The 121,896-nt window shown below is 43.6% G+C and overlaps 2 protein-coding genes across 10 annotated transcripts; one reads left to right on the top strand and one right to left on the bottom strand.

Annotated features, from left to right (window-relative positions):
• The first annotated feature begins 364 nt into the window (after window positions 1–364).
• On the top strand, window positions 365–36,111 carry NFRKB (nuclear factor related to kappaB binding protein). 9 transcript variants are annotated; one of them, XM_032167886.2, is made up of 27 exons: window positions 365–447; window positions 1,499–1,578; window positions 3,044–3,199; window positions 7,106–7,307; window positions 9,464–9,591; window positions 10,304–10,478; window positions 11,067–11,168; window positions 11,768–11,841; window positions 12,713–12,797; window positions 13,287–13,467; window positions 13,716–13,824; window positions 14,057–14,183; window positions 14,401–14,466; window positions 17,321–17,400; window positions 17,510–17,556; window positions 18,494–18,554; window positions 18,975–19,149; window positions 20,406–20,512; window positions 20,981–21,104; window positions 21,318–21,397; window positions 21,564–21,784; window positions 21,882–22,152; window positions 22,784–22,996; window positions 25,588–26,352; window positions 31,248–31,354; window positions 32,126–32,261; window positions 32,377–33,575. In XM_032167886.2, the coding sequence occupies exons 3-27, from the start codon at window positions 3,065–3,067 to the stop codon at window positions 32,500–32,502; spliced, it is 3,897 nt and encodes a 1,298-aa protein (XP_032023777.1). In that variant the 5' UTR covers window positions 365–447; window positions 1,499–1,578; window positions 3,044–3,064; the 3' UTR covers window positions 32,503–33,575. The 9 variants fall into 9 exon arrangements, with proteins under 9 accessions (XP_032023777.1, XP_032023776.1, XP_032023775.1 ...); XM_032167884.2 differs by having other exon boundaries at window positions 388–447; window positions 11,031–11,168; window positions 32,377–33,514; XM_032167885.2 differs by lacking the exon at window positions 1,499–1,578 and having other exon boundaries at window positions 386–447; window positions 11,031–11,168; window positions 32,377–33,514.
• A 686-nt stretch (window positions 36,112–36,797) lies between these two features.
• Window positions 36,798–76,128, bottom strand: TMEM45B (transmembrane protein 45B). Its single transcript, XM_058446917.1, has 6 exons — window positions 75,993–76,128; window positions 43,050–43,235; window positions 40,604–40,810; window positions 39,526–39,710; window positions 38,303–38,448; window positions 36,798–37,203 (listed from the first exon to the last, which is right to left on the bottom strand). The coding sequence occupies exons 2-6, from the start codon at window positions 43,225–43,227 to the stop codon at window positions 37,092–37,094; spliced, it is 828 nt and encodes a 275-aa protein (XP_058302900.1). The 5' UTR covers window positions 43,228–43,235; window positions 75,993–76,128; the 3' UTR covers window positions 36,798–37,091.
• Between the last annotated feature and the right edge of the window lie 45,768 nt (window positions 76,129–121,896).

The following is a 121,896-nucleotide window of genomic DNA, read 5'->3' as shown; positions in this document are numbered from 1 at the left end:
AGGCCTGCAGCACAAAGACGGTGGGTAGAAAATGCTTAGCATAGGGCCTGGGGCAGGGTATGCTCTCTGCAAACGTCAGCTAATAGACGTGCCTTCGCTCATGGGCTATGGAACTTTGATTCGCGGCCAGGCAAAGACAGGCACCGTCTGGGGCCTCTGGAAGCTCCTAAATCAGGTGAGACGCGCAAGCGGGCTGGAACTTGCATTCCCAGGCCCAGCCGCGCGCAGGCACCCTCGCCGACCCTTATGCTCGCCCGCGCCGCTCCAGGACCCGCCCGCTGTGGCCCCGCCCCGGCACCCCCCAGGCCCCGCCCCGCGCTGCCCCGCCCCTTCCGCCGCTCAGGCCCAGAGCGTGCGCGCACCCAGACTCCTTGCGGGAGCGAGCCCGTCCGGGAGCCCGCGGCCGGAGAAGGGCTGCGGGTTAGGGGGCCGGCGCCCGCGGTTCAGGTGAGGGCGGGCAAGGGGCGGCGAAAGGGTTAAAGTGTCTCGTGGGTGTGGAGGGAGCGGGAGCGGGCGGCTGGGTCCGCGAGGTCGCTGCCCCTGTGGGCGTGGGGAGCGGGAGCGGGGCGTGGGGAGCGGTGCGACGCGTGAGGCTGGGGGTTAGGGTTAGGCACGGCGTGGGGGAGGGGCGGGGCCGAGCCGTGCAGTTCTGAGGCTTGGACCCGGGCCTTGGGCCAGCCGGGCTGGCACCGGAGGGGGATTTGCTGCGTAGTTGACGGGTTTGGAGCCGGCGGTTGCTCCGGAAGGACCCGAAGGTTTAGCTTCTGCGTTGGGGAGGGTCCAGCGGGGAAAGTTAGACCAGGTGCATAGGAAAAGCCAGTGATGAGAGGCCTTCGTGGTCTAGTGAAGAGGTTCAGAACGCCTCAAGATCTGGAAATCCGTGGCTTCCGGGGTCCAACTCCCTGGCAGCTGCCTGGTTTTGGTATTTTGAGATTCTGTTCAGAATAGTGGCAGTGCAAAGGTTGTCACTGGACTGGATTAAATTTAGCTAGACATGCACCGTCACTGAAGAAACCTGTGAGCAAGTTGTATAGAGACCTCCTAAGAGGCAGGTGGGACACTGACTTTGCAGTTGATAGTCTGTTCTATGCCCGTTCTGTTAAGAAGGTTTTATTCTGAGCATCAGGTTGCTTCTGCAATTTTTGTTTTGCTATTTTGAAGTTTTGTTAAACTCATATGCTATGTGCCGTCTCACCCGCTTCACTTATTTAGGCATAGGCATGAACAGGATGTCATTTCACCATGTGCTGAAGGGTGATGAGGGGGCACAGTTGCTTGGGGACCACCCACCTGGTTTGACTCAACACTAAAGTTTCTGCTGTATCTTTACATGGATCTGAAATCTCTTCAGGGGAGCTTGAAATAATTTAGTGGAACATGCTTCATTTTACTTGTAGTTATTATAGATCTGTTCTTTATCACTGGAGAATTTTGGAAAAGAAAAGTACCTGCATTACATAATTCACACTGTCACTCATCTAGAGATTATTCATTGCAGGATTCCAGAATTGGAAATAACGGGAGGGAGGACCTGGTCCAGCTTCCCTTCATCAAATAAGGAAATTGATACCTGGCGTGGTAAGATTTGTGGCAGGCCTTGGCTGGAATTCTGGTGTTTTGACTGTTAACATCCTTTTTTCTTTTCATTTTAGTGTGCTTTTTAGCCCACTTCGTAGGAATAGGAGCTGGAAAGGATGGATTTAGTAAATGTTAGTAGAGTGATTGAGTTTAAGCTCCCTGTAGTCCTGTTAGCATTGTGCAGTCCTGTGCTGTCAACTTGACACCTAATCCTAGCCATCAGTCTGAAAATGTTGTGGTATGTAGTTTTCTAACAGTGATCAGCACTGTTCAGTTATTACGGGAAGGAGAAAAGTAGCATTAATTTACATGACTATACGGATCAGAAGGACCAACTAAAGGCAGATTGGCCATTGACTTTACTGGTGGTTATGGTCAGGTGTGTGGAACCTCAGGAATTTATGTGGACTAATAAAGTATCAGTAAGTTTCGTTTTCATTATTTAAATGTTGGGAGGTTATACAAGAGGTATTGTGTGTAGCATTAAGCACATGGGTTTTTGCAGGCAGGTAGACGTGAGTTTCAGTACTGCCTCGGGTTGGGCAAGTTACTGACCTACTCTGATTTTCAGTTTTAATTCCGATGTAATAACCCATGACCTTACTTTGCACAGTTGTAGGAATTAAATGAGATATGTGAAAGGCCTGGCTTTTAATAGGCCCTCATAAAGTGACCGTTAGCATTTGCATTTTACTAGTGTATGTTGATTTTCAGCAAATTTTCTTTTGTGTGAAAGAAAAACAAAGAATATTCTTTCTCTTTTTCTTTCTTTTTTTTTTTTTTTTGAGACTGAGTCTCTGTTGCCCAGGCTGGAGTGCAGTAGCGTGATCATGGCTCATTGAACCCTCTGCCTCTTGTGTTCAAGCGATCCTCCCATCTCAACCTCCTGAGTAGCTGGGACTACAGGCGTGCACCACCACGCTTAGCTGATTTTTTTTTTTTTTTCGGAGAGAAGGGGTTTTGCCATGTTTCCTAGGCTAGTCTCAAACTCCTGGATTCAAGGGGACTGCCTGCCTCGACCTCCCACAGTACTGAGATTATAGGTGTGAGTTACTGCACCCAGCCAACAACAAAGAATTAATTGCTAAAAAACAGTTGTTACAGAAATTACATTGTGGGAGAGTGATTATTGGTCTGGGAAGTGTAAATTATAGACTGTGATCTGTTAATCATTTAATCTCAGTCTCGTTTTACTCATCTGTAAAATGAAGGCATATGAAATTTATGAATTTAGGAGTTACTGTAGGAGCATTCTGAGAAAAGAGCTCTTCCAGATAAGACTTGAAAATTCCAATGGGAATGCTGTGGTGAAAGGGAGGGAGGAGAGCTGTTTAGCTGTAATTAGGGTGCAAGGATAAGGTGTAAGAACCGGCTGGAGGTTGAATGTTTTCCTGGTGGAGTGTTAGCATCAACTAGATCGCTGGAATTTCTGCCTTTCTGTCTCAAGATGCATGTCTTTGTCCAGAGTACCTGTGGAGAAGAAACAATGGATTCCTTAGACCATATGCTGACAGATCCTCTGGAACTTGGTCCATGTGGAGATGGCCATGGCACGCGCATAATGGAGGATTGCCTCCTGGGAGGCACCCGAGTTAGTCTGCCCGAGGACCTTCTGGAGGATGTGAGTAGTAACATGGCTGTGACCTTTTCCTGTCTGTCAGCTTCCTTGTAACAGTTATGGGAAACCTTTTCCACTCTACATTTCCAGTCTTTTGTGCTCCCTTTTGTTCATTTTCTACATTGCAGGCAGCCTGATGTCTTATCTTTTTTTTAAGTTTAGAGTCTATTTAATATCTTGATTAAGGAAGAAAACAAGCTACGTTCTGCATGTTTAATAACATGCCAAAATAACTTGATAACATGATTTAAGCCCTATTTTTAACAAGATAATTTTCATCCATTAAAAAAGGTGGTGTATTTTAACCATGGAATACTACTCAGCCATAAAAAGGAATGAAATAATGGCATTTGCAACAAACTGGATGGAATTGGAGGTCATTATTCTAAGCGAAGTAACTTGGGAATGGAAAACCAAACATCGTTCTCACTTATAAGTGGCAGCTAAGCTTTGAGGACACAAAGGCATAAGAATGATAATGGACTCTGGGGACTTGGGGGGAAGGATGGGAGTGGTGTGAGGGGTAAAAGACTACACATTGGGTGCAGTGTACACTGCTTGGGTGATAGGCGCACCAAAATCTCAGAAATAACCACTAAAGAACTTACCCATGTAATCAGACACCACCTGTTCCCCCAATACTATTGAAATAATAATTAAAAATAGAAAAAAAAATAGGAAGAAATTATGGAAAGCAAATATGAAAAAATACATCAGTGGGTATCTTTTCTACTAAAACCAGAAGATTGTTATGAGTACTTAATCTTCACTGTGAAGTATTTGGCAGTTAATCCCTCCCTGACTCAGTGTCTTACTGTGTTAGTAAATCTGTTAGTTAATAGTTGCAGTATTTCTTTTAAATGTTTTTGGTTTAAACTTAGGGGTAGGCTCCTTTATTTGTTTGGTTCTTTTCAACTGTTTGAGACACTTTCATTCCCTGATATTTATGAAGTACATGTTTATCACTAAATGTAGTTTGGTTTACATTAATAATTTGATGTGTGGTCTAAAAATGCAGTCACTAAGAGGGTGTACACTGTGGTTACAGATTGATTGGCAGTGGAGTACCATGGAGGCCACTGCAGTGGTGCTAATGGTGCTAAGGCTGGCGGTGGAATTTCTGTGTAGGGCCTTAAGTCCTGGTGACTCCGGGAATCCATCACAGCCTGGGGTCGTTCACCCCAGTTCACTCCTTTTCTGTTTGGCCTAGATTGCCCCATGCTTCCCCTCATCCCAACAACTGAGTAGGGACCCAGGAATTGGAATGAGCTGATCGTTGTTTATGTTCAGATGAGTAAATGTCCAGACCACTTAAACTATAGCTGCTTTTCTGGCGGTCTTTATCTGCAGGGCCCAAACTTAATAAACCATGGGAAATAGACTGTCATTCTTAGTTTGCTGCCAGGGCTTATTTTAGATTCAGAGCATATTGATGCATGGGAGAGGTAGTGTCGTTTGCTCTGATTTTCAACCAGTGGGCTATCTGGCATCTTTTGTGCTCCTGGCTTTTTTCAGTCATGGCACGATTGTATCTCTTAGCTGTTTCTTTTGCCCAGCAGGATAATATTAAGTCCCATTGCAAGCACGGACAAGGCCTCCGGTTCTGGTCACCACTACCTTTTCAACCGTAGAACATCACTGGAAATGCTTAATGCCTGGATCTATGTTCTACCGAAAACAGTTCCACTGGGAAGTCTTTCAGTGGGAAACGAATAAATGTTATACATTGTTATGTTCAGTTATGTCAATAAGACCACTTACTAATGGAAAATAAATAAACATTTTTAAAAGGTATATTTTAAAAGCAGAATTATATATGTGTTTAAAATGGTTACCATGTTGTGGAACATTAAACAAAACCTACACGTATTTTCTGTATCCATAAGGTAACCCTCTACTCAATAATGGTACATGCCATGGGATGGGATGCCAGCTTGTTTTTGCCCACTTTCACAGGCAAGATGCGTCATCATCATCATTAAGGTGGCTACCGTTTATTAAGTACTTATTATTTGCAAGCCACTATATATGTGAAAACATTCATTTAATTATATATTTCTTTTGTTTTGCCATATTTTGAATATACAGGTGTGGAACATGATATAGCAAACAGTCATCTATGCATCACCCAGTTTTAAGAGATAATTTAGTTTGTTTGTTTCACATTCTTCTTTGGTAATACGTCAAACATTATGGATAAAATGAAAGCCACCAGTGTGCTGTCCTCTGATCCTCCCTCCCAGCTACAGTAACAACTGTACTGCAGTTGGTGTATATACTTCCCATCCATGTTTTCTTGGCATACTCTTTCAGGGGAGTCCCTTTATGTTACTCATGTAGTCAGCAAACACTTGTTCCATTAGGCACCTCTATGCCGGACACTGAGTTAGATGTTAGGAATAAAATGTAGGCAAAAATAGGCTTGCAGGGGAAGATCCTGGGCATTGGGTCTGAGGTGTTTTTGATATGTTTATGCAAAGATGCCTGGAGTTGGTGGTTGGATTTCTGGGTTATTTCCTGCTGAAACCCTTTAGTGGGTCTCCGTTGTCCTTAGGGATAAAGTCACAACTACCTAAAATGCTTGCCGTCCTTTGCATCTTTCTGCTGTCTGCTGCCTCCACCTCCCTCCCTGTCCTTGCTCTAGCCAAATATTGCCTGAACTCTTAAAAAAAAAAAAGTATCACACAGAAGAGTCTATAAAATGCATACACACACACACACACACACACACACACACACACAACAATAATAAAACATGCATGTAGCCTTCAGTTAGGGTAGGGACACTACCAAGACCACTGAAGCCCACCACCACGTACCCTGTCTTATCCCTCTCTATTCCCCCACAGGTAACTGCTTCCTTTCTTTTGTGTTAATTCTTTTTTTGTTTTTCTAGTGTTGCTCTGTGGATTTCTAACCTTCTCCCCCACCATCTTTTTTCTCTTTCCTCGTCCCTCTCCTGTCTTAACCGTTTTTTGGTGAGAATTCTCTGACATTGTAAATGTGGGATGTTTGCTTCTATACACGTCAGCACTTCTTTAACTACATTGTAACTGCATGTTTAATTGTTCCCCACCTCAGACCATATATATGCCAGGCCAAGTTAGTATTTTGCTGGTGGAAGGTATCTGGTATGTAACTCGTGAGTTAAAAATGAACCCCGTCCTGTTTCTTCTCACTCTTAGCTGGTGACTTCAGTCCCTCAAGTTCATTCCTTCTATGTTAACCTTTTCCTGCCACTCAGTTGAGGTGGAATTCAGATGTCCACCCTCATACCCTCATTGGCAGAGGTGGCTTCCAAGTGGGATTGTCTACTAAAATCATTTTCCTCTGGATAATTATTTACCGTTGGATACAAGACTGTGGCTCATATGTAGTCTTTAATCTCAAGATCATTGGAATTTTAGTTTATTTTAAAAAACGTAGGCCAGGCACGGTAGTTCACGCCTGTAATCCCAGCACTTTGGGAGGCCGAAGCAGGCAGATCACCTCAGGTCAGGAGTTTGAGACTAGCCTGGTCAACATGGTGAAACCCTATCTCTACTAAAAATACAAAAAATAGCCAGGCGTGGTGGTGCGCACCTGTAATCCCAGCTACTCGGGAGGCTGAGGTAGGAGAATCTCTTGAGCCTGGGAGGCAGAGGTTGCAGCAAGCCGAGATCGTGCCATTGCACTCCAGCCTGGGCAACGAGCAAAATTCGGTCTCAAAAAGAAAAAAAAAAAACACGTAAAAAGTTGATAGTGATAGTTGCACAGCAAATGTGAATGCACTTAAAGCCACTGAAGTCTACACTTAACAATGGTTAAATTGGTAAATCTTATGTATATTATGTAATGTTTTGTATACACATACATACAAAAAACTTAAAAATTTGTTTTGCTTTTGTTTACTTTTCCTGTTTCTCCTAGCCTGAGATCTTCTTTGATGTTGTCAGCCTCTCAACATGGCAGGAAGTGTTAAGTGAGTCTCAACGTGAACACCTCCAGCAGTTTCTGCCTCAGTTTCCTGAAGACAGTGCTGAGCGGCAGAATGAACTCATCTTAGCCTTGTTCAGTGGGGAGAACTTCCGTTTTGGAAACCCTCTGCACATTGCCCAGAAGCTTTTCCGAGGTTTGTAGCTCAGTATTCTTTCTTTGAGGGGGCTGGTGGATGGGCACACGTTCACTTATGTGGGTATTCCTTTCTTCCTTTTCTTCTTTTTATCTTCATGTACAGATACTGAGGCAGCAGAGAGCGGTTTTGTATAACACTTTGCTGTCTAGGCTGTGTTTTAAAAAATAAAAATTTATTGACTTATATAGAAAATATATAATATGAATTCAGCTGTGTAACCAGCATCTACATAAAAAAAATAAAACATTTCCAGCATACTAGAGGTGCCCTTCATGCCTGGTCTTTAAAAAATTTTAAAAAGAGCTTGCCATTTGCTTTATTGCATGTATCAAGGTTTGTATGTGTGTGTGTGTTTAGGTACACACATACTTTTTGCTGCAGAAAAGATGACACTTCACTGTCAAGCACTTCAGCATGTCCATGTCTCTTAACAGCACTCTCCCATATCATCACCGCCCTGTTACCACACTCAAGGAATTTTACGTTGAGCGGATAATATCATAGGCTATTTCATGTTCAGGTTTTCTTTTCTTTTCTTTTTTTTTTTGGGACAGAGTCTTGCTTTGTCGCCCAGGCTGGAGTGCAGTGGCGCGATCTCAGCTCACTGCAAACTCCATCTCTCGGGTTCACGCCATTCTCCTACCTCAGCCTCCCTAGTAGCTGGGACTACAGGTGCCTGCCACCACACCTGGCTAATTTTTTGTGTTTTTAGTAGAGACGGGGTTTCACTGTGTTAGCCAGGATGGTCTCAATCTTCTGACCTCATGATCCGCCCGCCTCGGCATCCCAAAGTGCTGGGATCACAGGCGTGAGCCACCGTGCCCGGCCTTCATGTTCAAATTTGCTTAATTGTTTCTGCAATGTCCTTTAGAGTATCTGTGTCAATCGAGGATCTGTTCAGGGTTCAAGCATTGTGCTTGGGCCTTACGTCTCTTTAGCTTTTTGAATCTAGTTAGGGCCCTTTGCCCCTTTTGTTTTTGTCTTTCAGTATGCTGACATTTTTGAAGAGCCAGGACACTTGAATTATAAAATGTCCTGCTTCCTGGGAATTTGTCATTTTGTTTTCTCATGGTTAGATTGGGTTAAAGGCTTTCGGCAAGAATATGATACTGGAAATGTGGTCTTTCCCATTGTGTCACCTCAGGAGGCACATGGTGTCAGTTTTTCCATTTTGGTAAAGCCACATTTGATCACTTGGTTAAGGGGTGTCTGCCATAACTCTTGCTTGTAAGGGTACTTTTTTTCCTTTATCATTAAGAAGCAGTGTGGGATGATACTTTCGGATCATGGATAATGTGATAGTCTCATTTTTCAAAAGCCTTTGTTTTACCCAGTGGTTTTTGCTTCCATGAGTGATTCTCAACTGCATCAGTTACTATATTGGGGGTTGCAAAATGGTTTGGACCATTCTTTAAGTTACAGTTTGCTTTCTGTACCATAGAGAGGAGCCAAGGAAACCTCTTTCCCCTTCCCTTCCAGGGTGACTTTGTTCTGGCACAAGGCCCTGAATGGGCAGCACATCTTGAATTCTGTTAAACTCAACAACTTGACAGCTGCTAATGACCAGAGAGAGCAGCCTTATCATCTGAAATCTCATTATATTAAGGGTTTAAAATGAACATTCCCTCCTTTGGGGGGTTACTAGTGTAAAAAGGAATTCCCCTCTGTGGTTGGCAGAGATCTGTTTCACTACAGCTGAGGGTGCACTGTCTCCTCTGATAGAGCAGAAGTCAGGGAGACCTGCTTGGCTTTAGAGGTGCTCTGTAAGGGACCTTCCATAATTGTAGCACTGTCTCTTGTGCTGGCATGTTTCCCCCGAAACAGTATGGTAGTCTGGTAAGGATACAAGTGAGGAATGTCAAGGCAGGACTTCCTGCGTATTCCACTCTGACCCATGCCATGTGTCGGTTCTAGTGCTGCTGAAGACAGTTGCATTACTGTGGCTGTGATGGTCATCAGCCTTAAATGAGCTGTCATTGCTTCTCAGCACGCTTTTACTTTTGGTTCTCTTTCCTGATTCTCTTAAATGTTCACTTTTCCCTTAAGTTTTGTGGTACAGAGTTTACCATGTTAAGCACTCATTCAATGTATTTGTTGACTGATGATGTATATTTGTTGACTGATGTAAATATGTATACCTTTATTTTTTTAAGACGGACACTTTAACCCCGAGGTGGTCAAGTACCGGCAGCTATGCTTCAAGTCACAGTACAAGCGCTACCTCAACTCCCAGCAGCAGTATTTCCATCGGCTGCTGAAGCAAATTCTTGCTTCCCGGAGTGTAAGTAGTGCTGGGAACTGGATATAAAATGTGGGCAGTCACAGGAATCATGACTTCAAGAAGCAATTCAGGTGCAAAACGCAAAAATTGCCACTAAGAAAAAAATGCTACCGATTAATCTGTGACACAGTTAAGCTATGTCATCCTTTCTTATGATAAACTTCAAATGTGTCCTGATTTCAGAGATGTTAAAACATAAAAAAAGGTGCTTTTTAAAATTGATGAAATTATAGTAGCTTCAGTGTTTACCAAGATAAACAGATGGATTTTGGATCTGTCGTGGGTTATTAAGGGAAACGAGGATTCCTTGGAATGGATATGGTGTGCATGAGCCTCTGAATGCTGTGATGGATGGTAGCATAACAGGCCCAATGGCCCCTGGGTCTGGACCAGCCTGGAAATTCTTAGAGGCAAAGTTGTTTGAATTTTAAGTCATCCTTTAAGCTTTGGTATAGAAATACTTGAATGTCTAGTATAAAAAAGTATTCATTCCTAGTAGAGCACTTCAACAGCCAGATTTGGGATTTTTCATGTAATCAATATAGATTCTTTTTATTTGGATATATTAATGTATATGTGCATCTTTCTTTGTGATCTGGAGGGAGGGAGTTGGGCTTAACACTGAAGAGAAGAAAATGTAGAGTTGTCGAGTGTTCATTGGTCCAGAACAGGTCTTGGATGATGATGTGTACCCTACCTGATCTCTACCTAGGATCTGCTGGAGACGGCCCGGCGGAGTGGCCCCGCCCTTCCCTTCCGGCAGAAACGCCCTTCACCATCCCGCACACCTGAGGAGCGGGAGTGGCGGACCCAGCAGCGCTACTTGAAGGTCTTGAGGGAAGTGAAAGAGGAGTGTGGTGACACAGCCCTGTCATCTGATGAAGAGGGTGAGTGTCCTCGGGCACTTGGGGTAGCTGGGGTATTGGATTGATACCGGCCGCTTGTCCGGTTGGAGCCAGTGGTAGCCATTTATCTCCCCAGCAAAGAAACCCTCTTGAGTTGTCTGGTCTGGGGTGCATAGCGGGACTCAGAAGGCCTTGGTCTTTGGGTTGCTGAGACATTGCCGTCAGATGGGGAGTGACTGCATGGCCTTTTTCACCCTTGTGGCCATGTGGCATTTGAGCTTAGATGAGAGCCCGCCAGACGACTCCCTGCACGCCAGGGTTCTCCACAGTGGGCCTGACCGGTCCCATTTGCCACTTGAGAGAACTGTTTTCCCCTTACAGGAGAGTAGTAGTGGCTGTTGGCCTGCTGCAATGCAACCCCAGCACTCTGTTGAAGTCTCTCTTCCTGGAAGAGCCGTTAGATGACCTAAGTGTGCTCCAGCTGCTCTGGGGAAGGGTCAGAAAGGAGTGTGGAACCCTGGCCTCCATGTTGTTGGCTTAGCCTTGTTGAACCCAAATGGCCACTTACCCAATCTCCCCTATTGGAGTCCACAGCCACGTTGGATTTACAAGAACAATTTTCTTTTGAAGATCTCAGCTCATGGCTTCCGAGCTCTCCAGCACGTTCTCCTAGTCCTGCGGTGCCCCTGAGGGTGGTGCCCACACTTTCAACCACAGATATGAAAACCGCAGGTGAGAACCGAGCTGCCGCCGTCACCACTCTGGGACATTGCGGTGGAGACCTGAAAACTCCTTTAGAGGGAGGTGGGTGTGGGCAGATTCCTACCTACCAGGAAAACAAAGCTCCCTAGAACTAGGTGATTTGTTTGGTAAAGTTTTTATACCATTTTACTTCTTTTTACATCTGGAGATAGGCCTGCTTTTTTTCCTTTATTTTAAAATTTTTTCTCAGAAGCTGATATTTTGGGCTAAAGAAAGCAAAACTTGAAACAGTAGTACGAAGGGGCAGTTCAGTAAGAGGACAAAGGAATAACCAGAGCCAAGCAATTCTCCAGAGTGTCTGTGAGTTTGGAGAAGAGTTTTTATTTGAAACAGGAAGCAAAGAAGGATGTTAAGAACTTTAAGTGTGTTTTAGGACCAGCTGAGTCACTGAAGTCATTTATTACCAATGTATGGAAAAGTGGAAGTGTTGATCCTGTGACTTTAAAGATTTTTGGTACTTGTAGTTCACAGGTGTCAGAAGGGGAACTCAGAAATATTTTACTTTTGACAAGTGACCAGAAAGATGTAAATTGGAGAATCATGGTAGTGAATGTGGTTTGTTTTCTCAGATAAAATAGAACTGGGGGACAGTGACCTGAAGATAATGTTAAAGAAGCACCAGGAGAAGCGGAAACATCAGCCAGTAAGATGGGAAGGGCGTGTGGCCGCGTGGTTTTCAGCCTGATGTCTCAGGATTGGCTGTCCTGAGGAAGACACGGGGCATCACTGCCTTGTCTGTATGTCCTCCCTACCACTGTGGGCACAGGAGCAGCCGGCGAGGCTAGCTAGCATCAACGATGTGAGGCGCGGTGGCTTTGACTTCGCAGGGCCTGCTGAATGTAGTGTCTGCCTTAATCATTACAATGACACTGTCGAGTATAGGAATCGTCGTCTCCACCTCAGCAGTGCTCAAGAGGTTCGGGAGCTTGTCCTTGGTCCTATAGCCAGTAAGCAGCAGAGCCAGGAGTTGGGCCCTGGGTTCGTCCCACTTTTTACTGTTTCCATTATTCCATGCTACCAAGTTGAGGTAGCTAGCACCAAGCCAGAGAGTTGAGTGGAGAAAAGATGGTACCTTTTTGGGAAGAAAAGACAGTCCTTCTAAGACTAGGAGGTGAGATGGGAAGAACCCCACATTGCAAGTCAGTACTGAGTTCTCTCTCTTTTCTAGTTACTGTGATACTTCTCTAAACCCCATTTCCAGACTCTGTAAAACATAGTAATACTTAACAAGACTGTTTGCAAAGCACATGAGACAAGGAATGCAGAAGAGCTTTATAATTAAATGCTGTACAGTAGAAAGATTGAACTGGGTTCTATGCAGCAGTATCAAGTTATTTTTAATTAAATGGGGATATGATAGGGAAGAAATGGATAGTTTTCTCTCTATATGTTTTTCACTCCATGTGTTTTCCCCAAGTGTACCTAACATCTAATTGTTACATAAATTGGCAAAGTCACCTCAGTTTTTGCTCCTTTTTGGGCCTCCATGACCAAATTCTGGATATCACATCTAGGATCACCCGGACCTTTTGACAGGGGACCTGACTCTCAATGACATCATGACTCGAGTAAATGCTGGCAGGAAGGGCTCTCTGGCAGGTAAATGACTGGGCCTCTCTAGGAGCCTTCATCTGACTGTGCTGTTAAGTTGCATGAGCCTCTAACATGGCAAAAATAAATGAAACCATGGCCTCCTTCATGCTGCTAACCTTTATTATTACCTCTTCTGGGCTAACAGGTGGGAAATGAATGTAAAAGCAGTACAACAGAGCATCAGCTCTTTAATAAATATTAAAATTAAGCCATATACTTGGGAGGCTGAGGTGGGAGGATCGCTTGAGCCAGGGATATTGAGGCTGCAGTGAGCTATGATCGCACCACTGCACTCCAGCCTGGGCGACAGAGTGAGATCCTGTCTCAAAAAAAAAAAAGGCTGTAAATCACTCAATGAATTGGTTTCATTGAGTGTTTTATTGCTGAGACTTTTCTATCTTTGGTGGGCCTTGGGAAGAGAATGTGCAGATAAGACCCTTCACTTCCCTGTGTAGGAGATACATTTCTGTGACTGGTGTTACTTTGCCTTTCCAGCCTTATATGACTTGGCTGTCCTTAAAAGAAAGGTTAAGGAAAAAGAGGAAAAGAAGAAGAAGAAAATAAAAATGATCAAATCAGAGGCAGAGGACCTGGCTGAGCCGCTAAGCAGTACTGAAGGAGTTGCACCTCTCTCACAGGCCGCCTCTCCGCTGGCAATTCCTGCTATCAAGGAAGAGTAAGTGAGCAACAGAGATTCTGTAATTCCCAGAGTGAATGAGTAAGCCATAGGCTGTGCCCTGGCCCCTAGGGCTTGTCATAGCTCTAAGTGTGTTGGACCTGGAGTCCCAGGGATGCTGCTGGGAAAATGTATTGTTTGCTCCTTTCTTGAACTCTTTGATGACTGCTAGGAGGCTTGGGCACCTGAATCAATCTAGGGATGTGTTCTTGGTCTTTTTGGTTCTTACATTTTTCTTCCCTCATTAGGCCCCTTGAAGACCTCAAGCCTTGCCTTGGAATCAATGAAATATCTTCCAGCTTTTTCTCTCTTCTATTAGAGATCTTGCTGCTGGAGAGTCAGGCTAGCCTTCCTATGGTAAGCGTTTTGGAAAAGTTGGAGGTACACTAGAGTTTTCAAAGTGTTCAAATCCTGAATGGTCTGTAGCTTGAGAAGTGGAACTCTGAGTTCCTCTCAAAGCTCTGTAGTTAACTTGCTTTGTGATTCGGATAAACTCCGGATGCATATACCGCAGCTTGTGGTGGCACTTGTGTGGAATTGCTGCTATAGAAGAGAAGTCTAACTGGGTTCTGCCTTTGCTTTCCCTCAGCTAGAGGAGCGAGTTTTGGATTGGCAGTCATCGCCAGCCAGCTCCCTCAACAGCTGGTTCTCTGCGGCCCCCAACTGGGCTGAGTTGGTACTACCAGCCCTGCAGTATCTTGCTGGAGAAAGTCGAGGTAAGATGCTCTTTTTTAGGGTCAGTATTTTTTCCCCCTTTTGTCTAATTAATTATTAGAATAAACTGCAGTTTTGCTCGTGTCATCCATTATGCCTTTGCATAGTGCTGTGCCTTGAAGGTTCCTGCTTTTCTAATACACTGTGGAACACTCAAAAGCTGTTTCACAGCTCAGGGATGCACCTGTATGGCTTGTTTATGTGGTCCATTTCTTGCAGCTGTTCCTTCTAGTTTCTCTCCATTTGTTGAATTCAAAGAGAAAACGCAACAGTGGAAGTTGCTTGGTAAGTAATCCAGTTTACCTACCCCAACAGGTTTTCGTTCTCCCATTTCTTCCCGTAAGTTTATTTGCCTTCCAGTCAATATAGTTCTGCAGCTTGGTTTAAAAAAGCAATATCGTTTCTTATTTTGCTCTGTGAAGGAGTCCTTCAAGACCCTTTTTGTACTCTCAGGATGGGTTAACTAACTCCTCTGGTTGGACCAAAGCTGAGATGGAAGGAATAGCCTTTCTGTATGATGTAGTCTGGTGATGGCTAAATTTAAGTCTGCAAGGGTATTTTGCAAGAGCATCAACATTTATATTAATCATACAAATGACTTTGGATTAATTTGTAATATAAATTTTTTCTTTCCTAAAAATGGGCTTTGCTATTGAGGAGAATGTGCAGCAGCCCTGAATAAGTGGTTTCTAAAGAACAGGGTTCTTATTTTTAAGTTTATAAAGCCCACTTAGTGTGTAAGTTATCATAACATGCATCTGAAGTCACTTGGAGGCTGTTACCTGGTTATGGTGAAAAGAGAGAAATCCAGTGTTGGTTTCCTGTTGAAATTCACAGGCACTTCTCTGTGCTGAGTGGTCTGTGGAGAAGTGTATGGAGAGCAGGTTATGAAAACAGTAGACTCATTCATTCGTTACTTACTACATTTATTCGGCTTCTAGGTGTCAGGCACTGTTGTTAGGTGCTGGGGGATACAATGGCTTCTGAGACAGTGTGCTCCTCTCATAGGGCCTAAGGTCTGTTTGGAGAACAAATACTTATTTAGATTCAATGACAAACTGATCCTTTCTGTAAAGGAAAAGTACCAGAGAGGATGGGGGTTTATTATAATAGGAATTGATGGAGTTTGCAGAGTTGGGAGGACCTTCTTGAGGAAGCAGCATCTGAGCAGAGGTATGTGATGAATAGGACTGAGCCAGGCAGGCAGAGGGGAGGCAGCAGCGTTCGAGGTGGAGGAGGTAGAACCTTTCCATGGGGAAGACTTGATCTAAAACAGTCACACAACCCACGGGCTATGAGAGCTGACGGTAATTTAGATACACGGAGAGAGGATGGATACGTTTGAGAAAGATTTAGGTGGGCTTGGTTATGGCTTGGCTGTGGGGAATGAAGGAGAATGGTGTGAGGCATGGCTCCCGCTAGATTTGCAGCTGGTGGAGGAAGGTGGTGTTCGTGCAGGTAGCAGATGTGGAGGACTGGACTTGGAGGGTGGAGATCCGAGTTTCGTTTTTTAAATTTATTTATTCATTTATTTTTTGAGACAGAGTCTTGCTCTGTCCCCAGGCTGGAGTGCAGTGGCACGATCTTGGCTCACTGCAAGCTCTGCCTCCCGGGCTCAAGCAATTCTCCTGCCTCCTCCTACTGCTGAGTAGCTGGGACCACAGGCGTGCACAACCATGCCTGGCTGTTTTTTGTATTTTTAGTAGAGACAAGGTTTCTCCATGTTGCCCAGGCTGGTCTTGAACTCCTGAGCCCAGGTGATCCACCTGCCTCGGCCTCCCAAAGTGCTGGATTACAGGTGTGAGCCACCGCACCCAGCCTGACTTTAATTTTAGAGCTGCGTTTGAGGTATTTCAGTGGAGTTGTTGAATAGACAGTAGGATGTGTGGGTTTAGAATTCAGACCAGAGAGTTGAAGGGGGAGAGTGTTGGCATGTGTGTGGCGCAGGGCACAGATGATGCTGTTACCTGAGGAGGAAGCACAGAGTGAGGAGAGAGGGCCGAGGAGGGCTCTTCACGACAGAGGGGCTGAGCGAGAGCATGAGAGTGCAGGGGCGAGGGGTGACTGTAGAGATGGGGAAAGCCTGGAACAGGGTTTTCCTGAGTCTTGGAAGCCAGGAGACAGGAGCACCTGAGAAGTGGGGAGTGGTCATTTGCCTCCATAGTTCCTAAAAGAATCAGTAAGATAAAGACTAAAGATTTGTGAACATGGAGGAAGTTGTGAATTTTTCAGTGAGCACGATTCCCTAGTGGAATGGTGGAGGGTGAAGCCACCGTGAGCTGAAGGTGATGATGGTAGCTGACTGCAAGCACTCCCCCCGTCTGTCAGGCTGCAGTAGCCATGGAGGGAGCATGTATACCTAGGCCTGGCAGAGTGTTTCTTGTAGGGCCAGATAATAAGCGTTTGAAGCCTGTCGGCCAGATGCTTTAGTTGAAGCTACTCTGCCATTGTTGAGAGCTTTCTACAAATAGTGATATTGTATATTGACTATGAAAAGAAAGATAAATAGCCCCTTTGAGAAGGGTAGCTGCATTCATCACATAAGCAGACCTGGCCGATGATGGTCCTCTGGCTTCTAGCCTGGGCAGGAGACACAGGTGCCATCAGGGTCTCAGACAGTCTGAACAGAGTGACCTGAGAAGAGGGCACAGGAGACAGGACTTACCTCTTTGTAGGCAGGTCGTGGGAAGTCAAGCTTTTTCCTGCCCCAGGGTCTTAACTGCTATGCTAGTGAATAGAATTTTTTCTGTGCCCCACTAGCCAGAAGCCTTTCTTACCTACAAAAATAGAATAATTACCTTGGTATAAGCTATCATTACATCCTTTGTGATGCCTACCACTTTTTGAATTGATTTTAAAATATGTTCTCTTTCCTCACTTGACTGTAAACTCCCACGAGGGTGGAGACTGAATTCACTGAGTAACCTTAGCTTCACATGCAATGCATGGCACAGTGGGTACTCAGCGAATGCCTGTGGAGTGAATGATTTGATTAGGTGGCATCCAAGAGTGGTGGTCATTTTGTTACTACAGCTCCTGATAGAATCTGTCTGTGTTGTAGATACAGCTAGTAAAGAGAAAGTAAGATTCTCAATAATACCTTAGTCCTTATTTTTTTATCTCTTTATTCCTCTCATAGGCCAATCCCAAGATAATGAAAAGGAATTAGCTGCCCTCTTCCAGCTATGGCTAGAGACCAAAGATCAGGCCTTCTGTAAGGTATGTTTTTTTTAAGAAATACCAGATCCTTCTCACTAGATTTCCAGAGCTCTTAAGTTTGTCCAAATTCTTTAGCCCATTTACCTGTCAATGTTTTCTTTTTCTCCAGCAAGAAAATGAAGACAGTTCAGATGCCACGACACCTGTCCCTCGGGTGTGAGTACAATACTCTAGTGGTGGGTGGTGTCCCAGGAAACTGTAGTTCAGATACTGCCTTGGTTTTGTTGATACTTCTTGGTATGCCAGAGCTGTAATGGGCTTCAGAGCTCTGAGGAGTCCCCTGGTTCTTTCTGACTTGGCATACTGTGGCAGGCCGCACCCCCGAGTGAACAGGACTCCTTGTGGAAGGGGCTTTGGTGGAGAGAGGGGCCGGCAGGAGAGCCTCTAAGGGGCATATGACCTGCTTTGTAGGTGGACGTACTTTTTTAATGTGTACTCCTCCCTGGGCTCCTACTTGAGAATTATTCATCTAGGCCACCTTAGTCCAATAAATGGAAGCACGAAGTTGAGTGACTTGCTGAAGGTTAGCAGCAGGACCCCAGCTAGAACTTAGATCTCTTGACTGTTAGTCTTAGGCTGTTTATATCACATTGTCCCGTGTTTCTGTTTCTGTCCTGGCATGGTTTGGTAGTTTTCTGACACCAGGACAGAGGCCCAGTCTTAAGTGCGGCAGAACTTTTGCTTCATGTAATAGAGGTGTGGATCTCAAGCTCCTGGGTACTTTCCCGGAGGTAGAAAAACAACTCTTATCGAACACACCTGAAGACCTTTGTTCCTCTAAGGCCGAATTGTTTGTTGCCATTACAATGGACCTACTTAGCAGCAATATTGAAAGCAGTAGGTAAAGATGTCAGCCTCTTGCCCATCTATCCACCCAGTACCTTTCTGGATTTCTAAGAATCAAGTGATTTTGGAAATACCAACAGGAGTTACTTTGTAGGAGCTGGAAAGTGGGCTCTTCACTTTTGTAAGAATTGAGTGCTTCTTGAGGGACATCTTTCAATGTCACAGTGGGAATGGTTCTGAAGCGGGGGCAATGGGTCTGACACACATGCCAGCTCTCAGGGTTGATACAGAATTCTTTATATTCCAGAAGAACTGACTATGTGGTGCGGCCCAGCACGGGGGAGGAGAAACGGGTTTTTCAGGAGCAGGTAAGAAATACCTAAAAGCCAGTGTGAGTCTCTGCCTCTGTGAACCATGCAGAGAGAAGCTCTGAGCCTGACTCTCCTGCATCTACCTTCTTGCAGGAAACTCAGCCTTTCCCCTTAGACCTTCTGTTGGCTGGGATTACTTGTTGGGGGTGGAAACGGTGTGGGGAAGGGGAGTAAGAAATGCTTGGATGATCTTGTCTTCCAGGTAGCAAAGTGCCTTCATATGACCTTGTCCCTCTGCTCAGTGACTGGCTCTGAGAACCATCCTTTTCCCACTGTGGTTGGCTGAGCATTCCTACTAGAATCACCTGTTCCTTCCTGTTTTAATTGTTCCATGTGGATCTGCTTATATTGTAAGGAAGCCCGAGAGAGAACCCCACTAATTCTGACCTAGAAGCCTTGTCCCTTGTCTCTTGGTAGGAGCGTTACAGGTATAGCCAACCCCATAAGGCGTTCACCTTTCGCATGCACGGCTTTGAGTCTGTGGTGGGGCCCGTGAAGGGCGTGTTTGACAAGGAGACCTCACTCAACAAGGCTCGGGAGCACTCCCTGCTGCGCTCCGACCGGCCTGCCTACGTCACCATTCTGTCTCTTGGTAGGTGGCACATGTTGATTATCACAGATCCCTTTCTTCACCCGGCAGCTTTTCTGTTATCAACTCTGAAGTCTGTCCTCGCCTTACCCCTCCACCCAGGGTAGGCTTTGAGAACAAGGGATAATTTTTCAAAGCATTGGAGTTTGGGAGCTCCCAGCTGGCTTCAGCTCCCAGTCTTCTTCCTTAAGTCTGGGCTTACATTTACGTTCATTTCGGAGTTGCTCCCAGACCAGCTAAATAGGTTAAATACAGGAATTGTCTTCCTCCAGGCTATGCTTCATTTAACAGTGAGGATTCTTACCTTTTTGAATGCCAGGAATCCCTTTTGCAGTCTGGTGGAACTTGTGGACCCCTTCTCAGAATTACACTTTTAAATGCATAAAATAAAATACAGTTACAAAAGAGACCAGTTGTTTTGAAATAGTTATCAAAATGTTAAAACAAGTTTATGGTGCAGAAATATGTGTTGTTACTATGATGTTATATGACAAGATCTAGCAGGAGGTCTGACATTTCTTGATATTTCCAAGTAGTGATGAGTATAAATGATATTCTTAGCTATCTGCAGTAGCTGTAATATATGAAAATGTCTGATTTCTATTACACCATCACAGCACTGCCAGTATATGGTTTGTTCCCTTTGTTCATAATTGAAGGAAATGCTTAATTTCAGTTTAAGATATAATTTTGCTTCCCACCTGAGTTCACGGGCCCTCTGAATTCTTAAGGTGTTACCTAAAAGTGACTCTTAAAAGTGTATAAGGGCTAGGTGCGATGGCTCATGTGTGTAATCCCAGCACTTTGGGAGGCCAAGGCAGGCGGATCATCTGAGCTCAGGAGTTCAAGAGCAGCCTGGTCAACGTGGTGAAACCCTGTCTCTACTAAAAATGCAAAAATTAGCTGGACATGGTGGTACACGGCTGTAATCCCAGCTACTCGGGAGGCTGAGGCAGGAGAATTGCTTGAACCTGGGAGGTGGAGGTTGCGGTGAGCTGAGATCACACCGTTGCACCTCAGCCTGGACAACAAGAGCGAAACTGTGTCTCAAAAAAAAAAAAAAAAAAAAAGAAAAGTGTATAGAGAACTCCAGTGGCTGAGCTGCCAGCTGCTGGAGGGCAGAGTGCACCTAATCTGGCATCAGGGAAGGTGGAGGAGCAGGAACCCCAGGGAGCTTTGCCCACCAGCAGGTAGAGGGGGTTGTACCTCCGTGGGAACCCCGCCTGACTTGTGGACTGTGTGCTTTCTCATGTCATCAGTTCGGGATGCTGCGGCTCGACTGCCTAATGGAGAAGGCACTCGGGCGGAGATCTGTGAACTGCTTAAGGACTCCCAGTTTCTTGCACCAGATGTCACCAGCACTCAGGTAGGATGGAGAAGAGATTACTTTTGCTCTGTTCCAGAATGGATTTAAGAAAACTTACTAGGAAATATAAAAATATAACACATTTTAAAAAACTGAATGAAGTGAAAAATATACCTTGAAAAATGCATAGTGATCAAAACTCTTGCTGTTAGTGAAACACAAATTTTGCTCTAGGCTTTCTTTTAGCTTATGGTAAAGGGCAGGCTGGTCACTTACTTCACAGTATCCTTACAGTAAAAATCGATCAATATCTCAGTAGTCTTACAGCATTTATTGTCTTGTCAAACGATTTGGTGAACTATTGGGAATACACAGCTAGGCTGAGATAGAATCTGTACCAGCTGTGATTTAGATACAATGACATTTTTTTTCCTAGAGTCCAAATAAGCTCTAGGAAAGCTCTAGAGTCAGATAAGCTCTGTTATCTGAGCTTGACTTGTTTCTTATTTCCCTTTGTCTGATTTGTAGGTAAATACAGTAGTGAGTGGTGCACTGGATCGGCTACATTATGAAAAAGATCCTTGTGTGAAATACGACATTGGACGAAAGCTGTGGATCTACCTGCATCGTGACCGGAGTGAAGAAGAGTTTGGTGTGTGAGGCCTCTGGGCACTGTGTCCGACCAAACTGGGGATACTTTCTGACTTTCTACCCCAATTCCATTATTCTTTTCATTGGCATATAGGTGGACAAGATGGTACAGGCAGGATTCAGTCCACCGGCAAGGTGTTGGTTTTTAACAACACCCCTCTTTTTAGTTTGCTAAGGTTAAACTCCGGCTGAAGCTTGCCCCTCTTGTTCACAGAGCGGATTCACCAAGCACAAGCAGCTGCAGCTAAAGCCAGAAAAGCCCTTCAGCAAAAACCCAAGCCCCCATCCAAGGTGGTAAGTGACCTCAGGAGAGTGTCTGCCTTAGGGATTCTGGGATGGAGGCAACTAAGAGTAGCTGCTCGGCTTTCACTTAGTGTGGGGCATCAGGAGCTGTAGGGGTGTCCCTTCCTTTAGGGGGATCTTCACGACACCAGGTGAGTTTCTTTGTCTTCCGTTCTAGAAGTCCAGTAGCAAGGAGAGCTCCATAAAGGTCCTTAGCAGTGGCCCTTCTGAGCAGAGTCAGATGAGCCTCAGTGACTCCAGTATGCCACCCACCCCGGTCACACCTGTAACCCCCACCACACCAGCATTGCCCGCCATTCCCATCTCCCCTCCACCTATATCGGCGGTGAACAAAAGCGGCCCTTCCACAGTCTCAGAACCAGCTAAGTCTAGCTCAGGGTAAGTTCTTCCTTTTCTTCAGCTTTTTCATTCTAGAGTCCTTTTGTATGCATGTCCTAAGTTTTTGTTTTTTGTCTTTCCTCAATGTTCCTCATAGTGTTCTTCTGGTGTCTTCACCAACAATGCCACATCTGGGAACAGTGCTTTCCCCAGCTTCCAGCCAGACTACACCCAGTTCTCAGGCTGCTGCCCGGGTGGTGAGCCACTCTGGCTCTGCTGGACTGTCTCAGGTGCGAGTGGTGGCCCAGCCTAGCCTTCCTGCTGTTCCCCAGCAGTCGGCAGGGCCAGCACAGACACTGCCACAGATGCCAGCAGGACCGCAGATCCGGGTTCCAGCCACTGCCACACAGACCAAAGTAGTGCCGCAGGTAAACAGGGAAGCTGGGTCACTGGGAAGCAGGGATGCAGACCCAGAGGTGGGCTGATGAGTCAGATGGGCAGTGTCTGGGTAAGGATCTGGGAGCCATACATTGTTGCTACTGGTGATGACATTCATCAGAATAAGCCACTTAATGTTCAGAGCTGTGTAAGCATTTTTAGATAGTGTATATGTGTTGGGAATCAGATCTCCAGAGCAGTCTAGTGGTTTCCCCAGGACCCTGACATCAGGATCTCTGTAGAGGCGGGTTGTAAATTCGGACCTTGTCAGTCTACATCTCAGCCTCTAGTCTTAGCTATGCCGTGAACTAGTTGTGTGAGTTTAGAGAAGATTTGTATCCTCTTTATCTCAGTTTCCTTTGCTATAAAAGGGGTAAGATAGTATTTGTCCTCAATGTGTAGGAATAAAATGAGATGTTAATTGTAAAATTCTGAAAATGAAGATATACACTAATGAGACATTTACAGTGTCCATTTTAGAGAGTGGTGTGCCTTAAGTACTGTGGGATTAGAAGCTCTTTGAGAGGAATGCTTCCTGGGGTGATGAGGGAGACTCTTGGTTAGAGTGCTGGTCTGCATCTTAGAGTCTAATTAAGCTCTCGGCCTCATGCCCTGAACTAGACAGTAATGGCCGCTGTGCCAGTCAAAGCGCAGACTACGGCAGCCACTGTGCAGCGGCCTGGACCTGGGCAGACAGGGCTCACGGTGACAAGTCTCCCTGCCACAGCCAGCCCTGTGAGTAAGCCAGCCACGAGTTCTCCTGGGACCTCTGCTCCCAGTGCCTCCACGGCTGCCGTCATTCAAAACATCACAGGACAGAACATCATCAAGCAGGTAGGTGGGGCTCTTTCCAGGTGGATCTCAATCCTTCATCCTGGAGCAGGGACCACTGGAGCTGGAGGTTCTTGGCCAGACTGCATGCCCATGGGAAGAAGATTGGTCATCTTCGACTCTCAGCTTATACTTAGGCGTGAGTTCCCACCAAAGGCAGTGCAGCCTTTATAGATGCTGAAGAGATTTCCTCTGTTTCATTCCATTTAATTCAGCATTTAGTAGTCGAGTTTCTGGATTTAGAATAGACCGTTCATGAATTTAGTTAAATTCCCATGGCCATATTTTATTGGCTTCTCAGTTTACCACTCGTAAAAGTAGAATTTGCTTCTACTTTCTTGGTTGTGAATATAAAAGAATAATCATCGAACTTCAAAGAACTGTAAGCAGTATAGCAGCTAATACTGATAGGAGTGCCTCCTGTGTGCCTGCACCGCATTAAGCATTTTTTGCTTGTTAAATAGTCTAATCTTCTTAGCTCTGTGGTGTAGGCACTCTTATTATTTACAGATGGAGAAATGGAACCACATAACGATAAAGTAATGTTTTTTTTCTTTGTTGTTCAACGAACATTAAGCTAGACACTGTCCTAAGTATTGGAGATTTAATGGTACATTAAACAGACTTAAGTCCTTGCCCTCGCGGAACGTGTATTCTCATAGAGCTAAGAGACAAGTACCTCAGTGTGAGTAATAAATGCTATGCTAATCGGTAGACAGGCTCAGGGGTGGAGAGCAGTAGTGTGTTATTTTAGCTGCAGTGATTGGAGAAGGCCTCTCTGGGGAGGTGACATTTGAAAGAGATGAAAGAAAGAGCGCGCCATGAAGTGATGATTGGGAGATAAAACATTTGAGGCCCAGGAATGGCAAGTGCAGATGTTTCGTGTCAGGAATATGATTGAGGAACGAGAGGAGAATCATTGTGGCTGGAGTGTAGGGAGCAAGTGTGAGGGTGTTAGAGGACGAGGGTGGGAGAGGTTGCCAGTAGTTAGATTATGTGGGACTTTGAAGTTAATTTAAATGTGAGGGGAGCCACTGGAAGATGGTGAGCAAGGGTGACTTGATCTGGTTTACATTTAAAGAAACATCCAGCTGCTGGGTAGAATGAACAGTGGGGGACAAGAATGGAAATGGGGAACCCCTGTAGGAGGCAGTGGCAGTCGTCCAGGTGAGAGGCAAGGCTGCTGTAGATTGGAGTGACCGTTCATCAGAGGTGGAGGGGAGTAGTGGGGTCTGGATGTGGTTGAAGGGGGAGCCAGTGCAGTTTGCTGGTGGCTTGTGTGGGGGTCTGAGAGGAAGAAGGTGAGAATTACCCCATCCATGGCTTTGGCTTGGGTGCTTGGATAGATGGTGGCATCATTTATTGAGGCAGAAGAAAATTGAGGTGTGGAGACTGCAAGACAGAGAAAAGTGTGGTCGGGAAGGTGTGAGATGAGACTCGGTGGATCAGGATAACGCATGGGCTTCACTGGGCCAGTGGATTGGTGGCTTTTGGGGAATGGGTTCAAAAGAGAAGGTAAGGTGAGGAAGTGGAGACAGTGAGTATGATCGGCCTCTGTACTCGTGGGTTGTACATCCTCAGATTCAGCTAACCATGGATTATTTGCAAAAAACCCCAGTAAAAAATAACAATACAATAAAAAATAATACAGATTAAAAAACCAATACAGTATAGAAGCTGTTTACACAGGATTTACAATGTATTAGATATTATAGGTAATCTAGAGATGATTTTAACTACACGGGAGGATGTTTGTTGGTTTTATGGAGATAGTGCATTTTGTGTAAGGGACTTGAGCATCTGTGGATGTTAGTATCTACCTGGGGGCATCCTGGAACCAGTCTCTCGCACATACCAAGGGGTGATTATATAGGTAGTTTTTAGAGGAATTTTGCTTCTGAAGAGAGCAGAGAACTGGAGTTGAATGTGGAGTGGAGTAGGTGGAGGGAGGTGTAGAGTTAGCCAGGATTGGTTGTTTTTTAGGATGGGAAGTATTACAGCATGTTTGCATTCTGATGGCCGTAGTCCAGTAGAAGGAAGAAGATAGATCACGCCACAGAGAAAGTCCCTGAGTAAGGCTAATAGGCCTGCATCTGTTACACATGAGGGAACTGGCCTTAGGAGGTGGGAAGCCAGGCTCAGTTGTACACCTGTAGTCCCAGCTACTCAGGAGACTGAGGCAGGAGGAACATTTAAGCCCAGGAGTTCCAGGCTGGAGTGAGCTCTGATTGTACCACTGCATTCCAGCCTAGTGACATAGCAAGACCCTGTCTCAAAAAGTCCTTTTCTAGGTTATAGATGTGTACAGAGATATTGATCAGTAAAATAGCAGATCTTGGATTTACTTTAATATATTCTAATTCCTCCCTCCCCCACCACAGTGGGGAGGGATAGCTAAAACAAAGTATTAATTTTTGAAGCTGGGTGAAAAGATATAAGGGTTTGTTATACTGTTCTCTACTTCTGTGAATGTTTGCAAAATAAAAAAAAGAAAATACAAAACATCTACCCATGAAACAGAAGTTTGTCTAGTTGTATTTTGTAAATGGTTTACTATTGTGAATCCCTCATCAGTGCTGCTTCTCCCCATCCAGGTGGCAATCACTGGGCAGCTTGGTGTGAAGCCCCAAACAGGCAACAGCATTCCACTCACAGCCACTAACTTCCGCATCCAGGGTAAGGATGTATTGCGTCTGCCACCCTCTTCCATCACCACAGATGCCAAGGGCCAGACGGTTCTGCGAATCACTCCGGACATGATGGCCACATTGGCCAAGTCCCAGGTTACCACAGTCAAATTGACCCAGGACCTCTTCGGGACAGGAGGCAACACTACAGGCAAAGGCATCTCTGCCACCTTACACGTCACTTCCAATCCAGTCCATGCAGCTGATAGCCCTGCCAAGGCCAGTTCAGCCAGTGCCCCTTCATCCACTCCAGGTACCACTGTGGTCAAAGTGACTCCTGACCTCAAGCCAACAGAAGCCTCAAGTTCGGCTTTTCGCTTGATGCCAGCTCTTGGCGTGAGTGTGGCTGACCAGAAGGGAAAAAGCACAGTGGCCTCTTCAGAAGCAAAACCAGCTGCCACGATCCGCATTGTGCAGGGACTGGGAGTGATACCTCCCAAAGCAGGCCAGACCATCACCGTTGCAACCCACGCCAAGCAAGGGGCCTCGGTAGCCAGCGGGTCTGGAACTGTCCATACTTCAGCGGTGTCCTTGCCCAGTATGAATGCTGCTGTGTCCAAGACTGTAGCTGTGGCTTCTGGGGCTGCAAGCACCCCCATCAGCATCGGCACAGGAGCCCCCACCGTGCGGCAGGTCCCTGTCAGCACCACGGTTGTGTCTACGTCCCAGGCTGTGAGTAACTAGTGGTAAAGCATAGGCCTTCTTTTTAGAACATTTACTCAAGCCTCAACTGCCCATTACGCGAGAAACTCTCTGAAAACTAGGAAACTTCTTTTTAGGAGTGGAAATTAGAGGCCCTAAATATCACCTCATGTACCCGAAATAGATTTATTTACTGACTTGTTTTCCTTTGAAACACAGTTTATCAAAGTGTAGTACATGCATACATTGTTTTCAAATGGTAAAGAACAGTGCAGACAAAATAAAACTTGACCATGTTCCAGTTCTCCCTTCATGAAGACTAATTGCTGTGGGTAGTTCGGCATTTATCCTTCTAGTCCTTTTCTTGAGCATTTTCATACATGTACACGTAGTTTAAAAAACACCCATGAGAGACTTTATATATTCTGTGATTTGCTCTATTTGTTTGTTTATTTTTGAGATGGAGTTTCGCTCTTGTTGCCCAGGCTGGAGTGCGATGGCACGATCTCGGCTCACTGCAACTCCGCCTCCTGGGTTCAAGCGATTCTCCTGCCTCAGCCTCCCGAGTAGCTGGGATTAACAGGCATGTGTCATCACACCTGGCTTATTTTGTATTTTTAGTAGAGACAGGGTTTCTCCATGCTGGTCGCAATAATCCTGACCTCAGGTGATCCACCCGCCTCGGCCTGCCAAAGTGCTGGGATTACAGGTGTGAGTCACCGCCCCCGGCTGCTTTATTTATTTTTTAGAAATGTCTTGATCGTTCTAGGCCATACACAGATATTGACTGGCATCTTTTCAATGGTATAGTAACCGGTAGAAGGGGCTCTGCTAAAGGATGCATTTCTACTGTTAGGCAGTGGCGAGTGTTTCTGGGCTTATGTGTGAACATTTCTGAAGCGGAGAGTGCTAGCGCGAGCCTTGGGGGTTGAGATATTCCAGCGGCGCCGCCTGAAAGGCCACATCCACATGTGCCCCTATCAGCAAGCCTCCTGTTTCCCCTAGACCTTAACCAGTGCTGATACTACGTCTTTTTAACCTCGCATACGTGTCTTACTGGTGAAAAGGGGGTTCTTTTTTGATTTCATTTCACTGCTATGAGTGAAGTTGAGTATCCATTCATTTGGAGATTGGCATGTGCTCCCTGGTGAGTAAATCTTTGCCACTTTTCTTTTGAGGTATTTGGCATTTTCATATTGTTTGAGGTGGCTTTTTATAACATCCAGAAGATACGGAATCTGTGGATGTGAATTCTTTATATACATAGAAAATATTTTTTTCCAGTCATCTTTTAACCTTATTATATGGAGTCTTTTGCTCTACAGGTCTTTATAATTGTATCTAATTAGATCTGTCAGCATTTCCTTTAATGGTTTCTAGGTTTCGTGTCTATGTCTTCCTTACCCCAGGATTATAAAATGTTAACCTTTATTTTCTTTTTTTTTATTATTATTATACTTTAGGTTTTAGGGTACATGTGCACAATGTGCAGGTTTGTTACATATGTATCCATGTGCCATGTTGATTTCCTGCACCCATTAACTCGTCATTTAGCATTAGGTATATCTCCTAATGCTGTCCCTCCCCCCGCCCCCAACCCCACAACAGTCCCCGGAGTGTGATGTTCCCCTTCCTGTGTCCATGAGTTCTCATTGTTCAATTCCCACCTATGAGTGAGAACATGCAGTGTTTGGTTTTTTGTCCTTGTGATAGTTTACTAAGAATGATGTTTTCCAGTTTCATCCATGTCCCTACAAAGGACATGAACTCATCTTTTTTATGGCTGGATAGTATTCCATGGTGTATATGTGCCACATTTTCTTAATCCAGTCTATCGTTGTTGGACATTTGGGTTGGTTCCAACTCTTTGCTATTGTGAATAGTGCCGCAATAAACATACATGTGCATGTGTCTTTATAGCAGCATGATTTATAGTCCTTTGGGTATATACCCAGTAATGGGATGGCTGGGTCAAATGGTATTTCTAGTTCTAGATCCCTGAGGAATCGCCACACTGACTTCCACAATGGTTGAACTAGTTTACAGTCCCACCAACAGTGTAAAAGTGTTCCTATTTCTCCACATCCTCTCCAGCACCTGTTGTTTCCTGATTTTTTAATGATGGCCATTCTAACTGGTGTGAGATGGTATCTCACTGTGGTTTTGATTTGCAGTTCTCTGATGGCCAGTGATGATGAGCATTTCTTCATGTGTTTTTTGGCTGCATAAATGTCTTCTTTTGAGAAGTGTCTGTTCATGTCCTTTGCCCACTTTTTGATGGGGTTGTTTGTTTTTTTCTTGTAAATTTGTTTGAGTTCATTATAGATTCTGGATATTAGCCCTTTGTCAGATGAGTAGGTTGCAAAAATTTTCTCCCATTTTGTAGGTTGCCTGTTCACTCTGATGATAGTTTCTTTTGCTGTGCAGAAGCTCTTTAGTTTAATTAGATCCCATTTGTCAATTTTGGCTTTCGTTGCCATTGCTTTTGGTGTTTTAGACATGAAGTCCTTGCCCACGCCTATGTCCTGAATGGTAATGCCTAGGTTTTCTTGTAGGATTTTAATGGTTTTAGGTCTAACATTTAAGTCTTTAATCCATCTTGAATTAATTTTTGTATAAGGTGTAAGGAAGGGATCCAATTTCAGCTTTCTACATATGGCTAGCCAGTTTTCCCAGCACCATTTATTAAATAGGGAATCCTTTCCCCATTTCTTGTTTTTGTCAGGTTTGTCAAAGATCAGATAGTTGTAGATATGCGGCATCATTTCTGAGGGCTCTATTCTGTTCCATTGATCTATGTCTCTGTTGTGTTACCAGTACCATGCTGTTTTGGTTAACCTTTATTTTCGTAAAATACCTTGAGTTTTTTTAAAAAGTATAATTGTTAATGCATTTGAAATACATTTTTGTGAATAGGATGAAGTAGAAATCTCACTTCCTAGTTTTCAAACTTGCCAAAATAATCAGCTATTGCTTCCCCCACTAGCTTGAAAGGCTACATTTATCATAAACCAAATCCCCATATCCCCACACAGGTGTCTGTGGATGCATGTGTGTTTACTCTTCAGCCTCTAGGTAAGGAGCATTGTTCAGAAGAGGGGTGTGTGTGGGGGTGTGTATGGACAATATCAAATACAGTTTCGCTTTACTGAACAAGCTATGTAGGGAAACTTTCATAAATTGGGATAAAAGCCAGAGCAATGAAGAAGGATATAAACATAAGTCAAATGAATACCCAAAACAGAAAATCTTCACATAGTGTGGTTAAAAAAGAAATAATTGGTCAGGCGCAGTGTCTCACGCCTGTAATTCCCAGCACTTTGGGAGGCCGAGGTGGGCGGATCACCTGAGGACAGGAGTTCGAGACCAGCCTGGCCAACATGGTGAAACCGTGTCTCTACCAGAAATACAAAAATTAGCCGGGCGTTGGTGATGGGCACCAGTAATCCCAGCTACTCAGGAGGCTAAGGCAGGAAAATCGTTTGAACCCAGGAGGCGGAAGTTGCAGTGAGCCAAGATCGCACCATTGCACTCCAGCCTGGATGGCAGAGCGAGACTCTGTCTCAGAAAAAAAAAAAAAAAAACGAGTTACTTAGGTTTCTACATCATGGAAGTTGAAATAAGGAAGCGGGGAAACTGCACTCACTTAATCCACTTTTGTTTCTGTTGAATACCTCTAACTGAAATGTTGTATCGAGTGTCATCTGTCCTGTTATAATCAACCTGGGTAGGTGCAACTAGAGAGCATTTGGTGGGGCAGGAAGTATTGATGGTGCTTATTTCCCCATCTAGTCAGCTTTTTAGGTAGTTCCTGAAGGGATCATTCTAGGCAGTGTACTGGTCTGAGATGTTTTAAGCAACAAAGGCATTTTGAGGAAGAAAACAAAACCATAAGTAAATGTATCTGAAGGTACCATCTCAAGGTATTCTGTTGCCTGTTGCCCTCTTTGCATGCTTTTTTAACAGGCTCCAGGCTGTGGGTGAACCCCATGGAGATAGGTGCAGTGACCTGCGGCGCAGTTTTGCAGCTGAATGCCCGTCTCCTTTGTGTTAGCCTGCCTCTGTGGAATGCTGATGCCCTCTCCCAGCATCCTGTCAGCCAGCCCTCTTGAATTTTTTAAAACTCAGATTTAATTTACATAAGATTTTACTGCATAGAAATTTTATTACCAGTCAAGCATTAAAACCAAGGCCATCTGAAAACAGGTAATGCAGTGACCTATCTTAACCATCCTGAAATCCCAAAGACTCTAGGCCTTCTCAGTTTCTAAAAAAATTTTTTCTTAGGCTTTATTAGCTTGGGGGTTGGACTTTTCACTTGATTGAGTTTATTATTAGTGTCCCCTAGCTAACCTCTCTTATCTCCGGGAGAAATGGAAAGCACTGGAGAGCATGGCCTCTCCCTAATCTAGCATGCCCTGCTGTTTGTTCCTCACCAGTGGTCCTGCACTTCAGTGAGTAGTTGTGTGCTTGAAATGTTAACTCTTGAGCTCCTCTGTCCTTCCTCGAATTTATTTCACCAAGTAGTGATTGTGTGCCCAGCACTGTGCCATGTACTGAGGGATACAGAGATAAGCCTCTGTCCTCCAAGGAACTCAGAATCTTGGACTGTGCTAAAGCGAGGACACACCTGCCTTTTGTGATTTAGATACAGGTTTTATCCTGGTGAAAGCAGATAGATCGGGTTGCTGCTGCTTCTGGTAGCATGAAAGAGGATGATAAAAGATCAGATTTCACCTGACTATAGTATATAAGTAGTTTCATTAGGGTTTTCTGGGCCCAAACCTCAGGAGCCTTGAGACCCTGGTGGTTACTGGGGGCTGACAGCATCTGTAGTGCTTGCTCCTCAGTTCCTGATGCCCTGGAGGTGACACTTGCTGGTTTTCCTTACGTCCTGTCTTACAAAACCTGCTTTTTTTTTCTAGGGGAAGTTGCCTACACGGATCACAGTTCCCCTCTCTGTGATCAGCCAGCCAATGAAGGGCAAGAGCGTGGTCACAGCCCCCATCATCAAAGGCAACCTTGGAGCCAAGTAAGTACTATGTCATGGTAAAGGAACCAATTCGTGGGTGGAGGTGGCAGGCAGGGCTTACCAGTCCTTGTCACCGAGTGGCAAAGTGGCTGGTTTTTCTGGGGCCCTCCTTTGATACCTCTCCTTTATTGTGCTCATCAACGGTATTTATTGAGCATCTAGTATTGTTTTAGGTGCAGTGATTAAAATAATGAAAATCCCTGCTGTTCTCCAAGCATACATTGTAAAGTAGAGAAACAATAAAAAAGCAACATGCATGGTGATACATACTGGAGAGAAAAGGGTGTGGGAAGTGCTAGGATGGGGCTCAGCTAGGTGTGAGGGAAGCCTCCCTTTGACATTTGAGCTCTAAACCTAAGCAGTTCAAGGAATGAGGGCCACCTGTGGCCTTGATTAAAACAGGGATAAAGGGCACGATGAAATCAGTCCGCAGTCTCAGGGCAGCTTGTGAGATGTGGCTATTAGGGGGAGGGTTTCTTGCAGAAGTGCACACCTCTCTGGGGCCCTGTCCACTATTCCTGCTGGTCAGGGCCGGGAGTCAAGGGCCATTTTATCCAAAGCACTGGGGGCTTCTGGGATTACTGTCTTCTGCCATGGGAAGTGGAGAAGCTGGAAGAAAGGTGGTCTCAGCAGTTGGTTTCCATTTCAATCTGAAATGCTGGGATTTTCATTGGCACAGACCTCCCTGTTGTCCTTCAATACATGGCCTAAATCTGGGCCAGAGAATATCCACCAATATCGTTATACCTCACCCCTGCTTTCCCTCCACAGCCTCAGTGGGTTGGGCCGCAACATCATCCTCACAACTATGCCAGCGGGCACTAAGCTCATTGCTGGCAATAAGCCTGTTAGTTTCCTCACTGCTCAGCAGTTGCAGCAGCTTCAGCAGCAAGGTCAGGCCACACAGGTAAGGCCCAGGGCAAATTCTTGGCCATATTGGGCTCCTCTCTGATTTCACTGCTGTTCTTAACTGGTGAGCCTACTTGCAGTCCATTGACCTGACCTTCTGTCTTTGCAAACAGGTGCGCATCCAGACTGTCCCTGCATCCCATCTCCAACAGGGAACAGCTTCTGGCTCCTCCAAAGCAGTCTCCACTGTTGTTGTGACTACAGCTCCATCTCCTAAACAGGCACCTGAGCAACAATGATTATGAGAGAGGATGGCTTCCATGAAAGACCATGCCTGGTCTGTCCTGGCTGAGAAGGGAGCAGGGAGGTTGTGTCATTCTTTTAAGCTTGCCTGTTCAAGGCAGCCAGGCGGGGGATGATGGCAACAGTGGCCTGGATTCTGCTGCCATGTGCCATAGTGGAGCACCCTGAGAAAGGTTCACTCCAGAGTTCCAAGGTTCTGCTCTCTACCAATCTAGGAGAATATTCTGTTGAAATTGCAGGAATTACCAGTTATGTCCTACAAGCCAGAGTTCTGAGAGTAAGACCCCCAGGGAAGGCTTACCAGTTGCAGAGTGCACACAGCGAATAAGCTGGTTCTCCATGAGGATTGTATTTTTTGGCTTCTGGTCTTCTCCGTGACTAGTGGTCTGGATAGGATTTTTATGTCCAGAAAATTTTATGTAATTTATTTTTTTAAAGAACCTGTTATACATCTGTATCAAATATAAACTTGGGCTTTAGCCGCCCCTTCCACCAAACTGATGACTTATTCTTTTGACTAGAATGAGAAAATGGCAAGAATCTTAGTAAGGTGGTAGCCAACTTGGTAACTGCATAGTAATCGAGAGGCTGTAAGATGGGAAGACATCTTAGGCAGCGAGGTAGAGTGGGTCCCCTGAAATGGGATTCGCTTGGCACTGCCTGTTAAAGATAGGGGTGTTGGGATCTTGATTGTGGCCCCCCCCAGCTTTACCTGCCCACTTCGTCCTTCTTGGTAAGCCTGTTCACATGGATGTCCAGAGCCAGTGGACAGAGAGGAGGGGACTGACAGCAGAGGTGCTGCTTTTGCAGCACAAACTTTGTTGCAGTTCAGAGAGTATACATTCGGCTCTGCTCCAGAGCAAGAGTTGCAAACCAGGCCGTTGGGGCTGGCCATTTGTTTTTGTAAATAAAGTTTTATTGGAACACAGCCCAGACCCATTTGTGTTTGTATTATCTGTGGCTGCTTTCAGATTCGAAGGCAGAATTGAGTAGTTGACATAGAGACTGGATGGCCTTGAAGCCTGAAGTATTTCCTATATGGCCTTTTAAGTAAAAGTTTTTTTTTTTTTTTTTGCAGCCGGGCGCGGTGTCTCACACCTGTAAATCCCAGCACTTTGGGAGGCCAAGGCGGGCAGATCACGAGGTCAGGAGATCGAGACCATCCTGAACAACATGGTGAAATCCTGTCTCTACTAAACTACAAAAAATTAGCCGGGCATGGTGGTGTGCACCTGTAGTCGCAGCTACTTGGGAGGCTGAGGCAGGGGAATTGCTTGAAGCCGGGAGGTGGAGGTTGCAGTGAGCGGAGATCATGCCACTGCACTCCAGCCTGCAAGACTCCGTCTCAAAAAAAAGTTTTTTGACCCTTGCTCGAGTAGAGATGGTGGAGGACAGTGGGGGTGCAAGGAACAGGGATCTATCTGCCTGGCAGTACCAGTCCCAAAAGAAGCCAGTCTAGATTTGCAGGTCATTTAATCCTGGCTATTTCACGCTTCTCAGCCTCAGCTACAGGCAGAGCTCAGGACAATATTTTAAAATGTAATTAATTCAAGCACTGGTTGTCAGCAATATATGCATCTCTTGTTTTGGGGCAGCAGTGAGTGGTAAAGGCTTTCTGAGTTGCTGGTGCTTCCCTGTTTCTCTTGAAAGTGCCCAAGTTATTAAAAACGTATCTTTAATTTTTGGAGTGTATTGAAGCTCTTGTGCGTTGAAGAGGTGAAGCAGGAGGATGTGGGATGGAGGCAGCCTGGCTTAGTTGTTGGGTGGTTAGGGGGTTGCGGAGAAGCGGAGGAGGGTCTGGGAGGCTGGTTGGCTCTGCAGCTGTTTCACAGACATTTTGTTTAATTCTTAGAGCAATTTTGTAAAATCAGTGTCATCATTCCTCTTTAACCGTTGGAAGACATGAGTCTGAGTTGAAGTTAAAGAGAAGCTTCTGATTCTAAGTCAAGTCTCTCTGTTGCCTTCCTCCGGGCAGGAGGGCTGTGATGTATCCTGGCGAGCCTGGGGGCAATCCAGTCTTAGGAGGTGGGAGGCCTGCATTGCAATTGCAGAGAGCAGAGGTGAATGGGCCTCCCAGGTTGAGCTTGTGATGGGCAAGTAGACTGGCACGGGATGAGGTTGGCAGTGGGGAGAGGTAGGGTGCAGTGCGGGGAAATGGGCCTTTCCACCTGAGAAAGGTGAGTGTGTCTGCGTTTGATAATCCTTTGATATTTGTGTATCTGTTATTTTCAAGAATCACATTTCACATAGAAAGCCATGTGACAGTTTTTAAACAAACAAACAAAAAAAGGTAGAAATTCCAGAGATCTTGTCTTAGGTATTTACTGCCAGCTACAAACAAACCCCTTCTGAATTTACTTAACAAGGAATTTCATAAAAGTAGGTCTGGCATTCAGCCACAGCCCTGCCCACATTCCTGTTAGCTGAGGTCACCTGATTCTGCTTGTCGTTTTTGCACATGCAGATGTGTGCATTCTGGAGAGCAGGGAGTGAGTGTAAAGTTCAGGTTGCTTCAGGATGCTGACACCTCAGGAAGTGTAAATTCGGCACTATCCAGCCTGTGGGTGGAATAGCAATAGCGTAGAATGGAAACTCCCTACTAGAGCTGTTTACGGTGACAGCCCAGGATTTGTGCCACACTTGCTTCCTTCATATGCTGGCTTCAGGTTTCTGATAGATGAATGGCACAGCTATGGGTGAGTGTTTTGTTTTTGTTTTTGAGATGGAGTCTTGCTCGGTTGCCAGGCTGGAGTGCAGTGACACAATCTCGGCTCACTGCAACCTCCGCCTCCCGGGTTCAAGTGATTCTCCTGCCTCAGCCTCCCAAGTAGCTGGGACTACAGGTGCTCGCCACCACACCAAGCTAATTTTTATATTATTAGTAGAGATGGGGTTTCGCCATGTTGGCCAGGATGGTCTCGATCTCTTGACCTCATGATCCACCTGCCTTGGCCTCCAAAAGTGCTGGGATTACAGGCGTGAGCCACTGTGCCTGGCTAGGCCAGCCAGCTTTTCTGAAAGACCTCATGCTCTTACACATTACAAGCGGTTGTGAGAACCAAATGAGATAGGGTGCATTTCAGAATCTGAAAAATACTACGCACGTGGAAAGTATTATTTGGTCTCTAAGGCCCATCAGCTTGGTCCTAACTCACTTTTATCAGTTTGTAGAACTTTTTAAGTTCTCCGTATTTTTTTATGCTTTCATTTTTTAATGTGCTACACTCTCTACCTGGGATATGCTTTTTCTACAGGGCGAGCTCTGCATTTCCCCTCCTCTCCTTTTTCTCATTGTGGTTTGTACTTGCCTCTCAGCACCCATCACACTGGATGTAACTACTGGCATGTTTCTCCTGTTTGACTATAAACTCCTTGCTGGACACATATCTCAGGAGTCCTTACAGCCATTTCAGTGCTGTTGCAAAGTGGATATTTAATAAATATTTGTTGAAGGAAGTTTGTTTTTGAGACAGAGTCTTGCTCTGTCACCCAGGCTGGAGTACAGTGGCATGATCTCGGCTCACTGCAAGCTACCCTACCGGGTTCATGCCATCCTCTTGCCTCAGCCTCCCGAGTAGCTGGGACTACAGGTGCCCGCCACCACACCCGGCTAATTTTTTGTATTTTCAGTAGAGACGGGGTTTCACCATGTTAGCCAGATGGTCTTGATCTTCTGACCCCATGATCTACCTGCCTTGGCCTCCCAAAGTGCTAGGATTACAGGCGCAGTGAAGGAAGTTTTTAAAAAAGAAAAAGAACAGATCCAGAAGCAAGATTAGGGTATCAAGATTTTACATTACTAATTCTGAATTCGTTATCCTTTGCTTTCAGCTATATTAAAATTGAAAGCCTTCCATACCTGACATTTTTCTATCTCGTGTATACAGCTTTTCTATCAGATCTTCTTTTAGGGTGACTTTGAAGAATCAGAACATCAGGGCTCCAACTCTCAGTAGAGCCGGTAACTAGCTTCCTGATTTAAAAAAATCACCTTTGGCCTAATTTTGTCACTTATAAACAGTGGTATTGCAGTACCCTGGTATGATTGGTTATGATATGTTTAACAATAGTTTTAAAATACCAAAGCTTGTGAATAATGTAAGTTAGAATTGTAACTCTAAAGGCACTGTCATTTGCTTACACATTCTAACATACTTCTAATAAGAAAGTACCTGCTTTCTTAAGAGAAAAAGGGATAAGTTACCAAAAGCAGCAAGTTCTTTTGCTGGATTCATATCCTGGATTCATAAATGAGGCCACTTCCATTGTAAAGCTTTTAGCATCTCTTGATTTCTCTTTACACTGAGGCACAAAGGCCTGCTGCTTAGAGGCATTACTTCATTTTTCCTTATGAAGGGTACTATACCAACACAGACTTTATATTATGTTTAAAAATCTCAACTGCAAGATACACAGGATGCTGTAGGCCTGATTTCCTGTTTTAGAACCTCCAGCCTTGTGTTGAATGAGGAGGTGCAAATATATAGACCCTTAAGATCAGACCACAGCAGGCATTCAGGTGGAGGGGATGGACTCCATTCATTCCAGCTGTGCAGTGGGATATCTACACCCTCCACATCTCGGCTCATTCCTCATCTGAGCCACACAAGAGGGCGGTCTGGTAAGTGTCATCTGAATTCAGCTTCTGAATTCCAATGATTTCTCCCCTTCCGTGTGTCTTCATCCGAGTCAAAAGGCTTTAATAGAGAGAGTAAGAGCCAATTAGCCAGAGATTCCCTTAATCCATTACCAAGGATGTGAAGGCATCTACTGGTTCTTAAACTATTTTCTTTATATTTCTATCAAATACTGTGATTACATGTCTTTAAACTAGACTTCTTAGGAAATATCAGTAGATAAAGGGGCGATGGTGGAAACTACTAATGTCATAATTGAGGCCAAGGTCTCCTGCCTGTCTTGGTGTACTGTTTCAGTGGCTGGCCAGGAGAACTACAGAAACTGACTTGAGCTCCCTTCTCTTTGGTCCGTGTGGAACTCTTTTTGGATGAAATAATGGCAAAAACCAGTTACTTTTGCATCAACCTAATATTCTGCTTGGGATCTAGAGAAATGACCTAGAAGAAAAGGTAGAGGCAGCTGAACAGCAAATAGAACTGGTAATACCATTTGCTAAAAGTCACCCTTGCACTGAGAGGCTCTGCCATTTATTAGTGGGGTGACCTTGGTCAAGTTACTCAGCTTTTTGAAGCCTTGTTTTCTCCGCCTGTAAAAAATAACAGTGCATACTTCATAAAGCAGTGAAGATTAAATGGGATAATACAGTTTAGCTGCTTTCCACTGGGCCTGGGGCACAGCAAGTGCATAGGAGTCCATAGCTGTTATCTGTATACCTCTAAGGAGCCTTCAGTGAGGGGTGGAGTGCAGTTTGTCTTAACATTCTGCTCTGGTTTATTTTTTGATTGTCACATCGTCTCTGGGAAGCAGGGAGGGCAGGTCTGGAAATAAGATGATGGGTCCAGAATGAACCCTTTACATGGGGACTGCCATACAGTACTGATTCCCATTTCAGTTTTCCCCACCACACCACAGGCTTAAAACCTGTGAGACCTGCATTTGAAACCTGGGTCCCTCAGGTTACTATGACCCAGACACATCATTAAACTTTGAAAAGCCTCATTCCCCTTGTTTGCAAATAAGGGTAGTGATACCTTCCCCGCATGAGAGTACCTTACACAGAATTTGGCATGTAGTCGGCACTCATTAGACGGTGCAATTTAATCACATCAGTCCTGCTTAGAGTTAGGAGGAAAAGCTTCACAAAAGTCTCAGACATACCAGTAAACAAGAGAATAGTTGATGGCCACGATGCTGAGGGCAGCCAGGTAGTGCCAGCAGAAGCACATGGTGATGAACATGAGGTTGGCCTCATCCTTCTGGTCCCATTCAGGTGTTCCAAAAGGTGGGAACAGCACAAACCCAATCTAGGAGATTACACAGAGAAGTTGGTCTTGTGGTTGATGGTCCTGGGAAGCAATCTAGCCGTCTTCCTGTGGCCACCGAAGTGGCCCATATGTTACCAACGCCTCATAGTTCCCACACTTCGTTAGCATAGAAAGGCCTTTTCACGTAGAAAAATGGCTCTGGCCGGGTGTGGTGGCTTACGCCTGTAATACCAGCACTTTGGGAGGCTGAGGCAGGCGGATTACAAGGTTAGGCGTTCAAGACCAGCCTGACCAACATAGTGAAACCCTGTCTCTACTGAAAATACAAAAAATGAGCTGGGCATGGTGGTGGGCATCTGTAATCCTAGCTAACTGGGAGGCTGAGGCAGGAGAATTGCTTGAACCTGGGAGGCAGAGGTTGCAGTGAGCTGAGATCATGACACTGCACACCAGCCCGGGCCACAGTCCGAGACTCTGTCTCAAAAAAAAAAAAAAAAAAAAAAAAAGCAGGGCATGGTGGCTCATGCCTGTAATCCCAGCACTTTGGGAGGCTGAGGCGGGTGGATCATGAGGTCAGGAGATCTAAACCATCCTGGCTAACTCAGTGAAACCCCTTCTCTACTAAAAATACAAAAAATTAGCCAGGTGTGGTGGCGGGCACCTGTAGTCCCAGCTACTTGGGAGGCTGAGGCAGGAGAATGGCGTGAACCTGGGAGATGGAGGTTGCAGTGAGCCGAGATTGCGCCACTGCACTCTAGCCTGGGTGACAGGGTGAGTCTCTCTCAAAACAACAAAACAGAACTTCAGGGCCCACATTTCCAGTGGATAGTTTAGCAAGCAGAGCCTGTGAAAGGCATCAGCCCATCCTCTGGGGAGGGCAGCTGAACCTCACTGTGCATGCTCTAAATTTTGGATTGCTAGTGCATCCTCTGGATGTTAATGGATAAAACTAGAAGTCAAAGGTGGGCATGGGGGGAAAAGGGTCATCTAAACTCCTTTGCATGGCATTTTAATGCGCATTTTCAGACCCCATATTCTCATCAGGGATTTCTCTTGGATGCGCTCGGTGGGGCTTCTCCATCCAGACCAGCGAGGGGCCTGGGTGTGGAAAATCACCTGCCAGAACCAGGTTCCCTGAAGAATGATGAGACTGGTTCGGAAAAGTTCCAGCACAATGTGGTCCCGGAAGATCACCTCTAGGGAGATACTAACACACCCTCCGAACAGAGCATACAGCAGGAGTGAGTGGATGTGCTGGTCCAGCGGAGGCCGGTTGTGGACGTGGTAGTAGAAGAGGAAACCTGCCACAAACCAGATGGCAGCTGTCAGGGCTACACTTGGCTTTCACCATCACCGAAGTTTCCTCCTACACCTGTCTCAGCTAGGTTCTTCAGCATTTAGGAAGTTAGTTTACATAACATTACAGGCAGCAAACAGATGCGAGTAAGTGTATTTCATGAGTATGTTAGGAGTATAAAGCAGCAAGGGATTGTATCTTAAAATTTCTACGGAACCCATGGTGGGATCAGTATAGGATGGGCCAGCCAAAGCATGTTGCTGATTTGTAACAGACTGTGTGTGTGTATATTTGAAATTCAGTTTTGCCCTCAACCTTTTTCGACTCTTGCTGAGGTACAGAAGTGAGGTTGTTAGATGACAAAATGTATTTTCGTACCCCGGTCAGTGTGAGTCATACTGGGAGCCCTCCCCTAGCAGCGGGCTGGGTCTCCTGAGACTTGTGATGGAGGCAAGACGGTACCTCCCTGGGTGAAAGGTAGAGTGTGGTTTCACTTAACCAAAGGGGTGTATCCCCGGCATGGTGGCATTCAACCAGCTGGGGCATTGTGTGTACACACGTGTATGTGCGCACATACACCCACACTGAGGAGTGTGCACGTGCGTGAGCAGGGCTGCTGGCGGCAGTGGGAAGGCAAGGAGGATTCCTGTAGTGTCATCCAGGGGCTTTGGGAGCTGCCTGCAAGCCTCAAAGCTTTCGTGGGCTACTTTAGGGAATATGTCACCTGGCCCATCCAGAGCAGAGCACTAGGTCCTATTCAGGTTTTGGCAGTCCAGAGATGTGGATTTTCTGGGGAAGGTTATTGTATTTGCAACATTTCTGATATTTTGTACTCTGATCCTTCATAAATACGGCTTGTCAGGCTCTCCTTCCTCTCCATCCGTTCCACAAAATTACCTTCCATGAATACTGCCACAGCCATAACCAGTCTGTCCACCCCCAAGGGAACGTGGCTGACCAGATAGGTGAGCATGTCAACAATTCCTGAGACTGCAAAGAATAGGTACATGGTGCTGTGCTGCCAATTCATTAACTTTATCCAGTGGTTCTCATGGTAGAGGTGCAGGTGGGGCCCGTCCGGAACAAACTGCTCTGCCAGGATCCCTGCAGGGAAATGAGGATGAATGTTTTAGAGGGAAGAGTAGCTCTGAGACAAATAGCAAGAAATAACCCAAAGGCATGAACGAAGCGGAGATGGGGTGAGGTGAGGGTGGCCTGCGGGTCAGCAGAGCTACTTTGCTGCCTCAGGTGCAGCTGCTTCAGTATAAAGTAGGGTGTGTGCTGAGTAACCTGTGTAGACATCTTGCCATTGTTGTTCCTTTTAGGGGTTTAGGGTTGAAGGTAGAAAAATCAACGAACACAACCATACACAGATCCCCAGGAGGTTTGTCCAGGAGCGGAGATGAGCAAGACATCATCACTTAAGTCGGAGTGTGGCTGATAGAATAATCTCTGGGCTTCCCTGCCAAGTGAGCAGTAAAAGAAATCCTAGACAGAAACAATTAGGTTGAAAGCAGAATCCGAGCAGAGATACACTGGTAATGAAGATACCTGTATGTGCCAAGGGAGGGAAGTGGCTCCCAGGTACGTGCCCTTCCTGGGCACAGAGCCAGCTCTGCAAGCCCTGCGCCCCTCCCAGCTCTGTGTTTTAAAACACCGGGTAAACAAGGCAGAGGCCCCATGATGTGGGCCAGAAAATGACAAAGCTGTGCCACAGGATAGCTCTTAGTTCTGATCCCTTCTACTTTTATCACCTAATTTGGAAGGCAAAAGATTTGTCTTCATGCCTGGTACCCAAAATGTTCTCAGGGAAGCCTAGAAGAAATCCTCCATGATGACATTTTGGACTCTGTTTCCCAGATACTAGTTTCTCAAGCCAGACCCTTTTTGAATTCCCACACACAGAGTCAGGAAGTTGTGGAAATGACCCAGGAAAAGTCCCAGTGACACTAGAATGGAAGCCCTGTGACAGCAGGGGCTGTGTGGTTCCCCAGTGTATCTCCTGTGCCTGGAACAGTGACTTCCTGGCTTGTGGTAGGAGTGCCAGACAGCTGTTGAATGAGTACCATTTTCATCCAGTCAAGGGGCCAAATATTGTAATTGTCCTAGCTTTATTTAGGCAAGGTTGATGCTGTCCTGATCCTTTAAGCCACAGGTCCCTGTCACTTCTCACGGGAGGCCTCTGTGATGCCTGAATGGTGAGTGGGGAAATTCAGCAGGATGAGGCCAACAAAGCCCTGTAAAGCTTTGCTTCCTTCAAGAGAAGCTACCAATGTTACTTCACTCTCTCCAAGAAACCATAGGCCACTGATGACAAGTGGTAATTGTCAGTTGCAGATTAAGACCCCTCATTCCCCCCCAGGTGGGGCTGGTCCTGAGGAAGAACACTTGTTACTGTCCTCACTGCTTGTTCCTGGAGGGCCCCAGTGGAGCGGAGTGGATGCAAAGGAAACAGTGGGAGTGGGTGGATCTTGTTGGAATGGGGCAGAGTGAAGGAAAATCCCTCTCCAACAGCGCTCTGCTGCTTTTTCTCTCCCACTGGCTAATGTACTAATCTACATAAACTCTCTCTCTATAAGCACTTGAGACTTGAGGATGAGGATAAGCCAATGGATTGGGTGTTAACTACTGTAAGGATCTGGAGGGAGAGACAATTGAGGAAAAAAGGTGATTTTTCTACTTTGTCACAACCCAGGTACGTAAGCCTAATCTATTTTGTTTTTTTCTCTTCTTATTTGTGTCATATCTTTTTCATACAGTGGGTGTTTTGCTCCTACAACTTTCCATACCTGTGTCCTTGTTGATCTGATAGTTTTTCACAGTGTCCCATGATGTGAGCGCTGTCAACCGTTAGTATTATAAAGCTCTGTACACAATGGATGTTATGATAAAATAGTCTAGTGGCCATCAGGAAATTGTTGCCCTATTATCTCCGCCAGTGGAAACATCTATTTCACAGGGCTCAGAAAATGAATTAAAGGTTCTGGGTTGGCTGGGTGCGGTGGCTCACGCCTGTAATCCCAGCACTTTGGGAGGCCGAGGCAGGCAGATCACGAGGTCAGGAGATCGAGACCATCCTGGGTAACACGGTGAAACCTCGTCTCTACTAAAAATACAAAAAAATTATCTAGGTGTGGTGGTGGGCGCCTGTAGTCCCAGCTACTCGGGAGGCTGAGGCAGGAGAATGGCGTGAACCCGGGAGGTGGAGCCTGCAGTGAGCCCAGATCGCACCACTGCACTCCAGCCTGGGTGACAGAGCGAGACTCCGTCTCAAAAAAAAAAAAAAAAAATGGTTCTGGGTATGATGAGGAGATTCCCTGGACCAAATGACCCCTGCTCTTACCAGTGACGGAAAACAAAGTCCTAACTGCGGCTTCGATGATCTCGAGACGCTGATAGTAACGCAATGGGCTGTGCTTTCGCGTGTGGCTGAAGTACTTCAGCGGGTACTTCACTGACCAACACAGCCCGATGATCAGGAAGAAACTCCCTGGCAGTGCATGGCCCTTGAAATTTGCCATCAGGACACCTGAAAAATTAGGGGAAGGCTGTTAGGTGGCTAATGAAGAAGGCAAACAAATGTATATTTTGTCAGGAAACACAATACTTGCCTGAGATTGCAAACCATAAGCCACATTAAGACGGATTAACACATTCTCATAAAACAAGACTTTCTGTTACATCACTGAAGCCTCATCTGTAAAGTGAGTTACTTGACCAACTGGACTCCACTGTCTGTAATGCTTTAAATGTGGATAAAATAAAAGGATGAGGGTGGGGAAAGAGGAGGATAGGTGAATATTTATTGATTTGAGGTAGAGAAATCTTCCAAGGCATAAACATAAAGGGAGGGGACTAGAAAAGAAAAATGTTCAGCTATATAAACATCTTTTAATATCAAGAACATCAAAAGGTAAACAACAAATCAGAAACATTCTTGTAGCAGTTGGCTATTACATTAGAGTCTTTACAAATTAATAAGAAAAAGACTGTAGGAGAATAGGCAGAAGACATGAACGGATGATTCACAAAATAATACAAACAAATTATAAATCTCCCGGAAATTAGAGATGTACAAACGAAAGCACAACATCATTTTTCACCTAACTGGAAAATAATTTTTTAAAGTTTTGGTGTGGTGGTCTAGTACAAATGAACCTGGCCAATATGATTCACACTTTGTAAAAATGAGCGTAACGATATAAACATCACCTTATTCCAAAAATTTTCAGGCATGATTTGCTTTTATCCCATTTACAGTAGCATGAAACTATAGCTAGGATTTATTCAGAAGTAGATTATTTTCCCCACTGACCTGGGTGGTTACCTAAAGAATATGTAGGGTAGGAGAAAAATACCAGTTGTTGGTGATTGCTATGGTTTGAATGTGTCCCCTCCAAAATCCAGGTGTTGCCAAGGTGATAGCATTAAGAGAAGGGGACTTTTTTTTTTTTTTTTTTTCCCACTCTGTTGCCCAGGCTGGAGTGCAGTGGCGCGATCTCGGCTCACTACAACCTCCGCCTCCCAGGTTCAAGGGATTCTCCTGCCTCAGCCTCCCGAGTAGCTGGAATTACAGGCACCCGCCACCACACCTGGCTAATTTTTATATTTTTTGTAGAGATGGGGTTTCACCATGTTGGCCAGGCTTTTCTCGAACTCCTGACCTTAGGTGATCCGCCCGCCTCGGCCTCCCAAAGTGCTGGGATTACAGGTGTGAGCCACCACACCTGGCCAAGAAGAGGACTTTTAAGAAGGGACTAGGCCATGAGGGCCCCTCCCTCCTGAACTAGGAGCAGATGCCCTCCCTCATACAGGGGCTGGCTGGAGGGAGCTGGCCCCCTTTTTGTCCGCCTGCATGTGAGGAGGCAGTCCTCAGCAGACACCAGATGCTGGTGCCTTGATCTTGGACTTCCAGCTTTCAGAACAGTGAGAAATAAATTTTTGTTCTTTATAAATTACCCAGTCTACATATTCTGTGATATCAACACAACAGGGACTAAGAAACTGGTACCAGAGAAGTTTATAACATTTATAACCAGGTGTTATAACAAATACGTAAAAACGTGGGAGTGGCTTTGGAACTGGATAATGAATAAGAGCTGGAACAGCTTTGAAGTGAGTGCTGAAAAAAGCCTGGATTGCCATGAACGGAACATTAAGGATGATTCCGGTGAGGGCTCAGAAGAAGAGGAGAGCTGTAGGTGTGGGATATGAGCTATGGGGAAAGCCTCGTTCTTAGAGATTGCCTAAGTGGTCATGAACAGAATGTTGATAGAGATACCGATGGTGAACGCAATTCTGATGAGGTCTCAGACAGAAATAAAGAACAAGGTATTGGAAACTGCAAGAAAGGTTATCCTTGTTAGAAAGTGGTAAAGAACTTAGCGAATTATGTCGTGTTCTAGGACCTCATGGAGGGCAGAACTTAAGAATGATGACCTAGGATATTTGGCAGAAGAGATAGAAAGCAGCAAAGTGTTCAGGATGCTGTGTGGCTTCTCTTAACTGCTTATAGAAAAACATGAGAGGCTGGGCGCCGTGGCTGACGCCTGTAATCCCAGCATTTTGGGAGGGCGAGGCAGGCAGATCACCTGAGGTCAGGAGTTTGAGATAAGCCTGACAAACATGGTGAAACCCCATCTCTACTAAACATACAAAAATTAGCCAGGTGTGGTGGCAAGAGCCTGTAATCCCAGCTACGCGGGAGGCTGAGGCAGGAGAATCGCATGAACCCGGGAGAGGGAGGTTTCAGTAAGCCGAGATCGCGCCATTGCACTCCAGCCTGGGTGACCAAAGCAAAACTCCATCTCAAAAAAAAAGAGAAAAATGTGAGAAAAGAGAAATGATTTGAAGGCAGAATTTATCATCAAAAGGAAAGCTAAAGGTCAATATTTGAAAAATTCTCAGCCTAGCCATGTAAAAGATAAAAACCTGTGTGTAGGAGAGAAAGCCACGGGTATGGCCACATGACTGATAAGGAGATTAGTAGGTGTAGAAGGAAGCCAGGTGCTAGTTATCAAGACAACGGGAAAATGACCCCAAAGGCATTTGGGGCTGCCTTGCTCATTATAGGCCCAGAGGGTTAGAGCCTTGGGGCAGAACAGTTTCAGGGGAAGGGCCCAGGTGCCTGTGGGGTCTCAGAGATCACTGCCCAGGGCCACCTTGGGTCTCTGCTCCCCACATTTCCAGCAGAGCGTTCCTCAGTCACCCTAGCTGTGGCTCAATTAGGACGAGGTGCAGGTTGGGCCACTGCTCCAGAGGGCACAAGTTATAAACCTTGGTGGCATCCATGTGGTGCTAACTCTGTAGGTATGCATACTGTATGAGCTGTGGGAGCATGGCCGCCTCCACCTAGATGGAAAGGATTTCTTTGACCTCAGGGCCCAAGCAGAGGTTTGTCACCAGGGTAGAGCCACTGCAGAGAGTCCCCAGTAGGCCAATACTTAGGGAAGCCTTGGAGGTGGTATCACCTGGAGCCTTGGGGGCCCAACACCCACCCCAGTGTGTTCAGATAATATTATTCTCAAGCCTAAGATCCGCACATAACCTATCGAAGATCTTTTGAGACGGAGTCTTGCTCTGTCGCCCAGGCTGGAGTGCAGTGGCGCAGTCTCGGCTCACTGCAAGCTCCGCCTCCCGGGTTCACGCCATTCTCCTGCCTCAGCCTCTCCGAGTAGCTGGGACTACAGGCGCCCGCCACTACGCCCGGCTAATTTTTTTTTTTTTTGTATTTTTAGTAGAGACGGGGTTTCACCGTGGTCTCGATCTCCTGACCTCGTGATCTGCCCGCCTCGGCCTCCCAAAGTGCTGGGATTACAAGCGTGAGCCACCGCGCCCGGCCAAGCCTAAGATCTAACGTTGAGTTTTGGACTCACTTGAGACCTGTTGTTACTCCTTTCTTCCTTCCTGTTTCTCCCTTTTGGACTAGAAACGTCTGTCCTGTGCCTGTCACGCCATTGTATTTGAATCAAAGTACGCAACTCATTTGAATTCACAGGCTCACAGCTGGAGAGAAATTTGCCTCAGGATGAAATTTATCTCAAAGTGAATGAGTCTCTCTCATACCTGATTTAGATAAGATTTTGGACTTAGATTATAAAGTTCATGTTAGGATGATTTAAGGCTTTTGAGGGCAATTGTGATGGAATGAATGTATTTTGTTTGTGAGAAGTACGTGAATTTTGGGGAGCCAGGATTGGAATGCTATGGTGTGAATGGGTCCCCTCCAAAATTCAGGTGTTGCCAGTGTGATAATATTAGATGTGGGGCCTTTAAGAGATGATTAAGCCATAAAGGTTCCTCCCTTGTGGATGGGATTAAGCACCCTTATAAAGGGCTGAAGGGAGGGAGTTGGTTCCCTTTTTTGCCCTTTCTGCCATGTGAGGCTACGGCCTTCAACAGACACCACATGCCAGTGCCTTGATCTTGGACTTAAAAATCTTCAGAACTGTGAGAAATAAATTTGTTCTTTTTTGAGACAGAATTTGGCTCTGTCCCCCAGGCTGGAGTGTAGTGGCACCATCTCGGCTCACTGCAAGCTCCACCTCCCGGGTTCACGCCATTCTCCTGCCTCAGCCTCCCGAGTAGCTGGGACTACAGGCGCCCACCACTATGCCCGGCTAATTTTTTTTGTATTTTTAGTAGAGATGGGGTTTCACCATGTTGGCCAGGATGGTCTCGAACTCTTGACCTCGTAATCCGCCCACCTTGGCCTCCCAAAGAATAAATTTGTTCTTTATAAACTACCCAGTCTGTGGTATTTTGTTATAGCAGCACAAGCAGACTAAGACAGTGATCTAGAAAAGACCACCCCGGAATGTAAAGCATTCTTGGTCTGCACAGCGTATTCCAACCCTGGACACAGGCCCGTCCCTCTAGCACCAGCTACATTGTCAGGGCTGTTTCACATCTTACACACTGATGGATGAGGGTCACACCCATCATTAAAAACTTTCACAAGCTTTTAAAAAAATGCTTACAGTTTTGAGAAAATCAACTCGTATGAAAGGCTTATAGTGAAAAGCAACAGCCTCATGTTCTATCCCTCCTCACCCTCAGCAAAGCCACTTTCAACCCTTTCAGCTGTTTCCTCCAGTATTTACCTCCACCATTGTAGTTAATGGGTGAGTGCAAACGTAATGGCAAAAACCACAATTACTTTTGCACCAACCTAATGCTTTGTGCATGCGGCCATTTGTTAATTCATCATTGTCGGGCATCACCTACTGACTTCCTGGAGCTCACTCACAGCCTCTCCCTCCTCCCCACCCTGCTATTTTCATAGCAGTTGCATTATACTCGTTTGTTGAAATCATTAGTTTCATTATCATGGCTTTGTAAATCCAAAGTCCTTACCAGGGCCAATAAGGCCATATATGATCCTGGGCCATCTTTGATTTCTCCCAGCAGTCATCCCCTGCCACACTAGATCCTTTCCATTCCCTTAAACAGCTGAGAACACTCCATTCCTGCTTCAGGACATTGCACTGTCTTTGGCTTCTAGAACAGTGTTCCCACAGGGAGCCAACAGTTGTCTCCTTCACTTTACTCAGGTCTCTGTTCAAATGCCACTTTATTCCGTGACTACTGCATGTAAAATAGAGGCCTGCCCCACTTTTCAATCTATGTAGACTTGTAACTTGTCTATAAAGTATGAATCACCATCTGATATTGCAGACTGATTTTTTTTTAAGCATCTGTCTTCATCCACTAAAATGTGGGCCTCTGGAAAGCAGAGATTTGATCTATTTGCTTATTGTGGTTAGTCCACAGCTTACCGCAGGGCCAGACACAGAGTGAGCACTCAGTGAATACCTGTGGAATGAATGAATGTGGATCCAAGTAGCGTATTATGGGTTATGTTTTCTCTAACACTTTATTTTTTTGAGACAGTCTTGCTCTGTCACCCAGGCTGGAGTACAGTGGCATGATCTCTGCTCACTGCAACTTCCACCTCCTGCGTTCAAGCGATTATCCTGCCTCAGCCTCCTGAGTAGCTGGGATTAAGGATGGTGCCACCACGCCTGGCTAATTTTTGTATTTTTAGTAGAGACAGGGTTTCACCATGTTGGCCAGGCTGGTCTTGAACTCTTGACCTCAAGTGATCCACCTGCCTCGACCTCCCAGCATGCTGGGATTACAGGCGTGAGCCACCGCACCTGGCTTAACACTTTTGTTTTATTCTGCGGTTAATAATTGCCTTGTTTTTTTACTTGTTTATCTTCCCAAATACCGATCACTATGTTTTTCCTCCAGAGAGCTAAAAGATCTGTCAAATGTTGACCAAATTAAATTCTAGACATTTTAACCTCAGATAACTTATTTCTGTTTTATTCCTAGACACCTGTTTTGAGAATATTCTCTTCAAAACTGAACTGGCTGTCTGTCCTCCTGGAGCATTCTGCACCATCTTACAAATTCCCTTTGCCTTTTTCTTGTTTTCTGCCCACCTGCCTTTTGCTGCAGCTTCCAGAAGAGCCTTTTCCTTGTTTTGGATTTGCCATTTATTTTTCTTTCTTGGCTTACTTCCATTAATATAAGTCTAGCATTCCCAAAGCTACGCAGAGAAGGGAGATTCCTTGAGAATTTGCATGGTTGACAATCTCTGCCTTTTTATTGGGATGGTTTATTTAGTTCATTCATATTAATGTAATTATTGGTATGGTTATATGTATAGTTGTCATTTTGCTATTTGTTTTCTGTCACTCATGCATTTTTGTTCCTCTGTGCCTCATTTCCTGCTGTCATTTATGTCTAACAAGTAATTTTAGTATACCATTTTAATTTTTTCATATTTTAAGCTATATATATTTTTTCCTACTGCATGCTCTAGTCTAGGGATTATAGTATGCATCTTTAAGTTACCATGGTCTATTTTAATAGTAATTTAATTCTGATAAAATATAGTGACTTTGTTCCAATATATAATAGCTCTATTTCCTACCCCTTCCTTCATGCATATGTATACACACACACACACACACACACACACACACACACACACTAAATAAGCCATTAATATATATGAATGGACTAAAGCCACTCCAATAAACAGGCAGAGACACGTGTGTGTGTGTGTGTGTGTGTGTATACATATATGTACATATCATATTTATGTTTGGGCTTGTTATAAAGTTTTTAAGATTTAAGAATATATAAAGTCTAGGTTATAAACTAATGGTGTGGCAATTATTTCTTGAAGCAATTTTACATTTTTCAAAGAATGAATATATATATTCTTTGATATTTAATCACATATTTACCATTTCCAGTGTTCTTCATTTCTTTCTGTCCATTTTAATAACTCTGAAATCTCATTTTCTTTCAACATGAAGGATGTCCTTTAATATTTTTTCAGCTTTATTGCGGTATAATTGACAAATAAAAATTGTATATACTCAGGGTATATAACATGATGATTTGATATATGTATACATTGTGAAATGATCGGTATGATCAAGCTAATTCACAGAGTTATCACCTTACCTGGTTACCCTGTCCTTTTCCTTTGTAATGAGAATCCTTAAGATCTACTCTCTTAGCAAATGTCAAGTATACCATTTATGATTATTACTATTATTTTTAGAGCTAGGGTCTCGCCCTGTCACCAAGGGTGGAGTGCAGTGGCATAATCATAGTTCACTGCAGCCCTGAACTTCTTGGGCTCAAGTGATCCTCCGCTTCAGCCTCCTAAGTAGTTAGGACTACAGGTGTGGGCCACTACGCCTGGCCAATTTAAAAAATTTTTTGTAGAGGCAAGGTCTCGCTATGTTGCCCAGGCTGGTCTTGAATTTTTGGGCTCAGGCTATTCTCTCGCCTCAACCTCCCAAGGTGCTGCGATTACAGACATAAGCCGCTGTGCCTGGCCAGTATATTATTATTAATGATAGTCACCCTCCTGTACATTAGGTCTCCAAAATTTACTCATAACTGCAAGTTTGTACCCTTTGACCAACATCTCCCCATTTCCCCCACTGCTCCAGCCCCTGTTAACAGGCATTCTATTCTGTTTATATCCAGTTTGGTTATTCTAGATTCCACATATAAGTGAGATCACACAGCATTTGTCTTTCTGTGTCTGGCTTATTTCACTTAGTATAAGGTCTTCAAGGTTCATCCATGTTGTTGCAAATAGCAGGATTTCCTTCTTTTTTAAGGCTGAATAATATCCCATTCTATATACATATATATACACCACATTTTTTTTGTCCATTCATCAATCAATGAACACTTAGATTGTTTCCATATCTTGGCTACTGCGAACAAAGCTGCAATGACCATGGGAGGGCAGATATCTTTTCAAGATAGGGAGTTTATTTCCTTTTGATGTATACACAAAAGTGAAATTGCTGGATCATAGGGTAGCTCTATTTTTAATTTTTTGAGAAACCTCCACACTGTTTTCCATAATAGACGTACCAATTCACATTCCCACCAACAGTATGTAAAGGTTCCCTTTTTCCACATCCACACCAATCTTGTTTTGTTTTTTGTTTTGATTTTTTGGCAATAGCCATCCCAACAGGTATAAGGTAATATCTTACTGTGACTTTGATTTACATTTCCCTGATGATTAGTGATGTTGAGCATCTTTTCATAAACCAGTTGCCCATTGTATGTCTTCTTTAGAGAAATGTCTATGCAGGTCCTTTGCCCACTTTTTTTTTTTTTTTTCTCAAAGCAGAAATTTTATTGTCTACATTCTTTGACTACAATGCTATGACAACAGAAATATTTTCTTTTACAAAAATCTCAATCACCTTAAAAATTGTTTAAGTCACTAAATAACTTTGGGTCAAAGAAGAAATCAAAACTGCACATAAATAAAAGCAAACCAATTGGCATTGTATACAGTAGAACATATGAAATAGATTATAGTAAAAAATTATTAAAACACAAAGAATCCAGGATGTGGAAAGCTGGAATGAGTATTACTCACACCCTAACAGCAACGATAGCAGATAAACTATAAAATCATAACTTTTCCTAAACTCATTTGAGAACTGAGATCATAGGGCAATCAAAAAGTCTAAAATGGGCTGGGCACAGTGGCTCATGCCTGTAATCCCAGCACTTCGGGAGGCCGAGGCAGGCGGATCACCTGAGGTGAGGAATTCAAGACCAGCCTGGCCAACATGGCAAAACCCTGTCTCTACTAAAAATACAAAAAATTAGCCAGGCGTGGTGGCGCATGCCTGTAGTCCCAGCCACTCGGGAGGCTGAGGCAGAAGAATCGCTTGAACCTGAGAGGTGGAGGTTACAGTGAGCCGAGATTGCACCTCTGCACTCAGCCTGTTGCCTAGTTTTTAATAGGGTTATTTGTTTTTTTACTATTGAGTAGTAAGAGTTTCTTGTATCTTTTGGATATTAACTCCTTATCACATATATGGTTTGCAAATATTTTCTCCCATTCTCTGGGTATCTTTACTCTCTTCATGGTTTTCTTTGCTATGCAAAAGCTTTTTAGTTTGATGCAATCCTACTTCTTTATTTTTGCTTTTGTTGCCTGTGCTTTTGTTGTCATATCAAAAAAGAAATCAATGCTAAGACCAATGTCATGTACCTTGCCCTGCATGTTTTCTTCTAAGAGTTTTACCATTTTAGGTCTTACATTTAAATCTTTCATCCACTTTTAGTTGATTTTTGTATATGGTGGAAGATAAAGATCCAATTTCTTTTTTATTTTTTGCATATGGATATCCAGTTTCTCCAGCACCATTTATTGAAGATACTATTCTTTCCTCATTCTTGTTCTTGACACCTTTGTAGAAGATTAGTTAACCTTATATGAGTGGGTTTATTTCTGTGCTTTCAATTCTGTTCCATTGCTCTATGTGTGTTTTTATGCCAATATTATATTGTTTTGATTGCTATAGCTTTATAATAGAATTTGAACACAGGAAGTGTGATGCTTCTGGCTTTGTCCTTCCTGTGTGGTTCTCTTTGTGTTTTTTAAAATTCAGTGTTGGTTGAGCTTTTTTAAAAAAAATCTGCAATTCACTATTTTTTGTCAATCTTTATTTTTTTCTCTCTCCCTTTTTGGGGCTCCCATTACATGTATGTGGGGACATTTAGCATCATCCCATGTGTGTCTGAAGGTCTGTTCATTTGTCTTCATTTTTTTCTCTCTGTTTTTCGAATTGGATCATTTCTGTTGGTCTATTTTCATGTTCACTGGTTCTTCCACTATCTCAAAATCTGCTGTTGAGCCCATCTAGTGAATTCGTAATTGTACCTTTCAACTCCAGAATTTCCATTTAATTCTTTTTATCGTTTGTATTTCTCTATTTAGATTCCCTATTTGTCGAGTCATTTAAATCATATTTTCTTTTAATTCCTTAAACAGTTTTCTTTAATTCTCTGAGGCCAGGTGCAGTGGCTCATGCCTGTAATCCCAGCACTTTGGGAGGCCGAGGCAGGTGGATCACTTGAGGTCAGGAGTTCAAGACTAGCCTGGCAAACATGGTGAAACCCCGTCTCTACTAAAAATACAAAAAAATTAGCTGGGCGTGGTAGTGGGCGCCTGTAATCTCAGCAACTTGGGAGGCTGAGGCGGGAGAATCACTTGAACCCAGGAGGCAGAAGTTGCAGTGAGCCGAGATCGCGCCACTGCACTCCAGCCTGGGCGACAGAGCGAGACTCCGTCTCCAAAAAAAACCCAAAAACTTCAAGCCCGTTACATTTCCAGCCCCTGTCAGTCGATGTGTGTGGGGGTTGGAGAAGGCCAGTTTTCAAGTCTCCCTTGTCTTTCACTTTTTGCTAGGCTCTCTCAGGTCTTCTCCATAGATGCATAGTTTTTTCAGTCAGCCAGGGATGCGTGCAGAGCTCACTTCAATACTTCTATGATTCTCATTTCCAGAATCCCCCTGTTAAATTCCTGGTTGGCCTGCTGCTTGCCCCAAGTGGGGCTGCAACCTCAAGCTAGCAAAGCTGTGGATTTGCCCTGCCCATTTCCAAGTGTTCATTCCGATGTTAAGCCAGCAAAGCCAAGGATTTTTCAACCCCGCAGCCACTGCTCTGAATTGAATCTGTTTGTGTGGCAGTTTTCATGGCCAGCCCCATCTTACTTAAAAGTCATTGGCTGAGCTGGGGGGTGATGGGAGCAGCCACAGGCAAAAAAAGCCACAATCTCCAACTTGCCTGAAGATCTAGTAGTTTTTCAAGAATAAATGCTGCTCAATTTTTTGCCTGCATTTTGTCAGTTTCCAGTTCCCTGAAGTGGTTGGTTTTGATAAACAAGTTTGTCTAGTTTTATATTTTTTGGTTGGTTGTTGCTTTTTTTTTTTTTTTTTTACAGAAAGAAATTGCCTGTCTCTTTGTGCTGCCATAACTGGAAGGCTTTCTCCTCATTATTATTTTTTGAGATAGCGTTTCGCTCTTGTTGCCCAGGCTGTAGTGCAATGGTGCAATCTTGGCTCACCGCAACCTCTGCCTCCCAAATTCAAGCGATTCTCCTGCCTCAGTCTCCCAAGTAGCTGGGATTACAGGCATGTGCCACCACGCCCAGCTAATTTTTTTGTATTTTTAGTAGAGACAGGGTTTCACCATGTTGGTCAGGCTGATCTCGAACTCCTGACCTCAAGTGATCCACCTGCCTCAGCCTCCCAAAGTGCTGGGATTACAGGCGTGAGCCACTGTGCCCAGCCTGCTTTCTTTTTAAACCCTCCTTTGAACATAAAAAATTTACATTTTTGTTTAATGTTTAACACAGGTCCCTTTCAATATCAAGCTTGTTATACTTCATTTTCCTAGGCAAAGGTGCAGAAAAACCAGCTTTGCAAATGTATGTCAAAACTGCACAGTGACTAACCTGCTTCCCTCCTCCCTAACCCTTCCTCATTTTTCTCAAAAGCAGTACCTGAAATAAAGGCAGAGTCCTTGTCTGCCTCTAGGTACTTGATACTGGCTTGTCAAGACCCACCCTTCCCTTTTACCTCGTCTAAAATTCACACCAGTGGACAGCAGGGCCTGCAGCATGTCTGTAGAAATTTATTTAAATTTATGTATGATTCATAGAAGACTGAGTACTTTGATTTGATGGGGATGGGCTATATTTCTTCCATTAACAAATTAATGGATTAGTTCATTAGATTAGCTACATTATGGAACATGTGGAGGAGTTGGAGGATGAGTCAGTTTTAGTTACAGGAGGAACAAGGTAATAAATAACTTCAAGTAGAACAATAAAAATTCGGACTTCTAAATAATTTGGATAACCCATTTTCCAAATATAGGCTAAGCCCCTGCTGTGGTTTAGCATTAAAAACATTTAAATAAAATAAATGTTAAATAAAAAAATACTTAAGGAATGTGTTTCCTAATATACACAACTGGTGTGGACAATATACAATAAAACCTTTCAATCTAAGGACAAACTTACAAACAGGAAAACAAATATCAGATAGTGCTTTTAGGTCAGGTGCAGTGGCTCACACCTGTAATCCCAGCACTTTGGAAGGCTGAGGCGGGAAGATTGCTTGAGCCCAGGAGTTCAAGATCAGCCTGGGCAACATAGTGAGACCCCTGTCTCTACTAAAAATAAATTAGCTGGGCATGGAAGGGCACGCCTGTAGTCCAAGCTACTCGGGAGGCTGAGATGGGAGGATTGCTTGACCCTGTGAGGTTGAGGCTGCAGTGAGCCATGATCACGCTGCTGACACTCCGAGTCACTCCACCGCTGGGTGACAGAGTGAGACCCTGTCTCCAAAGGAAAAAAATAAGTGCTTTCACAAAGGCAAATTCCCCAACTTTCTTATTTCAATATATTTCCTCTTTTTTTAATTTCACATGAGATATGATGGGAGTGTGAGGGGAGGATTGAATGTTTTGGACAGGTAGTAACTTTGCCTTTCACTTTCTGCTGGGCTATCTCAGGTCTTCCCCATAGATGCATAGCTTTTTCAGTTGGCCAGGGATGTGTGAAGACCTCATCTCAACACTTCCATGACTCTCATTTCCAGAATCTCCCTATTAAATCCCTGGCTCATCTGCTGCTATGGCCTAGTATTAAAAATAGCAACCAAGCTGGCAACCAAGAAGACTGGAGGTTTGGGCAACTGTTCCTTTTTATTTCATATCTAGGGAGATCATTGGATCCTACCCTCCCTCCCTCTCTCCTTCCTTCTCTCTCCCATTTGAGATAAGTGAAATAGAAGATAAGGTAGAAGGAGTCAGAAAGAGAAAATGGAGGCAAGAGTAAGGGAAAATGAGGAGCAAGGAAACCAGAGGGAAGCAGAGGCACAGAAGAGAGAGGAAACGGTGCCAAGGAAAGGAGAAATGATGGTTGATGCCATTTGGCTGTAGTTAAAAGTAAAACTCGATATGGCAGGAATTTTCCCTTATTTTAGAGGGGGAAAGCAGGAATGGTGAAGGAAGAAATGTCCAGATGAATGGAAGAATCAGAAAAAGGGGGAAAGTGAATTTTGTTTTTCTCCTCAAGTGCCTAGGCTTGGCAACCAGCACTCTCTAACATTACGTTGCTCCCACAGCGGGAGAGTTAAAGCAAATGTCTCCCAGTGTGTGGTGGCAGACACAAAATATATAGATCCCCAAATATCCCAGAGAGCTTGGGCCTCTACGCAGTTCCAACCACGTGTTTGACTGAATAAATTATATTTTATCTTTACTATATTATATAACCATTAAAAAGAATGAATTGGAGGTATGCCAGCTGTCCTAGAAGGTTTTTCATGAGATGTTGGCTGAGACAAGAAGAGTGACAAGAGTGAAACTCTGTCTCACAAAAAAATTAAAATAAAATAAAATTAGTATAATTAAAATTCTTTGTATCATTAAAATTCAGGCAACTCAGGCTCTGTCACAGTACAAGGTTAAGCCATTAGGTCATTCTCGAGTCCAGTGGCTCACAACGGGGACTGGTGGTGGCGATCTGGCTTCTCTGGGTGGAGACCAGGGACGCTGCTGAACATCTTCCAAAGCACAGGACGGCCCCACAACCAAGACTCTTGTGGCCCAGAGTATCAGCAATGCCGAGGCTGTGAGATCCTGCTCTCACCCAGGCCTGCTTCCCAAGGCCCTTTAAGTCCTGAAGGGAGAACACAGCAGGCTGCCTTCTTTCTGTTATTTAAATCCCACTTAACTCCCTCTTAGATTATGTTCTTCTCCCTTTAAGACTAGCCTGGGGGCTGCACGCGGTGGCTCACGCCTGTAATCCCAGCACTTTGGGAGGCTGAGGTGGGCGGATCACCTGAGGTCAGGAATTCGAGACCAGGCTGGCCAACATGGTGAAACCCCATCTCTACTAAAAATGCAAAAATTAGCTGGGCATGATGGTGGGCACCTGTAGTCCCAGCTACTCGGGAGGCTGAGGCTGCAGTGAGCCATGATTATGCCACTGCACTCCAGCCTGGGCAACAGAGGAGACCCTGTCTCAAAAAAAAGCCCAGCGCGGTGGCTCATGCATGTAATCCCAGCACTTTGGGAGGCCAAGGCGGGCAGATTGCCTGAGGCCAAGAGTTCAAGACCAGCCTGGCCAACATAGTGAAACCCTGTCTCTTACTAAAAATCTAAAAATTAGCCGGGCGTGGTGGTGGGCACCTGTAATCCCAGCTACTCAGGAGGCTGAGGCAGGAGAATCTCTTGAACCCGGGAAGCAGAGGTTGCAGTGATCTGAGATCGCACCACTGCACTCCAGCCTGGGAGACAGACCAAGACTCCGTCTCAAAACAACAACAAAAAAAAAACAGAAAAAAAAAAGGAAAGAAAAAAAAGAAAAGAAAAAGAAACCCCTCACTCTCACCAGTTTTCTCCTTCCCCAGCCCTATCTACACGTGGTAGAGACCAGCCTGGGCTGGTCTTAAAGGGAGAAGAGCATGCTCTAAGAGGGTGTAAGTGGGATTTCAGTAACAAAGAAAGAAGGCTGCCTGTTCTCTTCTCCCTTCAGGACTAAAGGGCTTTGGGAAGCAGGCCTGGGCGAGAGCAGGATCTCACAGCCTCGGCATTGCTGATACTCTGGGCCGCAGAGGTCTTCATTGTGGGGCTGTCCTGTGCATTGCAGGGTGTCCAGCAGGCAGCCACCAGTCGATTTTATATTTCTACAAGTTTGCCTTTCAATTCATAAATTGAATTATATAATATGTGGCCTTTTGTGACTGGCCCTTTCTGTTGGCACGGTGTTTCCCAGGTTTCTCCATGTTGTAAGCATGAATCACCACTGAGTCCTTTTGATGGCTGAATGGTATTTCATTGTGTGGGTAAACCACATATACTGGTTGCTAGGGCTGGTAACACAGTACCACAGACTGGGCAGATTAAACAATCATTTATATTCTCAGTTCTAGAGGCCTCTCTCCTTGGCTTGGAGATGGCCATCTTCTCTCAGTGTCCTCACATGGTTGTCCTCTTGTGTGTATCTGTGTTCTTTTTTTTTTTCTTTTTTTTGAGACGGAGTCTTGCTCTGTCGCCCAGGCTGGAGTGCAGTGGCGCAATCTCGGCTCACTGTAAGCTCCGCCTCCCGGGTTCACGCCATTCTCCTGCCTCAGCCTCCGAGTAGCTGGGACTACAGGCGCCCGCCACCACGCCCGGCTAATTTTCTTTGTATTTTTAGTAGAGATGGGGTTTCACCGTGGTCTCGATCTCCTGACCTCGTGATCCGCCCGCCTCCGCCTCCCAAAGTGCTGGGATTACAAGCGTGAGCCACTGCGCCTGGCCATATCTGTGTTCTTATGAGGACATTACTCATACTGTATTTGGGCCCCACCCTAATGATCTCATTTTAATTTAATTCTTTAAAGATCTTATCTCGAAAGAGTCACATCCTGAGGTACTGGGAGATACTTCAACATTTGAATTTGGAGAGAGCGCAGCTCAACCCATAACACCCTGACCTCTGCTCCCTGAAAATCCATGTCCTTCTCATATGCGAAATACACTCATCCCCATCCCAACAGTGCCAAAAGTCTTAACCCGGACCAGCATCAACTGTAAGTCCAAAATCTCATGTAAGTATCGTCTAAACCAGGTGTGGGTGAGATTTGAGGTATGGTTCATCCTGAGGCAAAATTCTTCTCCAGCTGTGAACCTTTATGACCAGACAAGAAATTATCTGCTTCCCAAACAGGACAGGCAGAGCATAGACATTTCTAGTTTAAAAGCAGGACATTGGAAAGAAGAAAGTGGTCATGGATCTCCTGTCCTGGAACCTGGTAGGGCAAATTCCGTTCTTTTTTTTTTTTTTTTGATACGGAGTTTCACCCTTGTCACCCAGGCTGGAGTGCAATGGCACGATCTCGGCTCACTCCAACCTCTGCCTCCTGGGTTCAAGTGATTCTCCTGCCTTAGCCTTCCAAGTAGCTGGGATTACAGGCATGAGCCACCATGCAAGGCTATTTTTTGTATTTTTAGTAGAGACGGGATTTCACCACGTTGCCCAGGCTGGTCTCCAGCTCCTGATCTCACTCAGGTCATCCACCTGCCTCAACTTCCCAAAGTGTTGGGATTACAGGCGTGAGCTACCGCACCCAGCCCAATTCCAGGGCTTGAGAATAATCCTCTTTGGCTCAGTGTTCTGTTGTCTGGGTCCACAGGGTGGCCCTGCCTTCCAGGGCCATCACCCTGATTCCTCTACCCTAAAAGGTGGCCCCACCCCTTGGTCCTGGGCTGGGGCATCGTGGCCTGCTGAAACCAAGGAAATGGCACCAGTCCTGCCCCTGAATTTGTGTGCCCTGGGCCCAAGGTGGCAGTAGCAGCCTGGCAGATCGCTGAACTGGTTTCAGGGTCATTCTTCCCTTTCCTTTAAGGATAACTCATGATCACAGCCGTATCGCTGTACTGGCTGGTCCTGCAGAATTCCAGAAGTCTGACAATCTTCCTTCATTTCTTCCTATTTCTGTCTCCTCTGGTCCAAACTGGCAATGTCTGCTGGTATAAATTCTCAAAAACCTTGTTGGCCTCCTGTGCAACCCATACGGGGCGAGGCCACTTGACAAGAGGGCCCTCCACAGATGTTCCTAGGCAAACCACATCTCTGTCCCCGACTTGCTGAGTTGGTTGACTGTATCCATGCATCACATTGGCCATCTTTTCAGATGGGGGTTCAGCCACACCCTTGGTCTTTTCTCCAGAATGTGCTTTCTCATTTTTTGTAGAATGGATAGACTGAGAATTTTCCAAATCTTCAAGTTTTGGTTCCTTTTTTTCTTAAAAATTCCTTTTTTAGCTTATCTCTCTCCTCTCATATTTTACTATGAGCGGCAAGAAGAAATCAGGCCACCTTCAGTACTTTGCTTAGAAATCTCTTCAACTGGCCGGGCGCGGTGGCTCACGCTTGTAATCCCAGCACTTTGGGAGGCCGAGGCAGGCGGATCACGAGGTCAGGAGATCGAGACCACGGTGAAACCCCGTCTCTACTAAAAATACAAAAAAATTAGCCGGGCGTGGTGGCAGGCGCCTGTAGTCCCAGCTACTCGGAGAGGCTGAGGCAGGAGAATGGCGTGAACCCGGGAGGCGGAGCTTGCAGTGAGCCGAGATTGCGCCACTGCACTCCAGCCTGGGCGACAGAGCGAGACTCCGTCTCAAAAAAAAAAAAAAAAGAAATCTCTTCAACTAAATATCCAAGTTCATCATTTATAAGTTCTGCTTTCCACGAAACATGAGAATCCAGTTCAACAAATTTCTTTGCCACTTTATAACAAGGTCCATCTTTCTTCTAGTTTCTAATACCGTGTTCCTCATTTCTGTCCAAGATCTCACCAGAAGTACCTTTAACGTTCATATTTCAACCAACATGCTGTTCATGATGATACATGTATTCTCTAAGATGACAGACGCTTCGCTTTCTCTCTCTCTCTCCCTTTTTTTTTTTTTTTTTTTTGTGGAGACGGAGTCTCTCTCTGTCACCCAGGCTGGAGTGCAGTGGCATGATCTTGGCTCACTGCAACCTCTGCCTCCCGGGCTCCAGCAATTATCTTGCCTCAGCTCCCCGAGTAGCCGGGACTACAGGTACATGCCACCACACCTGGCTAATTTTTGTATTTTAGTAGAGATGGGGTTTCACCATGTTGGCCAGGCTGGTCTTGAACTCCTGACCTCAGGTGATCCACCTGTCTTGGCCTCCCAAAGTGCTGGGATTACAGGCATGAGCCACGGTGCCTGGCTGATAGATGCTTTCTCTACAGCTCTGTTCTTTTCTTTCTCAGTCCTCACTGGAATCACCTTCAATGTCCACATTTCTGTTGTTTTTTTTTTCCTTTGAGACTGAGTCTCGCTCTATTGCCCAGGCTGGATTTTGGTGGCACGATCTCAGCTCACTGCAACCTCCGCCTCCCAGGTTCAAGCAATTCTTCTGCCTCAGCCTCCCGAGTAGCTGGGATTACAGGCGCACGCCACCATGCCCAGCTAATTTTTGTATTTTTAGTAGAGACGGGGTTTCACGATGTTTGCCAGGCTGGTCTCGAACTCCTGACCTCAAGTGATCCACCCGCTTCGGCCTCCCAAAGTGCTGAGATTACAGGCGTGAGCCACCGTGCCCGGCTAACGTCTACATTTCTATCAACAGTCTCTTTAAAGCAATTTAGACCTTTTCCAACATGCACCTCCAAACTCTTCCAGCCCTTACTCACTGTTTAGTTCCAAAGCCACGTCTGCTCACAGCACGATATATCTTGGTACCCAAATCTGTACTGGTTGCCAGGGCTGCTGTAACAAAGTCCCACAGACTGGGGGACTTAAACAACAGCCATTTATCTTCTAACAGTTCTGGAAGCTAGAAGTCTGAGACCAATGCGTTGGCAGAATGGGTTTCTTCTGAGGCCTCTCTCCTGGGCTTGCAGATGACCGCCTTCGCCCTGTGTCTTCACATGGTCTTCTTTCTGTGTGTGTCTGTGTCTAAAGTTCCTTTTTTTTTTTTTTTCAGACAGAGGTTCACTCTTGTTGCCCAGGCTGGAGTGCAGTGGCACAATTTTGGCTCACTGCAACCTCCGCCTCCTGGTTTCAAGTGATTCTCCTGCCTCAGCCTCCTGAGTACCTGGGATTACAGGTGTCCGCCACCACGCCCGGCTAATTTTTTTGTATTTTTAGTAGAGACGGGGTTTCACCATGTTGGTCAGGCTGGTCTGGAACTCCTGAGCTCAGGTGATACACCCGCCTCGGCCTCCCAAAGTGCTGGGATTACGGGTGTGAGTCACTGCGCCTGGCCCTAAAGTTCCTCTTATAAGGATACCAGTCATACTGGATTACTGTCCTAATGACCTCATTTTAACTTGATTACTTCTTTAAAGACCCTGTCTCCAAACACAGGCATATTCTGAGGCACTGGAGGTGAGGACTTCAACATATACACTTGGAGGTGGGGGGGACAAAATTCTGCCCATAACGCCATATGTTATTTATCCATTCATCAATTCACACTTACATTTCCTTTTATTTTTTAATTTTTCTGTTTATTTTTTGAGACAGAGTCTCCCTCTGTCGCCCAGGCTGGGGTGCAGTGGCACAACCTCAACTCACTGCAGCCTCCACCTCTCGGGTTCCAGCAACTCTCTGGCCTCAGCCTCCCAAGTAGCTGGGACTACAGGTGCACCACCACACCCGGGTTATTTTCGTATTTTTAGTAGGTATGGGGTTTCACCATGTTGGCCAGGCTGGTCTCGAACTCCTGACCTCAGGTGATCCACCTGCCTTGGCCTCCCAAAGTGCTGGGATTACAGGTGTCAGCCACCAGGCCCGGCCAATTAACACTTACATTTCCTTTTATAGATTTAATTACTAAATCACTACGAAAAATAACTCTCAGGTGTATAAAAAGCTACAAAGATTTCAACCACCTTACTAAGTTTTTTTACTTTTTATTTCTGTGACAGTTTTTCCTGATGGCTCTGAAAGTCACCCTAAGATGGTTCTCCGTACTTTCTTGCATTACTCTTCTACTTAAAAAAACCGCACTCTTATTGACATATAATTTACATATCATAAAATTTACCCTTTTAAGGTGTTTAATTTGGTTTTTTTTGGTTTACTAACAGTTGTGCAACCATTATTGCTAACTAATTTTATATAACATTACAACCATTCAATTTTAAAATGCTTTTACCAACCCCCAAAGAAATCCCATACACATTGATGGTCATTCCCATTTCCCACCAGCCCCCCCAGCCCCTGGCAATCACTAATATGCTTTCTGTCTCTGTGGATTTGCCTAATTTGGACAGTTTATATAAATTAAATCATACAAGATGCAGCCTCTTTCCCTCAGCATAATGTTTTCAAGATTCATCCATGGTATAGCATGTATCAGCACTTCATTCCTTTATTTGTTTATTTATTTGAGACAGAGTCTCGGTCTATTGCCCAGGCTGGAGTGCAGTGGTGCGATCTTGGCTCACTGCAAGCTCCACCTCCCGGGTTCATGTCATTCTCCTGCCTCAGCCTCCCGAGTAGCTGGGACTACAGGCGCCTGCCACCATGCCCGGCTAATTTTTTGTATTTTTAGTAGAGACGGGCTTTCACCGTGTTAGCCAGGATGGTCTTGATTTCCTGACCTCGTGATCCACCTGCCTCGGCCTCCCAAAGTGCTGGGATTACAGGCGTGAGCCACGGCGCCCGGCTTTTTGTTTTTAAGACAGAATCTGGCTCTGTCACCCAGGCTGGAGTGCAATGGCGTGCTCTCAGCTCACTGCAGCCTCTACCTCCCGGGTTCAAGAGATTATCCTGCCTCAGCCTCCCGAGTAGCTGGGATTACAGGCTCCCGCCAGTATGCCTGGCTAATTTTTATATTTATAGTAGAGATGGGGTTTCACCATATTGGCCAGGCTGATCTCCAACTGGTGACCTCGTGATCTGCCTGCCTTGGACTCCCAAAGTGCTGGGATTACAGGTGTGGGCCACCACGCCCAGCCACTTGATTCCTTTTTATGGCCAAATAATATTCCATTGTATGGATGTGTCACATTTTGTTTATTCACTTGTTAGTAGATGGACGTTTGAATTGTTATGAATAATGATGCTGTGAACAATTGCATGTTTTTGTGTGTACAGATGTTTTCATTTGTCTTGGATATGCAGTAGTCTCCCCTTATCCATGGATTTGCTTTCTGCAGTTTCAGTTACCTTTAGTCAACTGTGGTCCAAAACCATTAAATCGAAACTTCAAGAAACAAATAATTTAGAAATTTTAAATTGCACACCATTCTGAGTAGCATAAGGAAATTTCATGCCATCCCACCCTGGATATGAATCATCGCTTTCTCCAGCATAACCATTAGTCACTTAGTAAGCTGTCTGGATTATCAGGTTGACTGTCATGGTATCATAATGCTTGTGTTCACCTAACCCTTATTTTACCTAATGGCTCCAAAATGAAAAAGTAGTGATGCTGGCAGTTCGAATATGCCAAAGAGAAGTTGTCAAGTGTTTTAAGTGGAAACATGAAAGTTCTTAATAAGGAAAGAAAAAAATAGTATGCTGAGGTTGCTAAGATCTACAGTAAAAATGAATCTTCATCCATGAAATTGTGAGCAGTATATTGTTGTAACTGTTCTAGTACACATATAGTTCTAATATAGTCCTACTATTATTGTTAATCTCTTACTATACCTAATTTATATAAACTTTATCATAGGTATATACATCTAGGAAAACACATAGTGTATATAAGGTTGGAACTAACTATCCATGGTTTTAGCAATCCACTGGGGGTCTTGGAACATATCCCCTGCAGATAAAGGGTGATGACTGTATACCTAGGAGTGGAATACTTGGTCAGATGGTAACTCTATGTTTAACATTTTGAGAAACTGTCAGACTTTTCAAAAGTGGCTAGACCCTTTCACAATCCCACCAGCAATGTATGAGAGTTCCAATTTCTTCACATCTTTGTCAACACTTGTTATGTCTTTTTTCATTTAGCCATTCTAGTGGGTATGATGTGGTATTTTGTTGTTTTGTTTCCCTAATGATTAGTGATGTTGAGCATCTTTTCATGTGCTTATTGGGCACATGGAGAAATGCCTACTCAAATACATTGCCCATTTTAATTGGATTACTTGTCTATTTTTTTTTTTTTTTTTTTTGAGACAGAGTCTCGCTCTATGGCCCAGGCTGGAGTGCAGTGGCGCAATCTCGGCTCACTGCAAGCTCCGCCTCCCGGGTTCAAGCAATTCTCCTGCCTCAGCCTCTCTGAGTAGCTGGGACTACAGGCGCCCGCCACCACGCCCGGCTAATTTTTTGTATTTTTAGTAGAGACGGGGTTTCACCGTGGTCTCGATCTCCTGACCTCGTGATCCGCCCGCCTCGGCCTCCCAAAGTGCTGGGATTACAAGCATGAGCCACCGCGCCCAGCCTACTTGTCTATTGTTGAGTTGTAATAGTTCTTTATTCTAGATACAGGTTTCTTATCAGATATATTATTTGCAAATATTTTCTCCCATTCTGTGAGTTGTCTTTTCTTTTTCTTGAGACAGAGTCTCGCTCTGTCACCCAGGCTGGAGTGCAGTGGCGCAATCTCGGCTCACTGCAAGCTCTGCCTCCCGGGTTCACGCCATTCTCCTGCCTCAGCCTCTCCGAGTAGCTGGGACTACAGGCGCCCGCCACCACGCCCGGCTAATTTTTTGTATTTTTAGTAGAGACGGGGTTTCACCGTGGTCTCGATCTCCTGACCTCGTGATCCGCCTGCCTCAGCCTCCCAAAGTGCTGGGATTACAAGCGTGAGCCACCGCACCTGGCCTGTGAGTTGTCTTTTCTTGATGCTGTCCTTGAAATACAGAAGCTTGTAATTTTGATGAAGTCCAATTTATCTGTTTTTTTTTCTTTTGTTTGTGCTTTTGATGTTATATCCAAGAAACCACTGCTTAACCAAAGGTCAGAAAACTCACTTCTATGTTTTCTTCTAAGAATTGTATAGTTTTGGCTCTTATATTTATGTGTCTATTTATTTATTTATTTTTTGAGACTGAATTTTGCTCTTGTTTCCCAGGCTGGAGTGCAATGGTGCAATCTTGGCTCACTGCAACCTTTGCCTCCCAGGTTCAAGCGATTCTCCTGCCTCAGCCTCTTGAGTAGCTGGGATTACAGGCATGCACCACTACACCTGGCTAATTTTGTATTTTTAATAGAGACAAGGTTTCACCATGTTGGCCAGGCTGGTCTAGAAATGCTAACCTGAGAGGTGATTCAGCCTTGGCTTCCCAAAGTGCTGGGATTACAGGTGTGAACCACTGCACCTAACCTCTGATCTATTTTGACTTAACTTTTGTATACGGTGTGAGGTAGGGATCCAACTTTATTCTTTCACGTGTGAATATCCAAGTGTCCCAGCCATTTGTTAATAAGACTGTTCTTTTTCCCTATTGAATTGTCTTGGCATCTTGTCTATCCTTCTACTCTTAAAAGCAGATTTCATCAACTCTTTACAGAAGGACCTTGTCTATAACCAGCTCAAACTGTGAATCAGAAGACTGATTAATTAAACTATTATGATTCGTATAAAAATACTTTACTAGAGTATACAGAGAACACTCATAATAATGAAAACAAAGGGAGGATTCCTGTTCAGCCTGGAGGAAATAGGAGAAAGATTATAGAGGGTAGTGTCATGAAACTTCCTGGAAAAACACACAGGCATTAGTCAGGTAGTGTGGGCAGAGTTCTAGTCAGAGCATATAACACATGCAAAGGCAGAGAGGCAGTTGCAGCTAATCGTCCATATGGTGGGAGTGAACTAGATAATGTCACTTACTCTCTTTACCCTATATCATTTCCACTTTCTTTAACAAGCAAAACCACATGTAATTCTCTTGCATGGATAGAATGCATTAAATCTTAAAATTTTGTTAGACTGGGACTGACCAAAAGAATATACTTAAAAGTAAAATCAAACAGACATCATGGTCTTATGTGCCCAAGAGTCTCAGGGAAAGGACAGAAACCAACTCACACATGCGCCTGCAGAAGGCTGAGTTAGAAAAGACTTAAGTCAACTGTTATCTTAGTTTCAGTACATTCTATTTCCTACATCTTCCTAAAGGAAACCGAATTCCTAAATTTTCCTTTAAGGAGGAATATAGTCACATAATAGAATATGAGCTATGTAGTGTCAGACCTAAGTTCAATCCTGGTGTTGCCACTTTTACTGGTAAGACCTGGGACAAGTTCTCTAATGTCTCTGAATCTCAGTACTCCTCCTTCTAAAACAGGGACATTAATACCACCTTGGAGGGATCCTGTGAGGCTTACCTAAAAATGTCTAGCAGCTGACTAGAATACATGTTTAATAAGTGTTAGCTTCCTCTCTAGTCTGGTGCTGGTACACTATTCCTGCAATAATAGGGGAGAGACTTGGGCTTCTCTCCTAGAATATATTTTGACCTAAAATTGCCGTTCTTTGCTTTTGAGTAGCTGACCCTAAATGGGCAGAATTACTGTTTAACATCACATAATCCTAGAGAGGGCAGTGGCTGAGCATAACTTTTTAATGGAAATGAGACGTGTGTTTGGTCAGTAAGGAAGTAGGTTATAGGGTGATCATAGAATATTATTTTCATTGTTTTTATAAATTCTGAATCTGTCCTTGCCAGCAGGAACTCTCAGGTGGCTTCTGGTCTGGGTTTGCTTTGGAATACAGCCAAACCTACCTGACTCAGCTTTTGGTAACTCTGCAAATAACAAGGTTAATACCTCTTCGCGTTCTATGAGCTGCTTAGTAACAGAATGCAGGGGAAGCAAAGGGTTCCGTGTTAAACGTCCTCCATTGCTCACAGGTGGATGTGACTGTGGCCACAGTCTTGAACTTCAGTTAAGTCACATCCCTGCTCTACAGTGGGCTCAGGGGCCTGAGGAGGTCCAGAGTCTATCCCCGTCTTTAGAATTGGACAGCGACTGCCATCATTGTTATTTCCTGTGTGGGAGGTTCTTTGGAACAGCACGGTCAGGAGTAAGACCAGAAAGAGTCTGAAGCTTGTTCTGGCATGATTTCACCATGATATGGAATACAATTACTATGAAAAAGAACTCTGTTACCTCCCAGCTCGTTTTGGTTCCTGAGCAGAAGATAGTCTCAGCCCTGCTGTCTCTCTCTTTCTAAAATTTCCATACGAGCCAGTTAAATACAGGATTCTTCTGGGTGCTAAGGAAATAATATAATGGATAATGATAAAATGAATAGTTTTATCTGCAAGGAGTTTATAATCTAGTAGAGAGCTGTATACGGTCAGATGCCGCATAATGACATTTTGGTTAATGACAGACGGCATGTATGATGGTGGCCCCATAAGATTATAATACCTTTTCTTTTTTTTGAGACAAGGACTCACTCTGTCACCCAGGCTGGAGTGCAGTGGCATCATCTCAACTCACTGCAACCTCCGCCCCCAGGGTTCAAGTGATCCTCCTGCCTCAGCTTCCTGAGTAGCTGGGACTACTGGTGTGCACCACCATGCTTGGCTAATTATTTGATTTTATTTTTGAGGCGGAGTTTCACTCTTGTTGCCCAGGCTAGAGTGCAATGGCACGATCTCAGCTTACGGTGACCTCCGCCTCCCGGGTTCAAGCTATTCTCCTGTCTCAGCCTCCCGAGTGGCTGCAGGCATGCACCACCACGCCTGGCTAATTTTATATTTTTAGTAGAGGTGGGGTTTCTCCATTTTGGTCAGGCTGGTCTTGAACTCCCGACCTCAGATGATCTGCCTGCCTCCGCCTCCCAAAGTGCTGGGATTACAGGTGTGAGCCACTGCGCCTGGCCATAATACCATATGTTTAATGAATGTTTTCCATGTTTAGATACACACATACTTACCACTGTGCTATAACTGCCTGCAGTGTGTGGTACAGTAACATGCTATACAGGTTTGAAGTCAATTCTTGGAAAAAGTGCTCACGCCTACAGACTTCCTTCAGCATCTGCTAACAGTGTGTATGCTCAGTACTGACAATATACACCGCATAGCCTAGATGTGTAGTAGGCTATGCCATCTGGGTTTGTGTAAGTACATTTTAGGATGTCCACACAACAAAACTGCCTAATGACCCATTTCTCTGAACATGTCCCTGTCGTTAAGCGCCACATGACAATACTTGTGAAAGATTAATTGTCCTGGGATGTACTGGTAGCAGTCTTAGCACATAGCACACAAAGTGGGTAACTCTCACCTGAGAAACTGGGTAGGCCTCACAGAGGGGGAGGCATTTGATCTGGGCCTTTCTTCAAACTGTCATGAAAATTAGGCAGTTTTGCTGGATCCTGAATTCGAGATTGAAAAACAAGTTGGACTAAATTCTATTTTCTCACTATCTAACAAGGACACTGGCCACTGAGTCAGAATACCTGGGTCCCAGCCTGAATGCTGCTAGGAATTCACTCTGTGACCTTGAGCAAGACCCATAGCCTCTCAGGGTCCTAATTTTCTTTTTTTTGTTTTTTTTTTGTGACAGAGTCTTGCTGTCTCGCCCAGGCTGGAGTGCAGTGGCGCGATCTCGGCTCACTGCAAGCTCTGCCTCCTGGGTTCACACCATTCTCCTGCCTCAGCCTCCTGAGTAACTGGGACTACAGGCGCCCACCACCACGCCCAGCTAATTTTTTTGTGTTTTTAGTAGAGACGGGGTTTCACCGTGGTCTCGATCTCCTGACCTCGTGATCCGCCTGCCTTGGCCTCCCAAAGTGCTGGGATTACAAGTGTGAGCCACCGCGCCCGGCCTACACTATCCTTAACTCAGCCATGTGAAAGAATACATTTCGTTCAGAATTCTCTTTCTGGGTGCTCAAGGAAAATAATGGAAAGATCTCTCCAAAGTCATGGAGTCAAATTTCCGAGATGCCAGGCCACTAAGGAACATTTCTTCAAGGCTTGGGCTCTCTACCTTCTCCACCTCTTAGAAAAAGTGCTCAAGCTTACAGACTCCTTCCTTCCTTCCCTCAGCATCCACTGCCAGTGAGCTTGTTCAGCACTGACATTAGTGAACAGGCAGAGGCTGGGCCTTCCACTTTACTCAACAGTCCTCCTTGCATAAGCCCTTACTTCCATCTCCTCTTCCCCTTGCAAGAACTCTCATGCACACCCGTGGATTAATCACCGCTTGCACACTGGTGACTCCCACAACTTCATCTCCAGCTCTGACCTTGTCTCTAAGGCTCAGACTCATAGATCCAACAACCTGCTGAGTAGACAGACATGCACATAAACATACAGATGTTTCTTAGACACCTCAAGTCAGTATTTCCAAGACTGAATTCACCATCTTCTTTCCCCACCAAATCGGCTTCTCTTCTCCTATCCCAAACTTGGGTAATGGCTTAATGCCCAGTCACCCAGAAAGCCAGAATCCTGGGAGTCATTCTGGACTCTCTTCTCCCCTCACCACTGCCCCCAAAGACATCAAAATTCTGCTAAATTCGCTTCCCCAAGTATCCTGGTATTTTCTCTTTCCCTTCTGTGCCTGTAGCAATGATCTCATTTGGTCTCTCATTGTCTTTTTCCTAAACACTGTGAGGCCTCTAGTCCTACTGTCCATGAATTCTTCTTCCACCCCGCAGCCAGTCATCCACCTTCTGTGTACATCTGACTACACTACTGGAGGATGGGAAATGTTCCACTGGCTAACCAGCAGCATGTGGAGGGGTCCACGTCCCCTTGCATTGGGTATACCTGAATGTGGCTCCTCTCCAGCGTCACCTCCCAATTCTCCCCACTGTGAACCTGACAGTGTCCCCTTTGCTCATGTCGTCCCCTCTAAATTGCACGTCCTTTTCATTCTTCTTACTTGGTTTCCATATTTAGGCCTTATCTCCTCCAGGAAGCCTCTGTGAATCTCTAGGCTGGGCTAAGTGCCCCACCTCTGTTTCAAAGGACCTCATACATACCGTGATTTTTTATCACTTACCATGTTATATTAAAATTATATAGTGACATATGTCTTGCCCATTAGTCTACAGAATCTTCAAGAGCAGAGACCTTATCATCTCCATCAAAAACTAGCACAAGCTTGATATATAATAATAGTTCTTAAACTGAACTGAACTGATGCAGCTTAGCCTTAATCTTGAATCAAGAGAAGACCATCTCCTAAATCTAGCCATTGGTAAAATTGTTGGTACCGTCACTATTTTCATCCAATTCTTAGAGCTAGGTAAGTCCTTTGATTTCTACTACTGTGTCTCACAGACCGGCGTATGTGCGAATCCCCTCCCCCCAGATGATATCTGAAATCACAAGACGAAATAATCATGGAGTATCAATTTCACCTAAAGATTCTGGAAAAATGATTTTCATTTTAAAACAGATACAGACATATTTTGGGGTAGCATATATTTTTTAGTATTAAGAGAGACTGCACTTAGGCTGTTCTCAGCCAAGTCTCCAGGTCCCTGGGAGTTTAGATTCTATTGTTAGTGCTGACGATTGAGAAACAGTAATCTATAGATCACTGTTTTGCATTGTAGTTTAGTTACTGTTCTAGAGCCTCCCATAGAGAAATGAACAGCCCCAGTGAGACCAAAGCAGGAGCTATCTCAGTAGTGGCCAGAAGAGAGAGACTTTCATCGTGGGTCTGAGTGAGGTTTGGAAAGACGTCTGATTGACAGGTAGGTATTCTGAAATTAGCGCGACAATGTGCTTTGTATAATGTATAAAATATGCCAGATTGTAGATCAATGTAGGGGAGGAGGCAGAAAAATGACCATTAGAACAGATCAAAGAGAAGCTCTGGATCAAAGTGGAGGCTGATCAAAGACACTGGAAGGAAGGGAAGGGCACTACAGTCAAGGGATGGAACATGAGGAAAAAAATAATCCAAACTGAACTGTGGCTCAGGAGGGACTCCATGCAGGGTGGTTGGTGATAACCTAAGAAATAATTAGTTATTTAGTAAGGTGATATGGGAGTTTTCAGTCCTGGAAATTCTGCTTAGAGTCCTAGTAGTTAGAGATCTTTCAAGTTTGTTTTCTTATAGCTATTCCATACCATCAGATTTGAGAATGAGGTAGCATCATCCAAGAGGTGGTGACATAAAAAGATGTAAGAGAAACAGGAAATAGCAAAGGGACATGTAGGAAGGGCTAGTTTAAAACAGATAATAGGGTCAATTTAAGTCAACTAACATTTATCAAGTGCCTATTATGCATAAGGCACTGTTCTGGGCGATGGAGTTGCAGAGGTGACAAGCTTGGACCCGTGCTGTCAGGGAGTTTGCAGTCTTTTTGGAAGTCGCCTAAGAAGGAAAAGCTAACAGCAAAAAATCAGGGTTTAATGGGCAGGCTTTCCGAGTGAGAGGCCTTAGGAAGCTAAAGCAGGAACTATTCCTATCAAACATAGTATCTGTGCCCTTCACGTGATCTAAACCTTTCCCAGGAAAAAAATAAAAAAGATGAATCTGCTCCAAGTTTTGATGATCACTGTGGGGCTGCACAAGGGAAAAATTGCATGGATTTGGAGGGTGACCTTCAAGGGCAGAAATTCTGTCCCAAATTCTAGAGGTATTAGAAAAATATTTTCCCAGGCTGGGTGCGGTGGCTCATGCCTGTAATCCCAGCACTTTGGGAGGCCGGGGTGGGTGGATCACAAGGTCAGGGGTTCGAGACCAGCCTGACCAACATGGTGAAACCCCGTTTCTACTAAAAATACAAAAATTAGCTGGGCGTTGTGGCAGGTGCCTGTAATCCCAGCTACTCAGGAGGCTGAGGCAGGAGAATTGCTTGAACCCGGGGGGCGGAGCTTGCAGTGAGCTGAGATTGTGCCACTGCACTCCAGCCTGGGCGACAGAGCGAGACTCTGTCTCAAAAAAAAAAAAAAAAGTTTTCCCAATATAATCCATATTTTGCAAATGGTTATCAAAAAGTAAACTAGTTGTACATGTATTCAAAGAATTTTCATTCCCTAGTCTCTCAGAGCTTTTTCAATAGAAAAGAAAACATGGAGAACATCAGCAACTTCAAAGTGGAGGCGGAGTCAAGGACACATTTCCCATTTTGAATCTTAGACTTCCACTTGTCCACCTTACAACAAGAACTTCTGCTGTTAAGCAGATGACATAATAAATACATCTAAGTTATTAAGTGACTTTTCTCAAACAGGAATAAATGGCTAGAAATGAGATCTTTCTACAGAGACACCCATTATATGTACTAGAAAGCACTAGAGACAGACGATGATAAGCCATCAAAAAGGCCGTCTCTGCCTAACCACCCTACAATGAAGCCAGCCAACCTACAAGCCACGCTCACAGATGACACACACCATTCCTAAACATGTACATGTGACTAAAGCTTCCAACGTGAAAGGCAGGCCAAAAGCAACATGAAAAGTCACTTTGAAAATAGACACAGACATTGTAGGTAGCTGAAGAAAACTCTTAAAATGTAGAAAAAGTACTGAGTTAATATTCTCAGAGAAATAAGAGAAGAAACTTTAAAATGTGAAAAAAGTACTGAGTTAATATTCTCAGAGAAATAAGAGAAGATACTGCATTCATGAAATGAGAACAGGATACTGTAAAAACCATTTGGAAGACCACACCTCTTGCCAATAAAAGCTCCTGAGAATTAAAAATATAATGGTAGAATGTAAACATTTAATAGCAGTGTTGGAAGGTTTATTAGAACTAAAAAAAATGGGACTTCTTTAAAATAAAAAAGATAAAATTGCAGGACACATCCAAGAGATCCCATTTTCAGATTCAGTCTAAGTCAGTTTCAGAAAGAAAGAACGAGAAAACTATATAACAGAAGAAAACCACTCAGAACTGAAGATGTAATTTTTGGATTGAAAAGGCCTATAAAATACCTAGGACAGTGGCAGATCCCTCCCTGTATCCCCCCCGCCAAAAAATCCCACCCCAACATTAAATAACAACATCATGAAATATCAGAATATGAACAATAAAGAAAACCCTACAAATGCCCAGAGATTAAAACAAAATACAAGGGATCAGGAATTAGAATGGCATCAGCTTCTCAACAGCACCATAACAAAGTAGAATAAAATAGAGCAATGTTTTCAAAATTCGGACAGGAAATTATTTCTGATTAATATCCCATACCCAGCCAAACCAGCAATCAAGTGTGAAGGAAGAAAAGTGACATCTTAAATGGGCACAAGCTCAAAAAGCAACTGCGTCTTATGGGGCCTGAATCTTAGACACTTTTGGGACCTTCTTTAAGAAAAAGGCGTAAAATTACAAAAACTGTACATAGTTGGGTATGAAAGTACACATGTATTCCACAAGAGATGGCCTAGACAGAAAAAAAAGTGCGTATGTATTTAAAATGAGAAAATAAATCACAACAGACAGGGACCGCGGAGGTTCTAGACTCTCTCTTTTCAGATGTGTTTAGAAAATTTGCCCCAAATGCTTCTTGATGGCGGCCTGGCGTTTCCTCCCCACTCAACAGCTCCATGCAATTAGCAGCACTCAGAGGGCCCCCATGAGTTTCCTTGGCTCCAGGAAATGACTTCTTGGTGATGAGTTCTCAAACAAACAACTACAGACAATGTAGCAATCCCTACACCCCATTCCATGGGGTGGGGGGAAAGACTGGTCAAGAAGGGACATGTGAAGATCATGGTGTATCATGTGCCTTAGTTGGGAATAATCATATACACCAAACACTGACATATCAAAAATTTAAGATATAACCATATTGGGAACTTAAAGGGATGTGAAGGTGAGAGGGAGGGTGGGGTTGCAAAGGAGCGAAACCCTCATCCTTCTTGGTAGGATGTTAATAGATGTCTCCAGAACTGGAAAAGAGAAGAAGAAATGGCCCATATTTGCATGCTATTTAGGATATGGTAATATCAGAAAAACACAACCCAAAGGATTGAAAGTAATTGCTGCTAGGGTTCTATACTCAGTATAAACTCAATAAAAACCTTCCACAATGAATGACTTCTAAGACTATACATTGATTTATGTTGACCAAAGTAGAAAATTAAAAAATAAAGTAATACCCTCAAGAGGAGTGAGGCAAAAAGCTAAAGGAAATAAAATAAAGGCGCTTCTGCTAAACTACCTGACATTCAGTGTTTCTCAAAATGTATTCCCGCAACCACCTGCCCTCAGATGACCTGGCGTGCCAGTCCATAATGGAGATTTATAGACCCAGCCCAGACCTACATAATCAGCAGTTCTCAGAGTGGTCCTTGCACTCTACCATTTAAAAAAGTTCCCCTAGACCCACTGCATTACCCATTGCTTTTTAGTAAAACAAACAAAAAACCAAAACAAATAACAACCTTTTTAGAGACAGGATCTATGACTCATAAAACACGCTATGGCAGATGCTGCTGGCTGCATACCCAATGTTCATTCTCCCCCCCGGCTTATTAACAAAATTCCTATTTTGTTATTATTATTATTTTTTGAGATGGAGTTTCGCTCTTGTTGTCCGGGCTGGAGTACAAGTGGCATGATCTCTGCTCACTGCAACCTTTGCCTCCTGGGTTCAAGCGATTCTCCTGCCTCAGCCTCCTGAGTAGCTGGGACTGTAGGTGCCTGCTAGCACACCCGGCTGATTTTTTGTGTTTTTAGTAGAGATGGGGTTTCACCATGTTGGCCAGGCTGGTCTTGAACTCCTGACCTCAGGTGATCCACTCGCCTTGACCTCCCAAAGTGCTGGAATTACAGGCATGAGCCACTGTGCCTGGCCCAAAATTCTTATTTTGATGTATTGGCAACGTGTCCGTCTAAAACACTAGATTCTCTCAGGTTCCCTCACCGTTAACAGTGTGTATGTGATATGGGTCTGGCCAATGACATGTAAGAAGTCTTTTGGGGTGGGCTACCAGAAAAGCTATTATTATTATTATTTATTATAAAGAAGGACAGGCCAGGCGTGGTGGATCACATCTGTAATCCCAGCACTTTGGGAGGCCAAGGGGGGGGCAGATCACAAGGTCAGGAGTTCAAGACCAGCCTGACCAACATGGTGAAATCCCGTCTCTACTAAAAATACAAAAATTAGCTGGGCGTGGTGGTGCACGCTTGTAATCCCAGCTACTCGGAGGCTGAGGCAGGAGAATCACTTGAACCCGGGAAGTAGAGGTTGCAGTGAGCCGAGATCATGCCACTGAGCGAGACTCCGTATCAAAAGAAAGAAAGAGACGAGAGAGAGACAGAGAGAGAAAAGAAAAGAGAGAAAAGAAAAAAGACAAGACTCTTCTGGCGCATGCTGTGCTGGTCTTTCTGCTGCAACTTGGGGAAGTGAGGATGAAAGCTCCATGCTAAGGAGGGTGGTGCGGGAAGACACAAGGCGACTGTCTCAGATGATGTTCATATCGGAACCCCTTTCCCAGCCCCAGCCTTCTCACCTCCAGACTTCTCGTTCTCAGAAAAACAAACTCCTTACTTGTTTAAGCCGCTGTAGTAGGGTTTTCTGTTCTTGTAGCTGAATGAACTTCTAATGACATCTCACATTTTTTCAGATGTTTATCTGACATATTGACCACATTTTATGTATGCCTGCTATGGGCACTGTGTTAGGAATAAGACAAGTAAAGCTCTGTTTGTCATGGAACCAGGAGCACAGTTAGAACAGAAGTTAGAACTTTAGCCACTATAATAACGGCTACAGTTATAATAACGGCTACAGTTAGAACAGAAAGTCCATAGGCATTTGAGGCCGGGATTGAGGGAGGTTAGTTATGTTTGCTGTCACAGACCTCAAACCAAAAGAGTACATCAAAATAAGTCACTGGATTTATACATTTGGCAAATTCTCAAGGGACCACATGACAGAAGGAGCAATAATCTAAACATTGTTTTTAGCTGTAATTCTCCAATGAAGTAGATTTGGGGAAGCAACATGAGGTACTTGCTTTATTTTTCTTAAATCCGGTTTTCTTCTTTGAAAAACCACAAGATTGGACTTGACAATCTTTAAGGTTATACCCAGCTCTAAGATATCTTTGTAATTATATGGAACAAAGATGGGCATGAAATATACCAAACGAGAGAGTTTCTAAATTTAGATTCTGACAGTTCAAGGCAGAAAACATATTAAGCGTTCAGGAAAAACAAATCACAATCTTCCATCACAAAATTCAACAAGAACAACAAAAACCGCTCCAGAGGCAGCTGTGGTATTCTGGAAGGAACGCTGGTGTGAGTTCTGGCTCTGCCATTTAATTACTGGCTAACCCTGGACCACATACACAATATCTCTGTTTCCATCTCCTCATTTTTGAAATACGGATTCTAATCTCACCTGGACAGTGCTGTTTACAAACACTGCCTTGTGCTCCATAAAGCCCCATTATCATTTCAACAACCAGCAAGATAATGGCTTATAATATCTAAGTCCTGGCAAGGAGAATGCGGGTGTGTACCTTGCTACATTCAGTTGAACTCTGCATCACATACAGAAGGCTGATAGACCTTTTAGCTTTCCTTTTTCCTCCAGTGGTGTAGTTTGTGGCCATTTAATTTTTACACAAGAGAACAGAAAAGAGAGAGAAAATTCGCTAAAATTCAAATAGTCTCTTTGTGTTTGTTTCTAGCCTCAGTGAAGGTTTCGGGGAGAGGGCTGGCTGGTTAAAAGGGTAGAAGCTTAAGAGTTCAAAGAAGGTGTGAGGAGGACAGCACTCACCTGTGGCCTCTAATTGTTCATTTTCAATATGGTCTCATACTGGGAATAATCTAGTGTTTGTCTTATGATCTGTCTATAGAAACAAATATGGAATGTGTCTGTAAGTACCATTAGTTGATGACACACTAGTGACTTTAATTCTCTTACAATAAAAAGTTTTGCAATAGCAAGGACTTTGGCTAGGGGAGTGACTCTACGTGTGGTGAAACTGTCCTCACCCATTTTACATTTGAGGAAAAGAGATAATCTTTTGATTACACCCAACACAGGTAACATCTGTACTTTGAACAGTTAAGTATAGCAGCTGATGTTTAACTGAAGGTAGGGGGGAGATGAGAAACAGAAATAACTGGTGCCAAATGTGAGATTCAATTACCTCGACCATCACAACCAACATCAACCAGAAGGGTGCGGGAGGAACTCATGGAATAAATGGGAACAGGTGTGGCGTGAGGAGAAGTAAGTGGGGAGGGCACTGTTTCCATCTTCATGAAGATGCGGGAAGAAATCAAAGCTCTTTAAAAGAAGGAAATGGAATGCTTGGCCCCTGTAATATCAGAACAAATAATGCATAGCCAGAGGTCATGCCTCACCTTCTGCTTATCTCAGGCACCTCCGCTTGTAAAATCAGTGGGCCATGTTCAATAAAACCTTCATATCAGTTCCATATCTTTTCCCAGAAACCCCAGGAACAGAGGGAGCCAATATCCTTATTAAACCAAGAAGCTGGCAGTCACGAAGAGCTAAGTCTGACGCCACTGGGCCCCTACCTAACCATGTGTCCTGATTTTTTCCATAACTTCCCACTGCACAACACCCAGGTTATACTGAAGATATTACACATCTGGTTAAAAACAGTACACGTTTCTCATGAACAATAAGCCATCCTTTCTATTAAAACGAGTGTAAAATTACAGGTAAAATGCTGTAGGCAGGTCTGTTTGGAAGGCTATGCGACCCTAGGAGACAAAAAGGTGTGGGAGGAGGAAAACGGCAGACACTGCAGAAAGCGGTCGAAGAGAATGTGAAAGAAGTGGCCATTTCTGGCTGGGCGCGGTGGCTCACGATTGTAATCCCGGCACTTTGGGAGGCCGAGGCGGGTGGATCACGAGGTCAGGAGATCGAGACCATCCTGGCTAACACGGTGAAACCCCGTCTCTACTAAAAAAATACAAAAAAAATTAGCCGGGCGTGGTGGCGGGCGCCTGTAGTCCCAGCTACTCGGGAGGCTGAGGCAGGAGAATGGTGTGTGAACCCGGGAGGTGGAGCTTGCAGAGCTGAGATCGCGCCACTGCACTCCAGCCTGGGCGACAGAGCGAGACTGTCTCAAAAAAAAAAAAAAAAAGAAAGAAAAAGAAAAAAAGAAGTGGCAGTTTCTGCAACGTTTAGGAGAACTACTTGCCCTCAAATTTTGAAAGAGTTTCTATTTCTTAAAGTGCTAGGTTTCCCTGGCTGAAACTCACATCTTTCTTCCCTCTAGGGCTGGATCAAAGCTTCAGAGGTTGTTTCTCTGGCCCTAGACAGGGCCGCCCCCGCAAATTTCTCCCCCACTGCGCCTGACATCCGCTTCCATCCATGGCTCCATTAACGGAAGCTAAGCACTGGCTCGGGGGACTTTATCCACCGCCCAGTGTTATTAGATTCCAGGCTTCCTGGCCTCAGGGAAGCATCTGGCTCGTGTATTTGTGTATCGCAGCTAACAAGGAAAGGCAGTCGGGGTACCAGTGCCCAGAGCTATGTGAGCTGTGACTGGACACAGCCCAGGGGCCAGATGGCATCCCCGGGGGCGCGCGTCCGCGGACTCACGGGGCAGACGGAGGCTCGGGGTTTCACACCTTCCCCTCACCCGGCAACGCGGCAGACCTGACTCGCGGGGGACTGAGCAATATTCGTTCCAGGGCCGCGGCCAGCCGGACAGAGGCACTCGGGGGCGGTGGGAGTAGTGTGCGCACCGGTTCTGCAGCCCGGAGGGGGCCACAGCTGGGCTTCCGCGACACCAGGGCGCTCCATTCCCTCCCGTCCTCCCCTAGCGGAGCCTCTATCCCTGTCCCAGAGCCCCTCCCAGTTCGTATCCCCTCCCTGTCCGCGTCCCCTCCCCCGCAGGTCCCCTCCGAGTCGGAACCCCCTCTCCATCACAGCCCCGCTCCTTGGCGGGGCCCCCTCTCCCTTCGAGCCCTCCTCCAGGTTCGAGCCCCCTGCTGGTACGGACACTGACCTGTGCCCAGCGCCTCGCAGCCGTCTGCAGCCCGCGCCGCGCGCCAAGTGCGTCCGCCCAGAAGCAGGTGCAGCTCCAGGCCCGCTCCGCCCCGCTGCGCCCCGCCCCGCCCCGCCCCGCTCCACTCCGCCAGGCCTGGCAGCCGCCAGCCCCTTTCCACCCTTAACCGCCCTTCCCGGTCCCGGCCAGCGTGCGGGGCATCTGTCGTCAGGTCCGCACTTCCTCCGGGCCCTTGACTTTCCCGTGGACATGTCTCTGGCCCCGGGAACTCCCTAAGCTGTGTGCTTCAGGAGAGGCTGCTTCCTGAGTCGCCCAAGAGGACTGCAACCAACCGGGACCTCCTGGGATGCAAAGAGATCGCAGGGCCTGGGAGGCGGCGAGGACCCTGAGCACAGACTGTGGCTCCGAAGAGTGTGTGTTACCAAGCCAGGCAACCAATGCGAACACACCGGAGAAACAGTCACGGATCACCGTCCAGCAAAGGAAGAAGCTGCCAACGGTCCATCAGGGACCACAACCCAGTTTTTCTAGTTTACGTTTGGTGGCTAAGTTTGAGCGTCACATAGTTCGTTCATTCAACAAATCTGCCATGTTCCCGTCTGATAACAGATCTGACAGGTGGGCACGGTTCTAGGTGCTGGGGATAGAGCTAAGAAGAAAACAAAGTCCCTGTCCGGGAGAAGGGGGCTTCCTGCTGAGGAGCGCATGACTTTCTTTGTGGTATTGTGCTGTGGCAGCAGGGTCCTCTTCTGTAAGCTACTGAAAGGTGAAGCCCGCTGGGCTTCTGGGTCGGATGGGGACTTGGAGAACTTTTCTGTCTAGCTAAAAGATTGTAAAAGCATCAATCAGTGCTCTGTGTCTAGCTAAATGTTTGTAAACACACCAATCAGCACTCTGTAAGAACGCACCAGTCAGTGCTCTGTGTCCAGCTAATTGGTGGGGACTTGGAGAACTTTTCTGTCTGACTTGGAGAACTTTTCTGTCTAGCTAAAGGATTGTAAATGCACCAATCAGTGCTCTGTGTCTAGCTAAAGGTTTGTAAACACACCAATCAGCACTCTGTAAAAACAGATCAATCAACACTCTGTAAAATGGACCAATTAGCACTCTGTAAAATGGACCAATCAGCAGGATGTGGGCGGGGCCAATAAGGGAATAAAAGCTGGCCATCCGACCCAGCGGCAGCCATGTTTGGGTCCCCTCCAGCGTGTGGGGGCTTTCCTCTTTCGCTCTTTGCCACAAATTTTGCTGCTGCTCACGTTTTAGGTCCACACTACCTTTATGAGCTGTAACACTCACAGTGAAGGCCTGCAGCTTTACTCCTGTAAACCAGCGAGACCACGAACCCACCATAAGAACTCTGGAGCCGCCACCTTTAAGAGCCATGACACTCACTGTGAAGGTCTGCAGCTTCACTCCTGAAATCAGCAAGACCACGAACCCACCGGGAGGAGCAAGCAGCTCCGGACGCAGCACCTTTAAGAGCTGTAACACTCCCTGCGAAGGTCTGCGGCTTCACTCATGAAGTCGTGCATAGACCACGAACCCACTAGAAGGAAGAAACTCCGGACACACCATCTTTAAGAACTGTAACACCATGAGGGTCTGCGGCTTGATTCTTGAAGTCAGCAGGACCGGGACCAGGAACCCATCGGAGGGAACCAGTTCCTGACACACAGCCTCGTGGAATGGTTCTGCACTGTGTGTGTGTGTGTTTCCCGTCAACCCTGTGCACAATATTAAAAGAACACAAGCGTTAAGGCTCCCTTTCAGATCTACCGGTAAGAATCCAGGGCTGATACACCTATTAAAAGCTTCTCAGGAGGCCTGGGGAAGTCGGGATTGAGAACCACGGGTCTAGATCTCTAAAATGCCTGGCAGCTTATTCCACGGCTGAGGGCACTGGCAATCACGAAGGGCTTCATGGAAGAGATGTTTGTATTTGGATTTTAAAGCAGGGCCACAGATAAATATTAGCAGTGCAGAAGGTCACAGGATCCGATGGGCAGCCTCTTGACCAAATGGCTCTCCCTTTCTATAAAGTCAAAGAAAATCACTGTGAAGGACAAGGCATTAACTGGAGCAGATCTTTCCCTGGTAAAACAGAGTGAATGAGATCTGGTAGGAGGTGGTAATGGCCAAGAGGTAGTGCCATCAGTTAAAAGCATAATGGAGTCGTTCACCTTAGAGGGAGGATGGGCCGCAGCCAGGAGCTGGGAGGGCATATTTTAAATTTGCTGTCAGCTCAGGAACTTAATCACACATCTCATCCTAGCCCTTGCTCACACCCATTGTTTTAGAAATCGTTGATAGAGTGGAGTCCTGGATGCCTGTTACCCTGGGAGAGGCTGTCCTCTGTCACCAGATCCCTTTTATGGACAGGCGTTTTCTTTAGTAATATTTACCTTGCCTACGATGATGAAACAGGTGTGACCTCTTAATTGTATAGTTAATGGTGAGTAGAGATGCTTTTTTTTTTTTCTTTTCTTTTTTTTTGAGACGGAGTTTTGCTCTTGTTGCCCAGGCTGGAGTGCAATGGCGCGATCTCGGCTCACCACAACCTTGGCCTCCTAGGTTCAAGTGACTCTCCTGTCTCACACTTCTGAGTAGCTGGGATTACAGGCATGCGCCGCCACGCCCGGCTAATTTTGTATTTTTAGTAGAGTGGGGGTTTCTCCATGTTGGTCAGACTGGTCTTGAACTCCTGACCTCAGGTGATCTGCCCACCTGGGCCTCCTAAAGTGCTGGGATTACAGGTGTGAGCCACCTCGCCCGGCTGAGATGCTGCTTAATACTAAGAAATTTAAACAAAATAATTTCTGTTTCAAATTATAATAACCAGGTACCAGGACAAAACCAGTTTTTTGTTTTGTGTGTGTGTGTGTGTTTGAGACAGGGGCCCACTTTGTTGCCCAGGATGAAGTTCAGTGGTGCAATCATAGCTCACTGTAGCCTTGACCTCCAATGCTCAAGAGATTCTCCTGCCACAGCTTCCTAAGTAGCTGGGACTACAGGTGTGCATCAACACGCATGGCTAATGTTTACATTTTAAAAAATTTCAATAGTTTTTGGGGAATGGGTCATTTTTTGTTACATGGATAAGTTCTTTAGTGGTGATTTCTGAGATTTTTGCGTACTCATCACCTGAGCAGTGTACACTGTACCCAATGTATAATCTTTTATCTGTCACTCTCCTCTCACTTCCCCTGAGTCCTCAAAGTCCATTATATATGTATATATATATATATTTTTGAGACAGAGTCTTGCTCTGTCGCCCTGGCTGGAGTGCAGTGGCGCAATCTCGGCTCACTGCACAACCTCTGCCTTCCAAGTTGAAGCGATTCTCCTGCCGCAGCCTTCTGAGTAGCTGGGACTACAGGCGCCTGCCACAACGACTAATTTTTTGTATTTTTAGTAGAGACAGGGTTTCACCAGTTAGCCAGGATGGTCTCAATCTCCTGACTTCATGATCCGCCTGCCTTGGCCTCCCAAAGTGCTGGGATTACAGGTGTGAGCCACTGCGCCCCGCCCATTATATCATTCTTATGCCTTTGCGTCCTCATAGCTTAGCAAACCCTTATAAGTGAGAACATACGATATTTGGTTTCCCATTCCTGATTTACTTCACTTGGAATAACGGTCTCCAACTCCCATACAAATTGCTGCAAATACCATTACTTCATTCCTTTTTATGGCTGAGTAGTATTCCGTGGTGTAAATATATCACATTTTCTTTATCCACTTGTCGGTCGAGGGGTATTTAGGCTGGTTCCATATTTTTGCAATTGTGAATTCTGCTACTGTAAACATGCAGATGCAAGTGGCTTTTTCATGTAATGACTTCTTTTCTTCTGGGTAGATACTCAATAGTGGGACTGCTGGATCAAATGGTAGTTTTACTTTTAGTTCTTTAAGGACTCTCCATAAAGGTTTCCACAGTGGATGTACTAGTTTATATTCCCACCATCAGTGTAAAACTGCCCTTTTCATCACATCCATGCAAACATCTACTATTTTTTGACTTTTTAAATTATGGCCAGTCTTGCAGAAGTAAGGTGGTATTTCATTGTGGTTTTATTTTGCATTTCCCTGGTAGTTAGTGATGTTCAGCATTTTTTTTTTCCTGTGTTAGTCATTTGTATATCTTCTTTTGAGAACTGTCTATTCATGTTCTTTGCCCACTTTTTGATGGGATTATTTCTTTTTTTCTTGCTGATTTGAGTTCCTTGTAGATTCTGGATATTAGTCCTTTGTAGGACTCATAGTTTGTGAATATTTTCTCCCATTCGGTGAGGTGTCTGTTTACACTGCTGATTATTTTGCTGTGCCGAAGTGTTTTTATTTAATTAGGTAATATCTATTTATTTTTGTTTTTGTTAGATTTTCTTTTTGGGTTTTTGGTCTTGAAATCTTTGCCTAAGCCAATGTCTAGAAGAGTTTTTCCAGTGTTATCTTCTAAAGTGTTTATGGTTTCAGGTCTTACATTTAAGTTTTTGATCCATCTCGAGTTGATGTCTGTATAAGGTGAGAGATGAGGATCCAGTTTCATTCTTCCATATGTGGCTAGCCAGTTACCCCAGCACCATTTGCTGAATAGGGTGCCCCTTCCCAATTTGTGTTTTTGCTTTCTTTGTTGAAGATCAGTTGGTTGTAAGCATTTGGCTTTATTTCTGGGTTCTCTATTCTGTTCCATTGGTCTATGTGCCTATTTTTTATTGGTACCATGCTGTTTTGGTACTGGTATAAATCTTGTAGGATAGTTTGAAGTCAGTTAATGCGATGCCTCCAGATTTTTTTTTTGCTTAGTCTTGCTTTGGCTATGTGGGGTCCTTTTTGGTTCCATAAGAATTTTAGAATTTTTTTTTCTAGTTCTGTGAAGAATGATGATGGTACTTTGATAGGAGTTGCACTGAATATGTAGATTGCTTTTGACAGTATGATCATTTTCACAATGTTGATTCTACCCATCCATGAGCATGGGATGTATTTCCATTTGTTTGTGTCATCAGTGATTTCTTTCAGCAGTGTTTTGTAGTTTTCTTTGTAGAGGTCTTTCACTTCCTTGGTTTTATATATATATGTATATATGTCATAGTTTGTATTGCCTTGAGGTATGTCCCTTCCATGCCAATTTTTCTGAAGGTTTTAATCATAAAGCAATGCTGAATATATATAATATATAGTTATATATTATAAAATATATATAATGTATATATATAGCAGCTGTTGTAAAAGGGATCGAGTTCTTGATTTGTTTCGCAGCTTGGTCATTGTTGGTATATAGTGGTGTTACTGATTTGTGAACATCGGTTTTTGTATCCTGAAACTTTACTGAATTCATTTATCCAACCTAGGAGTCTTTTGGATGAGTCTTCAGAGTTTTCTAGGTATACAATCTTATCGTCAGTCAACTGCAACAGTTTGACTTCCTCTTTACTGATTTGGATGCCCTTTACTTCTTTCTCATGTCTGATTGCTCTGGCTAGGACTTCCAGTACTATGTTGAATAGAAGTGGTGAAAGTGAGCATCCTTGGCTTGTTCCAGTTCTCAGGGGGAATGCTTTCAACTTTTCCTTGTTCAGTATAGTGTTGGCTGTCAGTTTTTCATAGATAGCTTTTATTACCTTGAGGTATGTCCCTTCCATGCCAGTTTTTCTGAGGATTTTGATCATAAAGCAATGCTGAATTTTGTCAAATGCTTTTTCTACATTGATTGGGATAATAATATGATTTTTGTTTTTAATTCTGTTTATGGATATATCACACTTATTGACTTGTATATCCCTGCAGCCCTGGTATGAAACCCACTTGGCTATTGCTGTATTATCTTTTTAAAATTTTTTTTCATAAGTTATTGGGGTACTGGTGGTATTTGGTTACATGAGTAAGTTATTTAGTGGTGATTTGTGAGATTTTGGTGCACTCATCACCCGAGCAGTATACACTGCACCATATTTGTAGTCTTTTATGCCCCCCTCCTACTTTTCTCCCCAAGTCCCAAAAGTCCATTGTTATCATTCTATGCCTTTGCATCCTTATAGCTAACTCCCACATATCAGTGAGAACATAAGATGTTTGGTTTTCCAGTCCTGAATTACTTCACTTAGAATAATAATCTCCAGTCTCATTCAGGTCACTGCAAATGCTGTTAATTCATTCCTTTTCATGGCTGTGTAGTATTCCATCACATATATATATACATATATATATACACATGCATATATATACATATGGTCAGGAGTAGAATTATTATTTGATATATATATAATTGATAATTTGATAAATGATAATTTATAATTTGATAAATGATACATATATAATATATATAATATGTAATATATATATACACACCACAGTTTTTTTTATCCACTCATTGATCAGCATTTGAGTTGGTTCCACAATTTTGCAGTTGTAAATTCTGCTGCTATAAACATGCATGTGGAAGAATCTTTTTCAAATAATGACTTCCTTTCCTCTGGGTAGATGCCTAGTAGTGGGATTGCCAGATCAAATGATAATTCTACTTTTAGTTCTTTAAGGAATCTCCGCACTATTTTCCATAGTGGTTGTATTAGTATACATTCCCACCAGCAGTGTGGAAGTGTTCCTGGTTCACTGCATCCACGCCAACATCTACTGTTTTTTTGATTATGGCCATTCTTTCAGGAGTGAGGTGTATCTCATTGTGGTTTTGATTTGCATTTCCCTAATCATTAGTGGTGTTGAGCATTTTTAAATATGTTTGTTGGACATTTGTATATCTTCTTTTGAGAATTGTCTATTCATGTCCTTAGTCCACTTTTTGATGGGATTGTTTGTTTGTTTTTTTGAGACAGTCTCTCATTCTTGTTGCCCAGGCTGGAGTGCAATGGTGAGATCTCGGCTCACTGCAACCTCCACCTCCCAGGTTTAAGTGATTCTCCTGCCTCAGCCTCCCAAGTAGGTGGGATTACAGGCACCTGCCACCACGCCTGGCTAATTTTGTGTTTTTAGTAGAAACAAGGTTTCACCATGTTGGTCAGGCTAGTCTCGAACTCCTGACCTCAGGTGATCTGCCCACCTCAGCCTCCCAAAGTGTTGGGATTACAGGTGTGAGCCACTGCACCCGGCTGTTTTTTTCTTATTGATTTGAGTTTGTTGTAGATTCTGGATATTAGCCCTTTGTCAGATATATAGATTGTGAAGATTTTCTACCACTCTGTGGGTTTTTTGTTTACTCTGCTGACTGTTCCTTTTGCTGTGCAAAAGCTCTTTGGTTTAATTAGGTCCCAGCTATTTATCTTTGTTTTTATTGCATTTGCTTTTGGGTTCTTGGTCATGAAGTCCTTGTTTAAGCCAATGTCTAGAAGGGTTTTTCCAATGTTATCTTCTATAATTTTTATAGTTTCAAGTCTTAAAGTCCATGATCCATCTTGAGTGATTTTTGTTTAAGGTACAAGATGAGGATCCAGTTTAATTCTCCTATATGTGGCTTGCCAATTATCCTAGCATCATTTGTTGAATAGGGTGTCCTTTTCCTACTTTGTGTTTTTGCTTGCTTTGTCAAAGATCAGTTGGCCCTAAGTATTTTGGTTTATTCGTGGGTTTTCTATTCTGTTCAGTTGGTCTATGTGCCTATTTTTATGCCAGTACCATGCTGTTTTGGGGACTATGGCCTTATAGTATAGTTTGAAATCAGGTAGTGTGATGCCTCCAGATTTGTTGTTTTTGCTTAGTCTTGCTTTGGTTATGTGGGCTCTCTTTTGATTCCATATGAATTTTAGAATTTTTTTCTAGTTCTGTGAAGAATGATGGTGGTATTTTGATGGGGATTACACTGAATTTGTAATTACTTTTGGTAGTATAGTCATTTTCACAATATTGATCCTACCGATTCATGAGCATGGGATGTGTTTCCGTTTGTTGGTGTCACCTATGATTTTTTTTCAGCAGTGTTTTGTAGTTTTCCTTGTAGAGGTTTTTTGACTCCTTTGTTAGGTATATTCCTAAGTGGTTTTTTTTTTTTTTTTTTTTGCAGCTGTTGTAAAAGGGATTGAGTTCTTGATTTGATTCTCTGCTTGGTCACTATTGGTGTATAGAAGAGCTACTGATTTGTGTACATTAATCTTGTATCCAAAAACCTTGTTCAATTCTTTTGTCAGTTCTAGGAGCTTTCTGGAGGAGTCTTTAGGGTTTTCAATGCGAACAGTCATAATGTCAGCAAACAGTGACAGTTTGACTTCCTCTTTACTAATTTGGATACCCTTTATTTCATTCTCTCGTCTGATTGCTCTGGCTAGGACTTCCAGTACTATGTTGAAGAGGAGTGGTGAGAGTGGACATCCTTGTTTTGTTCCCATTCTCAGAGTGAATGCTTTCAACTTTTCCCCATTCAGTATTATATTGGCTGTGGGTTTGTCATAGATGGCTTTTATTACTTTGAGGTATGTCCCTTGTATGCTGATGTTGCTGAGAGTTTTAGTCATAAAGGGATGCTGGATTTTGTTGAATCATTTTTTTCTGCATTTATTGAGATGATTGTGTGATTTTTCTTTTTAATTCTGTTTATGTAGTGTATCACATTTATTGACCTGTATATGTTAAATGGTCCCTGCATCCCTGGTATGAAACCCACTTGATTACTGTGGGTTATCTTTTTGATATGTTGTTGGATTCAGTTAGCTAGTATTTTGTTAAGGATTTTAGCATCTATGTTCATCAAGGCTTTCGATCTGTACTTTTCTTTTTTGGTTGTGTCATTTCCTGGTTTTGGCATTAGGGTAATGCTGGCTTCACAGAATGAATTAGGGAGGGTTCCTTTTTTCTCTATCTTGTGGAATTGTGTCAAAAGGATTGGTACCAATTCTTTGAATATCTGGTAGAATTCTGCTGTGAATCCGCCTGGTCCTGGACTTTTTTTTCTTGATAATTTTAAAATTACCATTTTAATCTCACTGTGTGTATTGGTCTGTTCAGGGTATATAATTCTTCCTGATTTAAGCTAGGAGAGTTGTATTTTTCCAGGAATTTGTCCATTTCTTCCAGGTTTTCTAGTTTATGTGTGTAGAGGTGTTGATAGTGGCCTTGAATGATCTTTTGTATTTCAGTGGTTGTTGTATTTCAGTTGTAGTATATCCTGTTTTGTTTCTTAGTGAGGTTATTTGGATTTTCTTTCTTCTTTTCTTGGTTAATCTTGCTAATGGTCTATCAATTTTATTTATCTTTTCAACAAACCAGGTTCTTGTTTCTTTTATCTTTTGTATTTTTTTGTTGAAATTTCATTTAGTTCTGCTCTGATCTTGGTTATTTCCTTTTTTCTGCTGGGTTTCAGTTTTTTTTTTTTTTTTTTTTTTGAGACAGAGTTGCCCAGGCTGGAGTGCAATGGTGCGATCTCAGCTCACTGCAGGCTTCGCCTCCCCAGGGTTCACGCCATTCTCCTGCCTCAGCCTCCCGAGTAGCTGGGACTACAGGTGCCTGCCACCTCGCCCGGCTAATTTTTTGTATTTTTAGTAGAGATGGGGTTTCACTGTGTTAGCCAGGATGGTCTCGATCTCCTGACCTCGTGATCCGCCCACCTCGGCCTCCCAAAATGCTGGGATTACAGGCATGTGCCACCGCGCCCGGCCCAGTTTGGTTTGTTCTTGTTTCACTAGTTCCTTGAGGTGTGACCTTAGATTGTCTGTTTGTGCTCTTTCAGACTTTTTGATGTAGGCATTCAGGGCTATGAACTTTCCTCTTAGCACCACCTTAGCTGTATCCTAGAGGTTTTGATAGATTGTGTCATTATTGTCATTCAGTTCAAAGAATTTTTTAGTTTCCATCTTGATTTTGTTTTTGACCCAATTCTCATTCAGGAGCAGGTTATTTAATTTCCATGTATTTGCTTGGTTTTGAATGTTCCTTTTGGAGTTGATTTCCAGTTTTATTCCACTGTGGTCTGAGAGAGTGCTTGATATAATTTCAATTTTCTTAAATTTATTGAGGTTTGTTTTATGGCCTATCACATGGTTTGTTTTGGAGAAAGTTCCATGTGTTGTTGAACAGAATGTGTATTCTGCGGTTGTTGGATGAAATGTTCTGTATAGATCTCTCAAGTCCATTTGTTCCAAGGTATAGTTTCAATCCATTGTTTGTTGATTTTCTGTCTTGATGACCTGTTTAGTGCTGTCAGTGGAGTACTGAAGTCCCCCACTATTATTGTGTTGCTGTCTATCTCATTTCTTGGGTCTAGTAGTAATTGTTTTATAAATTTGGGAGCTCCAGTGTTAGGTGCATATATGTTTAAGATTGTGATATTTTTCTGTTGGACAAGGCCTTTTACCATTATATAATGTCTTTCTTAACTGCTGTTGCTTAAAGTTTGTTTTACTTGTTTTTGGTGTCCATTTACTTTGCGTGAAATGCCTTTTCCCACCCCTTTATTTTAAGTTTATGTGAGTCCTTATGTTTAACCTTTAAGTTTAGATGAGTCTCCTGAAGGCAGCAGATAGTTGGTTGGTGAGTTCTTATCCATTCTGTGGTTCTGTATTTTTTAAGTGGAGTACATAGGCCATTTATATTCAATGTTAGTATTGAAATGTGAGGTACCGTTGCATTCATCATGCTCTTTGTTGCCTCAGTACTTTTTTTGTTTGTTTTTGCTTTTTAGTTTGTATTTTTGTTTTTTAGGTCCTACATGATTTATGCTTTAAAGAGGTTCTGTTTTGATGTGTTTCCAGGATTTGTTCAGAGATTTAGAGCTTCTTTTAGCAGTTCATGTAGTGGTGGTTTGGTAATGGCGAATTCTCTCAGCATTTGTTTGTTTGAAAATGACTGTATCTTTTCTTCATATATGATGATTAGTTTTGCTGGCTACAAAATTCTTGGTAATCATTTTGTTTGAGGAGGCCAAAGATAGGGTCCCAATCCATTCTAGCTTGTAGGGTTTCTTCTGAGAAATCTGCTGTTAATCTGATAGGTTTTCCTTAATAGGTAACCTGGTGCATCTGTCTCACAGCTCTTAAGATTCTTTCCTTTGTCTTAACTTTGGATAACCTCATGACAATATGCCTAGATAAAGATGTTTTTGCAATGAATTTCCCTGGTGTTTTTTGTGCTTCTTCTATTTGCACGTCTAGGTTTTTAGCAAGGCTGGGGAAGTTTTCCTTGATTGTTCCCCTGAATAAGTTTTCCAAGCTTTTAGAATTGTCTTCTTCCTCAGGAGCACCGATTATTCTTAGGTTTGGTCATTTAACATAATCTCAGACTTCTTGGAGGCTTTGTTCATATTTTCTTATTCTTTTTTCTTTGACTTTGATGGATTGGGTTAATTCAAAGACCTTGTCTTTGAGCTCTGAATTTCTTTCTTTTACTTGTTCAATTCTATTGCTGAGACTTTCCAGAGCATTTCACATTTCTAAAAGTGTCCAAAATTTCCTGAATTTTTGACGGTTTTTTCTTTATCTATTTCCTTGAATATTTCCCCCTTCACTTCTTGTATCATATTTTGGATATCCTTGTACTGGGATTTGCCTTTCTCTGGTCCCTCTCTGATTAGCTTAATAACTAACCTCCTGCGTTCTTTTTCAGGTAATCAGGGATTTCTTCTTGGTTTGGATCCATTACTGGTAAACTAGTGTGATATTTGGGGGGTGTCAAAGCACCTTGTTTTGTCATATTACCGGGGTTGGTTTTCTGGTTCCTTCTCATTTGGGTAGGCTCTATCAGAGGGAAGGTCTAGGGCTGAAGGCTGTTGTTCAGATTTTTTTGTCCCATGGGGTGTTCCCTTGATGTAGTGCTCACCCCCTTTTCCTGTGGATGTGGCTTCCTGTGAGCCAAACTGCAGTAATTGTTGTCTCTCTTCTGGGTCTAGCCACCCAGCGAGTCTGCCCGGTTCCAGGCTGGTACTGGGTGTTGTCTGCACACAGTCCTGTGATGTGAACCGTCTGTAGGTCTCTCAGCTGCAGATACCAGCGCCTGTTCCGGTGGAGGTGGTGGAGGATGCAGTGGACTCTGTTAGTGTCCTTAGCTTTGATGGTTTAATGTTCTATTTTTGTACTGGTTGGCCTCCTGCCAGGAGGTGGCATTTTCCAGAAAGCATCAGCTGTAGTAGTGTGGAGAGGGACTGGTGGTGGGCGGGACCCTAGAAGTCCCAAGATTAAATTCCCTTTGTCTTCTGCTGCTAGGGCGGATTGGGAAGGACCTGCTTGGTGTGATGAGCTGAGACTCTCCTTGGGCGGGTCTTGCTGTGGCTGCTGTGGGGGATGGGAGTGAGATTCCCAGGTCATTGGAGCTGTGTACCTAGGAGGATTATGGCTGCCTCTGCTGAGTCATGCAGGTTGTCAGGGAAGTGGGCGAAAGCCAGCAGTCACAGGTCTCACCTAGCTCCCATATAAACTGAAGGGCCACTCTCATTCCTACTGTGCCTCCCACAACAGCTCTGAGTCTGTTTCCAGGCAGAGGGCAAGATTGACTTGAAAACTTACTGGAGGTGGCCGGGCCCGGTGGCTCACGCTTGTAATCCCAGCACTTTGGGAGGCCGAGGCGGGCGGATCATGAGGTCAGGAGATCGAGACCACGGTGAATCCCTGTCTCTATTAAAAATACAAAAAATTAGCCAGGCGTGGTGGCAGGCGCCCGTAGTCCCAGCTACTCAGAGAGGCTGAGGCAGGAGAATGGCGTGAACCCGGGAGGCGGAGCTTGCAGTGAGCCGAGATTGCGCCACTGCACTCCAGCCTGGGCGACAGAGCGAGACTCCGTCTCAAAAAAAAAAAAAAAGAAAACTTACTGGAGGCTTTCTGCTTCCCAGCTGTGAAAGAAAAGGGCTTTAGTTCTTCCCCTTGCCTGTGAAGTCTGTGCACCAGATTCATGCCCTCCCCCAAGTTCCGGCCAGGAGGCTTCTCTCCCCTTTCAAATTGTTACAAAGTTCAGCTAGAGAATTCCTTCTCCCTGTGGAGTTTTACCCCCTGCACCTCTGGCCGCCCTCCCGATGGATCCCTGTGGTGTGTCAGGCAGGAATGGGCTGCTTGGGGACCCAGTGAGCTAGCGCCTTTCTGGTGCTTCCTGTACCCCTGTATTTCGCTCAGCACTCTAACTTGACTCAGCTCCAGGTAAAGTTGGAAACTTCTCCTGCAAACAGACCTTCATCTTCTCTAGTGGGGGTGTGTGTTTGGGAAAGGAGTCTCCCTTCCCACTTCTGCAGTTGGGGTACTCAGTATTTAGGGTGTCTCCTGGGTCCTGCAGGAGCAGTCTGCTTCCTTCAGAGGGTTTTTGGGTCCTCTCAGGATTGCTGGTTTTTTCTTGCAGTCAATCTGGGCTAAAATTCACAATGCAAGCCTCTGCATGCTGCCTTGTTTGGAGCTGCAATCTAGTCCTGTCTCCCATCTGCCATGATCCCCAAATCCCCCCGTATTATCTTTTTGATATGCTGTTGGATTTGGTTAGCTACTATTTTGTTGAGGATTTTTGCATCTATGTTCATCAGGGATATTGGTTTGTAGTTTTCTTTTCTTTCTTTTTTTTTTTGTTTGTTACATCCTTAACTGGTTTTGGAATTAGGGTGATACTGACTTCATAGAATGATTTACAGAGCATTCCCTCTTTCTCTATCTTTTGGAATATTTGCAGTATGATTGATACCAATTCTGCTTTGAATGTCTGATAGAATTCAACTGTGAATCCATCTGATCCTGGACTTTTTTCATTGGCAATTTTTTTTTTTCGAGATGGAGTCTTGCTCTGTCACCCAGGCTGGAGTGCTGTTGAGAGGTGAAGCCGTCTGGGCTTCTGGGTTGGGTGGGGACTTGGAGAACTTTTCTGTCTAGCTAAAGGTTTGTAAATGCACCAATCAGTGGTCTGTGTCTAGCTAAAGGTTTGTAAACGCACCAATCAGCACTCTGTAAAAACAGACCGATCAGCGCTCTGTAAAATGGACCAATCAGCACTCTGTAAAATGGAGCAATCAGCAGGACGTGAGTGGGGCCAAATAAGGGAATAAAAGCTGGCCACCCATGCCAGCAGCAGCAACCCACTCAGGTCCCCTTCCACGCTGTGGAAGCTTTGTTCTTTCGCTCTTCACAATAAATCTTGCTGCTGCTCACTGTTTGGGGCCACACTACCTTTACGAGCTGTAACACTCACTGTGAAGGTCTGCGCTTCACTCCTGAAATCAGCAAGACCATGAACCCACCGGGAGGAACAAATAACTCCGGATGCGCCACCTTCATGAGCTGTAACACTCACTGTGAAAGTCTGCGGCTTCACTCCTGAAGTCAGCGAGACCATGAACCCACCGGGAGGAACAAACAACTCCAGATGCACCACCTTTAAGAGCTGTAACACTCAGTGCGCAGGTCTGTGGCTTCACTCCTGAAGTTGGCAAGACCACTAACCCGCTGGAAGGAAGAAACTCCAGACACATCTGAACATCTGAAGGAACAAACTCCGGACACACCATCTTTAAGAGCTGTAACGCTCACCATGAGGGTCCGCGGCTTCATTCTTGAAGTCAGCGAGACCAAGAACCCACCGGAAAGAACCAATTCTGGACACAATGTGGCACGATCTTGGCTCACTGCGACCTCTGCCTCCTGGGTTCAAGCAATTCTCCTGCCTCGGCCTCCCAAGTACTTGGGATTATAGGTGCATGCCACCACACCCAGCTAATTTTTTTGTATTTTTAGTAGAGACGGTGTTTCATCATGTTGGCCAGGCTGGTCTCGAACTCTTGACCTAATGATCCGCCCACCTCTGCCTCCCAAAGTGTTGGGACTACTGTGAGCCACCACACCTGACTTTGTTGGCAATTTTTTTTTTTTTTTTTTTTTTTGAGACGGAGTTTTGCTCTTGTTGCCTTGGCTGGAGTGCGATGGTGTGATCTTGGCTCACTGCAGTGTCTGCCTTCTGGGTTCAAGGGATTCTCCTGCCACAGCCTACTGAGTAACTGGGATTACAGGTGCTTGCCACCATACGAGGCTAATTTTTTGTATTTTTAGTAGAGATGGGGTTTCACCATTTTGGTCAGGCTGGTCTCGAACTCCTGACCTCAGGTGATCCACCTGCCTTGGCCTCCCAAAGTGCTGAGATTACACTTGTGAGCCACCATGCCTGGTTGGCAATTTTAAAATTACTGTTTCAATCTTGCTACTTGTAATTGGCCTGTTCAGAGTTTCTATTTCTTCCTGATTTAACCTAGGAGGGTGGTATATTTCCAGGAGTTTATCCATCTCCACTACATTTTCTAGTTTGTGTGTGTAAAGGTGTTCATAGTAGCCTTAAATGATCTTTCATATTTCTGTGGTATCAGTTGTAATATCTCTCATCATTTCATTTCTAATTGAGCTTGTTTGGATTTTCTCTCTTCTTTTCTTGGTTAATCTTGCTAATGTTCTAGCAGTTTTGTTTCTCTTTTCAAAGAACCAGCTTTTTCTTCCATCTTTTTTTTAGCTTAAATTTCATTTAGTTCTTCTCTGATCTTTGTTATTTCTTTTCTTCTGCTGGGTTTTTTGTTTGTTTGTTTGTTCTTGTTTCTCTAGTTCCCTGAAGTGTGACCTTAGATTGTCTGTTTGCATTCTTTCATTTTTGATGTAGGTGTTTAATGCTCTAAACTTTTCTCTTAGCAACACTTTTGCTGTATCCCAGAGGTTTTGAAAAGTTGTCTCACTATTATTCAGCTCAAATAATTTTTAAATTTCCATCTTGATTTTACTGTTGACCCAAAGATAATTCAAGAGCAGATTATTTAATTTCCGTGTATTTTTTATACTTTTGAGGGTTCTTTTTGGAGTTTTCAGTTTTATTCCACTGTGGTCTGAGAGGATACTTGGTATAATTTTGATTTTTTAAAATTTACTGAGACTTGTTTTGTGACCTATTACATGGTGTATCTTGGAGAATGTTCCATGTGCTGAAGAAAAGAATGTATATTCTGCAGTCGTTGGATAGAATGGTCTGTAAACATCTGTTAAACTATACCCTGGTACAAATGGACTTAAGTCCATTGTTTCTTTGTTGACTTTCTGTCTTGATGACCTGTCTAGTGTTGTCAGTGGAGTACTGAAGTCCCCCACTATTATTGTGTTGCTGTCTGTCTTGTTTTTTAGGTCTAGTAGTAATTGCTTTATAAATCTGGGAGCCCCAGTGTTAGGTGCATATATAGTTAGGATTGTGATATTTTCCTGTTGGACAAGGCCTTTTATCATTATATAATGTCCTTCTTTGTCTTTTTAAACTGTTGTTACTTTAAAGTCTGTTTTGTCTGATATAAGAATAGCTACTCCTGCTCCCTTTTGGGTTCCATTGATGTAAAACGTCTTTTTCCATCCCTTTACCTTAAGTTTATGTGAGTTCTTATGTGTTAGGTGAGTCTCTTGAAGGCAGCAGATGGTTGGTGTATTTTTATCCATTCTGCCATTCTGTATCTTTTAAGTGGAGCATTGGGCCATTTACATTCAATGTTGGTATTGAGATGTGAGGTACTGATGTTCTATTCATTGTATTAGTTGTTGCCTTAGTACCTTGTTTTTTTCCCCACTGTATTATTGTTTTATAGGCCCTGTGATATTTATGATTTAAGGAGGTTCTATTAATATTTTGGTGTATTTTGAGCTTTTGTTTCAAGATTTAGAACTCATTTAAGCATTTCTTGTAGTGCTGGTTTAGTGGTGACAAATTCTGTCAGCATTTGTTTGTCTGAAAAAAGACTTTATCCTTCCTTCATTTATGAAGCTTAGTTTTGCTGAATACAAAATTCTTGGCTGAAAATTATTTTGTTTCAGGAGGCTAAAGATGGGTCCCCAATACCTTCTGGCTTATCAGGTTTCTGCTGAGAAGTCTGAAAAGTTTTCCTATATCGGTTACCTAATACTTTTGCCTCACAGCTCTTAAGATCCTTTCCTTAAGATTCTTGACTTTAGACAACCTGATGATGATGTGCTTAGGTGATGATCTTTTTGTGATGAATTTCCCAGGTGTTCTTTGAGCTTCTTGTATTTGGATGCCTAGATCTCTAGCAAGACCAGGGAAGTTTTCCTCAGTTATTCCCTCAAATAAGTTTTCCAGATGTTTAGATTTCACTTCTTCCTCAGGAACATCAATTATTCTTAGGTTTAGCTGTTTGGAGGGTTTGTTCATTTTTAAATTCTTTTTTTCTTTGTCTTTGTCTGATTGGGTTAATTCAGAAACCTTGTGTTTGAGGTCTGAAGTTCTTTCTTCTACTTATTCTAGTCTGTTGCTGACCTTTCCAATGCATTTTGTGTTTCTCTAAGTGTATCTTTCATTTCCAGAAGTGATGTTTTTCACTGTGACGTCATTTCTCTGGAGAATTTTTCATTCATATCCTGTATTGCTTTTTAAATTTCTTTAGTTGGTTTTCACTTTTCTCCGGCATTTCATTGAGTAGCTTAATAATCACCCTTCTGAGTTCTTTATCTGGCAATTCAGAGATTTCTTCTTGGCTTGCATCCATTGCTGGGGAGCTGGTGTGATCATTGAGGGGTATTGTAGAGCCCTGTTTTATCATATTGCCAGAATTTCTTTTCTGTTTTTTTCTCATTTGGATAGACTATTTCAGTGAAGAAATCTGAAACTCAAGGCCTGCTGTTCAGATTCTCTTATCCCATGGTGTGATCCCTAGATGTGGTGCTCTTCCCTTTCCCCTAGGGCTGGGGCTTCCTAACAGCTGGACTGTAGTGATTCTTATTGCTCTTCTAGGCCTAGCCACCCAGTGGAGCTACCAGGCTATGGGCTGGTGCTGGGGAATGTCTGCAAAGAGTTCTGTGATGTGATCTTTCTTCAGGTCTCCCAGCCTTGGATCCCAGCATCTTCTCTGGTGGAGGTGGCAGGGGAGTGAGGTAGACTCTGAAAGTCCTTGGTTGTAGATATGTTTAGTGTGCTGGCTTTCTGTAATGCTGGTTACGCTAGCAGTAAAGTTGTCATATGAACACACACAGGACCTTTGGTTAGCCAGGATGTTGCAGGAAGTGGAATTAGGTGTTGTCTTTTCCTTCCTGGGATCAGGGTTATTCGGTCATGAGTTACTGTAGTGGCCTGAGTTGGTTGGCCTCTAGCCAGGAGATGGTGCTTTCAAGAGAGCACAAGCTGCAGTAGTTGTAGGGGGCTCTAAGCTTGCCCTAAGATGGTCAGGGTAAGTATTTTGGATACTCAGGTGATCAGCAGGGCCATAAAGCTCCCAAGAGTTTGAGTTTTGTGTTCTTCTACCAGGGCAAGTAGAAAATACTATCAGGTTGGGGCAGAGTTAAGAGGGTCTAGGCTCAGATTCTCCTTGGGTGGGGCTTGCTGCAGCCACTGTGAGGGATGGAGGATAGTTCTCAGGCCAATGGGGTTATGTTCCCGAGGGGATTTTGGCTACCTCCACTGTATCATATAGTTTGCCAGGGTAGTAGGAGATAGCTGGTAGCAAGAGGCCTGACCCAGCTCCCACACCATTGGTCAGGCCAGATTCTCTTCTGCAGTGGACCATTCAGACCTTGCCCTAGGCTGTGAGCTACCCCACTGAGAAAGCAAGCACGGCTTTCAGACCTCACCTCTCTCCATCTGCCTACTTCATTGGCAGCAGCTCGTATCCACAACAGCTCCCACTCATCCCCTGGACTCTGCTCAAGAAAATTTGTGCCCAGTTGAAACCACTACCAGTTTCAGTTGGGAGGTTTCTTCACCCTGTGGCCCTTCCCCAATTCCACTGGCTGCCTTCCGTGAAGGCCTCTGTAAGATATACTCAGGGATGGCTTCCCTGGGCTTGAGCTGGAGACTGGGAGTGCATTCAAGGCGCTTCCCAATGCTACTTCTACTTTTATACTTCGTGTGAATCCCTAAATCCTTTTAATCTCTAGGTAAGGTTAAATTCTTCTCCTATGATCTGGATTTTCAGATTCCCCAGTGGGGATGTGTATTCAGAGGTAAGTTTTCCCTTTCTCACACTTTGGGAACTCACAGTTTTTTTTTGCCTGTTTCATGAAATTTGCATTGGCGTGCTGCTTCTTTCAAAGGCTCTGTGAATTCTTTTGCTTTTCCTGGTATGTTCCTGCCATGGTTCTTAGAGCAAAAGATCATGGTGTGAGTCTCCATATGCTGTGGGAGCTGCACATTAGCTCTGTCTCCTGTCTGCCATTTTCCCTGATTTTAATTTTTTTTTTTTTTAAATAGAGATGAGGTCTCCCTATGTTGCCCAGGATGGTCTCAAACTCCTGAACTGAATTGATCCTTCTGCCTTGGCCTCCTTAAGTGCTGGCATTATAGGTGTGAGCCACTGCACCTGGGTGACAAACCAGTTTTTAAAAAGTAAGTCTGACTGTTTAACTTGACCTGTAAAACGAACCTAATCAAACAACTTCAATCAAGTAGTTAAAAGGTAAATTACTAATAATCAATTATAGAATAATACAATAACACCAGTTAATTATTACCAAGCTGTTTTAATATAATAGTGGGACAAATTAGTGGGTTTCTTTTTATAATCTTTTTATTCATTTACACCGAGGGAATATAGCACCTTTCATCCAAAGAACTGAAGGTGCTTTACAAACACGAGCATTTAAAAAACGATTATATTTTAAAAACCTGGAGTCTTGCTGTTAAATCTCTTTGGTTCCAGATACACAATTTTCTGGAAGTCATTATATTAGGGACAATGAAGGAGGCTCAGAAAGAATTCTGATTTCCTTTCACAATACAGTCATTTCCCAAAACCTAGTGCTGGGCTTGCAAAGCAAAAACACACAAATTTTCCTTGCAATGACCAATATTGCAAGAAAAATTAGTGTTCTTAAATGAATGCAATTATATGTGGAACTTAGCAAAGGCAAGGGTGGCATTTTAATTCAATGGGAAGTAGTTTATGTGTTGCTAGTATAATTGACTATTATTTTGGAAGATCTTATCATAGAGTTTCTCATTATCTAATCTCCCCTTGGCCATCCTGGTGCTAGCCATCCAGAATAAGTATTACTATTTTTTCCAGCTAATATGGTTTGGCTCTCTGTCCCCAGCCAAATCTCATGTTGAACTGTAATCCTCAGTGTTGGGGGAGGGACCTGGTGGGAGGTGATTGGCACATGAGGCAGATTTCCCACTGCTGTTCTCATGATCATGAGTGAGTTCCCACGAAATCTGGTTGTTTAAAAGTGTGCAGCACTTCTCCCTTTGCTCTCTCTCCTGCCACCATGTGAAGACATGCTCATTTACCCTCCACCCTTCTGCCATGATTGTAAGCTTCCTGAGGCCTCCCCAACCATGCCTCCTGTACAGCCTGTGGAACTGTGAGTCTATTAAAACTCTTTTCTTTATAAATTACCTAGTCTGAGGTAGTTCTTTATAGCTGTGTGAGAACTGACTAACACGGAAAACTCATACCAGGAGAAGTGGGGCATTGTTATAAAGATACCTGAAAATGTGGAAGCAACTTTGAAAGTGGGTAACAGACAGAGATTGGAACACTTTGGAGGGCTCAGATAGAAGACAGGAAGATGAGGGAAAGTTTGGAACATCTTAAGAGACTTGTTGATTGGTTTTGACCAAAATGCTGATAGTTATATGGACAACGAAGTCCAGGCTGAGGTTGTCTCAGATGGAGATGAGGGACTTATTGGGAACTGAAGCAAAGGTCACTGTTGCTGTGCTTTAGAAAGAGACTGGCAGCATTGTGCCCTTGCTTTAAGGATCTGTGGAACTGTGAACTTGAGATGATTTAGGGTATCTGGTGAAAGAAATTTCTAAGCATCAAAGCATTCAAGAGGTGGTCTGGCTGCTTCTAAAAGCCTATGTTCATTTGCATAAGCAAAGAGAACTTATATTTAAAAGAGAAGCAGAGCATAAAAGTTTGGAAAATTTTCAGCCTGACCATGTTGTGGGAAAGAAATACCCATTTTCTTAGGAGAAATTCAAGCCTGCTGCAGAAATGTCCATAAGTAAAGAGGAGCCAAATGTTAACAGCCAAGACAACAGGGAAAGTGCCTCCAGGGCACTTCAGAGACCTTCATGGCAGCCCCTCCCATCACAGGCCTGGAGGCCTAGGAGGGAAAAATGGTTTTGCGCACCAGGCCCAGGGCTCCACTGCTCTGTGCAGCCTTGGGACATGATGCCCTGTGTCCCAGCCACTCCAGCTCCAGCCTTGGCTAAAGGGGCCAAAGTATAGCTTGGGCCATTGCTTCAGAGGGTGCAAGCCCCCAAGCCTTGGTGGCTTCCAGGTGGCATTCGGCTTCCAGGTGCACAGAAGGCAAGAGTTGAGGTTTGAGAGCCTCTGCCGAGATTTCAGAGGATGTATAGAAATGCCTGGATGTCTAGGCAGAAGTCTGCTGCAGGGGCAGAGTCTTCATGGAGAACCTCTACTAGGGCAGTGCAGAGGGAAAATGTGGAGTTGGAGCTCCCACACTGTGTCCCCACTGGGGCACTGCTTAGTGGAGCTGTGAGAAGACAGCCACCATCCTCCAGATCCCAGAATGGTAGATCCACCAACAGCTTGCACTGTGTGCCTGGAACAGCCACAGGCCTACTCAATGCCAGCTCTTGAGAGCAGCTATGGGAGCTGAGCCCTGCAGAGTTAAATGAGCATAGCTGCCTAAGGCCTTGGGAGCCCACCCCTTGCGTTAGTGTGCCCTGGATGTGAGACATGGAGTCAAAGGTGATTATTTTGGAGCTCTAAGATTTAATGACTTCTCTGCTGGGTTTTGGGCTTGCGTGGGACCTGTAGCTCCTTTGTTTTGGCCAATTTCTGTCTTTTGGAGCAGGAGCACTTACCCAATGTCTGTGTATCCCCATTGTATCTTGGAAGTAACTAACTCAATTTTGATTTTACAGGCTCATAGGTGGAAGGGACTTGTCTTGTCTCAGATAAGACTTTGGACTTGTGGGGACTGATGGGAAGGCATGATTGATTTTGAAATGTGACAAGGTCATGAGATTTGGGAGGTCATTACAATTTGTTGAATTGTAATCCCCAGTGTTGCAGGAGGGGCCTGGTGGGGGGTGATTGGATCATGGTGGCAAATTTCTCCCTTGCTGTTCTTGTGACAGTGAAGGAGCTCTCATGAGGCTTGGTTGTTTAAAAGTGTGTAGCACTTCCCCCTTTGCTCTCTCTCTCCTGCCATCATGTGAAGATGTGGTTGCTTCCCTCTTGCCCTTCCTCCATTATTGTAAGTTTCATGAGGCCTCCCCAGTCATGCCTCCCATATAGTCTGTGGAACTGTGAGTTGATTAAACCTCTTTTCTTTATAAATTACCCAGCCTCAGGTAGTTTTTTATAGCAGTTTGAGAATGGACTAACACACCACCCTTCCTTTTAGGTAGGTGGAATTATATGACTAAGTTCAAGCCAATGGGCTGTGAGTGGAAGTGATACAGGCAACTTCCGGAGGGGTGTCCTGAAAAGAAGAGAGTGTGTGCATCTTCTCCCTTTCCCCTCTCCTGCTGCCTGGAAGATGGTAATGGGTCGTCTTAGACCAATGTTAGGGCAAGAGGAAGCTAGATTCTTGGATAGTTTCACACAGTGGTCTCCTACTAGTGTAGACTACTAAACTAGTGTCCACTAGTGCCCACCTGGAATGACCACCTCCAGACTGTTAGGTGAAAGATAAATAAAATTATATCCATGTAAGTCACAGTTACTTGAGGTTTTTGTTATATATAGCTAATTCCATATCCTAACCAAAGCAGAACATCTGCCCTTCTGCTTTACATGATAATCAAACAAACATTAAAGATGGGTTAAAGAAAAATCTCAATATACCATTCAATTTGCCCAATAATCAGTTTAGGAACTCCACTGTACTCTGGAGCTCTTTTGAAAGGATTTCACAACAAATTCCAAAACCCAGAGTGTAAATGAATAGAAATGCTTTTGTCTTATAACCTTCATTTGTGTATAACTTACCTACAATAAACTGCATCTATTTTAAGCAAAAAAAAAAAAAAAAAATCTTAAAGATCCTTATTGCAGGATTGTGCAAGATAGCAAATGTCTGTGAACATGGGAGTAGTTAAATACAGCATGCCTTTTATTATATTTCTGTGATGTGTTACATTGAAAAACGATGAATTAGATTTATATTTATTGACCAGGAAAATAGTTATGATGCATTGCTAAAGTTAAAAAGTTGCAGCTGGCTGGCCTTGCTACCTTTGTGCTTGCATTGCCCACAGACCTGTAGTTAGAAGAACCTGCTTGGGGAGGGGTCATGACTGGGAGATCCAAGGATGAGAGGGCCTGGAGCACTGCAGAAGCTAGATGGTATGTGGGCCCATCTGAGTAAATGGTAACTAGGTCATTTATGGGGCCTCCCTGACTCCTATTTCAGAGCCTCCTCCCTACCTGCTCTGAGACTCCTACCCTTCACTGGGCCCCCTCCTACCTTCATGCCCTCCACTCTTTCCTAAATGCAAGTCTCCTCCCGAAGCCCATATCCTCCTTGACTTTCTCTCTGCTCTTCTCACTGGATCCTTTTCTCACTCATCAAACTTTGAGTCTGAGCCATCTCTGCCTCTCTCCTTCCATTCTCACCTTTCCTGTCACGCCAGATTACTTTTCTCCCAGGCTGTCCTTCGTGCCAACCTTTGTTTGGTAAATCTTTCTTGCTGATCTAGAACAGTTCCTCCCTTCTTTCTATTCCATAACAGTCTTCCAAAACTCTAAGTCTCTTGGGAAAGCCCATCTTCTACTAAGTCTATTCTTCTAGAGGCAGAAGGTCTATCGTCACACCCTGAGTCTCAGTTTCAGAGAGACCAGGCCCTTTGCCCAATCTTGATGAAATGATGGGAAAGTGCTAGCTTTGTCCTGTAAGGATGACACTTTAAGCCCAATCTCTCTCTCTGTGTGGTTTCAGAGTCCAGTGTCTCCAGCAGCAGGAGCTTGGCAGGTTGGTACAAAGGGATTTTTGTGATTAAGTTCTGATGGTTGCATCAGGGTTTGGGGGTGCACACTGGGTCCTGGCAGGTGCAGGTGTTTGATCCTGTTTCTGCTTGATTATGTGACCTGGGATAAGTCAGTTAATCTCTTTTGAGTCTCAGCTTCTAGGGTCTCAGCAGTACATGGCAGTTATTGTTGTGGGGCTGGTAGTTTATCCTCCATCAGAACCTGAGACTATCCAGAAATGACTGAAAATTGAAGATACAGGGGCAAGCATGTAGGAGGTGAAAATTCAAGATATAGGCCATACAGTGGCTCACACCTGTAATCCTAGCATTTTGGGAGGTCAAGGTGGGAGGACTGCTTGAGGCCAGGAGTTTGAGACCAGCCTGGACAACACGGCAGACCCCATCTCTATAAAAATTTTAAAAATTAGCGAGGCATTGTAGCACACACTTATAATCCTAGCTACTTGAGAGGCTGAGGCAGGAGGATCTTTTGAGCCAAGGAGTTTGAGGCTGCAGTGAGCTATGATGGTGCCACTGCACTCCAGTCTAGGAGACAGAGTGAGACCCTGTCTCAAAAAAAAAAAAAAAAAAAAATTCAATACAGACCCAGGCAGGTAACAAGGACAAGTTGAGGGTGGCTGAGCAGGGTCCACACTAAACTATAGAGTGCCTTTCTTTCTTTCTAAAATGTGTTAAAATAAATATAAACTTTACCATTTTATCTATTTTTAATTGCAAAGTTCAGTGACATTAAGTATATTTACACAGGTTGTGCAATTGTCATCACTATCCATCTCCAGAACTTTTTCATCGCCTCACACTGAAACTCTGTACCCATTAAACAGTAACTCCACATTCCTCCCTCCCCCTAGCCTTGGTAACCACTGTTCTTTCTGTCTCTATGAATTTGACTACTATAGGTACCTCATGTAAATAGAATCATCCAATATTTGTCTTTTTGTGTCTGACTTATTTTACTTAGCATAATGCCTTCAAGTTCATCCATGTTGTGTTATGTGTCAGAATTTCATTCCTTTTGAAGGCAGAATAATATTCCATTGTGTGTGTGTACATATATATTTTGTTTATCTATTCACGTGATGGACATTCAGATTGTTTTCATATTTTGGGTATTGTGAATTACCTTTTTGATGTGCTGTTGGATTTGGCTTGCCATGACTCAGTTTTAATGGGTTGTGTGGGTTCTATGAATTATCTTCATTATTGTCTTAGTCTGTTTGTGCTGCTATAACAAAGTATCTAATACTGAGTAATTTATAAGGACCAGAAATATATTTCTCACAGTTTTGGAGGCTGGGGAGTTCACAATCAAGGTGCCAGCAGGATCTGGTGAGAAGGCAGCTTCTTCTTCTGAAGTGAAACTTTGTTTGCTGCATCCTTTGGAAAAGAAGAACTCTATGTCCTTACTTGGTGGAAGGCATGGAAGGGGAAAAGGGGTGAACTCCCTCAGTTAAACCCCTTGGGCCCCTAATTCCATTCATGAGGGCTCTGCTTCCCAAGAGTCACACCTCTTAATACTGTTGCATTTGGATTAAATTTCAGCATGAATTTTAGAGGGAACAGAAACATTCAAACTATACTAGTTATCCAATTTGTTGGAATCCAACTGTCTACAATACTCTCTTATAATCTTTTTTATTTCTGCAGAATTAGTAGTAAAATCCTCACTTTCATTTCTGGTTTTAGTAATTTGAGACTTCTCTCTTTTTTTCCTAGTCAGTCTAGCTAAAGGTTTGTCAGTTTAATTAATTTTTTTTCAAAGAACGAATTTTGAGTTTTGTTAATTTCCTCTATTGTTTTTCTGCTCTTTATTTTATGTATTTCTCCTCTAATCATTATTACTCCCTTCCCTTGGCTAGATTTTGGTTTAGTTTGTTCTCATTTTTCTAATTCCTTGAGTTGTAAAGCTGTTGATTTGAGATCATCACTCTTTTTAAAATGTAAGCATTTTCAGCCATAATTTTCTCCTCCAGCACTGCTTTTGTTGTATTCCACAAGTTTTGGTATGTTGTGTCCTCATTTTATTCATCTCTAAGTATTTTCTAATTTCCTTTGTGATTTCTTCTTTGACCTATTGTTTTCTTAAGAATGTGTTGCTTAATATCCACAAATTTGTAATTTTTCAAGTTTTCCTTCTGTTACTGGTCTCTAACTTCATGTTTCTGTGGTTAGAGAAGATACTTTGTGTGACTTTTATTTCTTAACATCTACTGAAATTTCATTTGTGGCTTAACGTATGGTCTTCCTGAAGAATGTTCCATGTGCACTTGAGAAGCATATGTGTTCTGTTATTGTTGGATAGAGTGTTCTGGATATGTATGTTAGATCGAGTTGGTAGTTTTTTCTTTTTGTTCATTTGATTCACATTAATGAGATTATATTACACACATATACATTGTTGTTTAAAAAATGTTTACGTGTGTGTTACATGTATGAGCATAACAGGAAGATATGGAAAGCTACCTTGGTTACTTATTTTATTACTATTTTTTTAAGACAGAGTCTCACTTTGCCACCCAGGCTGGAGTGCAGTAGCCATGATCTCGGCTCACTGCAACCTCCACCTCCTGGGTTCATGCAATTCTTATGCCTCAGCTTCCCAAGTAGCTGGGATTACAGGTGTGCACCACCATGTCTGGCGAACTTTTGTATTTTTAGAGAAAGGATTTTACCATGTTGGCCAGGCTGATGTGGAACTCCTGGCCTCAAGTGATCCACCCGCCACAGCCTCCCAAAGTGCTGGGATTAACAGGTGTGAACAACTATGCCCAGCCCTTTAGTTTTCATAGGAACATCACTGGTCAGGAGCAAGGCAGGGGAAGAGATTAACTTCTTCTTTTTTTTTTTTTTTGAGACATTAAACACTTTATTATAAAAAAGGTTTTGTATTAGATGATTTTGCCCAGCTACAGGCCAACATTAAGTGTTCTGATCACATTTAAGGTAGGCTAAGCTAAGCTAGGATGTTCAGTAAGTTTGGTGTATTAAATGCGTTTTCAACTTACGGTGTTTTCAGTTTACAATGGGTCTATTGGAACGTAGCCCTATTGTAAGTCAAGAAACATCTGTATTCCAATGTTTATGAATATAATAATGTTTTTTGTACACTGAAAAAGTCATAATGCCCATATACTTCTGGAATTAACACAATAAAAATTCCAGATAACATTTACAGATTTAAAAGTACACACACACATTTTAATATACATATAAAACCTTTCATATTACTTTAAGGCATATCTACTTGGCCATTACAGGCAATAACATATTAAGAGAGAATATCATTCTACTGGTTTGGTGAGAGTACCTAAAACATATACCAATAAAAATTATCTGATAATTAAAAATTATGTAAGCACTAAACATTAACTCCAAAACATGATACCAAATACCTGAAAAAAAGTTACTTTAGTTATCTCAAACACTGCCATAAATGAAACAACTTTCTCAGGACCCTTAAAATTAACTTATTTCCCATCATAACAAACCAATTCCCTCATTTTACAAATGAAAATAATGTTCAAAGAGCAAGAGCAGTGACTAACACTACTTCTGATACAATACCAAGTTATGACTTCACATCCACTGAATATACAGGATTAATGCAAATAGTGGTGACTGCTTTAAGACAACATTTGAACTTTTTGGAAGTGGGTATTAATCAAAATTTAGATATGGCAGAAAAGCTTGGATGATTCATTTTCACACCACCATTATCTTGAATGGGCTATACTCTAATGGAAGGAAAAAATTACTCATTTTTTTTAGGTCTTTAGTGATTATTACCAGGCTCAATAGAAACTAGAAGACAATTATTCTCTTAAATATTGAAAAGAGGCAGTAATATAGATAAAGCACATTATTTTCTGAGACTATCCAATGATAGAAACAAAGTTGGTTGAATTCCATAGGTATTAGAATAAAACACACTAGAATAAACATAAGCTTGATCATTGAGACCTCATGGCAGATCACTTTAAATGAGGTCAAAGAGTATTATTATAAAAAGACAATATATTTCTAATGTTTTGTTTACATACACCACAAAACAGTAAGTTAAATACAAAATAATGTACAATCACTTTCATTATCCTCTATTAGTTTTCACATGGCTTTAACAGTGAAAGAATTTCTAAACTACATTCTCAAATGCAATAGACTAAAAAGCATAAAGTGCTAAACAGAAAAAGATACAACAAAATATGAAACAATTTTGCTTATAATATACAGAGTGGTTATAAAGAACATTTGGAAATTACTACCCAGTTAAGCTTTCCATCCAAGAACACAACCTTAAAAATCAAAGCAAGAAGTAATGGACTACTCTTTGAAGACAAGATACTGCTGGAATAAGAGGAAAACCTTTTCACTTTGTGTGGCATCATTCTGCTTACAGAAACAGTCTTTCAGGAACCTGCATTTACAATATAGCAATCACACGTATACTCAAAGGTAAAAAAAAAACACAAAACCCTCAGAAGAGATTAACTTCTTTTCAGAAGTATGCTGCAGGCTGAAGTGAGGATAAAGGTGGCATGTGATGACTATCCCAATCATGGCCTTTGGACCTGCTGAGCAGTGGGAACTGTAATTCGTTCAACTTATCCACTTACATGAATAGCTCAGAGTGAACAACACCGGACACCTCTTGTGCGACATTCAATGTCCTCCCAGCCTCACCTCTTATTTCGGTCATAGCTGTGGTCAGTTGTTCATGCAACCTTTGACAGGTTTTGTATAGGGATAAACAGATGTGCTGTCTGGTTGTGCTACTGATCACTTGTTTTCCACCCTGGGCGTATCTGACTCTGTGTAAGGTGTAGAAACTTAGTAGGAACCCACCTAATGGTCATGCATGTGCAACTGGGAATTTGGGTGGAATAAGTACCCAGGAGGCTACTCTTGATCAGTGAGGAGTAATAGCCAGCATATAAATGCTTCACCTCTTTGCCATTAGGTGGACAATTCTGAGACATGTTTTAAATGGTCCTCAAAAAGTACTAGTTAGAGAAAAAGAGGTTCCCAGTGGCCAACATGTCCCTGCTTCCTAGCATTCCCCATGGCATTCACTCCTGCTCTGTGGAATCACCTTCCCAAATGCACTACTTACACAGAAGTCTTTTTCTTTTTTTTCTTTCATTTTTTATTTTTATTTTTATTATTATTTATTATTATTATTATACTTTAAGTTTTAGGGTACATATGCACAATGTGCAGGTTTGTTACATATGTATCCATGTGCCATGTTGGTGTGCTGCACCCATTAACTCGTCATTTAGCATTAGGTGTATCTCCTAATGCTGTCCCTCCCCACTCCCTCCACCCCACAACAGTCCCCAGAGTGTGATGTTCCCCTTCCTGTGTCCATGTGTTCTCATTGTTCAGTTCCCACCTATGAGTGAGAACATGCGGTGTTTGGTTTTTTGTCCTTGCGATGGTTTACTGAGAATGATGGTTTCCAGTTTCATCCATGTCCCTACAAAGGACATGAACTCATCATTTTTTATGGCTGCATAGTATTCCATGGTGTATATGTGCCACATTTTCTTAATACAGTCTATAATTGTTGGACTTTTAGGTTGGTTCCAAGTCTTTGCTATTGTGAATAGTGCCGCAATAAACATACATGTGCATGTGTCTTTATAGCAGCATGATTTATAGTCCTTTGGGTATATACCCAGTAATGGGATGGCTGGGTCAAATGGTATTTCTAGTTCTAGATCCCTGAGGAATCGCCACACTGACTTCCACAATGGTTGAACTAGTTTACAGTCCCACCAACAGTGTAAAAGTGTTCCTATTTCTCCACATCCTCTCCAGCACCTGTTGTTTCCTGACATTTTAATGATGACCATTCTAACTGGTGTGAGATGGTATCTCATTGTGGTTTTGATTTGCATTTCTCTGATGGCCAGTGATGATGAGCATTTTTTCGTGTGTTTTTTGGCTGCATAAATGTCTTCTTTTGAGAAGTGTCTGTTCATGTCCTTCGCCCACTTTTTGATAGGGTTGTTTGTTTTTTTCTTGTAAATTTGTTTGAGTTCATTGTAGATTCTGGATATTAGCCCTTTGTCAGATGAGTAGGTTGCAAAAGTTTTCTCCCATTTTGTAAGTTGCCTGTTCACTCTGATGATAGTTTCTTTTGCTGTGCAGAAGCTCTTTAGTTTAATGAGATCCCATTTGTCAATTTTGGCTTTTGTTGCCATTGCTTTTGGTGTTTTACACATGAAGTCCTTGCCCATGCCTATGTCCTGAATGGTAATGCCTAGGTTCTCTTCTAGGGTTTTTATGGTTTTAGGTCTAACATGTAAGTCTTTAATCCATCTTGAATTAATTTTTGTATAAGGTGTAAGGAAGGGATCTAGTTTCAGCTTTCTACGTATGGCTAGCCAGTTTTCCTAGCACCATTTATTAAATAGGGAATCCTTTCCCCATTTCTTGTTTTTGTCAGGTTTGTCAAAGATCAGATAGTTGTAGATATGCGGCATTATTTCTGAGGGCTCTGTTCTGTTCCATTGATCTATGTCTCTGTTTTGGTACCAGTACCATGCTGTTTTGGTTACTGTAGCCTTGTAGTATAGTTGGAAGTCAGGTAGCATGATGCTTCCAGCTTTGTTCTTTTGGCTTAGGATTGACTTGGCGATGCGGGCTCTTTTTTGGTTCCATATGAACTTTAAAGTAGTTTTTTCCAATTCTGTGAAGAAAGTCATTGGTAGCTTGATGGGGATGGCATTGAATCTATAAATTACCTTGGGCAGTATGGTCATTTTCACGATATTGATTCTTCCAACCCATGAGCATGGAATGTTCTTCCATTTGTTTGTATCCTCTTTTATTTCATTGAGCAGTGGTTTGTAGTTCTCCTTGAAGAGGTCCTTCATGTCCCTTGTAAGTTGGATTCCTAGGTATTTTACTCTCTTTGAAGCAATTGTGAATGGGAGTTCACTCATGATTTGGCTCTCTGTTTGTCTGTTATTGGTGTACAAGAATGCTTGTGATTTTTGTACATTGGTTTTGTATCCTGAGACTTTGCTGAAGTTGCTTACCAGCTTGAGGAGATTTTGGGCTGAGACAGTGGGGTTTTCTAGGTATACAATCATGTCATCTGCAAACAGAAACAGTTTGACTTCCTCTTTTCCTAATTGAATACCCTTTATTTCCTTCTCCTGCCTGATTGCCCTGGCCAGAACTTCCAACACTATGTTGAATAGGAGTGTTGAGAGAGGGCATCCCTGTCTTGTGCCAGTTTTCAAAGGGAATGCTTCCAGTTTTTGCCCATTCAGTATGATATTGGCTGTGGGTTTGTCATAGATAGCTGTTATTATTTTGAGATACGTCCCATCAATACCTAATTGATTGAGAGTTTTTAGCATGAAGAGTTGTTGAATTTTGTCAAAGGCCTTTTCTGCATCTATTGAGATAATCATGTGGTTTTTGTCTTTGGTTCTGTTTATATGCTGGATTACATTTATTGATTTGCGTATGTTGAACCAGCCTTGCATCCCAGGGATGAAGCCCACTTGATCATGGTGGATAAGCTTTTTGATGTGCTGCTGGATTTGGTTTGCCAGTATTTTATTGAGGATTTTTGCATCAATGTTCATCAAGGATATTGGTCTGAAACTCTCTTTTTGGTTGTGTCTCTGCCAGGCTTTGGTATCAGGATGATGCTGGCCTCATAAAATGTGTTAGGGAGGATTCCCTCTTTTTTCTGTTGATTGGAATAGTTTCAGAAGGAATGGTACCAGTTCCTCCTTCTACCTTTGGTAGAATTCGGCTGTGAATCCATCAGGTCCTGGACTCTTTTTGGTTGGTAAGCTATTGATTATTGCCACAATTTCAGAGCCGGTTATTGGTCTATTCAGAGATTCAACTTCTTCCTGGTTTAGTCTTGGGAGGGTGTATTTGTCGAGGAATTTATCCATTTCTTCTAGATTTTCTAGTTTATTTGCATAGAGGTGTTTATAGTATTCTCTGATGGTAGATTGTATTTCTGTGGGATCAGTGGTGATATCCCCTTTATCATTTTTTATTGCGTCTATTTGATTCTTCTCCCTTTTCTTCTTTATTAGTCTTACTAGAGGTCTATCAATTTTGTTGATCTTTTCAAAAAACCAGCTCCTGGATTCATTAATTTTTTGAAGGGTTTTTTGTGTCTCTATTTCCTTCTATTCTGCTCTGATTTTAGTTATTTCTTGCCTTCTGCTAGCTTTTGAATGTGTTTGCTCTTGCTTTTCTAGTTCTTTTAATTGTGATGTTGGGGTGTCTATTTTGGATCTTTCCTGCTTTCTCTTGTGGGCATTTAGTGCTATAAATTTCCCTCTACACACTGCTTTGAATGTGTCCCAGAGATTGTGGTATGTTGTGTCTTTGTTCTCGTTGGTTTCAAAGCACATCTTTATTTCTGCCTTCATTTCGTTATGTACCCAGTAGTCATTCAGGAGCAGGGTGTTCAGTTTCCATGTAGTTGAGCGGTTTTGAGTGAGTTTCTTAATCCTGAGTTCTAGTTTGATTGCACTGTGGTCTGAGAGACAGTTTGTTCTAATTTCTGTTCTTTTACATTTGCTGAGGAGAGCTTTACTTCCAACTATGTGGTCAATTTTGGAATAGGTGTGGTGTGATGCTGAAAAAAATGTATATTCTGTTGATTTGGGGTGGAGAGTTCTGTAGATGTCTATTAGGTCCGTTTGGTGCAGAGCTGAGTTCAATTCCTGGGTATCCTTGTTAACTTTCTGTCTCATTGATCTGTCTAATGTTGACAGTGGGGTGTTAAAATCTCCCATTATTATTGTGTGGGAGTTTAAGTCCCTTTGTAGGTCACTCAGGACTTGCTTTATGAATCTGGGTGCTCCTGTGTTGGGTGCATATATATTTAGGATAGTTAGCTCTTCTTGTTGAATTGATCCCTTTACCATTATGTAATGGCCTTCTTTGTCTCTTTTGATCTTTGTTGGCTTAAAGTCTATTTTATCAGAGACTAGGATTGCAACCCCTGCCTTTTTTTATTTTCCATTTGCTTGGTAGATCTTCCTCCATCCCTTTATTTTGAGTCTATGTGTGTCTCTGCACATGAGATGGGTTTCCTGAATACAGCACACTGATGAGTCTTGACTCCTTATCCGATTTGCCAGTCTGTGTCTTTTAATTGGAGCATTTAGCCCATTTACATTTAAAGTTAATATTGTTATGTGTGAATTTGATCCTGTCATTATGATGTTAGTTGGTTATTTTGCTCGTTAGTTGATGCAGTTTCTTCCTAGCCTCAGTGGTCTTTACAATTTGGTATGTTTTTGCAGTGGCTGGTACCGGTTGTTCCTTTCCATGTTTAGTGCTTCCTTCAGGAGCTCTTTTAGGGCAGGCCTGGTGGTGACAAAATCACTCAGCATTTGCTTGTCTGTAAAGTATTTTATTTCTCCTTCACTTATGAAGCTTAGTTTGGCTGGATATGAAATTCTGGGTTGAAAATTCTTTTCTTTAAGAATGTTGACTATCGGCCCCCACTCTCTTCTGGCTTGTAGAGTTTCTGCTGAGAGATCAGCTGTTAGTCTCATGGGCTTCCCTTTGTGGGTAACCCGACCTTTCTCTCTGGCCGCCCTTAACATTTTTTCCTTCATTTCAACTTTGGTGAATCTGACAATTATGTGTCTTGGAATTGCTCTTCTCGAGGAGTATCTTTGTGGCATTCTCTGTATTTCCTGAATCTGAATGTTGGCCTGCCTTGCTAGATTGGGGAAGTTCTCCTGGATAATATCTTGCAGAGTGTTTTCCAACTTGGTTCCATTCTCCCCGTCACTTTCAGGTACACCAATCAGACGTAGGTTTGGTCTTTTCACATAGTCCCGTATTTCTTGGAGGCTTTGTTCATTTCTTTTTATTCTTTTTTCTCTAAACTTCCCTTCTCTCTTCATTTCATTCATTTCATCTTCCATCACTGATACCCTTTCTTCCAGTTGATCACATCAGCTCCTGAGGCTTCTGCAGTCTTCACGTAGTTCTTGAAACTTGGCTTTCAGCTCCATCAGCTCCTTTAAGCACTTCTCTGCTTTGGTTATTTTAGTTAAACATTCGTCTAATTTTTTTTTCAAAGTTTTTAACTTCTTTGCCATTGTTTTGAATTTCCTCCCGTAGCTAGGAGTAGTTTGATCGTCTGAAGCCTTCTTCTCTCAACTCATCAAAGTCATTCTCCATCCAGCTTTGTTCCGTTGCTGGTGAGGAACTGTGTTCCTTTGGAGGAGGAGAAGTGCTCTGCTTTTAGAGTTTCCAGTTTTTCTGCTCTGTTTTCTCCCCATCTTTGTAGTTTTTTCTACTTTTGGTCTTTGATGATTGTGATGTACAGATGGGTTTTTGGTGTGGGTGTCCTTTCTGTTAGTTTTCCTTCTAACAGACAGGAGCCTCAGCTGCAGGTCTGTTGGAGTTTGCTAGAGGTCCACTCCAGACCCTGTTTGGCTGGGTGTCAGCAGAACAGCGGATTTTCGTGAACCGCAAATTCAGCTGTCTGATCGTTCCTCTGGAAGTTTTGTCTCAGAGGAGTACCCGGCTGAGTGAGGTGTCAGTCTGTCCCTAGTGGGGGATGCCTCCCAGTTAGGCTTCTCGGGGGTCAGTGTCCCACTTTAGGAATCAGCCTGCCTGTTCTCAGATCTCCAGCTGTGTGCTGGGAGAACCACTACCCTCTTCAAAGCTGTCAGATAGAGACATTTAAGTCTGCAGAGGTTACTGCTGACTTTTTGTTTGTCTGTGCCCTGCCCCCGGAGGTGGAGTCTACAGAGGCAGGCAGGCCTCCTTGAGCTGTGGTGGGCTCCACCCAGTTCCAGTCTCCTGGCTGCTTTGTTTACTTAAGCAAGCCTGGGTAATGGCGGGCACCCCTCCCCGAGCCTCGCTGCCGCCTTGCAGTTTGATCTCAGACTGCTGTGCTAGTAATCAGGGAGACTCCGTGGGCATAGGACCCTCTGAGCCAGGTGCGGGACACAAACTCCTGGTGTGCCGTTTTCCAAGCCCGTTGGAAAAGCGCATCGTTAGGGTGAGAGTGACCCGATTTTCTAGGTGCCGTCTGTCACCCCTTTCTTTGACTAGGAAAGGGAACTCCCTGACCCCTTGCGCTTCCTGAGTGAGGCAATGCCTTGCCCTGCTTTGGCTCGTGCATGGTGCGCTGCACCGACTGTCCTGCACCCGCTGTTTGGCACTCCCTAGTGAGATGAACCCGGCACCTCAGATGGAAATGCAGAAATCACCCGTCTTCTGCGTGGCTCACGCTGGGAGCTGTAGACCAGAGCTGTTCCTATTCGGCCATCTTGGCTCACACAGAAGTGCTTTTCTTGGGCTCTAACTTGGGAAAACCTAGGTTAAAAAAAAAAGGAGTTTGTCACTATTCACAATAGCAAAGAGTTGGAACCAACCCAAATGTCCAACAACGATAGACTGGATTAAGAAAATGTGGCACATATACACCATGGAATACTATGCAGCCATAAAAAAGGATGAGTTCATATGCTTTGTAGGGACATGGATGAAACTGGAAAACATCATTCTCAGTAAACTATCGCAAGGACAAAAAACCAAACACTGCATGTTCTCACTCATAGGTGGGAATTGAACAATGAGAACTCATGGACACAGGAAGGGGAACATCACACTCCGGGGACTGTTGTGGGGTTGGGGGAGGGGGGAGGGACAGCATTAGGAGATATACCTAATGCTAAATGACGAGTTAATGGGTGCAGGAAATCAGCGTGGCACGTGGATACATATGTAACAAACCTGCACATTGTGCACATGTACCCTAAAACCTAAAGTATAATTAAAAAAAAAAAAAGGAGTTTGTCAAGAGAAAACAGGAGCTAGCTTGAAGGGACATTCTGTCTAACGATGGGATAATTTGAAAACCCAACATAATGCCAACAACTTATAAAAACATTGAATATATATAAAAACATTGAATGTATGAAAATCATTAATTTATAATTCAAAAGAGAAAGATAAAACTAGACAGTTTTGGAGATTGCTAAGGCACCAAATTATTTGTTAAAAAAATAGTAATTAAAAGGAAATAAGCATTTATCTTACCTTTTTGGTATGAATGGTGTATCAGGAAAATTAAATAGTCTTTATTTATAGGATAATTCTAACTAATGAATGCATAATAAATGATAGAATTAGAAAATCACCATTTGGCAACTCCTAATAAAACAATTGATACAGGCAATGATTATTAAATAAATCTAACAAAAGATGTGCAAGACGTCTACACTGAAATCTGTAAAAAAATATTGAGAGAACTTAAAGAAGACCTATGTAAAGAAGGCATATATTATGTTCATGTCTTGAAAGACTCACTATAGTAATAATGTTAATCCTTTCCAAATTGATCTATAGAGTTGATGCAATTTCAGTCAATCCTTGGTGTGTGTGTGTGTGTTAAACAATACACTGATGTCAAAAACAAATACAGAAAAGCACTCACATGTTTATCACAGCCTGTGAAAGCAGAAAGGAGGGAAGCTGTACCCTGCAAAGCCACAGGGGTGGAGCTGCCCAAGGCACTGGGACCCCACCTCTTGCATCAGCACACCCTGGTTGTGAAACATGGAGCCAAAGGTCATCATTTTGGAGCTTGAAGATTTGACTGCCTTGCTGGATTTCAGACTTGCATGGGGCCTGTAGCCCCTTCGTTTTGACCAATTTCTCCCATTTGGAATGGATGTATTTACCCAATGCCTGTACCCCTATTGTATTTAGGAAGTAACTAACTTGTTTTTGATTTTACAGGCTCATAGGTGGAAGGGACTTGCCTTGTCTCGGATGAGATTTTGGACTGTGTCCTCAGCCAAATCTCATTTTGAGTTGTAGCTCCCATACTTCCCACGTGTTATGGGAGGGACCCAGTGGGGGTTAATTGAACCATGAGGGTGGGTTTTTCGCCATGATGTTCTCATGATAGTGAATAAGTCTCACAAGATCTGATGGTTTTAGAAGGGGAGTTCCCCTGCACATGCTCTCCTGTCCACCGCGATTATGAGGCCTCCCCAGCTATGTGGAACTGTGAGTCCATTAAGCCTCTTTCCTTTATAAATTCTCATGTATGTCTTTATTAGCAGCATGAGAACAGATTAATACACCAAGTGAGTATCTTGCCTCTCCATCTGGGTTGTTTCTTCCCTCAACGTAAAAGCTCAGCACTGCCCAACATGTTTAAACAGTTCCTTTATGAGACAAGTTAATTTTCTTCTGCTGGAAGGCATACTATAGGGACAGCCTATTAAGCCTCAAATCTCTTTTTCTAACTTCTGCCTGGGAAGAATTTGGAGTCTGAGGCCTTACCTAATATTTCAGATCCTACAGTGCCACCTATTGGGATGGGATTTTTTTTTTTTTTTCCTCCATGGGGGCCCTATCGGCCCTTCATCCAAAACCTCTAGTTCCCCAATTGATCTCTTTCCTATGTCTCTCTGTTAGGGACCAGGCTCCATGCCCCATCTGTAAACAGCAAAGCTCCACCTTTAACAGTTGAGAGGACAGCTATTCAATTCGGCGATTTTATGTTTGGAAGTCAATTGGTCCCATTCTCTGGGATTTCAGTGTTTTGCTAGGGGCATAGAAAGGGAAGCCAGAGACAGTATTGAAATACCTCCTCCTCTAAAGGGTTTCACCCAAATACAACCTCCCCTGGACACCTAGGGTACCCTGGGAGCCTTATGGGCCAAGTGGGTCTAGGAAACCAGCAAGGCAAAGTGTTGGGGCCTCGTGCAGGCCAACATGACTAATCCTGCTGACTAGCTCCTCTATATCCACGGATGAAGGTCGTGCTTGCATCCGTGGGGCAGTGGCTATGATGGTCACTGGGACCCAGATGATGGGAGAAAATGGGTGAAGGGGGATGCCCTTTTGGCCTTTCCCTCCACCCTGGGTCGCCTGTTCCCTTTTTTCTAGATGGTAACATCCCATCTTAAAGCCTGCACTCCCCTTGGGTACAACCTGGATCTCCTTTAACCCTCAGGCCCTGAAGTTTGCTCTGGGCAAGCCTCAACTTCACTCACAGAGGCCTTCCAGGATTTAACCCAAGTATTTAAACTGTCCTGGAAGAATGTACCAGGGAAAGGGAATCCAGTGAGGAAAGTAGCAGTGCCCTTGGAGGACCCTAAATAGGACTATGATGATAGCATCAGAAAATGGAGAAGGAAACCCTTTCAGATGTGTATATTGGAGGGTTTGAAAGGGCTAAAGCCAAACCTATTAACTATTCCAAGCTTTCCATGATACATGAAAAACTAGATGAAAATCCCTCAACCATTTTTTTTTTTTTTTTTTGAGATGGGGTCTTCCTCTGTCACCCAGGCTGGAGTGCAATGGTGTGATCTTGGCTCACTGCAACTTCTGCCTCCTGGGTTCAAGTGATTATCCTGCCTCAGCCTTCCAAGTAGCTGAGATTACAGGCACTTGACACCATGCCCGGCTAATGTTTGTATTTTTAGTAGAGATGGTGTTTCACCATGCTGGCCAGGATGGTCTCGAACTCCTGACCTCAAGTGATCCACCTGCCTCAGCCTCCCAAAGTGTTGGGATTACAGACATAAGCCACCGTGCCTGGCCTCAACCTTTTTATTGAATAAAGAACAGGTTTATTACTCAGGCAGCTCCTGATACCGAAAGGAAGTTGCTGAAACAGGCCCTGTCCAAGTTCTAATTTTTTCTTACCCTCAAGTTGAAACTTTACAGTATGTAAATGACACTGTCCTCTGTGTCCCAGCTGAGGAAGTCTCAGGGAGGCACTGAGACTCTCCTCAATTTCTTAGCTAAAAAGGGGATATAGGGCCTCAAAATCTAAAACTCAGTTCTGTCAGACTTCAGTAAAGTATCTAGGCCTAGTCTTATCAAAAGGGACCAGAGCACCAGGTGAGGAAAGGATTAAGCCCATTTCCTTTAACAGTTGGGATTCTTATGCACTGCAGGGTTTTGCAGACTGTGGGTACCTGGGTACAGTGAAATAGCTCGCTCTTTATGCCACCTCATAAACTCAAGCACTGAAACTTGCTCCCTCACTTGGGAACCCAAAACTCAAAAGCCTTTAACCAGCCTTGATTTCAGCCACAAGCCTTGCTTCAAGCATCCACCCTCAATCTTCCCATAGGGAAAGCATTCAGTGTCTGTGTTAGAAAGGAATGAAATGGCCCTGGGAGTTTTAACTAAGGCTCAAGGTCAGCTAAACAGCCAGTGGGTTACTTAAGTAAGGAACTTAACTTGGTGGCTAGAGGATGGCCAGCTTGCCTTTGAGCAGTTGCAGTGGTGGCTTTGCTGGTGCCAGAGGCTACCAGGTTAACCATGGGGAATAACTTAACTGTTTGCACTCCACACAGTATAGCAGAACTGCTGTCCTCTAAGGGAGTCCCTGGCTAACAGACGATCGCCCCCTCAAATATCAAGCTTTGCTGCTAGAGGGATCTACAGTCCAGTTAAGAACCTTCCCTTCCCTGAACCCAGCCGCTTTCTCCCAGAAGAAACTGGAGAACCTGAACCTGATTGTGAATGGGTAGTGGTGCAAACCGGTAAAAGGAATAATAAGGATCACTGTTTACATTCTCTGTAAAGTTTTAATTAATAAAAAGCATTTTCTTAAAGAGTGCTCAGCTTAATTAAAAGTGGATATCCAAGTTATAGGTATATTAAAAGGCCTTTTTTTTCCCCTCTTATATCTTGTTTTTTCTGGAAAAGGTTTTTCTCAGTTGACTGAATTACTTTTCTTTACTGTTTCAACACTCTTGGCACATGCATGAAAGGCCCTAAGATGAGTTCTGGTGGCATAGAACTCCTTGGGAAAACAGAAAAGGCACCACAGATCCCATTTTGGGAGAAATCTCTGTTTTCATCATGGAACCCCTGGAATTAAAGGTGAATAAATCCCTCTCAAAATCTGTTTTTGTCTTACAGTCATGCCTGTCTGTTAGGTTCTAGAAACTACATGCTTTCCTGGCCCTATTCTTTTTTTTTTTTTTTTTTTTACATTTTCTTTTTTAAAAATTATTATTATACTTTAAGTTCTAGGGTACATGTGCACAATGTGCAGGATTGTTACATATGTATACATGTGCCATGTTGGTGTGCTGCACCCATTAACTTGTCATTTACATTAGGTATATCTCCTAATGCTATCCCTCCCCCCTCCCCCCACCCCACGACAGGCCCTGGTGTGTGATGTTCCCCTTCCTGTGTGCAAGTGTTGTCACTGTTCAATTCCCACCTACGAGTGAGAACATGTGGTGTTTGGTTTTCTGTCCTTGTGATAGTTTGCTGAGAATGATGCTTTCCAGCTTCATCCATGTCCTACAAAGGACATGAACTCGTCCTTTTTTATGGCTGCATAGTATTCCATGGTGTGTATGTGGCACATTTTCTTAATCCAATCTATCATTGTTGGACATTTGGGTTGGTTCCAAATCTTTGCTATTGTGAATAGTGCCGCAATAAGCGTACGTGTGCATGTGTCTTTATAGCAGCATGATTTATAGTCCTTTGGTTATATACCCAGTAATGTCACGGCTGGGTCAAATGGCATTTCTAGTTCTAGATCCCTGAGGAATCGCCACACTGTCTTCCACAGTGGTCGAACCAGTTTAAAGTCCCACCAACAGTGTAAAAGTGTTCCTATTTCTCCACATCCTCTCCAGCACCTGTTGTTTCCTGACTTTTTAATGATCGTCATTCTAACTGGTGTGAGATGGTGTCTCATTGTGGTTTTGATTTGCATTTCTCTGATTCCTGGCCCTATTCTTAAAGGCCTCCACCCTGAGCTGCTGGATCTTCTTCTGTCTGCGTAGTCATATGTGTGATGTGTATGTGATGTCTATAAAAAGAGCTCTAATTAACTTAAAAAAGGATAAGCTCTTGGATAAAATACTTTTAAAGGAAAAGTAAGAGCTGTAATGACTCTTATTTTACATAACTTTAATCTTTAAGAACAGACTTAGGGATTGTTGGTAAAATACAAATGTCTTCAAGGTGTAAAGACGTAGTCTAAATTATGTAGGTCAAATACTAGGTTTGCTAAATGTTTTAAGGTTGTGAACTGTTTCTGTGGCCTTTAAAAGCTGTCAACTTGCTTGCTTCACAATTTGTAAGGCCTGGGAACATATGGAAGTCACTATGCCCCTAACTGTGTTGGGAGGAGTCAAACTTAGTCTGCACCTAGCACATAATTGAAACAACTTACCAGGTTTTACATTCAAGTTAAAAATTGCTAAGCGTTACCATTATGACACGTAACTGAAAGTACTGAGAATATATTTACATGCAAGGTGTGTAAAAACAGTAAAATGTGTTTTTAGTAAAAGATTATAAGAAGGCATGGAAGTGTACATTTTGCCTAGGGATAAAGAACTGTCTTAAATTAGATAAAATAAAGCTGAAGGTTTAAGCAAATTGGGGAAAAATTGTAAAAACGATTTTTCTGTAAATTGAGCCTTGAAGTCAAAGTACAAGGTTTTTTAAGACACTAATCTGTTCTTTAGCAAAATTTGTAAATGGTTATAAAAGGTTTGTGAAAATGTCACCTCATGGTCAAACTGGTTAAGGTTGGATAGAATCATCTATAAGGTTTCATTAAAAATTGGGGTTAGGCCAGGCGCAGTGGCTCACTTTGGGAGGCCAAGGCGGGTAGATCATCTGAGGTCAGGAGTTCGAGACCAGCCTGGCCAACATGATGAAACCCCGTCTACTGAAAATACAAAAGTTAGCTGGGTGTGATGCCTTGTGCCTGTAATCCCAGCTACTTGGGAGGCTGAGGCAAGAGAATTGCTTGAACCCTGGAGGTGGCGGTTGCAGTGAGACAAGATCGCGCCATTGCACTCCAGCCTGGGTGACAGAGCAAGACTCCGTCTCAAAAAAAATAAAAATAAAAATTGGGGTTAACATTAATAGTAGACTAATGCAAGGGTAAAATTGAACTTTCTCTCTTGAATAGGATTTTCATGTAATAGTAAAAGCTAATGAATGTTTTTTGCTTTTTCAAAACTTTGCCCCATCATTTTGGCAAAACAAATAACTTATGATAATCTAAAATTCTATCTCATAATATTAAGTGCTTTGAAACACTAACATATTTAACAGGCTTCCCCAAATCAAACTTCAGTCTCAAGGTTTTCTTTCCTGACCCCTAGCTTTTTGGTGCTACAGAGGGCCCCTGGAGCACCCAGAAGAGAGGTAAAGAACATTATTTGACATGTTTAGGTACATGGAATTGCCAAAACGAAGTCTAATCTTCTTCAAGTTATATTTTAGGAATAATATTAACACACATTCAGAGCCAATCTGAAAGGGCTAAGTAAAAATAATTATTCTTGCTGTACTTTATGCAAAAAATCAGACCAGGTATAAGACTATGAAGTTTATTTTGCAAACAACTCAGTCCTATCACAATCTGTTGTAATAAAAATGAGGACTGGAGAGAGAGAAATTATGTTTAAAAACTTATCACACAGCTGTCATTAATTTCTAGTCTCATTAGTTGTTTTTAAGTTCTTGCCTATATTTTAAACTAACTGTGCTTATTCCTGTAAACCAATGAGCAATCTCCAGCTGCAGCTCAGAGGAGACAGAAAGGGATGGGCAATGTAAAAATCTGGA

The sequence above is a fragment of the Hylobates moloch genome, unplaced genomic scaffold, assembly GCF_009828535.3.
Source record: "Hylobates moloch isolate HMO894 unplaced genomic scaffold, HMol_V3 SCAFFOLD_11, whole genome shotgun sequence".
NCBI lineage: Eukaryota > Metazoa > Chordata > Mammalia > Primates > Hylobatidae > Hylobates > Hylobates moloch.
This window is presented reverse-complemented; position numbering and strand designations above follow the sequence as displayed.

Coding starts and splice junctions, on each gene's coding strand:
- TMEM45B (XM_058446917.1), bottom strand. CDS start 43,227: ATGGCAAATTTCAAGGGCCATGCACTGCCAGGGAGTTTCTTCCTGATC. Junction 38,449..39,525: donor AGGGAACCTGGTTCTGGCAG/GTGATTTTCCAC, acceptor GTAATCTCCTAG/ATTGGGTTTGTGCTGTTCCC. Junction 37,204..38,302: donor AACTATTCTCTTGTTTACTG/GTATGTCTGAGA, acceptor TCTCTATTAAAG/CCTTTTGACTCGGATGAAGA.
- NFRKB (XM_058446914.1), top strand. CDS start 3,026: ATGCATGTCTTTGTCCAGAGTACCTGTGGAGAAGAAACAATGGATTCC. Junction 21,398..21,563: donor CCAAGCCCCCATCCAAGGTG/GTAAGTGACCTC, acceptor CTTCCGTTCTAG/AAGTCCAGTAGCAAGGAGAG. Junction 32,262..32,376: donor AGCAAGGTCAGGCCACACAG/GTAAGGCCCAGG, acceptor CTTTGCAAACAG/GTGCGCATCCAGACTGTCCC.